The 138,678-nt window shown below is 50.3% G+C and overlaps 7 protein-coding genes and 1 pseudogene across 21 annotated transcripts in view; 4 read left to right on the forward strand and 4 right to left on the reverse strand.

Annotated features, from left to right (window-relative positions):
* The first annotated feature begins 4,189 nt into the window (after nt 1-4,189).
* CCL17 (C-C motif chemokine ligand 17) lies at nt 4,190-6,447 on the forward strand. Its single transcript, XM_008985929.5, has 3 exons — nt 4,190-4,324; nt 5,394-5,511; nt 6,148-6,447. Exons 1-3 carry the CDS (start codon nt 4,255-4,257, stop codon nt 6,266-6,268), a joined length of 309 nt encoding a protein of 102 aa, XP_008984177.2. The 5' UTR covers nt 4,190-4,254; the 3' UTR covers nt 6,269-6,447.
* A 14,058-nt stretch (nt 6,448-20,505) lies between these two features.
* Nucleotides 20,506-37,919, reverse strand: CIAPIN1 (cytokine induced apoptosis inhibitor 1). Of its 5 annotated transcripts, none has more exons than XM_008985931.5 (9): nt 37,857-37,919; nt 31,491-31,678; nt 30,969-31,121; nt 28,470-28,546; nt 26,522-26,690; nt 24,688-24,761; nt 23,359-23,474; nt 22,479-22,560; nt 20,506-21,597 (listed from the first exon to the last, which is right to left on the reverse strand). In XM_008985931.5, exons 2-9 carry the CDS (start codon nt 31,645-31,647, stop codon nt 21,487-21,489), a joined length of 939 nt encoding a protein of 312 aa, XP_008984179.1. In that variant the 5' UTR covers nt 31,648-31,678; nt 37,857-37,919; the 3' UTR covers nt 20,506-21,486. The 5 variants fall into 5 exon arrangements, with proteins under 5 accessions (XP_008984179.1, XP_002761053.1, XP_035138252.1 ...); XM_002761007.7 differs by having other exon boundaries at nt 31,491-31,681; XM_035282361.3 differs by having other exon boundaries at nt 37,383-37,919.
* Nucleotides 37,920-37,992: 73 nt separating this feature from the next.
* COQ9 (coenzyme Q9) lies at nt 37,993-55,195 on the forward strand. Its single transcript, XM_002761006.7, has 9 exons — nt 37,993-38,092; nt 41,846-42,014; nt 43,594-43,729; nt 50,666-50,808; nt 51,081-51,165; nt 52,208-52,312; nt 53,555-53,710; nt 54,027-54,080; nt 54,544-55,195. Exons 1-9 carry the CDS (start codon nt 38,020-38,022, stop codon nt 54,577-54,579), a joined length of 957 nt encoding a protein of 318 aa, XP_002761052.1. The 5' UTR covers nt 37,993-38,019; the 3' UTR covers nt 54,580-55,195.
* A 1,401-nt stretch (nt 55,196-56,596) lies between these two features.
* On the forward strand, nt 56,597-64,588 carry POLR2C (RNA polymerase II subunit C). Of its 2 annotated transcripts, XM_035282363.3 has the most exons (10): nt 56,597-56,740; nt 56,940-56,989; nt 57,530-57,635; nt 58,121-58,189; nt 58,343-58,395; nt 61,419-61,547; nt 62,273-62,324; nt 62,546-62,714; nt 62,867-62,941; nt 63,566-64,588. In XM_035282363.3, exons 3-10 carry the CDS (start codon nt 57,554-57,556, stop codon nt 63,708-63,710), a joined length of 774 nt encoding a protein of 257 aa, XP_035138254.1. In that variant the 5' UTR covers nt 56,597-56,740; nt 56,940-56,989; nt 57,530-57,553; the 3' UTR covers nt 63,711-64,588. The 2 variants fall into 2 exon arrangements, with proteins under 2 accessions (XP_035138254.1, XP_002761051.1); XM_002761005.7 differs by lacking the exon at nt 57,530-57,635.
* On the reverse strand, nt 64,542-78,284 carry DOK4 (docking protein 4). 5 transcript variants are annotated; one of them, XM_054248620.2, is made up of 9 exons: nt 78,116-78,284; nt 71,653-71,896; nt 68,252-68,359; nt 67,985-68,099; nt 67,598-67,717; nt 67,288-67,477; nt 66,465-66,603; nt 66,189-66,312; nt 64,542-66,071 (listed from the first exon to the last, which is right to left on the reverse strand). In XM_054248620.2, exons 2-9 carry the CDS (start codon nt 71,716-71,718, stop codon nt 65,953-65,955), a joined length of 981 nt encoding a protein of 326 aa, XP_054104595.1. In that variant the 5' UTR covers nt 71,719-71,896; nt 78,116-78,284; the 3' UTR covers nt 64,542-65,952. The 5 variants fall into 5 exon arrangements, with proteins under 5 accessions (XP_054104595.1, XP_002761055.1, XP_008984184.1 ...); XM_002761009.6 differs by having other exon boundaries at nt 71,653-71,899; XM_008985936.5 differs by having other exon boundaries at nt 64,542-66,312.
* A 25,559-nt stretch (nt 78,285-103,843) lies between these two features.
* Nucleotides 103,844-129,824, reverse strand: CCDC102A (coiled-coil domain containing 102A). Of its 3 annotated transcripts, none has more exons than XM_054248447.2 (9): nt 129,765-129,824; nt 121,780-122,503; nt 119,081-119,307; nt 115,106-115,214; nt 112,786-112,902; nt 112,227-112,436; nt 110,455-110,625; nt 109,541-109,644; nt 103,844-104,574 (listed from the first exon to the last, which is right to left on the reverse strand). In XM_054248447.2, the coding sequence occupies exons 2-9, from the start codon at nt 122,362-122,364 to the stop codon at nt 104,535-104,537; spliced, it is 1,563 nt and encodes a 520-aa protein (XP_054104422.1). In that variant the 5' UTR covers nt 122,365-122,503; nt 129,765-129,824; the 3' UTR covers nt 103,844-104,534. The 3 variants fall into 3 exon arrangements, with proteins under 3 accessions (XP_054104422.1, XP_002761056.1, XP_054104423.1); XM_002761010.7 differs by lacking the exon at nt 103,844-104,574 and adding an exon at nt 106,405-107,056; XM_054248448.2 differs by lacking the exon at nt 103,844-104,574 and adding an exon at nt 108,692-108,972.
* The window catches only part of ADGRG5 (adhesion G protein-coupled receptor G5), a 47,022-nt gene continuing 30,836 nt past the window's right edge, over nt 122,493-138,678 (forward strand). For 2 of the 4 annotated variants that reach the window (XM_054248732.2, XM_008985937.5), the window contains exons 1-2: nt 135,514-135,570; nt 136,969-137,147. Coding sequence is in view for 1 of the 4 variants with exons in the window: in XM_035281875.3 (XP_035137766.2) it covers nt 122,590-122,599 (10 nt within the window). In the remaining 3 variants the exon portion in view is untranslated. Of the gene's footprint in view, nt 122,600-135,513; nt 135,571-136,968; nt 137,148-138,678 lie in introns of those variants that run through there. The other 2 variants (XR_004737308.3, XM_035281875.3) reach the window with 1 other exon arrangement.
* The window catches only part of LOC144580606 (non-histone chromosomal protein HMG-17 pseudogene), a 10,838-nt pseudogene continuing 8,038 nt past the window's right edge, over nt 135,879-138,678 (reverse strand).

Here is a 138,678-nt window from a genome sequence, read left to right on the forward strand (position 1 = left end):
AACTCTTTGTAACAGGGAAGTGGGGTCTATACTGGGGTCAGGGGTGGAAATACCATTTGGGACCTCACATTTCATCTGGGCTGGCCCTGATCCCAGATTCCTAGCCCCCTGGGCAGGGCAGGACAAATCTGGCCTCAGCTGTCAGCGATGGAGATGAGTGAACAAATGAGCCTCGGGTGACACTGGTATGACTGGGATGACCCTTCCGCCTAGCCGCTCCCTCCCGGTCATCCACAGCTGTCAAATGCAATTGAAGATGATGAAGAGCTGCGGCCCCGCCGCCTGGCCCCTGCTCTGTGATGGAGAGCATCCTGGTTCTGCCCATGCCTAAGGGCCAGGCTTCTCCATGAGCCTGGGCAGAGCCTGAGGTCGGGGCAGGAAACCTCCTTCCTGTCTTTCAGGGAGGAGGACCCTGAGTCAGCCTGGCCCGGTGCCCTCTGGCCAAAGTGGAGTGGGAGTATTGCAGCAAGTGCTGGGGCAAGGGCGGCAGGTGCCTGGGCGGTGTGCCTGGCCCGCTTTATCAGAGGTGTTGAGACAGGGAGTTACCTCGGCTGCTCCTCCCACTCAGATCCAGTCCCCCTTTCACACTCTCCTAACAGGCCTAATGGTGTCTGGCCTGCCTCCCTGCTGTGGCCCTTTCCCTTCCTCTGGCCACAGCACCCTCTCCCCTGCTGCCCCTCCACAAAACTCTGCCTTACTGCCACCTCCTCCAGGGAGTATTCCTGATTGCCCTGATAGACCTCCAGGTCCTAGAGTCCTCACACCATCATAAAGATCTGTCAATACTTCTTGCAGGCCCAGAATTCAGCACATTGTGTCTGGAAGGTCCCTTGGCATCCATCTCACTGCCCGGGAGAACTGACGAGGAATAAGCCCAGTTAATTCCTGGTGAGGAAACCACCTCAAAAATGTCCCTGGTCCCTGCTGCTGCTTCCCAAAGAAGGCTGAGGCACACTGGGCCCTTCACGCCCGTCTCGCCTGCTCTTCCAGTCCTGCGTGGACTCGGTCAGGTGACACTGAAAGTCCACTGCATGCCAGGCACTGTGCTTGGCACTAGGGATGCCCACGGCACGGGGCAAGGCAGACACAGGCTGTCCTCATGTGACTTGTTCTCAGCCTGGCATTAAGGCTGTGCCCCATGCTGGGGTTTCATGCTATTGTCCTAATTTGCCTCTACACATTCCCCTCTCTGCGCCTTTGCCTAAACAGTGCCCCCTGTGACATGCCCTTTCTTCCAATCTTAGTATGAATCTTATTTACAAGACCTAGCCCCACAGCCACCTCCTGCAGGAAGTGAACTGAGTGAATTCTGGCCAGAAGCAACCTCTCCCCACGCTGTGCCCCAAGGCCCTTTAATCTCACCTGCATGTCACTATGAGGAGTCAGGCCCTGTTCCCCCACCCCTACCCACTGTGAACCCCCGAAATAGCAGGCTCTGGCCTCTGCCCACCCTGCAGTGCCAGGCATAGCCCCTAGAGGTTCGGCTGCCCCTGCCAGCCAGGCAGCCTGCACCATCCTTGAGCTGAACCAGAACCTTCCTAGTCCAGAACCTTCTGCTGCTGCTTTCATGATCTGTTCCCCAGAACAAACAGGGGAATTTGGGTCCTTCTGGAGAAAGCTCTGAGTCTGCGAGAAAGCAAGGAGGACTCAGAACTCACCCGGGGAGTTTCCCCAGTGGCAGGGACGGCAGCCGCTTCATCATTAGCAGGCTGCCCACTGAATCACAGCTGTCCTTTGCAGGCAGGTGGAGCCCCCACAAGAGGGTGGGCAGAAGCCACCAGGCTGAGTGCATGAGGGCAGGATGGGCAAGAGGAGTGGTCGCAGAGGCGCTCCCTCCTGCCTCCTCCCGGACCCCAGGCCTGGCCCTGCACCTCTGGGCCCAGGCTCTGTCTCCAGGTCAGGGCCATCTGTGCCTGCACCCTTCCCCTGCCCAGCCAGCCTCCTTTGCAGGGGGACTCTGCAGGGAGCCACCCTGAGGTTGCCCCTCCCTTTTTCTGGGATGTTGGCACCCAGGAGGGGCCCAGGCAGGAAGAGCAGACTCCCCTCCCCCTCCTCTGCAAATGGAAGCCAGCCTTGGGCACAGGACAGGTGGCTGGGGGCAAAGAACCCATCTGGGCTGTGGCTTGAGGAGGGGGCAGGGTCAGGGTCTCTGGCAGCTGATGTGACCCCCAGAGAAGCAGAGAAATGCTGGTTCAAGGCCCACCAAGGCAGACCCCATTTTCCCGAGATCAACCGTCCTGAGGAGGCTGAGGTCCAGAGAGGGTCTGTGAGCTGCCTGAGATCACACAGAGGATCCTGCCCACAGAAAGATTCCTCATGGGCAAGGGAAGACCTGCTCCTAGGCATGGACGCAGCCCCAGCCTCCCAGGTTGCCCTTGTGAGGGGTGGGGAGAGGAGCACCTGGGGCTCCTCCCGAGGTCAAGGGTCCTTGTCTGGTTTCCTTTCATCGGAACCCCCCCTCCCCACCTGAAGACTGATGAGGTTAGCTCTGAGCGATGCTCCGGGAAAGTGGGGTTTCCACAGGTATCCCCAGAACGTAAAAACAAGAAACAAAAATCTCACGACACAGAGCGGCTGTTGCTGTTACCAGGACTGCTCATGAAAACGTAGTAATGATTCAGCGATCAACACAGGGACTGTGATCTCGCAGGACTGTGAGAGGGCGGAAGGCACCTGCGCTATGTTGCCGAGGGGGCACTGCTGTCATTTTGAGCTGGCCCTGGTCATGCAGGGACAGGGCAAAGCCAGGCCTAGGTCCCCCATGTAACAATCAGAGTCCAGGTGCTGCCCTGCCTTGAGCCGCCCTGCCCTGGTGCTGCCCACCTGGAGGGCATGGGACCCTCATTCTACTGAAGGGACGCCCATGCTCTGGCTCCCGGGAGCCCTCACAGGGTGACTGGCAATTTCCTCGGGTGGCCAGGTGCCTGACCCGTGTGCAGTGATGCTGTGGCCTGGGGCTGAGACCCTAGAGTCACAGATAAGCCAGTTCACCAACTTGATCTGCCGCCTTATGCCTGTAGTTCTTTTTTCAGCTCTGCCCCTACTGGAAAGTGGACTTGCGTTCTGTCATTGCCCTGCAATGGGCTGGGGTGCCAGGAAAGTCAGCTCAGGGCCTGGCTCAGGATGGATCCTGACCAGGCATCCAGTACGGACTCCGGGACACAGCTCTGCTAGAAGCGAGAAGCGGCATCTCCTACAGACCCCTTTGTTCTGTTCTGCATCTTTTTTTTTTTTTTTAAGACTCAGTCTCGCTCTTGTCCACCAGGCTGGAGTGCAATGGTGCGATCTCAGCCCACCGCAAACTCCGCCTCCTGGGTTCAAGCAATCCTCCTGCCTCAGCCTCCCAAGTAGCTGGGACTACAGGTGCCCACCACCACGCCCTGCTATTTTTTGTATTTTAGTGGAGACGGGGTTTCACCATGTTGGCCAGGCTGGTCTCGAACTCCTGACTTCAGGAGATCCACCTGCCTAGGCCTCCCAGAGTGCTGGGATTCCAGGCGTGAGCCACCGTACCCAGCTCTGTTCTGCATCTTAGTGTAAGGCAACCCATTTAGGGGAACGTGGTTTCCCGAGCTATTTGGATTGAATGGTGATCGAAGTACCACTGGGCTCTGGCCTCCTTCGGTCAGGGCCTAGCCTGGGGTGGGACAGGCAACCAAAGCTGCTCTGTGCCCTGGCTGGGCCTCAGTCTCTCTCAGAGGCAGATAAAGAATGGACCTCCCTGCAGAGTGATGCCCCTGTGCCCATGGCCCACAGCCAGTGTGGCCCCCAGTGCCCTGAATCTTGCCCACAGTCCAGGAGAAGAGCCCTGCTTGATTTCTGCTGGTTGACTCCCAACACCTCATCTCCCCCGACTCAGGCCGCCATGCATGAAGGATGCTTTCTAGCCACAGAGAGATGAACTCAGTTGTGGATGGAGGCTTTTCAATTCTAATAGAGGAACCAAGAAATGTCCCCTCTGAAAGGAGAAGTGTGTCACTGCATGGGCTCCAGACACATGTACCCCACCTCTGTCTCCAGTTGAGTGCCCATTCTCTGGAAATCCACAAACATTCCAAGAGCTGGACTTCTCCTGAATCATCTCAAATTCTTCAATCTCCACTGGTCTAGTGAAGGATGTGGGGAGGTGACAGAAGGCGGGGCAAGACCCCCAGGGAGGTTAAATTAGTCACTGCCACCCTCAACTCTCAGCAAGGGTGTCTCCCTGAGCAGAGGGACCTACATGCACAGACTCCCTCCTGGACTTCTGGCACCATGGTCCCACTGAAGATGCTGGCCCTGGTCACCCTCCTCCTGGGGGCTTCTCTGCAGCACATCCATGCAGGTGAGAGCAGGGAAAGGTGGCCAGGGGCAGGCACTGGGAGGACAGGAATTGGGGGCATGAAAACCACCAAAGCAACACACACACACACATTTGTGTATTGTTGACACCCCACCTACTCCCACCCCACAAAAAGACCTGAGAAGCCCACAGCACTAGGATTTTGAGGGAAACGAGCAGAGAAAAATGTCGATGGTGTTGATGATGTCCCAGCTCTTGCAGGTGGGCTTGGTAAGGACCAACATGAGCACATCTCGAGCTGCAATGGCTGTGAGGTTGGGATTCAACAGCTGTAGTTGTGCAATGGAAAAAGAAAGATTCTCAAAATTATTTATTAGCATCTATTTTATTAACAGGTTTTATGCACAATGAGAGAATCAGCATAAAGCTTCCAAGAGCATGTAAAAAAGAGTTTCTTTTTTTTGAGATGGAGTCTCTCACTCTGTCACCCAGGCTAGAGTGCAATGGCGTGATCTTGGTTCACTGCAACCTCTGCCTCCCAGGTACAAGCGATTCTCCTACCTCGGCCTTCTGAGCAGCTGGGATTGTAGGTACCTGCCACCATGCGGGGCTAATTTTGTGTTTTTTGTAGAGATGGGGTTTTAACATATTGGTCAGGCTGGTCTCGAACTCCTGACCTCAAGCAACCCACCAGACTGGGCCTCCCAAAGTCCTGGGATTACAGGCATGAGCCACTGCGCCTGGCCTAAAAAACAGATTCTTATATTAGGTTAGGAAAGGAAAGATGAAATAAGGTTGCCAGGCATAGACACACAGGACTACACACAGACACACACACACGTGGGCACTCACAGGACACACAGGATCCCCCACAGACACACTCAGACATACATACCCACAAACACACAGGATCCCCACAGCATACACAGAGGCCTCACACATACTGGTGTACATTCACACACACACATATACATAGGCAGTGACACATGCAGTCACCACACAGATGCACACGTGGACACGCACATGCCAACCTTCCACAGACACACCCAGGGCTCCCACAAAACACAGGCAGACACTCACAGACACCCCACCCTGCTTCCTCTCCCTGCAGCTCGAGGGACCAATGTTGGCCGAGAGTGCTGCCTGGAGTACTTCAGGGGAGCCATTCCCCTTAGAAAGCTGTCTACTTGGTATAGGACCTCCCAGGACTGTAACCGGAAAGCCATTGTGTAAGTGCCCCTGGTCCCACCCCTGCTTCTCTGGGCCAAGCATGGGGACAAGTGGACCCTGAAGCTCCCAGAAAGGCCACCGGGAAACAGGGATGATACAGTGGGGACCTTCCTCCCCAACCCCTACAGGCTCCTTGGGGCAGTTCATGCACCCATGCTGTGGGACCCAAAAGGGCTGCAGGGCATCAAGTCCAACCTGTTCCTTGATTGTGGTGAAATCGAGGCCCTGGGAGGGATGAACTCCCCAGGTCACACAGCTGGTCAGGGGCAATGCGGTCACCTCCCCTGGCCTGGGCCTGAGCCCTCCCCACAGTCCCCACGTCTCAGGCTCTAGGCCGTCTTGGGGCAGTCTGAGGGGTGGTAGTCTGAGCCCTCCCCACAGTCCCCACATCACAGGCTCTAAGCCATCTTGTGGCAGTCTGACAAGGTCCTGCAGCCCTGGCTCCCTGTGAGGGTCCAGATCACTCAGGACAGAGCCTGATGTCCCAGACCTGCCACCAAGGCCCCAGGTGACTACAGCAACTTCCTGCCCCTCTTGGAGTCTTGGAATCCTGCTCAGCACAGGATGGGGCCATCCTGGGGACTCTGGGGCCCTTCTCCCTCTGACATCCCTGGGAACATCCTCTCTCTGTGTAGGCTTGTGACCGTCCAGGGCAGGGCTATCTGTTCGGACCCCGAGGACCAGAGTGTGAAGAAGGCACTTAAATACCTGCGAAGCCTGCAGAGGTCTCGAAGCCTCCTCACCTGGGACTCCTGACTGTCTCCTGGGACCACCCGGTACCTCCAGCATCTGTGTTCACCACCCCAACCCCGAGTGCCTGGGTCCAAGGGAGGCCTTCCAAGGACAAAGAAGAGCCACACGGAGGAAGATCCCAACCCCTTGTCTGAACTGGAGCCTTGGGCACAGAAGGGCCCAGATTAAATTCTTTCTGCTCAGTCTGTGTCAGTGTGTCCGTCCCCACAGCGCAGGACGCGGTTCCACTCCCGCCTGTCACACTGGGAGGGTCCTCAGAGAACATCTGGTCCTTCCCTGCGCAGGTCGGAAAGAGAAACTGAGGCTGAGAGGGGCACGTGGCTTCCACAGACCACGAACCAGTGAGGGGAGGCCCTGGTGAGAGGCCCGGGCAGGGGCAGGGCTGGCAGGTTCCTGGGAGGCGGCAGCTGGATTCTCTGTCTGAGGTCTTCCAGTTTCTCCCCAGCCCAGTTCCTGCTCTTGCCCCACGTGGAGCTGGGGACAAGCTTCCTTGAGGTGCTGGAATCAATTCCACAGACTGGCCAGGACCCTCCCGCAGGCCGCAGCTCCGCCCAGTGCTGGGGAGCCCCCTGGCGGAGGGTGGGGGATCCTGCAGCCCCGTCCCTGCCTCCCCTGCACTCACTGCAGGCCCGCTGGCCCGGCTCCTCCGGGTCCTGGCTCCCTCTCCCCACTCAAACTGCAGACCAGCTCCGGGGCGAGCCGGCTCTGTGGGTCCTGGGCCCTTATGCGGGCCCTGGGTCCTCTGCCTGCAGCTACCCTCCCAGCCCCCTCCAACCGCAGGTAGGAGGGTGCCAAGCGGCCGCCGTTCCTCCTGACTGAAGTGTGATCCCCGCCTCCCTGGCTGACCCCCAGCCCAGTTCAGCCGCACCCAGCCTGCAGGAATCCGGCCCAGTACAGCCCCCCACCGACTAGCTCCCCCAGCTCGTGGGGACTGCCCTGCAGCCGACCCCTGCTCCGCCTGGTTCTCCCATTGGTTCGTGTGTGGGCGGGGGAGGGGGGCAGTCGCAGCTCCTCCATTAGGTTGAGAGCTCCGTGAGCCACTCCGGGCACGTCGCACCCCTGTGCTCAAAAATATGGGGATTGCAGGCTCCGGACACCCCACCCCCAGGCCCCTCTGCCCAGGCTCAGCTGAGGGCTGAACACAGTGTGCAGCGGGGGAGGAATCAGGCCTTCGTGTCCCAGTTCTCTCTCACTCTCCCAGCCAGCGATGCGGCCGTGGCTTGTCTCTCTGAACACAGTTTGGCGGCAGGGTCGTGGGTCCTTCTCTTCCGAAGACCCTGTGGCAGGCGTTGCTTAGCGGGGCGGCGGTTAGGTCAATTTCCAGGCCTGGCTGGGAATTCTGCCCCCTTGTGGCCAGTCAGCTCGTTGCAGGGAAGATGACAACGCAAGTTCACTTTCCAATATGGGCAGGAATAGAATAAGAACAGCAAAATGAGGTTGATAAAGCCAGTAAACTGGCCTATCTGTGACTCTAGGGTCTCTTCGGCTGCAAGTGGGCTCTTCTCCTGTCCTGATGCCGAGGAATATCTCTCGAACAACTGCCTCAGACCCAGAGCCCTAGGGGTGGCCCAGTCTGAGTTCATGGAAAATCGTTCTCCGAATCCGCCGGGTGGAGGAAGGATGATCTAAAAACAGAGGGAAGCAAGGAGAAAGAAGGCTTTAAGACAACAAAGGCCAGCGACGGTCGGGGCCTGGACCCCTGCACCGTGCAGGCTAGAGCTGGAAGGACGCTCAGAGTGCAATGGTGCAATCTCTGCTCCCTGCACCCTCCCCCTCCCAGGTTCAAGCAATTCTCCTGCCTCACCCTCCCAAGTAGCTGGGATTACAGGCGCCTGCCACCACACCTGGCTATTTTTTTTTTTTTTTTTTTTTAGTAGAGACAGGGTTTGACCATGTTGGTCAGGCTCCTTGACCTCATGTGATCCACCTGCCTCAGCCTCCCAAAGTTCTGGGATTACAGGCACAAGCCACCGTGCCTGGCCTCCAACAAACTTTGTTTAAAAAAGCAAGACCCTTGTTTTCCCCTGCTGAAATCCTACTCAGAAGCCCATATTGTAAGCTTAGATAAATAGAGGGGCCGTGGAGGCCCTTGAGGAGGTGGGGAGTTGCCAGAGGGTCCCTAAAGGTGAGATAGGTGGGGGCATGGCATAAAGGCAGGAAGAGGTGGATCCAGGACTGGCAACAAAATGCAGGATTCGGAATCCAAGTATTCATGAGCAGCATCCGGTGCAAGGTGGGAGATGGTGAGATGCAAGAGGCAGGACAGCTGCCATGTTCCCCTGGGATATTTTAAGGAAGTGTGACTTAGAGACTACGGTGATTGGAGAGCAGGGAGGGAGGGAAAAAGAGGAATGGGCAGGTTGGGGTGAAAAGTCAGGAGGGGCGCCAGTCTTACCTTGCTTCTTCCACCTGGTAGGTGCCTCCCCTCTTCCCTCACCTTCCCCACCCCAGCTTTTTTTATTTTTTTTTTTTTTCAGATGGAGTCTGGCTCTGTCACCCACGCTGGAATGCAATGGCGCGATCTTGGCTCACTGCAACCTCTGTCTCCTGGGTTCAAGCGATTCTTATGCTTCAGCCTCCTGAGTAGCTGGGATCATATAGGTGCATGCCACCACACCTGGCTACTTTTTGTATTTTTAGAAGAGACAGGGTTTTACCATGTTGGCCAGGCTGGTCTCCAACTCCTGAGCTCAAGTGATCTGCCCGCCTCGGTCTCCCAAAGTGCTGGGATTGCAGGCGTGAGCCACCATTCTGAAACCCAGTTTGTCAAGTCAGTGTTGCCTCCACACAGCCAGCAGACCAGCCCTGGTCTCTCTGGTTGCATCTGATCCTCAGCTGTGTGTCCTCCACCTGCTCCCAGCACTCACCTCCATCTAATCCTGACCACACGCTGCCCCTTGTAATTGGAGCCCCTTGTAATTGGAGCTGCTTGCGTGATTTACCCAATAAACTCATGGGCAGGTATTTGGGTCAGGACAGTACTCATTTATGAGGAGGGGAAAAAAGCTTTATGCATAGTGTATATTTGATTTATACATTTTCATCAATGCTGCTTGGGTGAATTCCACCAGGGTGAGAGAAATTTCCTGGGGAGCTCTAACACCTGGGCTTGAAACATCACATCTTGGAGCGTGGAAATTAGAATTGGATTGTTCTCCAAGGACCCACTAGAGGGCATTCTGCTCTTAGGAGGAAGTTGCAAGACTGATGGGCCAGAGGCCCCAACCCCACTAGCAGGACTCTGGCCCCATCACTGTACCCAGGGGCTGGGATCAGCCACATCGGTTGAAGCTGCACTAGGCCTTGGGGCAGGGGTGTCTGTAGCTGGCCAGCCCTCCTTTTGGGGGTACAGAAGCAAAGAAACCACCCATTACACTGCCTAGGGTTTGCTGGATGAAGAGGAAGAAGCAAGAAACGCTGCGGGAACTAGCAGGGCCACTAACTCCAGACGCAACCTGGGCCGGGGTGTTTAACTGTGTTTTCTTAGAGACTGTATTTGGGATCCATTTATCACAGGACCAAATCACAGAGCCAAAGGCATTTATACTTCCCCTGCAAGCCAGTTTTTGCAAGTGTTTGAAAATAATGACAGTTACAAACCCTCCAACCAATCCCGCTCATAGTTCCACCAACCACCTCTATGTAACTCTCACACCAAGCCAGTATTTCCCCTGCCCGAAATCACCCAGATCCGGGTAGGGACAGCCAGGGACAGCCAGGGACAGCCCCTATGCCCAAGGCCCTCTGGAATTATTTCAACTAGCCAGACCTGGGCTGCTTCCCTGCCCTGCCTTGCCCTTCAGGTGGAAGCCCCACGAAAGGCTGTGGTCTATACGGTTCTGATCCTTCCTTTCAGCCTCCTGACCAAACTTGGTGCTTCCCCTGTGGCCCCGCATGTGTGGCCCTGTGTGTGTGGCCCTCTGTGTGTGGTCCTATATGTGTGGTCCTGCATGTGTGGCCCTGTGTGTGTGGTCCTGCGTGTGTGGTCCTGTGTCTGTGGCCCCGCGTGTGTGGTCCTGTGTGTGTGGCTTCACATGTGTGGTCCTGTGTGTGTGGCATGCCCTGTTCTCTTGGGAGATGCAAGTAATAAAATCTTCTTTCAGTGGCCTCAGTTGCTCTGTGTTGTCACTCAGTCACCTCCATCAATTCAAATCCTGTGGGTACATTTAAAACTTTTTTTTTTTTTTTTTGAGACAGAGTTTCGCTCTTGTTACCCAGGCTGGAGTGCAATGGCGCGATCTCGGCTCACTGCAACCTCCGCCTCCTGGGTTCAGGCAATTCCCCTGACTCAGCCTCCCAAGTAGCTGGGATTACAGGCACACGCCACCATGCCCAGCTAATTTTTTGTATCTTTAGTAGAGACGGGGTTTCACCATTTTGACCAGGATGGTCTCGATCTCTTGACCTCATGATCCACCCGCCTCGGCCTCCCAAAGTGCTGGGATTACATGCTTGAGCCACGGTGCCCGGCCTAAAATTTTTTAAACTGATACACAATAATTGTACATGTTTATGGGGCAAATGTGATACTTGACACAGGCATACAATGGGTAATGATCAGATCAAGGTAATCAGGATATCCATCACCTCGAACATTTACCATTTCACTCTGTTGGGAACATTTCAAATCTTCTCTTCTAGCTATTTTGAAATATACAATAGGCCAGGCATAGTGGCTCACGCCTGTAATCCCAGCACTCTGGGAGGCCGAGGTGGGAGGCCCCTCGAGCCCAGGAGTTTGAGACCAGCCTGGGCAACATAGTGAGACTCAGTCTTCACGAAATACAAAAAACAGCCAGGTGTTGTAATGTGTGCCTGTGCTCCCAGCTACCCGGGAGGCTGAGGTGGGAAGATCACTTGAGCACAGCAGGTCGCGGCTGCAGTGAGCCATGATGGTGCCACTGCACTCTAGTTGGAGTGACAGAGGGAGACCCTGTCTCAAAAAGAAGAAAAAAAGGCTGCGGTGGCTCACACCTGTCATCCCAGCACTTTGGGAGGCCAAGGCAAGTGGATCAACTGAGGTCAGGAGTTTGAGACCAGCCTGGCCAACATGGTGAAACCCCATCTCTACTAAAAATACAAAAAAATTAGCCAGGTGTGGTGGTGGGTGCCTGTAATCCCAGCTGCTCGGGAGGCTGAGGCAGGAGAATAACTTGAGCATGGGTGAGGTTTCAGTGAGCCGAGATTGCACCATTGCACTCCAGCCTGGGCAAGAAGAGTGAAACTCCATCTCAAAAAAAGAAAGAAAAGAAAAATACAATTAACTGTTCACTACAGTCACCCTACTGTGCAGTCAAGCACTGGGAATTATTCCTTCTCTCCAACTGTTTGTATCCACCACCAATCGCTCTCCATTACCCCGTCTCCCCAGAATAGAACTATATGATCCAGCAATCCTACCACTAGGCATTTATCCAAAGGAAAAGAAATCAATATATCAGAGGGACACCTGCACCCCCATGTTTATTGTAGCAATCTTCACAATAGGAAAGATATGGAATCAACCTGTGTCCGTCAATGGAGGAACGAATAAAGAAGTGTGGTATGTGTACACAACGGAGTGCTCTTCAGCCATAAAAAGAAGGCAGTCCTGTCATTTGCAGCAAAATGGATGGATAGTCATTATGTTAAGTGAAATAAGCCAGGCCCAGAAAGACAAATGTCTCATACTATCCCTCATATATGGAGCTAAAAAAGTTTATCTTTGACATTTTAACACAAAGTGTCACGGATCTGTTTCGAGTCTCCGCTTTGCCACCAACTGGCCATTGGACCTGGACACATGCACCTCACCTTCCTGAGCCTACTTCTCTATGAAGTGATGGAACTGGACCTTCTCTGACCTGTTTGGGGATGTGCCAATATGGCTGCTTCTCCTCCTCTCACATTGCCCTTAGGGGACCACAGTCTTAGAAAACCTGCCGTTGCCTCATAATTGAACTGCTGTCACCTGGATATTCCCCTTGCCCTTCTCCAAAGCCAGCATGGCAACCACAGAGGTCAAATAGACAAGTAAAGGGACCAGGGCTTTGTTAAGAAGTCAGCCCTTGTCTAAGCATGGCGACTCACACTGTAATCTCAGCACTTTGGGAGGCCGAGGCGGGCAAATCACTTGAGGTCAGGAGTTTGAGACCAGCCTGACCAACATGGTGAAGCTCTGTCAGCAGTAAAAATACAAAAATTAGCTGGGCATGATGGCACACGCCTATAATCCCAACTACCTGGGAGACCGAGGCAGGAGGATTGCTTGAACCTGGGAGGCAGAGGCTGCAGTAAGCCGAGATCTGCACTCCGGGCTGGGCAACAGAGTGAGACTCTGTCTCAAAAACAAACAAAAAAATCCTGACCAGTACTCCTCTAAATGATCAAGCTCACCCAAAACGAGGAAAGTCTGAGAAACTGTCACAGCCAACAAGTCAGCCTTCAAAGGACTTATTTAGCCTTTGCTCATCTATGTTCACAGTGGAGTATTTACTATAGCACAAAGCTGGAAACAGCCCAGCTGTTCATCAGCAGAGGAACAGATAAGCCAAAGTGGTGTAACCATACAAAGAAGATTATTCTGCCCTAAACAGGATGGAGCACAGATACACCCTATGGGTGAACCTCGGAAACACTGTGGTAAGTAAAGAAGCCCCGCAGAAGATCACACGGTGTCTAATTTCATTCATATGAAATGTCCGAAGTAACTCCATGGAGTCAGAACGCCCACTGGTGGTGACCGGAGATGGTGGGAGAGGAAGCCGGGGACCAACTGCTTTCTGGGGATGGGGTTTCCTTTTAGGGTAATGAAAACGTTTTGGAACCAGCTAGAGGCAGTGGTTGCACCGCACTGTGAATGTGCCAAATGCTGCTCAATTGTTCATTTAAATGGTTAGTTTTATGTTATGTGAATTTCATTTAAAAAGACATATTCAGGCCGGGCGCGGTGGCTCAGTCCTGTAATCCCAGCACTTTGGGAGGCCGAGGCGGGTGGATCACGAGGTCAAAAGATCGCGACCATCCTGGTCAACGTGGTGAAACCCCGTCTCTACTAAAGATACAAAAAATTAGCTGGGCATGGTGGCGCATGCCTGTAATCCCAGCTACTCAGGAGGCTGAGGCAGGAGAATTGCCTGAACCCAAGAGGCGGAGGTTGCGGTGAGCCGAGATCGCGCCATTGCACTCCAGCCTGGGTAACAAGAGAGAAACTCCGTCTCAAAAAAAAAAAAAAAACATATTCAATATTCACTTTTCTGTAGAGTAGCAGGCTTGGATGGGACATACGTCAGCTCAGGACAAAGGAGTCCTCTGGGAGGGCAGCGAAGTGCTGGAGCACTTGTGTATGTAAAAGGGAGTGACAGGAATAAGCACAGCTAAGCTAATTGTCCACTGGCAATTCTCTGTATTTGAAATGTTTCATGATTTAAGATAAAAAAATTGTTTAAGTAATTATAGAAAATCTAAAAGAAAGGAAGGGAGGAAGGGAGGGAAAAAAGGAAGGAAGGAAAGAAGGAGGGAGAGAATACAGAGAATTGTCTACTGGCAATTCTTTGTATTTTAAATCTTTCATGATTTGAGAGAACAAATGTTTAATTATGGAAAATCAAAAAGGAAAGAATGAAGGAGAGAAGGGAGGGAGGGAGGGAAGAGAGAGAGGAGAAGAAATGAAAGGAGGAAGGAAGGAAGGGAGGGCGGGCGGGAGGGCGGGAGGGAGCATTTTAACCCAGCTGAGTCTAAATGCAATTTCCAGATCACAGAGCTTTGCAGAGGTGAAAGTCTCATGCTGGAGGGTGGGCCATGGGTAATCAATGACCGGACTACCAGCTTGACCACCAGCAGTGACCACTGAAGGCGAGACCTGAAGTCACTAAGGGCTGGGTGGGGGCTTCCGTCCCCGCTTTCCCTGAGAGGGGTGAAATAAGAGCCACCTGAGAGCTGCCCTGTCCTCACCTCCACTCAGCCCCCATCCAGATCCCACCCGTTGCTGTGACCAGACAGCAATGAACGCAGAGAAAGACCGAGGGTTCAGAGAGGAGAATACAAACAGGCAGAAGCCAGACTTTTCTAGACTCACATAACTTTCATTTCACTCATTTCTTTTTCTTTTTTTTTAAGAAAGGAGAAAAGGAAAGAAAGATAAAAAAAAGAAGTGAAGGAGAAGAAAAAAGAGAAAGAAAAAGAGGGAGAGAGAACAGGAATGTTGCTTTATTCTGAAAATGGGTATTGAAAACCTCTTTTCTGCCAATAATTGTGCTTAATAATGGCCGATCAATATTTCATTTAAACCTATGAGTAGGTGTGATGTGGTACTGACAAGAATGTATATTTTAAAGTGGAGAGCTCTATAAATATTTATTAAGTTTACTTGTTCCGGATCTGAGTTCAAGTCCTGGATATCCTTATTAATTTTCTGTCTTGTCGATCTATCTAATATTGATGTTGAAGTCTCCAACTATTATTGTGTGGGAGTCTAGGGAGTCTAAGTCTCTTTATAGGTCTTATGTATCTGGGTGTTAGGATCATTAGCTCTTAATGTTGCATTGATCCTTTTACCACTATATCTTTGTTGCTTTACAATCTATTTTATCAGATGTGAGAATTGCAACTCCTGCTTATTTATTTATTTATTTATTTATTTTTGCTCTCCATTTGGTTGGTAAATCTTTCTCCATCCCCTTGTTTTGAGTCTTTGTGTATCCTTGCATGTGAAATGGGTCTGGATGTAGCGTACTGTTGGGTTTTGGCTGTATCTTTTGATTGGGGAATTTAGTCAATTTAAATGTAGGATTACTGCCATTTGATGTTAACTGGCTGTTTTGTCCATTCGTTGATGTAAATTCTTCTTTATGTCGATGTTCTGTCTTTTTCTTTTTTTTAAGACTGTCACCCAGGCTGGAGTGCAATGGCGCAATCTTGGCTCACTGCAACCTCTGCCTCCCAGGTTCAAACAATTCTCCTGCCTCGGCCTCCCAAGTAGCTGAGATTACAGGCACCCACCACCACAGCACCCGGCTAATATTTGTATTTTTAGTAGAGATGAGGTTTCGCCATGTTGGTCAGGCTGGTTTCAAACTCCTGATCTCAGGTGATCCGCCTGCCTCGGCCTGCCAAAGTGCTGGGATAACAGGCGTGAGCACCGCACCTGGCCTCATTTTACTCATTTATGGTTGGCATCACATTGTTTTGGGGTAAAGGAACTTCAGGATTAGCAATGCCTCCTTGATAATGCACAGCCTTCTGCAGTTGTAGGGTTCTCAGGAGCTAGAAATGATACAGAAGAAAATCTTTATTTATGAGACAGAAGCTCATTCTGTTGCCCAGGCTGGAGTGTAGTGGTGTGATCTTGGCTCATTGCAACCTCCGCCTCCCTGGTTCAAGCAATTCTCCTGCCTCAGCCTCTAGAGTAGCTGGGACTACAGTGGCACACTACCACATCTCGCTATTTTTTGTATTTTTAGTAGAGATGAGGTTTCGCCATGTTGGCCAGGTTGGTCTTGAACTCCTGAGCTCAAGTGATCCGCCCGCCTCAGCCTCCCATGGTGCTGGGGTTACAGGTGTTGAGTCTGTGCCTGGCCTCACTTTTCACTTCTTGACTCCGCTCTGCCATTTCATGTGTTCATCACAGATCTCTCTCCCTCTTTGTCCCTTAATAATTTCTTGAACTTGGCTGGGTGCAGTGGCTCATGCCTGTAATCCCAGCACTTTGGGAGGCTGGGGCGGGTGGATCATGAGGTCAGGATATCAAAACCATCCTGGTCAACATGGCGAAATTCTGTCTCTAATAAATAAATAAAATAAAAAATTACCCGGGTGCGGCTATGGGCACCTGTAGTTCCAGTTATTTAGGAGGCTGAAGCAGGATAATTGCTTGAACCCAGGAGGCAGAGGTTGCAACGAGCCGAAACTGTGCCATTGCACTCCAGCCTGGGCGACAGAGAGAGACTCCATCTCAAATAATAATTTATTGAGTTCTTTTTGTCTCTTCATTACATTTATACATTTGTGTAATTTGTAGCAAAAATTTTGGTCATAGACAGTATTCATCTGCTCTGTGGCAACCTTCTTCCTCTGTTATTATTATCCCAAGGCAGCTTTATATAGATGCTGTACACTATGATTAATGGAGGTCCACATTGTGGAGATGCAGAACTTTGCCTTGGGCTAGCAGTATTTTCCTTAAGACCCACGTTTTCATGTGAGGAGTTTTTAGATTTTTTCAATGAAGTTTCTTAGAAATACAAAATCATTGGCCGGGTGTAGTGGCTCATGCCTGTTAATTCCAGAACTTTGGGAGGCCGAGGTGGACAGATGAATTGAGTCCAGGAGTTTAAGACCAGCCTGGACAACATGGTGAAACCCCGACTCTACTAAAAAATACAAAAAATTAGCTGGGCATGGTGGCGTGTGCCTGTAATCCCAGCTACTCAGGAGGCTGAGGCAGGAGAATCGCCTGAACCCAGGAGGCAGAGGTTGCGGTGAGGCAAAATCGTGCCATTGCACTCCAGCTTGGGTAACAAGAGCGAAATTCCGTCTCAAAAAAAAAAAATACAAAAATTAGCTGGGCGTGGTGGCGCATGCCTGTAATCCCAGCTACTCGGGAGGTTAAGGCAGGAAAATCACTTGAACCTGGGAAGCAGAGGTTGCAGTGAGCCGAGATCACACCACTGCACTCCATCCTGGGTGACAGAGCAAGACTCCATCTCAACAGAAAAGAAAAAAGAAATACAAATCTATCATGTATATGGCAGGTATGCAAACCAATAATAAAATAAACACTTGTATACCCACCTTCCAGCCTAAGAAATAGAACTTTCCTGCTACTATGAAGTCCTGCCTCTACCTCCCATCTCCCTTTGGAGCCAACTGTGGTCCTGAATTTTATCATTTCCCTTGAGCTTCTTTTTAGTCTTGTCACACACACACGTGTGTATACATCATATATATGCATGTATGTGTATATCCTTAATGACAGGCTGATGCATCTTGCATGTTTTGAACTTTAAATGAAATCACATTTCACACACACACAGACACACACACACACACACACACACACTTCTGTGACTTGCTTTTGTGGCTTCGTGATTCTTCCAGGTTGGTGTGCACAGCTGTAGCTCATCACTGCTGTGCAGTGTTCCCTGCTTGGACACGTGCTCCTTCACTCACATTCTTGTCAATGGCCGCTTGGATTCTCTTAGAAGTATTGCTGCTTTGAATACTTTTTTAAATTGTCTTCTGGTGGATGGGCCAAAGAATTTCTCTAGAGCATTGGTCCTCAATCCTGGCTGCACTCTACAATGACATGGGAGAGATTTGCAAAAATGCTGACGCCCTGGGCCCTACTCCAAAAGATTCTGACTGAATTGGGTTTTGGAAGGAAAATTCAGGAAGAGTTTTTGTTGTTTATTTTTGGAAGCTATCCAGGTGATTCTAATATGCACCCAGTGTTCAAAGTGACATGAAGGTGACATTGTTCAAAGTATCCCCACCAAAAGTGAATTCCCACCTGGCCACATTTTCACCAATACTTGGTAAGGTTTCTGTTTAGCCTTTTCCCTGCCACAAGGACTGGCAACTGGGCTATTCACAGTCTCCTCCAGCGCAGAGACCAGGGTGCTTCCCACATGCCAGGCTCCGCTGTGGGGTTCTCCCTTCAGCTTCACTGCTTGGCCTGCACTCGGAACCCACTGTTACAAATGGGCCCATTCTACAGTCCAGGGGTATCTTCACCTGGAGCAGGTTTGCAGCCCTGCCTGCTCTCCCTTCTCTCCTGTCCACACTCTGGCTCCAAAGCCTCTGCTCTCACCCTTTTCCAGGTATTTTGTGGTTCAGTTTTGGCTGCCTCCTAACCCCAAGGAAGGTGTGGTTTGTCTCTGCTGTCCCCTTCACTTTCTACTTTTGAATGATTTCAGAAGGCCGAAGTCCCAAGTGTACACTACCAAGTTCTAAGCTAAAGACCTTAGAAAACTGGCCGGGCACGGTGGCTCAAGCCTATAATCCCAGCACTTTGGGAGGCCAAGGTGGGTGGATCACGAGGTCGAGAGATTGAGACCAACCTGGTCAACATGGTGAAACCCCGTCTCTATTAAAAATACAAAAAAAAAAAATTAGCTGGGCATGGTGGCGCGTGCCTGTAATCCCAGCTACTCAGGAGGCTGAGGCAGGAGAATTGCCTGAACCCAGGAGGCGGAGGTTGCAGTGAGCCGAGATCACGCCATTGCACTCCAGCCTGGGTAACAAGAGCAAAACTCCGTCTCAAAAAAAAAAAAAAAAGACCTTAGAAAACTAAAAGAGAAGAAAGACGTTGCCCCAAGCCCCAGCTCCGTCCACCTTGGGCTGACTCAGAACGTCCAAGGACATCAGGCCTCAGTACTTGTTTTTTTTTTGGTTTTTTTTTTTGAGACAGTTTCACTCTGTCAACCAGGCTGGAGTGCAATGGCGTGATCTCAGCTCACTGCAACCTCTGCCTCCTGGGTTCAAGCAATTCTCCTGCCTCAGCCTCCCGAGTAGCTGGGATTACAGGCGTATGCCGCCACGCCTGGCTAATTTTTGTAGAGACAGAGTTTCACCATGTTGGCCAGGCTGGTCTCAAACTCCTGACCTCAGGTGATTCAGCCACCTCAGGCTTTCAAAATGCTGGGATTACAGGCGTAAGCCACCATGCCCAGCCAGGCCTCAGTACTTTTAAGAGGTGCTCAGGTGAATGATGGCAGCAGGTCACCCTCCTGGTCCCACTCTTTCCTCAGATGTAAGATGAGGTTGCATTCAGTGATTATCAGAGCCCATGTTGGCTCCAACACTGTGAGCTTGCTGAAGGCTAAAACCTCTAGCCTGTCTGGCTGTTGCCTCTCTGGGTGCACGTGCAAGTGCAGCTGAGCCCCCCATCCAGGTGTGCACTGCTGATTGGCAAGGACTCTTCCCTCACTCTGGGCCCCAGACTCCGAGCTGGCTGGCTTGCCTCAGACCCTGTGGAATGCCAGCATAAAATCATTATACCAACTACAGCTGACAAGAGGTGGCAGTGTCCATTTTGCCAGCAGCAGCTGGGACTCAGAACAAGAATCGGCAAAGGCTTGAAGCATGTGCCAGACCAATGCAGGAAGTTCTGGCTCAGGACTCTTGCCCTCAACTTGGAAGTTGAGATTTTTGACCTTCATCTGGACAAGTGCAGCGGAAGTAACTAACAGTGGCCCTGCAGCTTAATAATTATATTACTGTTAAACCATTCTGGGGCTGAATTAGTTTCCTATTGCTATGTAACCAGTGACCTCACATTTAGCTGCTAAAACACTCATTTCTTACCACAGGTTCTCTGGGCCAGGAGTCCTGGCACAGCAGACCGGAGCCTCTACTCAGGATCTTACAAGATGCTGGCTAGGCTGCATTCTTACCTGGAACTTAGCGTCCTCTTCCAAGCTAACCTGGTTGCTGGCAGAATTCAGTTCCTTGCAGTTCCTTGCCCATGGCCCTCTCACAGCTTGGCAACTGATATGGTTAGGCTTTGTGTCCCCAGCCAAATCTCATCTTGAATTGTAATCCCCATAATCCCCATGTGTCAAAGGAGAGACCAGGTGGAGGTAACTGAATCATGGGGGCAATTTCCCCATGATGGTCTCGTGATGGTGAGTGAATTCTCAGGAGATCTGATAGTATTATGAGGGGCTCTTCCCCCTTTGCTCGGCATGTCTCCTTCCTGCTGACTTATGAATAAGGTGTCTAGCTTCCCCTTCACCTTCCACCATGATTTTAAGTTCCCTGAGGCCTCTCCAGCCTTGCTGAACTGTCAGTCACTTAAACCTCTTTCCTTTATAAATTACCCAGCCTCAGGCAGTTCTTTATAGCAGTATGAAAACAGACTAATAGAGCAACTTATTTCTTCAAGGCTAGCAAGATATTCTTCTCTAGTTCTTTTAAAGTATCAACTGATTGGGTCAGGCCAACTCAAGATAATCTCCCTTTTAATTAACTTAAAGTCCATTAAGGACTTTAATTACATCTGCAAAATCCCTTCACTTTTGCCACAAAACGTAACCTAATCACGGCAGGGATGATCCCATCACACTGACGGGTCCCACTGAAACTCCAGGGGAGGCTATCATACAAGGGCATGAGTCACTAGGGGTCATCTTCGACCTGCGTATAAAAGGGGCTTTGGAGCCAAACTTCAATTAGCCACAGCAACAACTAAAATTCACCAGCAGGGACTAGGATAAGCAAAAGCAAACTTGGAGAATAAAATCAAGTTTCAAGGACAGATACCAATTGAACACTTTTATTTACTAGTAAAATATAAAAATGCAGGTCTCTTAAATCCACATTAATTTCTCCAAATATTTGGCAAGATTGATCCCAAGTCCATACGGGTGGGTAACAAGAACAAAGGGGTCTCTGCTCAGAGACTTATTGTTGGTTCAGAGGTCTGCCTTGCTTCCCTCTAAATGCTCACCAACCTGGGCTCTTCTAAAGTGGGCTGACAGGCCCTATTCTAAGCGCAGCACTAGCCCCATTTGTGTGTAACACTAAGTTCTTCCAATGGTCCAAACTGAGCGTGGATGACTATCCAACATCACACACAAATGTACATCCCCTCTGTTTACAAGACATGCAGAATCTCAAGATATCTCAAGATATGCAGCAAGTTTAATACCTGATGGTTAACAGAAATGACAATAAAACACAGATGCAATGCCACAGTAAAATGGGGTTGGGGGGTGGAAGGGGGCAGAGGGACACTGAATATCATCACAGCAACCAGTGAGTGACTCCTCTGGTGCCCTGAGGAGGTCATAAGACACTTGACTTGTGTCACAAAGAATGGAATAAACTAACAACTCGGAAAGACAAGCAGGTGGCAGCATTGCTGAGATGAGACTCCGGGCAGGGGCCTGGAGCTCTGTCACAGAGTGTTAGTGCTCAAGGATGTCTGGGCTCAAGAGTGTTCTGGTCAGCATTTTAACAGAAGGACTTCTTCAGGACACTCCCTTCTTTTAACATGAGGTGAAGAAACCCAGCCCATTCTGGGTAACCAGGACCCATAATACCTTGGTGTCTTGATACAGAGCAGCACTATACACCACTGTGCCCACAAGCCAGCTTCACTCTGTCTGCTAAGCACCCACTCTGCAAACAGATCTCAAACAGAGTGAACAAATCCAGAGGAGGCGGGAGGAGCCACAGTGGTGGGATGTGAGAGACAGGAGTTGGCTGAAGGAGCAGATGTGTCCCATGTTGGGTCCCTCCTAGGCATCATGAAGATTGCTATCGCTCAGAAGCACCTTTTCCCCAGGTTTGAAGGCTGGCATCCCAAGGTAGGGGCAGCTGGCACAGCGGAAGGCATCACCCAGGTAGCACTGGAGAGAAAGAATGGGGAAGGGTCAGCTTATCCTAGGCATACCAGCCAGAAGAAAGAAATTCCTAATTTCATAATGTAGCCACAGTGGCCTGAAGGAAATAGCTGAGTATGTTTGCAGGTCCAACTGAGACTCAAATACTAAGAGTTTTCAAGATTTCTGGTTTTGTGAAAAACTATAGTCAAGAATAAGTTCCTTAGGAGGCCATAGTTCATACACACATATATGTATATATACATACACGTATATCTACATACATACATATATATGTATATATACATTTTGTGTGTGTGTGTGTGTGAGACAGAGTCTCCCTCTGTCACCCAGGCTTGAGTGCAGTGGTGTGATCTCAGCTCACTGAGACCTCCACCACCCAGGTTCAAGTGATTCTCCTGCCTCAGCCTCCCAAGAAGCTGGGATTACAGGCATGCACCACCATGCCTAGCTAATATTTTTGTATTTTCACTAGAGACGGGTTTCACCATGTTGGCCAGGCTGGTGTGGAACTCCTGACCTCAAGTGATCCGCCCGCCTTGGCTTCCCAAAGTGCTGGAATTACAGGCATGTGTCACTGTGCCCAGCCATAGTTCTATATTTTATGCCGTTCCAAACACAACCAACCTCGGTTAAATGTCTAACTCTGGAGTAGAAAGAAATGGGCCACAAATAAAACACAAGACCCTCCCCAACGGACACATGCACGCTAACCCACTCTCACCCTCAGGAGACAGCCTTTCTCCCCATTACTACCTATGTTCATGTGCTCATGCATTTGTCTGTTCCTAAAATATGTGAGGTAGAGCTTGTCTGTGTTTAGTGTAGAAGGATGCCTAATCCCCCTGGGGGTTTTGTGAATGCTGAGGAATGATCCTTCTATTTACATTTCCACAAGCCGACTTGGGTTGGGAGCTCATCTGTTCCCTTGACTTCTCTCTTTCCAGTTCTTCAGCAAGGCCACAGGTGCTGTGGGAAAATCAGTGACTAATGAATGAGAATTACCACCACCCAGAAATCCCAAATCCTAACAGTGCCAAAATGTGCTGTAAGCCTTTTCTCTTCACACTCGGTGTCATAACTCAGAAGCCTATGGGCCAGGCAGATAGCAGCAATGTGAGAGGCTGCTGAGGGAGACAGGAGGGAGAGGAGGATGGGGGGAAGTAGAGGGTGTATGCTCTGTCTACAGAGGGTGGCCACTACTCAGCTTCAGCTGGTTATCATATTGGGTAAAGTGGACCCAGTTTGCCATATTTTCCAAATTCAAGAACAGCAGGGAAAAAAAAATCTGTGTTTTCACTTAAAATCTCCTGATTTGTAAATGCTGGCAGCTTTTACATTTTAAAAACACTGATGATTAAACAAGCCTGAACACCACAGATTAACTTTCTACCATCCTTCCCAACCATTTATAAAAACAAATGTGAAAACACCAAAGTCTCGCTCTGATGCCCAGGCTGGAGGGCAGTGGCACAATCATGGCTCACTGGTAGGGTTCTGAGGGAGAATGAGATTAAGCACAATTACGGCTCATTGTAGCCTCGACCTCCTGGGCTCACGATCCTCCTGTCTTTGCCCCAAGTAGCTGGGACCACAAGCACATACGACCATGCCTGGCTAATTAAAAAAAAAAATTATTTGTAGAGATGGGCCCCCTGTGTTGCCCAGATTGGAAAATGTATGTTTTAAAAATAGTAAAGCATTGCAATTACTTGAGCATGAGGCCACTGGAGGCAGCATCACAGGCTCCAGTCACCGGGCACTTACCAGTTCTTGCAGGCCTTCCTCTTTTTCCGTTCCCCACAAGCAGCAGCCCGCAGGGAAGCTGGATCTGGCTTCTTCAAATCTTCTGGATCCAGCAGCTCATCTGAGTCAATGAGATCCTGGAGAGTGTTAAAGCAACGAGTGACACAGTTGTGGTTTCTGCTAATGAAAAGCTAAAGTGACCACAGGCTTCGAGAGGAAACTTAGAATCCAGGGTAAAGAAGGTGTCCACCCTGTCCTTCTTTTGGCTGATCATAATGTTCAACCTGACCACATGCCCAAGAGGCCAACAGTGAGTTAAACTACATCCGCAGACTATGCACTAGGTTGTGAAGGAATTGGGAACAAATTTACTTGAGAAAAGCCTGTAAGACTGGCCAGCAAATTGTCAAGAATGTTGGGGGTGGGGGACAGGAGTGGGGAGAAGAGAGAGAGCAGGCAGAACAAAGAGAGAAGTGTCTATGACGAGTCATGTGAAAAATGGAATATCTTCCATATAATCCCCGAGAAAAATCAAATAATTATATATACCTTTATGTAATTCTTTGTAAATGTGTAGACACTTAGTCTGTAAACTCTTTGAGAGCATGAACCTGACTTATTTTGCTCACTACTCTAACTTCAATAGTAGAAGTGTAGAAATGAAGAACTTTATTATAGATATGGCAAAGATGGAAAATATTGCTTTTTAAAGCATGGAACATTCAGCAACTTGCCCAAACCAAGAGGCCAATAAAACAATTTAAGCTGACAAAATATTTTCAGGTTTACACAAACCCCCGAGAGTTTTTAACATATCACATGAAGTGAGAACAAGAAATCATGTGGGGAAAAAGAGATGCTAAAAAATTTAAAATGCCACCAATATGGACAGGCATTGTGGCTCACACCTGTAATCCCAGTACTTTGGGAGGCTGAGGCGGGCAGATCACTTGAGGTCAGGAGTTTGAGACCAGCCTGGCCAACATGGTGAAACCCTGTCTCTACTAAAAATACAACAATTAGCTAGGTGTGGTGGCATGTGCCTGTAATCACAGCTACTTGGGAGGCTGAAGCAAAAGAATCACTTAAACTCAGGAGGCAAGAGATTGCAGTGAGCCAAGATCACGCCACTGCACTCCAGCCAGGGTGGCAGAGCAAGACTCCAACTCAAAAAAAAAAAGCCACCAACATGGAGTTTCCTTTTAAACCAAAGATGTAAGTGACAGGAATATTCACAAATCTGGGCTTTAAATACGTTCACACCGACAAGTCCAGAAAGATCACTATAGCTGTTCACACCGAAACTGAGGCTTGAAAGAAAGCAATCAAGTGACCATGGTGCCAGCTCACCATGCTGTCGTCCTCCATATCATTGGCTGAGAGCGTCCACAGCTTGGCAGCAGCAGGGTCCACAGCAGGCTTCACTGAGTCCAAGCAATAAAAGAAAAAGAGCTCCATAAAAACAGAAACTGTTAACTACAACATACCTAAGTGCTTTCTGCTGTGTAGACGAGAACACACTACACTGGGAGGCAGAAGGCGTGGGTTCAAATTCCAGCTCTACCCCTCTGAGATGTCTGACCTTGGGCCGACCACTTTCTGATAGTTATAGAAATCACCATTTGCTAAGCACTTGCTCTGTACCAGACACCATATTAAGCACTTTGTATACATCATCTAACTTAATTCTGCTGACAACCTTATGAGGTAAGCGTGTGTCATCCTAATTTTGCCGCTGAGGAAACAGGTTTAGACACTTAGGCTGGTTCCACAGGCTGCAAAGTCTGTCTGATGTTTTTTTTTTTTTTTTTTTTTTTGAGACAGAGTCTTGTTCTGTTGCCCAGGCTGGAGTGCAATGGTGCGATCTCAGCTCACTGCAACCTCCGCCTCCCATGTTCAAGCGATTCTCCTGCCTCAGCTTCCCAAACAGCTGGGATTACAGGCACCTGCTACCATGCCCAGCTAATTTTTGTATTTTTAGTAGAGACAGGGTTTCACCATGCTGGCCAGGCGGGTCTTGAATTCCTGACCTTAGCGGTCCGCCCATCTTGGCCTCTCAAAGTGCTGGGATTACAGGTGTGAGCCACCATGCCTGGCCTTGTCTGATGCTTTTAACCTCCACTCCATACAGCTTCCTCATTGATACCTTAGTTTCTATCCTATAACATAAAGCTAAATTGTACTCCCTATGTTACTGCAGGTGTTTTGAGGATTAACTGAGAAATGTGTCAAAAACTTCAAAAATAGCAGAGCTTTAGCCTCATGTAAACCTGCTACATACAAGAAAATAGGTTCTAAAGCTGCTGGTGGGAAGGTAACACCATCAGTGGCAGACAAACCTCACACTTCCTGATTCTTTGTCTAGTCAGAAGAATGCAAGGAAGAGCCGGAGAGCTGAGACTCGGATATAGTGTGGGCAAATCCTCACGGGGCCTTGGGGTAAGAGTACCCTCTAGTGATCATTGTCACTCTTCTAAGCTGTCCCTACCCATTCTGGAACCATGTATTGAAAGGTTAGATTCCAAAGGATTTCTTGAAGATTTAGGTTAGACAGTCAAAACTGTACAAGTGGGGATGTACCAGTAAATATCTGTAAATGTGTGCATACCTCACAGCTGGGACAATTCAGGCATTAAAAAATAGTGATAGGAAGGATGAGAGTGGGGCAGTGTGTGTGTGTGTGTGTGTGTGTGTGCGTGCCCGCATGTGTTTGTATGCAATTTTCTAGGCAGAAGAAATATAGTTTTTTAAGTGTCTTAGGATCCACAAAGTAAGAACAGCTGCTTTTCCTGGTATAGGGGAAAAAGGGACATGAGAACAGGAACAGGGCATTCTCATCCACCATTACCACTATACTGTAAGGTCTTCTGAGGATAAATGTTAATTCTGGGACCTGGAAGAACTTCACTAATTAAACTGTGTGACTCAGTCCTGAAGAATTAGGAGGCCTCAGTATTTTCTGGTACAGAAGGAAGAGCTGGACTAGATAATACCTATATATTATTTCAGTTTTGGATCCTAATACACCTATGATAATAGTAAATTAAGTATTCATCTATGTGGAAATGGCAGAAATCAAAGGACTAATCCTCTAAAAATATCACCATCTCATTTATTGCTGGCTCAATTCCTAATTATGGCCCTCTAAGCCCATGCAAATGGAATGTCCCTATGCCAGCTTTACCTGAAGGAGATGACTTCTTGGCGACGGAAAGCTTAAGCTGACTAGAAGAACCCACTTCAAAGTTTGGTTTTTTGCCTGTGATCTGAACAAACAGTAGGCTGTCACTTTCATGACCCAGGTGTTCTCGAACAGACTGTACTTCCTTGGGGCTTAAGGGCTCCTGCTGCAGCTGGAATTCAAGACATCAAAAGGATTAGTCCACCCTCCTCTATAAAATGGTTTACTATGTCCACCTACACAGGAGTTAAAGACTCATTTCCATGCATTAAGTATACAACAGTGGATGGTAACAGACATCGCTTTATGCCTCACATTCAGGTTCTCACTAATCAGAGCACTAGAGTATAACTTTTGTCTGCATGTCTACTTGGAGCATACCCCTTGGAAAATTTAAAAGTACTTATGAAATATTAGGGATGAGGTATATGCTAGTTATTGTAGGGGCTATAATTATGGAAATGAACCAGATGTGGTCCTATTGTGTAACAGGATAGAATGCCCACAATGAAGACAGCAGAAACTTACATCTCAAATGAGAAAGGAGGAGGAAAATCCTTCCTATGTTCCTGGGGATGAAGTAGCAGAGAGTAAAGGTAGAAAAAAAGGATACCTCTATGTCCAATAATTACAGAATGGTTACCTAAATCATAGTCCATCTATTGCGTGGAATACTGTTACATCATTAATATGAATGAAGGGAAACACACTGAAGTGGGTAAGTGTCTATGATATCTAAGGGTGGGGAAAAAAGCTGGTTATTGAACAATTGTATACATATGATCTTATTTACATTAAAAAAGAAGTATATGCATGCAGACGCTTGTAAATACATGGGAAAAGGTCTGAATGGACATACAAAAATACATTGGTGGCTTCCTCTGGGGAGGGAAGTATGAGCAAGGAGCGGGATGTCACTTTATAATTCTGAATGCTTCAGTATAAAGTGAATTTTTATGAGTCTGATATAGTTTGGATATGTGTCCCCTCTAAAGCTCATGTGGAGTCGTAATCCCCAATGTTGGAGGTGGAGCCTGGTGGGGGGTGCCTGGATCATGGGGGCAGATTTCTCATTAATGGTTTAGCACCATCCGAATTCTCATAAGATACGGTTGTTGTAAAGTATGGCACCTTCCCTACTCCTGACTCTTCCTCTCTTTCTTGATCCTGCCTTTGCCATGTTATGTGCTGCTCTTGCTTCATCTTCTGCCATGAGTAAAAGTTCCTTGAGGCCTCCCCAGAAGCCAAGCAGGTGCAGGCCCATGCTTCCTGTACAGTCTGCAGAACTGTGAGCCAATTAAACCCCATGTCTTCATAAATTATTCAGTCTTACGTATTTCTTCATAGGAAGAATGGCCTAATACATATTCCTTATTCTAGAATGAAGCACAGAAAACCTTAAGCTAAAAGGAGAAGCAAGAAAGGGTTGGCATAGAGAATCTAAGGCCTGGCATGGTGCAGTGGCTCATGCCTGTAATCCCAGCACTTTGAAATGCCGAGGCGGATGGATGACCTGAGGTCAGGAGTTTGAGACCAGCCTGGCCAACATAGTGAAACCCTGTCTCTACTAAAAATACAAAAAATTTGCTGGGTTTGGTGATACATGCCTGTAATCCCAGCTACTCCCATCAAAAATGTGATGCTGAAATAGGTGACAGTGTTTTTCACCCAGGCCTAGGATTCAGGTCTACTGAGAGGTAGGTGTTGGAAGCAGCATAGCTGCTGCTCATGCCCCTCAGCTGTCACCACCACTAAACTAGTGCCAAGGAGACCAGAACAAGCCCCAGCTCACATGGGCCAAGCTGAGTCTCTTCAAAGTTGATTATTCTCACAAGTTTTGTCCTTTGAAGCATCATGTATCTTACATGCATAGCATTTCTTGTTTCCTAGTTCCAAGCAATACTGATTAACTCACCTGCAGGGCGGCAAAGAAAGTTGTCTACAAACATACCTCTTTCACTTCCACAAGACCAGAAAGAGTCAGGGCTGAACACAGCTTAGATGCTGTCTTCACTTTGCTATTGTTATCTGCCAAAAGGAAAATAACAATTAATAGCTTTATAGGTCAAAGTAGAAAAAATAATAAAGGCTCAATCCTATGTGGGTTAGCAGGCATTCAAACAATAATAACCAGGCGGGCGTGGTGGCTCATGCCTGTAATCCCAGCACTTTGGGAGGCTGAGGTGGGCAGATCACTTGAGGCCAGGAGTTCAAGACCAATCTGGCCAACATAGCAAAATCCCATCTCTACTAAAAATACACACAAAAAAACAGCCAGGCGTGGTGGTACATGCCTGTAATCCCACCTACTTGGGAAGCTGAGGCACGAAAATCACTTGAAACTGGGAGGCAGAGGTTGCAATGAGCCGAGATTCCACCACTGCACTCCAGCCTGCATGACAGAGTGAGACTCGATCTCAAACAAAAAACAAAACAAAAAAAACAATAATAACCTATTCTGCTTAATGTACGGATGGTTCCTGACTTAATGATGGTTCTACTTACAATTTTTCAACTTTATAATGGTGTGAAAATGATACCCATTCAGTAGAAACTATATACTTCAGTTCAGTATTCAGTAAATTACGTGAGATACTCAGCCCTTTATTATAAATAGGCTGTGTTAGATGATTTTGCCCAACTGTAGGTTAAGGCAAGTGTCCTAAGCATGTTTAAGGTAGGCTGGCCTACCAATGATGTTTAGCAGGTTAGGTGTATTACATGCATTTTCATCTTATAGTATTTATCAGGACGTAACTCCATTGTAAGATGAAGACAACTGTATATTTTAGTGATATTATTTTATTATTATTATTACTATTTTTTTGAAACAGGGTCTCACTTTGTCACCCAGGCTGGAGTGAAGTGGCACAATCTCAACTCACTGCAGCCTTAACCTCCCAGGTTCAAGGAATCCTCCTGCCTTAGCCTCCACCAAGTAGCTGGGACTACAGGTGTGCACCACCACACCCAGCTAATTTTTGTATTTTTTTGTAGAGATGGGTTTCACCATGTTGCCCAGGCTGGTCTTGAACTCCTGGACTCAAGCAACCTGCCCGCCCTAGCGTTTCAAAGTGCTGGGATTACAGGTGTAAGCTACTGTGCCTGTTCACGTGATACTATTTAATTTGAGAAATCCTTTTGGTTGTTCAAAGTGTTCTTATCTAAGCTCTTAAATGTTATAATTCCATTGTTATTGTTTCTTATCACTCTCTGCTTCTTGAAACCCCTTCTAGAGGCTGCGAGATAATGACTGTAAAGACGCTTATGAACTGCAAAGTGCACAGAAATACAAGTATTCTTTCTGTATAGTTCTTTTCTCTTTTTTTTTCTCTGTATAGTTCTGACAGAAACACTGCATTTAGTCATGTAAGGTTTAAATTGCCAGCAAAGAATGCTGATGTATACTACACATAACACAGTTATATTTCCACATAAACAATGAACACCTTTATATATTTCAAAACACTTTCATTTATAGTATTCTATTTGATGAAATTGTTACATTCTGAAAGTCTAGTGAAAAATATTAAAAATCCAGAATTGAGTCACTCTGACAGCTATACCACTCATAAAAAAAGTTTTTATTTCATGAACACTGCCATTAATAATCAATAATTACCACGTCACTCCCAGAGTTTCAGCCATTATTTTTAAACTTTTTATTTTGAAATAACTGTAGATTCACAGGAAGTTGGAAAAAAACAAAAAATTCTGTACATTAAGGAGGTCTTCACCTCATCTCTCCCACAGTAACATCTTACCCAATTATAGCATGGTATGAAGACTAGGAAATTCATATTGATGGTCCACATAGCTTTTTCAGATTTTGTTAGTTTTATATGTACTCATTTGGCAGAGAAGGACCGTATAGTTCTATGTGATTTTATTACACGTGTAGATTTGTGTAACCACTATCACATTCAGAACACAGAATTGTTCCATCACCACAGGGAACCCTCATACTACCCCTTTATAGCTCCACATACCCCTTTCCTCCCACTTCTATCCTCTGGCAAACTCTAATCTGATCTCCATCACTATAATTTTGTTATTTCAAGAATGTGAATGGAATTGTACAGCACAGAACCTTAACTCAGCTACTTCCCTTGATATCCACCCAAGCTGATGCACATATAGCTAGCTTGCTCCTTTTTACTGCGGCATCACTTTCCATATTATGAACATATCAAATTTTAACCATCCACCTGCAAAAGGACACATTTTTAGATGGCAGTTTCCTTCTGTTTTATTATATAACGAGTCAGCAAAAGATCACAATTTCTCCAGATATGCTGCTTCAGATTTTAACAATAAGTTATCCCCAAGGGAAACGTTTTGCTACAGTAATACTGATTTCCAAATGATAGCTCCTGCTCCAGGAGATGTAGCACACACACTCAAAGCCTCAACCCTGTCAAATTTGTTTTTCAAGTGAAGATTTCCTTACCTACAGCTGTCTCTACTGGCTCTTTCAGAAAAAGACATCCACCAGGTCGAAGGATCCTGGCGATTTCAGCCAAAATCTCAGCACTGTGCAGAGTGGTGCTTCCCGGGACTAAACCCGACAAAATAATGTCAAAGCTGGATTCCTTGTGGGCAGCTGAAAAGGAGGAGGACTCTTAATTAGCAATCACCTGAGCCCGGAACAATCTCCTGGTCCCTTCTAACCCCCCACAAAGGCTACAGACCTCACCCTGAGAGAATGTATACCACTCGGTATCCATCCAAGAAGCTGGATGAATACTGTCAAAAAACATGGAATAGTTATTAAGAAAGAAGAACATACTTACAGAAATCATCAACTACACTCCTAAGCTCACTTTATCTCAACTGAAAAACTACAGGGTGACCAGCCACTACTTTCACATGCCACCCTAAATGAAAATTCAGATATCAAGGAACCACAGAAATGCAACACTCCCATGGAAACCCCTCCAGCCTCATGAAGACAACATGGGTGGGTACTTACACTGTAACAGCTGGTTGATGTTTTCCACAGACACGTGGCCTTCATTGCCAGTTAACACTTGAAGCTTATCCACCAGATCTTTCAGAGCTTCCACTGGGGATGACTTATCCCAGATCACTGCCACAAACTGGCCAGCAGAAATCCCAAAATCTGCCATTCCTGCAGTGCAGTACTGATGGACCTAAAAACTGCTGGCCAAAAGAGAATCACAACTGAGCAGAGACAAAGTGAAGTTTAATCCATGAAGTATCATAAAATATTATTAGAATCCCAACCTAACATCTAACCACCCACTAGGAAATGCTGACAGTATTAGAAATCCTACTGTATATGCTAAAGAGTCTGAATAAATGAACCCCGTTATCTCATCTTCATAATCCCAACATTCCAAAAGAAGATAGATAGCTTCCTTGGTGAGAATCCTGACTTGGCAGAGTCAAGAAGGGGATTAGAGGCAAGTAAGGAAGTTGGAGGCAGAAAGATGATTTCCTCTTTGACCTAAGATAATTCAGCCTGAACAAGATGCAAAACACACAGGACATCAATTAGGCAGAGTGTGACTCAGCAAGGAACGCAAATAAATTGACAGACATAACCCAACCACAGGTTCAATGTTTTTAAAAAGAAATAACACATTTAAAATTTGCAAACTGAATACTGATATTTTCCCTTTCATCAAAATATGAAAATTCCATCAAATCTGCAGTAATCAAGAATACTATGTCTTTAACATTTAATATCAGCCGGACTGTTCAAAGTATCTTCTAAACATTACCTCAACCGAACCTCAGAACAGCCTTAAACTAGATATTATTACCATTTTACAGTCTGGAAACTCAGGTGATTTACTTTGCCCAAGTCATACAACTAATGAGTGTAACATGGATAAAGCAAGATCTGGGATTTGAATCCAAATTCATCTGACTGTAAAGCCCATGCTTTTAACCCATGGGAATTTGCCTCCATGTGTCCACTTTCTCTTCCACTTGATACTCAGCTGAGTATATAATATGCTAACAAAGAAATTAGGTCAAGAGATAGTACTCTACTCAGTTCCTCCTTTCTTAAACATTAATGACACCAGTTTCCAAAAATAGCTCAAATAAATGAAACAATTTGTGGTAGAGGGGTCAAGCATGAATTCGTTTTATGCTGAACAGACTTCTGCAGAGGTGTCCAACTCAGTGGCAATCATGTCACTACAGATACAGACTGAATTTAAGCCAAGTCACTACACTGTTGTTTCTTTTAAAATGTTGACTTTGGCTGGGTGCAGTGGCTCACACCTGTAATTTCAGCACTTGGGGAAGCTAAGCCAGGCAAACTGCTTGAGCCCAGGAGTTTCAGACCAGCCTGGGTGACACAGCAAAACCCCATTTCTACTAAAAACAAAACAAAACAAAAATTAGCTGGGCAAGGTGACTGCACACCTGTAGTCCCAGCTACATGGGAAACTGAGGTGGGAGGATCACTTGAGCCCGGGAGGTGGAGGTTGCAGTGAGCTGAGATTGATCCACTGCACTCCAGCCTGGGAGACAGAGCGAGACTGTCTCAAAAAATAAAAAATTATAGCTGGGTGTGGTGGCTCATGCCTATTATCCCAGCACTTTGGGAGGCTGAGGCAGGTGGATCCCTTGAGTACAAGAGTTAAAGACCAGCCTGGGTGACATGGTAAAACCCTGTCTCTACTAAAAATATAAAAATTAGCTGAGCGTGGTAGTCTCATGTGGTAATTTTATGTAGTCCCAGCTACTGGGGTAGAGAGAAGGGCCTGAGGTGAGAGGACTGCTGGAGCCCAGGAGGTTGAGACTGCAGTGAGTCAAGATTGTGCTACTACACTCCAGCCTGGGTAACAGAGAAAGACCCTGTCCCAAAAACAAAATTCATGTCAAGTAACTCTCCTCTTTGCCTATAAAACATACCCAGGATGTTAACTTAATACATAAGCATTAAATACTATAGCACTTTGATTTGTCACTCTTTTCACTAAAGGTTTTATTTGCTAGAGTGAAGTCAATTAGGCTTCTGGATCCACAGCCTCCATAATCTGGCTCCACCTGTATCTCGCACCACTCCAAAGTGATCCCTCCTTATTCTGTGAAAATCTTTTGCATTTTCCCTTCATCATGGCTTTTATCTAGCTCTTTCCATATGACCCAACTGCAAGTGCCACTAAAAGAATGCTAAGTGTTCTCGGACAAGTAGGATTCTTTAGTCACTTAACTCCGGTTTTTTTAAGGACAGAGGTCAAGTAAAAATGGGGGGGGGGGGAGGAAAAAATAAAAAAAAGAGACTAATTCAATTCTGTTTTTTTTGGAGATCTAGTTTTGCTCTTGTTGCCCAGGCTGGAGTGCAATGGTGCAATCTCGGCTCATTGCAACCTCCGCCTCCCAGGTTCAAGCGATTCTCCTGTCTCTACCTCCCAAGTAGCTGGGATTATAGGCATGCACCACCATGCCCAGCCAATTTTGTATTATTTTTTTTTAGTAGAGATAGGGTTTCTCCAGTTGGTCAGGCTGGTCTTGAACTCTCAACCTCAGGTGATCCTCCTGCCTCAAACTCCCAAAGTGCTGGGATTATAGGCATGAGCCACTGCATTCAGCTAATTCTGTTTGTTTGTTTTGAGACAGCATCTCACTCTATCACCCAGGCTGGAATGCAGTGGCACTATTTCAGGTCACTACAACCTCTTCCTCTAGAGTTCAAGCAATTCTCATGCCTCAGCCTCCCAAGTAGCTGGAATTACAGGTGCATGCCACCACACCTAATTTTTGTATTTTTAGTAGTGACAGTGTTTCACCACGTTGGCCAGGCTGGTCTTGAACTCCTGACCTCAAGTGATCTGCCCGCTGTGGGCTCCCAAAGTGCTAGGATTACAGGTGTTAGCCACTATGCCTGTCCAATTCTGGTTTTTAAATCCCTAAAAAGCATACAAGTAAGAACTGAAATTTTTAACTGGCATATGATGCTGAGGAAGAACCCTTGCAAACTTTACGGTGTGCAATGTGGAATCAATCTCACATTTAAGAACCAGCCAGGCAAGATGGGAGTGTGAATTGCTGGGTATTAAGTGACCTGTTTCTAGAATGATGTTGGGATAGGTTCTTCCTTGGGACAATAGAAAGTGATGATAAAGACCCCAACTACCAGACTACCACGACTTTGCACTGTACTTACAGAAAAACCCATGAAGGAAACAAGGGGCAAAAGGTTACTCGTTAGCTGGAGAAAAACAAAAAGCCAAACGTCTAGACCTTTTCAGCAACATTTATGGAGGCAGTTTTATAGGGTAAAGGTTTTGAATGCAGATGACCTAGGGTTCTATCTACCGCTGGATCTAACGGGCACATGACCATGGGTAAGCCATTAGACTCTTTGAATCCATTTTCTCATCGGTAAAGCAGGGATAATAACCTCATATTTTGGGAGGCTGCTATAAGAAGCAAATGAGAAGATAAAAATATGTAAGGCACTTGGCAGGCTCTGGCACACAGAGCTCCATAAAGTAATGTTCTAGGAGAACTCTGGGCCTCTACTTCTCTGTTGCTAGTTTACCTGCCATTGCTTCAAACAGTTCTATAAAAACCTGTTTCTGCTTAGCCATGCCTTCTAGAAGGACACCCAAGGGAGTGATGGGAAGCTGCTTTTTCATTGTTAGAATTACAGTGTAAGAGCTGCACTTTACGATCTTTGGACAGAACTCCAGTGGGACTGTGTCAATAAATTAGAAGAATGTAGAATGCTTTGCCTTCCGTATCTCCCAAAACTAATCTTAGAGCAAGAGGAGCTTATGAACTACATTTATTAAACATCAACCCTCAAAAAACAGGCATAGCAACTACTTTCAGTCAGCATTTTTCAAATAAGATAATATTCTTTTAAATATCTAAAGCCAAAGTGTGATACTTTTCCTCATCAGAGCTTTATGTTGCTGTTGTGAATTTGTCTTTAAAAAAAAAAAAATCTCATAAGGAAAAAGTGTCCAGCATCTAAGATAACATGGTTAGAAGCTGTGACTCAGGGCCCAGTTTCATAATAAGAGGTGGCATCACTGTCACATCACTGAACTTGTTAGGTACCTCTCCAACTCTGACTGAGGCAGACACATGTCCACGGCCCTTCTAAAATGTTATTGACCGGCAGTAAAAGTGGATGTCTGAGAATAACGTCTGTTTTTAAGGTGCCCAGTAAGCACTCTTCTGGTGAAAGAGGACAAAAGAAAAAAATAAGACTGAAGTTTGGGCTTCAGTTCAAAAAATCCTTTAACTCAGATGCATAAAAGAATTCTAAGAATACTGACAGTTATCAAAAAGAAAATCCTAATTAAAATTAACTAACTGGGCTGGGTGCCACAACTCACGCCTGTAATCCCAGCACTTTGGGAAGCCGAGGTGGGTGGATCACCTGAGGTCAAGAGTTCAAGACCAGCCTGGCCAACATGGAAAAACGCTGTCTCTACTAAAAATACAAAGATTAGCCGGGCATGGTGGCGTGCACCTGTAATCCCAGCTACTTGGGAGGCTGAGGTAGGGAGAATTGATTGAACCCAGGAGGTGAAAGGCCGAGATCTCACCACTGCACTCCAGCCTAGGTGACAGAGCAAGAGTCCATCTCAAAAAAAAAAAAAAAATTTAAAAATAAAATTAACTGAAGCTGTTGTGCACATGCATGTCACTGCCTGTCTGGGTGACCAGCACCAAGTGGGCCTAACTGGCCTACTGTGCAATCCAAGCCAGCATTGCCCCTCTCTGGGCCTCAGTTTCCCTGTCAGCTTTAGCAGAATGGTAGGAAGGCACAATTACAATCTGCAAATGAGATCTAAGGAACCTACCATGTGTCTGTCCCTACAAGGGAGACAGACAAGGCGGCACTTGTTCCCTGCCATCTTGACACTTAGACTAAGACCTTAGAGATTTTTTTTTTTCCGAGACAGAGTCTTGCTCTGTTGCCCAGGCTGGAGTGCAATGGCGCAATCTTGGCTCACTGCAACCTCCACCTCCTGGGTTCAAGCAATTCTCTGCCTCAGCCTCCTGAGGAGCTGGGATTACAGGTGCCTGCCACCATGCCTGGCTGATTTTTGTATTTTTAGCAGACATGGGGTTTAACCATCTTGGCCAGGCTGGTCTTGAACTCCTGACCTTGTGATCCACCCACTTAAGCCTCCCAAAGTGCTGGGATTACAGCCATGAGCCTGGCCCAAATTTTTTTTTTAAAGTGAGAATCGACAATGCAACAGAAATGTCTCCAGGCATTTGGTGTGTGTTAGGAATTAGGGTTTCATAAAGATTACCCAAATGTTAGTTTCCACGGGAAAGGCTCATTCAAAGATGGGTGGACAGAACTCAGAAACAAATCCTCACGGAGAGGAGTGTTTTACCTAAAACCAGAAATACGAATCTAAAATGTTAACCTTTGCGGTAAGTTTTGGCTTAGGAGGTCTTCCCCACACTCTTGCAGTGGGGAGGAGGATATTCTGAAAAGACTAGGGTTGACAAGGTGTGTTCAAAACACAACTTTAACAAAGATGGAATCTGACTGCAAACACAAAATCGACAGAATCACATCCTCTTGTCGTCAGTTACTCTTAGTCCAAAAACCATTGACTTCTTCCTACTAAGCCTTCCCTGAGGACACCCCAGTGAGGTGCTCTGTTAGTGGCTGGACTGTGATCTCCTTGAGCCATCCAGAGCTTAGCACTCAGTAATGTCAGCATGAAGGGCACCAGCCTTTCCCGAACGTGCAGATCCTACAAATCACCCAGAGGTAGTGGTTAAAATGAGATTCATGGCCCACACGCAGACCCATTCAATCCATCCATCCTCCAGGACAAAGACCTGGCTGTCTGTTCTAGCAACAAACATCCTTCCGATCTGGATACTTAATTATACCAACTCAACACGCTGGGGGTTCGGACAAGTCGCAGGCTCGAAATTACAATCACGAGCCCAGGTGCCCCTCAGGCTTTCGGGCTTTGCGGCCAGGAACCCCCAGCAACCGAAACTTCACGAGGACTGAGGCCCAAGGTCACAACGATTGGCGACTGACTGGTAGGACCCCAGAGCTCGGGGCGCCTTCTCAGCGTGGTGGCCCCGGGGCCTCAGAGTAAGGCGGGCAGCGCCAGGACGAGGCGGCCCGGAAACGGCGTGAATTCTCGGTCGGGAGCCCGGGGTGGGCAGGGCCGGCCCTGGCCCCTCACACCGACGTCTCAGGAATAAGCCCGCCGGGGCTCTCAGCGGGGCGGCAGTGTCTGCGTTCCCATTGAGGGACGGGGGTGGGAAGATGAAATGAGGGGATGTGGGGACGAGGGTGGGCCGGAGGGGGCAGTTGACGGAACTCCGGCTTTCAGCTGGCCCCCTCCACTCTCACCTGCCGCTTGAGCTCGCTCCCAGTTTCTCCTCAGCAGTCGGCCCCACGCCTCGCGCCTCTCGCGAGAGGAGGAGGCTCCGCGGCGCAGCTACTTCCGCCCTGCAAGCGTCGTGGTCCCGACGCTGCCTGTCGCGTTGCCGTGGGCTACGTGCCCGCCTTCAAGATGGCGGTGGCGGCGGTCTCTGGTGCGCTTGGCCGGGCGGGCTGGAGGTTCCTGCAGCTGCGATGCCTGCCCGGTGAGGGGACGGCCAAGCCGGCGAGAGGCTGGGAGCGCCGAGGGGGCGCAAGGCCGGCTTGAGCTGGGCGGTGGGGGGAAGAGGCCGTTAGGGCGGCCCGCTAGCAAGGTGAGGTGAAGGGCATCGGCGCGGTCTCTGGTGAGCCGCCTGGCCAGCTTCGGCCCTGCCCCGCTGCCTGTGAGGGGCCGGTGCAGGGCCTGTCACACCCATTTCATGGAGTTGGCGGAGCCTCAGAGAGGTCTGGGGGTACCAAGGTCACGCAGCCTGTTGGTTATAGAACCGGCAGTCCCAGACCCATTCTCAACTCCATTGCCAAGTCCACTGGAAGGACAGGTGGCCACGGCCACGGAGAGCCTAGTCCATTGTTTCCCGAAAGCCAGTCGTTTCCCCAGCACTTCACGAATTCTGTGATACTCTCTTACCACCTTTGCCACCATGTACTCAGTATTTTTATTTTTACGTAGGAGTTCCTTTTAAAGAGGAGACTTTAAGGCTGGGCGCGGTGGCTCATGACTCTAATACCAACACTTTGGGAGGCCGAGGCGGGCGGATCATGAGCTCAGGAGTTCAAGACCAGCCTGGCAAACATGGTGAAACCCCGTCTCTAATAAAAATAGAAAAATTAGCCGGGAGTGGTGGCGTGTGTCTGTAATCCCAGCTACTGGGGAAGCTGAGGCAGAAGAATCGCTTAAACCCAGGAGGCAGAGGTTGCAGTGAGCCGAGATCGCGTCACTGCACTGCAGCCTGAGCAACAGAAAGACTCTGTCTCAAAAAAAAAAAAAAAAACTTTATATTACTGCCGTAAATGGAAAACTAATATCGCTTTCCTTAAATAGAATGTATTTAAGGAAATAGAATGTAAACACTTTAGCATACATACGTAACTGATGAAATGTTCACCTGTATTTCATCTAAAATCTTCTCTTGAACCTCGGTGGTGCTACAGTCATACTTTGCATCTGCTTCTTCCTTTTCGAAGTTTTATGGATATGTGTGCCATAGCTTTCCGTACATACATTAAAATATTTATACTTTTACGAATACTGTTTTTTTTTCTTTTTCTTTTTTTCCCTGAGATAAAGTCTAGCTTCTCAGCCTCCCAAGGAGCTGTGACTACAGGTGCATGCTACCCTACTTGACTACTTTTGTTTGTTGCTGTTGTTGTTGTTGTTGAGACAGAGTCTCACTTTGTCCCAGGCTGGAGTGCAGCGGCACAGTCTCGGCTTGCTGCAACCTCTGCTTCCTGGGTTCAAGCGATTCTCCTGCCTCAGCCTCCCGAGTAGCTGGGATTACAGGCTTGTGCCACCACGCCCAGCTAATTTTTTATTTTTAGTAGACAGGGTTTCACCATGTTGGCCAGGCTGATCTCAAACTCCTCACCTCAAGTGATCCACCTACCTCAGCCTCCCAAAGTGTTGGGATTACAGGGGTGAGCCACCACTGCCCAGTCCCATTTTATTGTATTTATACAAAATTCCAAACTAAAGATGTGTAGTAAAAGTAATGCCTATGACCCCACAAATCCACCAAGAGAAATGAAGGTATGTGTCTACAAAGAAGTTTGTACAAGTATGTTCATAGTAGCCAAACACGGAAACAGCACAGTTGTCTATCAACAGAATAGTCCTTTTAATGGCATATTACTCTGCAATAAAAACTAAAAATCTGTCAAACAAAGCTGGACACTAAAGTGGTAAGAACTGTTTTTAATCAGCAGTAACTATTGTAATAGTGAAAAGAGTCTAGCGTGAATCGAACCCAACCTTGAATTTAGTGCATGCAGAAGTAACTGAGTGTTTTAAAGAAAAAATGAGGGAAGAGGGAGGAAGGCAGGTGGGGACTCAGTAGAGTCAGGAAAGTGAAAAATTACACAGGGTTAGTGTAAATGAGATTGGTCTGGTAGCTGGCAGTTAACAAACTTAGGATTCTGTTTTCCCACAGGGAGAAAAAAGCCCTATCCTTAAGTTTAGCCAGAATAAACAGTACATCTTTTTTTTGGCAGCCTTGAGTTTTCTCAGGCAGATACTTTAATGGGGGCTAGGGTCATCTTATGGGATGGGGCCCTGAGTGAAGCTTATGTTAGTGTGTGTCCAAATCTTTATAGGCCAAGGTTGAAGCCTAGATAAGAAGAGGCCTGGTTAGAGTCTGGTGAAGGACAGAATCTTTGCCAGATCTACTGGTTTACATAAAAATACAGATAAATCTCAAAAATAGTTAAGTGGGCCAGGTGTGGTGGCTCATTGCCTATAATCCCAGCACTTTGGGAGGCTGAGGTAGAATGATTGCTTGAGCTGAGGAGTTTGAGACCATTTTGGGCAACATAGCGAGACTCTGTGTTTAAACTTAAACACACACACACACACACACATACATTTATATAATCCTAAGTGAAAGAGGCTTTACTGAAACACATACATGTAGATGAAATCCTAGGAGAGGCGAAACTAAAGCCAAAACTAAACTAGAGTGAAAAATTCAGAACAGTATGAATGGAGAATGACTTAAAAGGCATAAGGGAACTTTCTGGGGTGGCAGTAATGTTCTCTCTTTAGATTGGGTTCAGGTTGTGCAAGTGTATACATTTGTCAAAACTCATAGAATGGTAGACTTAAGATTTATGCATTTCATTGTCTGTAAATGGCATCTTAATAAAAAAAGTGAACACGGAACTCTTCCATGATAAAATGTTTAGAGATGAATAATACTGATATCTGCAACAAATGCACAGAAAATCAAGATAGATGAATGAAGAGCATGACAGATGTGTAGAACCTAGTGGTGGATATACAGGTGTTCATTTCATAATTCTTTCAATTTGCATGTTTGAAAATTTTTATAATAGGCCAGGTGTGGTGGCTTATGCCTATAATCCTAGCACTTTGAGAGGCCAAGACAGGCAATTACTTGAGGTTAGGGGTTTGAGACCAGCTGGCCAACATGGGGAAACCCCATCTCTACTAAAAATACAAAAATGAGCCAGGAGTGGTGGTGGGTGCTTATAATCCCAGCTACCTGGGAGGCTGAGGCACAAGAACCGCTTGAGCTTGAGAGGCAGAGGTTGCAGTGAGCTAAGATAGTGCCACTGCACTCCAGTCTGGGTGTCAGAGTGAGACTGACTCAAAAAAAAAAAAGAAAAAAGAAAATTTTTAGAATAAAAAATGTTGGGAAATTAAAAAGTAGTGTGAGTTTATGCTTAGGAAACATACTTCTCATCTTTCTTAAAGTAAATGAGGATGTTGCAGATATTGCAGATGAGAAAGTAAATAGAGATTAGTGACTTGTCCAGAGATACCATATAGACACTGGAGGAGTCAGGACTGAGACATTGAAATTACTACTCCAGGGCTCTTGCCATAATACATATAAATAAGTAACATTTGCAAGCCACTTTTAATTTCTGTTTGGGCCTCTCAGTGCTCTCATCTAGCAAGTAGAGATTGCTCTAAATGTGCAGATTTTAAAATCTGCATGTTGGGGTGAAATTGTTTGCCAATTACCGCACAGGTAACTAGTGGAAGAAACGGGTCGAGTCACTAGGTAGATCTTGTTTCCTGGTTTTCCACTTTTGCTACCACTTCGTGTCCCAAGGTTCCCAGTTTACTTAATATTTTTATGTGGGACCCAACACTTGGAGAAGTGGTTGTGGAGGAGTCTGTAGCCTGCTTTTCCTCCTCCTTGTCTGTATTACCACTCTGGGTCTGAAGAGTCTTCTCTGTTGAATGTTCCTGACTGACCAGCCCGTTTCTGTTTCAGTGGCCCGTTGCCGACCAGCCCTGGTGGCACGTGCCTTCCATGCTTCAGCTGTGGAGCTAAGGTCTTCAGATGAGCAGAAGCAGCAGCCTCCCCTGTCATTTTCTCAGCAGCATTCTGAGACACAGGGGGCAGAAAAACCTGATCCAGAGGCTTCTCATTCACCTCCCAGGTAGGCACCAATCTACCTGTTTCTGGCCACTTCACATGCTTCAATATGTTCCTCCTTCACTTGCTCTCTCCTCTGCATCCCCTTTTGTACCTTCCTTCATTTCCAAGGCTATCTTTGTTTTTTAGAATTTTTTATTTTTTGTAGTGATGGTTTCTTGCTACGTTGCCTAGACTGGACTCAAACTCCTAGGTTTCACGCTGTCCTCTCCCTAAACCTCCCAAAGTGTTGGGATTACAGGCGTGAGCCACTGCACCTGGCCCCAAGGCTGTCTTTGAAAAGAACCTATTGTTTTTATAAAATTGGGTCTGTTTGTTCTAAAACATCTAAACAGTATAGAGAAGTTCACAAAAATAAATCAGTTTTATCCAAAATTATAGAGACAATCCTGCTAACATTTTTGTGAATATCCTTTTAGATGTTTCTCTAAGCTTATTTCATATAAATTTTTATATAGAATAGATATGTGTATAAACTCTACATGCTGTTCTAGAACCTGTTTTTTCACTCAACAGTACATTTGTAATGTCTTTTCATAGTTTAATAGTTGTATAACATTCTAGCAAATAGCCGTACTGAAATTTGTTTAACCTTTTATTGATGGATATTTAGATTTCCTTCACTAGTATAAGAAATAATGTGATAAAGTGTTTGAATCTGTCATTAGAAGTGGGAGCACTGAGTCAAAGGATATGTACATTCAAAGATTCATTACATATGTGGGGCCAGTTGCCCTCCAGAAAGGTAATACTGATTAATATTTCCATTAGAGTTTTTTTTTTTTCCTAACCTGCCACTGAAAAGTTTCTCTAGATCTGAAATTAGAGTGTTGCTTTTCATTTTTCTGGTTTCCTAACTAAAGTACTTTCCATTTCAATTTGAGAAATCTTTTTTGAGGCCCTACTGTCATGCCAGGCCCTGTGAGTAATGTAGCATTCCCCCTGCCCTCATGGAGGTACAGTCTGGTGTGAGTTAGATAAAGAAACCCTCTGAGCACAGTGTGCTAAGGGCTGAAGACAGGGTACTCCGGGTGCAGCAGGAGCATTGCCTTCATACCACATGACCTCATTTGCTGGATTCCTCTCAGTGGCTATGGGGAGGTGAGAGATGATCTAGTTTTTACTCTGTTGGCATTAAAACATTGATACTGGCCGGGTGCGGTGGCTCACGCCTGTAAACCCAGCACAGGCTGAGGCAGGAAGATCACTTGAGGTCAGGAGTTCAAGACCAGCCTGGGCAACATGGTAAAACCCTGTCTCTACTAAAAATACAAAAATTGGTATTTTTGGGTGTGGTGGCACACACCTATAGTCCCAGCTACTCAAGAGATTGAAGCAGGAGAATCACTTGAACCCAGGACGTGGAGATTGTAGTGAGCCGAGATTGTACCAGTGTACTCCAGCCTCGGCAACAGAGGGAGACACTCGCAAAAAAAAAAAAAAAAAAAAAAAAATGATGCTATCACAAGAGTAAATGTCTTACCAGCATGTGTTTAGAGGAGATCCAGAGCCTCTGGTTTCTGGTCAGGCCCGCTGTGCATGCCAGTAGATGAAGTATGCTGGGCTGTGTCCTTTTGTGTCAGGTATACAGACCAGGGTGGAGAGGAGGAGGAGGACTATGAGAGTGAGGAGCAGCTGCAGCACCGCATCCTGACGGCAGCCCTGGAGTTTGTGCCCGCCCATGGGTGGACAGCAGAGGCGATTGCAGAAGGAGCCCAGGTGTGTATAGGCGAGGCAGTGGGGGGCGGTGGGGGGGCTGGGAGTACCTGAGCAAGATGAGCCAGGAGGGAGTTATATCAGGTAGAGCGGAGGGCCTCATGCCTTCTTCCAGCCCAGCTCAGAGCCCCTCACAGCTGAAAGATTTACTGGATTTTTTTCTAATAGGGTGGAAATGGCTTTATTTTATAGTTATAAGGAACATACCATGGAGTTGGTTCTTGAGAGTTTTGTTCTCTAAAGGCGACCCATTAAGTAAGAATTGTCTGTGATCAAAACTACCATGTTTCATTGACTCTAAGATGCCATTGGTTGTAGGAAGCACCATTTTTAAATGCATCAGTAAAAAAGAAAACATGTTGCCTGTTGAACTATGACAGAGCACTTCTATAATTCACACTAATTTTTTAAACTGAAAAATATATCTGCATCTTAGAATTAATGACATACGGTGTTTGGAAACCCCCAAGAAGGCACCACTTTGGAGACCAATACATCTTATTTTCTCAGTAAATTTAAGGCATTTCCTGTATTAGTACAGACTGCTGCTTTAGGTTAGGTAGTAGGCTCTCAGGCCATGTTGTAGAGAGTCTTCCAGCATAGCAAGACACCATCCTCCAGGAGCCTGAGGGGATGACAGAGTTGCAGCTCCCATCCCAGGCTTGCTGCAGAGCATCTCCCCATGGACCATGGGCAAGGTTGCTGCTTTGCTGAAGTGTAACTGTTATTTCCTTGACTTCTCCCACTCCCAAATGCGAATTTGATAACAGAAGTCTCATTAGTGAAATGTGAATGCTCTGACTCTGCTGTAGGCTCATTGTGAAAACTTTGAATAATACAAAAAATATAAAAAGAATTTCAAGAACACCTATGATCACACCAAAGATCCTATTATCAAAATTTATGCCTAGTTCTTTCAAATTAAAAAAAAAAAAAACCTTTATATCATTTATTCTTTAAATTTTTTTTTTGAGATGGAGTTTTGTTCTTGTTGCCCAGGCTGAAGTGCAATGGTGCGATCTCGGCTCACTGCAAACTCTGCCTCCCGGGTTCAAGCAATTCTCCTGCCTTAGCCTCCTGAGTAACTGAGATTACAGGCATGTGCCACCACACCTGGCTAATTTTGTATTTTTAGTAAAGACGAGATTTCTCCATGTTGGCCAGGCTGGTCTCGAACCCCTGACCTCAGGTGATCTGCCTGCCTCAGCCTCCCAAAATGCTGGGATTACAGGCGTGAGCCACCTCGCCCTGCCTCTTTAAATGTTTATTGAGCAAATAATGTGCCCTAGACACTGTGCTAGTCCAAGAGACATGACAGGGGTCAAGATGGACCTGCTTCTTGCCCTTGTCGAGCTTCCAGTCTAACAACATTAATAAAATATAAACAAATATTTACTTAGAAGATGTGGTAAGTGCTGTCAAGGAAAGGTGCTATTGGGCTGTATAATTAAGGGACCTGATTATTAGATCAGGTCACAGCTGCAAGATTGACTGTTTTTTCCCCTCAATAGGGTGGAAATGGCTTTATTTTGTAGTTATAAAAGTAACAAACCATGTGGAGTTGGTTCTTGGGAGTTGTGTTCTAAAGGCAACCTATTAGGCAAGAATTGTCTGCAATCAAAACTACCATATTTCATTGACTTAAGATGCCATTGGTTGTAAGAAGCACCATTTTTAAGTGCATCAGTAAAAAAGAAAACATGTTGCCTATTAAACTATTAAAGGGGTGGAGGGCTGGGCACAGTGGCTGACGCCTATAATCCCAGCACTTTGGGAGGCCAAGGCGTAAGGATTGCTTAAGCCCAGGAGTTTGGGACCAGCCTGGGTAACCTAGGGAGAGACCCCATCTCTACAAAAAATATAAAAATTAGCCAGGTGTGGTGGTGCTTGCCTGTGATCCTTGCTACTTGGGAGGCTGAGGTAGGAGGATCTCTTGAGTGTGATAGGTTGAGGCTGCAGTGAGCTGTAATGACGCCACTGCACTCCAGCCTGGACAACAGAGTGAGACCTTGTCTCAAAAAAAACCATATATGGGGTGGGTGACAGGGTGGTCAGGAAAGGCTTTTGAGCTAAGAATTGAGGAATGAATAGGCTTTACTTGACTTTGTGGGTGGGGGATGGACAAGTCCAAATAGAGGAACTGCACTGGCAAGGTAGAAAGTAAAAGAATGCTCCATTAGAAGCACCACAGAGAACCACCATGCAGAGAGTGAAGGAAGAAAGACTTGAGGTGAGTTTGGCTAGGAAAGGTCAGGTGAGGTCAAATCAGGCAAGGCCCTAAAGGTCATTGATAAGGAGATAGGCTTTTTTTCTAAGAACACTTGAAGATATTGGATTAGATTTGGCATTTCAAAATGCTCATTTTGGCTGCTGAATGAAAAATGGATTGGCTGCCCAGAGAGACTCACTGGAGGCTGCTGCCAGACGTCCAGGGGAGATGAGGTGGTCTGGCCTAGAGCAATGGCAGTGGGTAGGTTTGGGGGTAGCTTGGACATGGGAGGGAGTGACAAGATGGCATCAAAGTTGCCACTTTGCATGTGTGGGTACACAGTGGTGGTGTTTTCTAAGATTAGGGCCACTGGGAAGACCAGCTTTGGGGAAGGGTACAGTCCCCATCTTAACGGTTGAGTATGAGGAGTTTTTGAGTCAACCAGTGGAGGCATCGAGCATACAGATCAGGAACTAGAGGAGACAGCTGGACTACAGATACACATTTGGGCATTATCAGACTGCATATGTATGTACTATATATATGTAGTAATTATGGAAGTCAGTGAGATTTTCCGGGGCAATAATATAATGCCGTATAAGAGGGGAGTCCATACTCTCAAGGAACTTGGACATTTAAGGGGAGGGTAGAATAGGATGAGCCATCAAAGTCTGAGTCAGAGCATCCTGATGTTGGAGGCAAAGCAAGAGAGTGTGGATTAAGCGGCTGGACATTGGTTACTGGAGCAACAACTGTTTGGGTGGAGAACTGGATCAGAAATCAACTGGAGTGGATCGAGGTGTGCATAGAAAGCGAGGAAGTGGAGACGCATTTGACTGCAAAGGGTAGAAGAGAGCTAGGGTGTACCAAGTAGTGGAAATGGATGGCAGTTTGCACATGATTTAACACAAATGGGAAGAGTGCAGAAACGAGTGGACCAGGCTCACATCTGTAATCCCAGCACTTAGGGAGGCCGAGGCAGGAAGATTACTTGACACTAGGAATTTGAAGCCAACCTGGGCAATGTGGTGAGACCCCATCTCTACAAAAAGATTAAAAAATTAGCCAGATGTGGTGGTGCATGCCTGTGGTCCCAAGCTGAGGTGGGACAATTGCTTGAGTCCAAGAGATCAAGGCTGCAGTTGTATCACTGCACTTCCGCCTGAGTGACAGAGTGAGACACTGCCTCAAAAAAAAAGGAAAAGGAAAGAAGCAAGAATGAGGGTGAATTTACAAGAGAAAATAGGCAAAATCAAGAGGGTGAGGTTCTTTGAAGTCAAGAATTGTGGGATCTGGACAACAGATGGAAGGACTGGCCTTAGATGTGTTAGTTGCAAAGTTGGAGAAAGCAGCTGCAGGCTTAGTTTGTAGAGGACTATTAAGGGGGTTCCCGGGGATGGCTTTGTTTTCCCTATGAAGTAGGTGTGGTTTGGTGAACCTGAGGATAAAAAGGGTAGAAAGAAACAAAGGTTTGAGGGAAGTGGAGAATGGTGGAAAGAATCATTACAGAAAGCGGTAGAATAAGTAGAGGACAGGATTGTTTGGAAAAATCAGAAGACACGCAAAGTGTGTCAGTTAACTATAAAATATAAAGTGTAGGCTGGGCGCGGTGGCTCACGCCTGTAATCCCAGCACTTTGGGAGGCCGAGGCAGGCAGAACACGAGGTCAAGAGATCGAGACCATCCTGGCCAACATGGTGAAACCCCGTCTCTACTAAAAATACGAAAATTAGCTGGGCATGGTGGCGCACGCCTGTAGTCCCAGCTACTCGGGAGGCTGAGGCAGGAGAATTGCTTGAACCCAGGAGGTGGAGGTTGCAGTGAGCTGAGGTTGCACCACTGCACTCCAGCCTGGCACCTGGCAATGGAGCGAGACTCTGTCTCAAAGAGAATGTAGAATATAATCTGATTTTTCCAAACAGTCTAACAGGATTATACTTTATATTCTATAGTTAACTGACTTTTTCATTTTGTATATCTTCATTCATAGTGGCTGTATAATTCCTGTTGTATTTAACCACAGTTGATAAACATTTGGGTTGTTCCCAGTTTTTTAGTATCATAAACCTATTTTGTTTTTGTTTCTGTTTTTTTTTTTCATTGTTTGTTTGTTTGTTTTGAGACAGGGTCTCAGACTGTTGCCCAGGCTGGAGTACAGTGGTGCGGCCATGGTGCACTGCAGCCTCAACTTCCTGGGCTCAAACAGTCTTCCTACCCCAGCCTCCAAAGTAGCTGGGACTATGTCTGGCTAATTTTTTTTCTATTTTTTGTAGAGGTGAGGTCTCACCATGTTGTTTAGGCTGGTCTCAAACTTCTAGGCTCAAGTGCCATTCCTGGGCCTCCCATGGTGTTGGGATTAGAGGCACTAGCCACCACGCCTGGCTGTGTAAACTTATTTGTACACATATTTGATTACATTTCTGATTAATTTCTTTATGACAAATTTCAAGAAGTGGAGTTGCTCTTTCATGGGTGTATTGGTGAGGATTCAGTCTGGATAGAAACCACAGGTATTTGAATAGAGAGAATTTAATACAAAAGATTGTTAACTAGGTGTAAAGATAAAAAAAACACTAAGGTATTACAGAGGTAGCAGCTGAAGGAAGTACCTCCACCCTCAGGACTAAGCAAACAAAGGGAAGAGTTAAAATATTAAAAGTGGAAACTTGAGCTCATGCCTGTAATCCCAGCACTTTGGGAGGCCAAAGCAGGTGGATCACTTGAGATCAGGAGTTCAAGATCAGCCTGGCCAACATGGTGAAACCCTGTCTCTACTAAAAATATAAAAATTAGCTTGGCATGGTGGTATAGTGTCCTGTGATTTCAGCTACTCAGAAGCTGAGGTGGGAGAATCACTTGAACCTGGGAGGCAGAGGTTGTAGTGAGCTGAAATCTTGCCACTGGACTCCAGCCTGGGTGACAGAGTGAGACTCTGTCTGAAAAAAATAAATAAATAAAACAAACAAAAAATTAGAAGCTTGAAGGAGAGTGAGTCCCTATGGAAGGGAAACTCAGACCTCTGAGGACGAGGTACTACTGGGCTGGTGCTGGTGTCTAGAGAGAAGGGGTCAGTTGGGGCTGGCACCCAGCCTGGGGATGTGGTGGGGGTTGGGGATTTGTGGCTCTGGAAAACTGTAAACTGGGTTCAGCTGCTGCTTTGGGAAGGAACTACAACTGCCAGGGTGAAGGAGCACAGCTGGGATGATGCTCGCATCAGACTGCCAGGAAGTAAACACATCACAAGCAGACAGGAAGTAAAGAGGAAGGAGCAAGTCCCTTCTTCCTCCTCCAGCTTTGCAGATTCCCTTTAGTAACCCTATTGGCAGAGCCTAGCAGGGAGTAGAAATGTGGTTTGCAGAGTCCCAGTCCTGACATCACAAACTGAGTATAGGAGGGCAGGATTGCAGCCAAGAGACCGTAACTTAGTAACTGGCTCACAGAGTGTGTCTATTTTTGAGGTTCTTGTTACATACCTATGGAGACAGTATGGCCTTGTGGTTAAGAGTGTTAAGTCTCAGTTTCCTCATTTGTAAAACATGGATGATAATACCACCCACCTAACAGAAGTGTTGTGAAGATGCAATGGGGTGGTGTATGCAGTGTGCTTAGCAAGCTACCTTGCACTTGGGAAAGCATGTGGTCACTGTTAGTATGATGCTGCTGCAACTCTGCTGTGTCAGATTGTCCTCTGGAAAGGCTGTGAGCTTCCACCAAAGAGAGGCAGTTTCCCCACTTCCAAAAGTAGGAATTCATATTGAATTTGTGTGTGTGTGTGTGTGTGTGTGCTTCTTTCTTGCCCTCAGTCCCTGATGCTGTGAGGGCTCTGCCTTCAGTAGATGCTTAAGGACTGCTGTATATCAGGAATAGCAAAGGGTTTTCATGGCTTTGTTAACTCCTTGGCAACTCATTAAGAAAGTTATGTTTCTGTTTTAAACAGCTGAGAGACCCAGTTTCTAAGAGATTTAGGTTATATGAATTTGTCAGGAAGGGAGTTATGTGTGCTCTTCCCAAGCCCCTTTCTATATTAGTCAGGACCCCAGGTGAGAAGTGCCAAAGCTTATCTCTAACTGGCTAAAGCTAGAAGATCCAGAAGTAGCTCTGGCACAGTGTTCTTCAACTGTGCTACCAGAAGCTCTCTCCATCCTCTCAGCTTTGCTTTCCTCCTGCGATCTGCCTTCTCAGCAGGGTCTTTCCATGCAGGATTGAAAATAGCTCAGCAGTCCCAGTGGAGAGCACCTCTTTTCAGTGAGTTCTAGCAAAAGTCCTAAGGTGGACTCTTAAGACCTGGATTTGGAGTCCGGGCATGGCAGCTCACAACCATAATCCCAGCACTTTGGCAGGCTGAGGTACAAGGACTACTTGAGGCCAGAAATTTAAGACCAGCCTCAGAAACATAGTGAAACATTGTCTCTGCAAAAAAAAACAAAAAAAAACACCACACATACACACAAACAAAGAAGACCTGTTGATGTGTTCATCCCTGAGCTAGTCCCTGTGGACTCCAGTTATCCAAGACTGGATCCCACTCTTGCACACACACCAAGGGGCTTTGTGGGGTGGAGGGACCAGTGGTGATCAGCTTCACAAAAATCACATGGGCCCAGAGTGAAGAGTAGGGGTGTCCCACTGAAAATCAAGCTGACATCCCTAGAAGAGGCTCTAGTGATGAACAGGCAACAAATGTCCCTTACACTTGGGCACCACTTTTCTGTTTTCTGTCTCTTTTGTAGTCTCTAGGTCTCTCCAGTGCTGCATCCAGCATGTTTGGGAAGGATGGCAGTGAGCTAATACTGCATTTTGTGACCGAGTGCAATGCCCGGCTCACACGCGTGCTGGAAGAGGAGCAGAAGCTGGTACAGTTGGGCCAGGCAGAGTAAGTCCCGTGGCAACTTGGGGTGTCAGCTAATGATCAGGGAACTTGGGCCCTACCAGCTGTTCCCAGGAGACCAATCCAAGGAGAACCCAAAGAGAGTAGCGTTGGGCAGCCCTGCTGCTGTGATGGGACTAAAACACAGCAGCCTGTCTCTGACAGTGTTAGTCAAGCCAGTGTCAGTGGGACCCTCCTCCCTAGGACTAAGTAAACTGTGGAGCACTGAGCCCCTGCCTTTCACCCAGAGACACACTGTTTTCTTTTCCCTCTTCCAGGAAGAGGAAGACAGACCAGTTCCTGAGGGATGCAGTGGAAACCAGACTGAGAATGCTGATCCCATACATTGAGCACTGGCCCCGGGTACTGAGTCCATATCCAGGCCCCAGAGCAACAATAATCCTAATATTTATCATTCTCAGCACCTTTCGCTGAGAAGACTTTGTACATTGTTCAGAACTAGCTCATCAATTTCCATAAACCCAAGAATACTTAGTACGCTTGGTAGAGCTGGGTTTCAAATTTGGGTGTATCAAAGAGAGTGACTCTGAGGCATCTGTGTCTCAGTTCTTGGAAATGTGAGTGATGGGTGTTGGATCCCATCCTGGGTGGGGTCCTGGTGGCCTGAGTGTGCCACCAGGTCTGCAGGGAGGAGGAATCCATGCAGGATAGAAGAGTCAGAAGATTTTATTGGCTGTCTTCACTTGAATAAGCACACCCGAAGTGAGAGGGACTCAGACATCTTGTGTCCTTTGCTCACCTGGAAGACCATTGAGCATGTAGCTTCAGTCGTTCAGTTGATAGACATTTGAACACTTACGGTGGTGCCTAACCCCAGGCTGACTGTGACTCATTCCACCTTGCAGTTAAAGCAGTGAAAGTGCATGTATGAGGCCCTCAGCGGCCTTCCTGATTCGGCATAGTGTTTCCTTCTGGGCTACCTCACCAGGAGAAACCTTATAGCCAATCTAGGACCTCTCTGACCACCTCCCCAGTGGATGTAGCATTGGTAAAGTGGCAGGGCCTTGTTCTGTTTGACAGTAGGAGCTGATGTGTGTGAATGGACTCCTATCTCTGCTTCTTCCTCTGTGTGACAGACTGGAATGTTCTCACCCATCCTTGCTTAGACTGGTCTAGACCTTCTGGCGCTCTGCATTCCCAGTTCCAAATGCTAGGGATGGAGAATGTGCCTGGGCTTGCATAAGACAGGGCCATGACCCTGGCTCTCCTCAGCTGTAGTCAGCATTGATTGCTGCCCAGAACTCACACTGATGGGTGAAGACGGTGGTCTCAGAGAACTATAGCTTGGCAGGCCCCCTCATACAGCTCTTGGAGAGGTAGATGCTGGTCACCTATGCACCATTACCTTCGAGCAGGGCTTACTCCTCTGCCTTTCTCTCCCCAGGCCCTCAGCATCCTCATGCTCCCTCACAACATCCCATCCAGCCTGAGCCTGCTCACCAGCATGGTGGATGACATGTGGCATTACGCTGGGGACCAGTCCACTGACGTGAGTGCTTTCTGCAGGCCCACAGGAGGCTGGGAAAGGCTTGCGTTAAGAATTTCTTCAAGAAGCTTGTGAAATTTCTTTGATCACAAGCCCCTGCTGGGGGCAGTTGGCGGCAGGGCGGGGGCTGCAGTGTCAATCCCATCTAAGGTATGAGGAAGATCCCTCAAGAAGCCAAAGTGGGATCTAGGTCATCTTCATTCAGGGACCAACATTCTAGCCACAAACCAGTTATTATTTCTTCCAGCTTGTGGCAGTGACAACCAGATATCAGGGGGCCTTTAGCATTGGCAAAAGCTAATTGGGCTGCCTTTTTTATTATCATTTCCCTCTCTCCTAAGATGTAGATTCTGCAGCAAAATTCCTCTTTTGAAAAAAGAAATGCCATGGAGACACCCAGTGCTTTAAAAAGAAATTCCCTTCCCCAGCCCACCTTGGCCTGCTTTGCTAACAGATCAATAAGGCTCTTTAAACAGCACCAGGAAAGAATCTGACTTGTTAATGCTATCATATTTCTGGTAGGAAATTTTTAAAAATACACCTTCATAAAAGACATTAAAATGTGATGGTACTTTGTGGAATCATGGATGAGGAGGCACGGAGATACTTCCACCATTGTTATAACAAAGTGTTTTAATAAACTTCCCCCATGTGGGAATATACCACCAACAGAGATAGTAGGAAAATGAAATTAGAAAGCAAAGAAATTAAAGGAATAAAACACCAAGCAGCTGAGCTGGTCCTCTGACGAGAAGTTTGCCAGAACAATCAGAAGTTGCTGAGGGGCTTGAACTCTCAGCTTTGCCCAGGTATTGTAATCTGTCCATGAGCCTGTCTCAGCCCTCACTTTATTCATGAACACGCCAAGGTTTGGTCATAACTGGCTGATTATAGTGTCTTCTGGGACTCAGATGTCCTAAGATTTAGGCTTTCTACTAGCAATTCCAAAATGGATTGGATGTAGCCAAATCACCTAGGATGCTTATTAAGCATCCTGATTCCTGGCACTTAATTTAGATACATTGGCTCTGCTCTTAAGAGGTTGGGCCCAGGAGCTTACATTTTTAATCAACCAGATAATTCTGATGCCCAGTCAAGTTTGAGATGATAGTGTTGTCCAGAGGGCAGGATATATCTCTGAGGGAAAGAAGTAGTCAAGAGGGAACCCAGGAGTTCCCATGGCCTTGGGTAGGAACTACCTCAGACTTGTACCAAGCCACAGCAGTAGTGTGGTTTTCTTTGCAGTTTAATTGGTACACCCGCCGAGCCATGCTGGCTGGCATCTACAACACGACAGAGCTGGTGATGATGCAGGACTCCTCTCCAGACTTCGAGGATACTTGGCGCTTCCTGGAAAACCGGATTAATGATGCAATGAACATGGGCCATACTGCCAAGCAGGTAGCTGGGGACAAGCCACTGAACGCTCTTTAGAAGGCACACCTGTTCTCTTCAGGCCACAGCTGGTTCTCTTGCTCCCTTTTGGCCTCAGCTGATAGTCCTGAGGGCCTTCCCAGGGAGCCTGGCTGGTTCTTCCTCATGCCTGTCCTTCCCTAAGAGCCATTCTTTGCCCATTTGTGATTGCGTTGTCCAAAGCTCTCCTTCCAGTAACATGGCCCCCTTGTCTCCACCTTTTGGGGCTCATAGGCCTGTCCTGCCTGTCTCAACTTTAAGTTTGTGTTGTGGCCTAAGGGAACCTGACACTGACTCCTTCTAGGTGAAATCCACTGGAGAGGCACTGGTGCAAGGACTCATGGGTGCAGCGGTGACAGTGAGTACTGCCCAGCACATCCCTGTCCCTCTCTATCCCACTCTTGTGATACCTGTGTTACTGACCACACATCATTTTGTAGCTCTAAACTGGAAACCTAATAATAAGGCTGACAGTGGTTCAGTCCTAGTGTTTTGATTCCAAAAACCCCACTTCTTTATTTTTTCCTGGTATCAGGAGGCATCACAGACTCCTGGGACCCTGGTATATCAAGTCTCTGTATCATAGAGATCAGTGTGCCACCTTGCACACCTGGATCTTGGCCAGATGTGGTGGCTCACACATATCATCTCAGTGCTTTGGGAAGATGGCTTGAGACCAGGAGTTTGAGGCCAGACTGGGCAACATAGCAAAACCCTGTCTCCATGCAAAAAAAAAGAGAGAGAAAAGCTAGATCTTTTCTGTTAAAGTCTAGAGGCAGGGTAAGCCCTCACTGTTCTCTTTGTTTCTATTCCCGTGTCAGCTCAAGAACTTGACAGGTTTAAACCAGCGCCGGTGAGAGGAAGGGGTGTAAGCTACAGTACCTAGAAGAGAACGAGCAGACAGATGGAAAGAGCTCTGAAAAGTATGAGTGCCCTCCACGTAACCTGGTTTTCATGATAACACACTAAAGGACTCCTGAGTCATTGCCACAGCCACCTGGAAACCACAGGGCATTGGATGCTACCATTCTGGTCAGGGATTGGGCCACTTCTTCAGTTCCTATTACCAGGCCAAGCCTCTGGATGCCTTTCTGCACTGTAGCTGTGTGAAAAATGAGATGTTCGTCCAAGTGTTCAAGCCACAGAAACCCGGCATGTCCCTGTCACGATCTCATGGGCACCTTCATCATGTCTTAACCTTCCCTTAACCTTGGGGCTCCCAAGCCACAGTCAAGGTCAGAAGCCACTTCAAGGTGGCCACTCATCCCCAGCACGGTACCCTTGCAGCCCTCTCCCTCCCAGGGGTCCTGAGATGCTGCTCCTGGGAACCCCTCAGAAAACTGCCTCACCTGAGACAAGTGCCTGCTGGACAGAGGTGTGATCCCAGGCCTGGTGTCACATGACACTGGCATGCATTGCAGGATTATTAGTGAATTTCGAGTCTGTAAAAATAATAAATATGTTTGAATCAGTTTCCTGTTGTGTAGTTAGTTTCCTCATCAACCGTGATAGGTTTCCAAGACCCCAGAGGGAGACAGAGGTGTTTTGGGAGAGGCTTGAGGCTGGCAGCCAGGATACCTGTGTTCTGGCGCTGCCACTCCCTCATACATAGTGGTAATTGTACCTCTGCATCTCTGGGCTCAGGTCTTCCCATCAGTAAAACAGGGGTAACAGAAGCCTTCCCAGAGACCAATAGCTCCCTTGGCTGCTCTTGTCTGACTAACCATTTCAGTGGTGTATTCTTTAACCCCAGTAATTTTCTCAGCCTCTACACTGGCTAGGTTCCCTTTGCATGTCTGGTTAACTCTGTTTTCTGCTTTGCTCTCTTCTGCCTAAGTCAGCTGAATATTAATGGGGGAAGTCAGCAACTAATTGAATTTCAGATCTCTTGTGGGCCTTCCACTGGATCTTTTTTGCACCTCTCTTAATTCCTTGTATCTCTTGACACCCTGTGAAGTTTTCGCAGTAGCTGTTCCACTTTTTGTTGCATTCTCCTTTTTCCTTCATAGCATCCATCTCACGCTCAGCAGACAACCATAATTCTTAATTTACCAAGATGACACAGGATATGGAGCAAGGTTCCCTCAGTGCCCACCCTCTGTCTCAGGAAGAGGTGTCAAAGGAAAACTCCTCTTTATCTGGTTACTCTCCCACCTGTGAAATGTAGCTCCTGCCAGGTTCTATTTTAGAGCTTCTTTTCTCTATGGGAGCAGCTGCCACTTTTTTTAGGCTCAGTTAAACCTCTCTCCAGTCTGTTTAGGGGACTTCAGTAGTTCTTTGTTGAACATACACCCCGCATAGTGCCCACTGCCAGGCACTGAGGATACAGAGACAAAGAGCTCCTACTCACCACAATGACACAGACTGTAGAGAATGCATTAGGTTAAAGAACGTTGTATCTTTTCCTGCAGTTTTCAGCAAGTGCATGGTCCATACTTGAGAGTGTAAGGGAAAGGGCATCCAGGTATACTTTGTTAAAATATATATTCATATTAAAATATACTTTTTTTTCTACAGATGTAGAAAAGTTCTTTTTAAGGGCTTCATAGTATTCTGTGTGTGTATACTTCGCCAGGTCTCATCAATGGACAGAGTTTTGCTGCTTCTGCCATTACAAACTACTACCACGAACGTCCCTGCACTCGTATCTTTGTTCACAACTGCAAGTGTTTCTGCAGTATGAACTCTTAGAAGTGTTACTGTTGAGTCAAGGACATATGCATGTTTTGCCAAACTGCTCTCCGAGATAGCTGAACCTGGTACTTTTTAAAGCAGGAGGCGGTAGAAGTCGCTCGGCGGTCCCGGCCTCCGAGCAGCAGGCGGCGCTGCGAGCCGTCTTTGCGGAAGCCGCGGGGGCCGCGCTGACTGACTTCCGGTGTTGGCGGCGACGTCACCGTGGACCTGACGCGGAGGCTGGCGGCCGCCGGGAGCGATGCCGTACGCTAACCAGCCCACCGTGCGGATCACGGAGCTCACCGACGAGAATGTCAAGTTCATCATCGAGAACACCGACCTGGCGTAAGGCTGTCTAGGGAAGAGGCTGGCAGCTCTCGAGCGCCGGGGCCCTGGGGGTTGGGGGTGGGGATGTAGTGGGGTGAGGAGGATGTCCTTCCAGAGCTGCCCCCTGCGCCAGGGCTTTAGCTTTGGGAACCTGCGGCCCGGGCCCAGCCTGTCGAGGCTGGGCCACCTTCACGCCCCTTGGGTTTTCATCCTTCAGGGTGGCCAATTCTATTCGGAGGGTCTTCATCGCTGAGGTGCCCATAATAGGTAAGCGCCCCCCGCTTCCGCGTTCCCGGGGCCACGGGTTCCTCTGCCCTCTCCACCCACACTCTTTGGGGCTCCTTCCAGTTCTTGGTTCGGGCTGAGGGTGGGAGTGTTGAGAAAAGTGCATTGCTAGAAACTTGACCATACTCTGTGTCGTTGGCCCAGTGACCGCCTCCCTTAGGTCCACCCTTGTTCTTTGTGTGCATTGCTGAGAAGCCTGAATTTAGCAGTCTGCAGACTTGGTTTCAAATACTGTTTTCACTACTATTGTTAAAAAAAACTTTTATTTTGGATTCGGGGGTACATTGGTGCAGGTTTGTTGCCTGGGTATATTGCGTGATGCTGAGGTTTGGGTTGTGAATGATTCTTTCCCCCAGGTAGTGAGCATAGTACCCAACAAGTAGTTTTTCACCCGTAGCCCCACTGCCTCCCTCCCCGCTTTAGTAGTCACCAGTGTGTCTGTTGTCATCTTTATGTCCCTGTGTACCCAGTTTTAGCTCCCATGCAGTATTTGGTTTTCTGTTCCTGTGTTAATTCTCTTAGGATAATGGCTTCCAGGCCGGGCTCATGCCTGTAATCCCAACACTTTGGGAGGCTGAAGCTGAGGATCACCTGAGGCCAGGAGTTCGAAACCAGTCTGACCAATTTGGTGAAACCCCTTCTCTACTAAAAACATAAAAATTAGTCTGGCATGGTGGTGCATGCCTGCAATTCCAGCTACTGGGGAGGCTGAGGCAGAATTGATTGAACCCAGGGGGTGGAGGTTGCAGTGAGCCGAGATTGTGCCACTGTATTCCAACCTGGGCAGTGGAGCGAGACTCTGTCTCAGAAAAAAGAAAACAAAAGAAAAAAAGGAGGATAGTGGCTTTCAGCCATGTCCATGTTGCTGCAGAGGATGTGATTTCGTTCTTTCTATGGCTGCAGTGCTTAGTATTTTTGTGAAACTTGGGCAAGTTACTAAACTTCTGCATGCTGCAGTTTCCTCATCGTAACATTTGCACTCTAGTGCTGTGGAGTCAGCCCCAGCCATCCGCAGTTTAGTGTCAGGTGATTCCTAAATCTTGAGAGCAACTGCCTTAAGTCTGTAGGTAAATTTGATGGTTAAACTCCATGTCTCCTTCCTTCATTTTTTAGCCATTGACTGGGTTCAAATTGATGCCAATTCCTCAGTCCTTCATGATGAGTTCATCGCTCACAGGCTTGGTGAGTACTCCCCGTATTAGAAGGTTAAAGGGAGGGTACTGTGCCTAGTGTCAGGAGGGGGCCTCCTTCTAGCCTCACTCCTAGGGGGCTTCTGGGTTCTCATTTTGGCTTGACTGTTTGGTGGTCTTTAAAGTGCTTTTCTGTTTTTTACAGGATTAATTCCCCTCATTAGTGATGACATTGTGGACAAGCTGCAGTACTCTCGGGTATGCTGTGTGGTTCGGTGGAATGTGAGGTTCGGTGGGGAGGGTTCAGTTCTCAGAGGGATTTTTCCTGACATTTGGCATCCAACTTGCGTTGTATTGTAGTTCCGGAACAACCATGTGGAGATGTTGTCTAGAGCCTGGGCAGGCCTTGGTCCTTGGTTCTGATGGGGCTTCAGATTGGTTAGTGCACAGAACATCAGAGATTGTTGTTAGTCAGCTCCACTGGAATGCCAGTTTATACTCAGAGTGGCAGCTGTTCCTTCTGAAGCGTCTCTTCCCAGTGTCAGGGGCCTGAGGATGCTAAAGAAGTGAACAAAAGGTTGGGGTGGGCAAGGATCAGAGGGAATGGGAGCTGTCTCACAAGAGCAGCTCCTGAGGGACTTAGTGCTCGTGTCTGTCAGGCTCATGCCTTTCCCTTGCAGGTGATGCTACTTAAACATGGCCATACTCTTAGGGTTTCTCGCTCTTCCTCCTGGTTGTGTTTGCTCCCTGATGGCACATTAACAGACCTTCAAGTCGGGAGAGAGTGGGATAGGAGTAGATTACCTTCATCCTTTTCACTAGGCTGCATTACATAGCAGCTTGTGACTATTTCCTCTTGACGGTTTGGGTGATGCTGAATCAGCCCATTTTCTAATACTCTCAAGGGCCACGTCATCTTTGTGATGGCTAATTTGTTATATCTTATAAGTATGTATGTATTTTTAAAAAAGAAATGTTCAAGCACAGAAAAGCATGGAGCTATCGTAATAAATACCCATGCTGCCACCTAACACTGTGTTGTCACATTTCAACATTTTGCCCTATTTGTTTCACATCTCCAGATTTTTGATTTTAGTAAATAAAACATAGATACTGGTGGGGACAGTGGTACGACCAATTAAGAGCAGTTTACCAGTATCTTATATAAGGATATGCATGAGGCCAGGCACATTGGCTCACACCTGTAATCCCAGTATTTTGGGAGGCCAAGGCGGGCAGATCACTTGAGGTCAGAAGTTTGAGACCAACGTGGAACATGGTGAAACCCCATCTCTATTAAAAATGCAGAAATTAGCCAGGTATGGTGGCAGGCACCTATAATCCCAGCTCCTTGGAGGCTGAGGCAGAAGAATGGCTTGAACCCAGGAGGAAGAAGTGCAGTGAGCCAAGATCGCACCATTGCACTCCAGCCTGAGGGTCAAGAGCGAGACTTGTCATAATATATATATGTGCATGCTCTATCACCTAGCAGTTCCTTTCATTAAATTTTTTTCTAGTATTTATTGAACAAAGATGGCTTGGTATCTCTCTCTCTCTCTCTTTTTCTTTCTTTCTTTCCCTCTCTTTCTCTTTCCCCCCCTCCCTCCCTCTCTCTCTCTCTCTCTCTCTCTCTCTCTCTCTCTATATATATATATATATATATCTTTATCTCTCTCTGGCTTTTTCTGAAAATCTGTAGAAACGTTTTAAAACTAGAATAATAAGTACCCTTTTACTTTTCACCTATAGTTACCAGTTATTAATATTTTACATTTGCTTTATTTTTCATATGGTTGTTATTTTTGCTGAACTGTGTGAAAGTTGCAGAGACATCCTAACACTTCAGCATGCATTTCCTAATAAGAATAGTTTCCTACGTAACCACACTTTTATTATGCCTAAGAAAGTAAGCGTCAATTTGTAATATCAATATTCATATTTTCATAGTTCCCCAAATATTCTTTATTGTTTTCCTGTTTGTTTGTGGATCAGTCTTGATCAAGATTCATTTGGTCCTTATAGCTCTTTAGTCTCTTCATCTCAAACAGACTCTTCTCCTTTCAGTGCATTTTTTTAGGTTGAGTACCTTTTCATATTTTTAATCTTCCATTACATTTTGATTCTCTCATTTCATGTTTCTTTATTTTTCTATTTTTTGAGATAAGTCTCACTCTGTCACCCAGGCTGGAGTGCAGTGGCATGATCTCGGCTCACTGCAGCCTCATCTTCTGGGCTCAAGTGATTCTCCTGCCTCAGCCTCCCGAGTAGCTGGGACTACAGGTGCTGTGCACCACCATGCCTGGCTAATTTTCTTGTACTTTTTTGTAGAGACAGGGTCTCGCCATATTTCTCAGGCTGGTCTCGAATTCTTGGTCTCAAGTGATTCTCCCACCTCAGCCTTCCGAAGTGCTGGGATTACAAGTGTGAGCCACTGTGCCCAGCTCCATTTCATATTTCTAAGAGTAATTCTGCCTCTGGGGTCTGGGTTGCCTTCCTTCCTTACCTGTGTGTGACTGCAGACATCTCAGGTGGGACCTCTAGTTGCTTCTTCTTCCTTATCAGGCAAACATCAAAAGAATGTTGGGTTTTCCTCACTAGTGTGAGGGAGAAAACAGCTTGCTTGATTGCATCCTAGTAACTCTCTTCTTGCCTGAAGTTAAACTGCAGTTGGTAGTCCCTAACATGGGTATGAGCCAGTTGTTTTAAGAATGGCAAACTTACTAATTATGGAAGGTGGTTGATGGTTATGGGATGGCAGTGTCTTACATGCTTCTCTATTTTTGTATATGTATGAAGTTTTCCATAATAGAAAGGATTTTTTTAGAAAAGGTGAGTACTCTAGAACTTGAAAGGTACTTTTTTCTGTTCCTTGTTGGTTTTATTTTAAATGGTGGTTACATTCCCAAGCTGGTCCACTTAGTTCTTGGGAAGCTGAACTATAGAGTGTGGAAGCATCCTCCTCTCCCTCATAGCCTTGCTTCTCTGAGAAAGACTACTTCAAGGGCCAGAGTGAGATGTTAGCAGTGTGTCTGCAGAGGTGGCCTGGCAGCTGGTTCCAGTAGGAAGGAAATGTGGTGCTAGTGTATGTATAAGTTGTCTCTAAACTTGGGCAGTCCGTGAGAATGGTATACCAGATTGTTATAGCCCACAAGAACCTGGAGACTGATCAATCCCTTTTTACAGGTGAAGAAACTTAAAGAACTGGGTATTAGATGCAGGGAGCCAAGGCAGGAGTCGCCATCTCCCCCATAGACTCATTTCTGCTTCTCTTCCTGCCTCAGGACTGCACATGTGAGGAGTTCTGCCCTGAGTGCTCAGTGGAGTTCACCCTCGACGTGCGGTGCAATGAAGACCAGACTCGACATGTCACATCTCGAGACCTCATCTCCAACAGCCCCCGGGTTATTCCGGTCAGTGCAGGACAGCATCCTCTTTTCCCTTGGATCTTTTTTTGTTTGTTTGTTTGTTTGTTTGAGACGGAGTTTCACTCTAGTTGCCAATGGTGTGATCTTGGCTAACCGCAACCTCCACCTCCCGGGTTCAAGCACTTCTCCTGCCTTAGCCTCCCAAATAGCTGGGATTACAGGCATGTGCCACTAGCCCAGCTAATTTTGTATTTTTAGTAGAGATGGGGTTTCTCCATGTTGGTCAGGCTGGTCTCGAACTCCTGACCTCAGGGGATCCACCTGTTCAACCTCCCAAAGTGCTAGGATTATAGGCATGAGCCACTGTGCCTGGCTTCCCTGGGATCTTTTCTCTTTCTGGCTCCAAGTGGGCCAGACTGGGATTGATCCTTATAAAATGTTGACTTTCCCTGTTACCCTCTGCCTTAATCTGATCCCTAGAAGTTCTAATTCTGGATTCTTCTTGGGCATCGTTGCATCATTAGCATTGCTGGTGCTGTGCACCCTCTATTGCCCAGAGACTCTTTTGAAGGCCATGGAATTGTTTTGCCTGAGGCTATCACCACAACATGAAGTAGGGGTTGGAGTCCTCGGGGACATCTGTGCCACCGCCTTGTTAGGTGCCCCTTCCCTCATTGACAGATTACAGTCTAGAGGTTTTGGGAGTTGGATGCCAGAGGAAGTGACTGGGGAGGTGAGCAGCTAATGAATGCCTGTTGGCCTCCCTACAGGTGACATCCCGGAACCGAGATAATGACCCCAATGACTACGTGGAGCAGGATGGTAAGCCATGGAGTGAAAGTGCAGACATCTTCTTGACCTGTCACTGTGTGGGCCAGTGGGATGCAGACACCAGGCACAGCCTCGTACTGTCTAGTCTCATCGTAAATTGGCTTTAGACCCAATTTTCCAGATGTGTGTCGTCTTGCAGTAGCACTCCCAAGTCAGAATTTGGAAAACCGTCTCTCTCCAGGGCCTTGACTGACTTGTACCTCCCCCTGCAGACATTCTCATCGTCAAGCTGAGAAAGGGCCAGGAGCTGAGACTTCGGGCCTATGCCAAAAAGGGCTTTGGCAAGGAGCATGCCAAATGGAACCCTACCGCAGGGGTGGCTTTTGAATATGATCCAGACAATGCCCTGAGGCACACAGTGTACCCCAAGCCTGAGGAATGGTATGTTCCCTTTAGGAGTGGTGGCAGGCATTTGGGGGGTGGGCATGGCATGGAAATGGCTGCTGGTGACTGAGATGTGGCAGGCTCTCTAGGAAATTGAGTGCCCCAAAAGCAGCAGTGGCAACCTTGTGCTGACCTGTGTTTGACCTCAGGCCAAAGAGTGAGTACTCGGAGCTGGATGAGGATGAGTCGCAGGCTCCCTATGACCCCAATGGCAAGCCAGAGAGGTAAGACCCTGGTTGGACATGAGAAGGTGAAGGGGCTCAGAAGGGATGGTTTTGGTGCAAGCTCTGGGCTCGGCAGTCCTTCTTCCCCACCTTGAAGTTCTTGTAAGCTGAGGAGGGGCTGCTGACTGCTGAACTTGGCTATTTGCTATGTGTATGCCCTGGGGGCATGTCGCCAGCCCCCACTTTGGTCACTGTGACAAAGAGGACCCTCCAGTTACCGGTTTTTCCTATTCTGATTTTCAGCCCCCAAAGAAAAGATTCTTCAGATCAAATCTAGGGGCAGAGATTTTGACCCAAGTTCCACAGGGGCAACTGAAGGGGCTGTGACACTGGTCACTGCTCACATGGTTTTCTACTCTCTCCTCAGTGAGGTGTGTGTTCATACAGAATCTGAGGATTTTCACAGGTACTCTTATGAGGTAGTTGTAGCCTCCTTGAGGTCATGCAGTGTGTTGAAACTACTCTATGCAAGAGGTTTTAGATGAAGGGAAGTCAGCCCCGGCCCAAGGTCAAGTTCCATGTGGGAACAGAGCCAAGACCCTGAACGAGGAAGGGTTCTCCATGGCCAGAGCTCAGGTTGGCCAGCCTGCCTTGCAGGGTGCTCACTGGACTCTTACCTCCTAGGTTTTACTACAATGTGGAGTCCTGTGGCTCTCTGCGTCCTGAAACCATTGTTCTGTCAGCCCTCTCTGGATTGAAGAAGAAACTGAGTGATTTACAAACTCAATTAAGCCACGAGATCCAGAGTGACGTGCTAACCATAAATTAGCTGCAGCTTGCCTGCTTCAGCAAAAACGGAGATTCAGGCCAGCAGCTGGATTTGAGGGTCTCTCTTGAGGCTCTTCTAGTTTCTGGGAATTTAGTCTACTGCTTCTTGAGCTTCTTGGCAGGTCATCAGTACCAACTAGAAGCGGGTCATAGATAGATTACCAGGGATGCGGTGGTGTTTGGGCAGGACAGGTTTTTATTGGTCCTGACTGCTTTTAGTAATTGCCAGCAGGGCTCCCCAGATCCCAGAACGTCCCTTCCAGTCTGTTTGCAGCGCACCTGTAGGGAACCCACTGAACTTCTCTCCTGGTTAGTCTGGGTCTTTACGCTAAATCCTTCCTGTCCAAAAGGAGTAATTTTCAGTTGTACCTTAGATTTCTGGTGTTAGGATCCAGTGCCACAGTCTTGATTCAAGGAGCTTATAAACCCTTCTAGTCCTTGCTCCAGGGCCGGCCTGCTGGCACTTTATATTCCCAGGTGTCCCTCATTTGAGAAATAATCTTTTGGGAATAGCATTACACCCTGGCTGTCCCCTCCCCACCAAATAAACACAGTATTTCATTCTCTACCAGCAGTTATGAACCCCTTCGCCACCAGTGGCCTAATCACTGAGTTTGGTGGTGGTGGTGGGGGTGGAAGCAGCCGCAGGAGCAAGAGCCCCTCCCACATACACAGGAGAAGTATTTCATTTCTCCTTAATGAAGGCTCTGGCCCTAACCCCTTAGCACTGTTTCCGGGTAGGAACACACAAAGAAGTTAATTAGGCAGCCTGGAGAAAAGCAGAGATCCAGTACAGAAAGGAAAGGATATTTATTGATTAACAGAAGTTGTCTTTTTAAAAGTGTTTATTTTTGGCAATAAAGAGCACAACATAATCTCCTTCATGCGTCATCGTGCCACTTAGCTGAGCCAGCCAGCTCTGCCTCCCCCGCCAAAGACCTTTGGACCCCCGTTCCCCCCTTCAGGCTAGCTCATCCCTCTGGGTGGTCATTCCCTGGTCACGTTGAGAGCTGAGCTGACTGTGCCACCTCTCTGGCTCAAGGGCTCCTTTGGGAGGGGCCGCATGCTTTATCATCCTCCTGCCACAACTCAAATAGTGGTTATTTACAAGAAGGTCTGTTCCCACAAATCAGGACCCTAAAGTTTTAAAAAACAAAACAAAACGCAAAAAACAACAAAAACCCCACACAACCAAAGGTTTGATGTGAATAGAAAGATAGATAGCCCTTCTGCGTGGTAGTCAACAAACACCAGCACTAGAAAATCAATTGCTTTAATTGCATTTCAGCAGGGAGCCTCAGCACCATGTGGGGAGGAGGAAATGGGAAGGTCTTGGTTTCAGAGTGCTTTTGGCTGGCCAGAGTGGCCAGACAGGGCCAAGGGGCTCCTTTTGCTTGGGCATTGTCCACCCCTGGTCAGTGAGGGGGGCAGCAGGAGTGCTCCCCACGGCAGTCCTGCTGCGGCCTTCCCTCCTGGCCTGGCCCTGGGGAAGGAACAAGTTCCAGCCTTCCTCCACATGGCTGAGGTAATCAGCCCCCTACCTTGAGGGCATCTTCCCAGCCTACAAAGCAGGAAGGAGCCTGTGCAGAAGTTACATTTTAAAACCAGATTTTCACCTGAGGTATCAACCAGATGTCGCCTCTGCTTCAAACTCCAGTTGCAAGGCTGGCAAGCAGCACAGTGGAAGCGCAGATCCTTCCTGTGCCACTCCAGGCTCAGAGGAACTGAGAAGCCACCTGCTGTTCTAGCCCTTGGGCTGTTTGGGAAAAGCCAGCAGCCAGAGTGCCAGCCACAAGCCCTAATTGTCCCCCTCTTCTGGCCCTGGCAGTTCAAGCAGGTCCTGGCAGCAAGGCTGTGCCATGGAGGATGGACACAATTGCCCTCATTCTCAAAAGCAGCCTTGACCACGGCCTGGTCATGGAATTCATAAATGCGTGTGTATTGGTGGGGAAGGACAGGATGAGGTGGGGGATGTCGTTAATACAGAGTATGTCGTAAGCCATATATATTAAAATCATTAACAGTATATAGTCCCACGGTAGCTCCAGCCCCTCACACATGCTCAGGTGGTGTGGCCAGCCCTTTGCCTCAGTCCAGCCTCACCCTTGGGGGTGAGGAGGGGGCACTTTGCTCCCTTTCTCCAGGCTCTTGGCCGACAGCCCCTTGAGGCCATCCACAGTACACTGCAGCCAGCCCCGCAGCAGGCAGCCCCCAGCAGTCATGGGTGCTCGTCAGCACTGTGGTCACTGGGATGGGGTCTTGGCCTCGCTGCTGTCCCCCTGGCTGGGCTTTGGCTTTAGCAGGATAAATCTGTTGAGGAGGTCCGTTTCTGAGCTGGCCTGGGCTGCCCCATACCCCTCACCTGTGGGCACAGAAGCAGGCTCAGAACTCAGAGCTAGGTCAAAAGACCCCTGCCCAATAGGCCTCAGCCTCCACGGAGCCTCCTGGCAGGCAGGTGTGGGGCATGGAAGCGACTCACCAGCATAGCTGGAGGCTTCGGCGATGTTCTGGGAACCTGTGATGTGGTGCCAGTAGGCACTGCGAGGCAGCATAGTCGTGGGAGTGCAGGGATACGAGTAATGTTCTGTGCCCTTGTTCAGCAGCTGTGGGGCAGAGGAGGGGGCGCTCCCATTAGTGGCTCAGTATCCCTGAGCAGCCCACCCAAGACCCTACCTGCCTCCACTGTGCACCCCAGGCACTCAGCCCTGCCTGTCCACCTGCCACCCATACCCTGGACTGCTGCCTGCTGCCTCACCCTCACATTCTTCTCCATTTCCAGCAGGACCCGCTTGTGCTGCTCTGCGATGGCCAGGGTGGCACTGTGGACCCGCTGGTAAATCTGCTCCCCCTCTTGTGTCTGAAAGGTGTAGAGTCCTTCCCCAGCATCACACATCCTGGGGACACAGATGGCACAGAGGGCAAGATTGTGGGGACCTCCCACAGACATGCATGTTCTCGGGCAGCGCTGTGGTCTGGGGTTCTGACCACATGGTACAAATATGCTGAGCATTTTCTCTACCAGCTGGTGCTCAGAATGCTTTAGAAGAATTAACCCATTCAGTTTTCTCTACCATCTCCCTCTGGCCTTTGTACCATTAATAGTTTCCTCATTGTTATGCATTTTCCCAAACCATTTTATAGATGAGGAAACAGACATACAATGCTAAGTAACTCAACCGGGGTTCTACAGAGAGTTACACAGAATTTCAGTCTAGGCAGGCTGACTCCAGAGTTCAAGTGGGGGGATACCCAGTCTTCGCTGTAATTCTAGGAGGCTAGGTGCTTTATTACCCCGAGACCCAGATGCAGGTCCACAGTCACAGAACTAGTGCCTAGACCCACATCTGACTTAAGCCAAAGTATGACTTTTGGTAACAGCTTCACTCGATCTGCATGCTGTGGGCAAGTGACTCCTCTGAGCCTCCATTTCTTCTATAAAATGGGAACATTATATTCCCCCTTGGAATTGCTATGTCAATAAATAAACCAAGCTCCTAGCACAGTGAGTGCCCAACACAGTGAATTGCAGCCACCCTCACACCATGGTAGAACAGGGCTGGGAGGCGAGAGGGTCCTACCGGCCGGCCTCGAAGGTAAAGCGTGTGGCATCCCGGCCATAGCGGCGAAGTGAGCAGAGGGGCCACGAGACGAGCTTCACACGGGGGTTGTGGATGTCCCAGAGGTAGATGTTCTCGTGGGTGATCTGCAGCTTGCACTCACCATACACGTCCAGGTTGGGGCAGGGCAGCAGGAAGACATTGAAGCGATCTGGAGTCAGGGAGGGAGGACAAGTGGGCCCAGAGATGTCCCAGATTGGGGCTTCCTCCCTCCTTTCTTCTCTTCTTCCTCCTCCCCCTCCCCACCCTTAGGGCCAGGGCCCAGCCTCACCTGTCTGCTCACACTGCACGCCTGGGGCCAGGAGATCAGGCTCTCCTAGACTGATGTCATTGAGCCGGGACCCCAGACACTCCACAGATAGTGTCTTGTACCACTCCTCCGCCTCCAGCTCTGAAGAAAATGCTACTTCATCATGCGGCTCTTGGTGCCCATCTGCCCAGCCTGACTTATGCCACCATGCACAGTAGGGAGGGCAAGGACAATGGGTCTATCCCGCCTCACCCCTGGGGGCCTGCTCCCTCAAAGCATCCCCCAACCCCACACACACACCACCACCATCTCCACCCAGGGTTAGCCCTGCTCTGCCTGCTCCTGGCTAGACCTCTGACCACAGCCACCCCAGGGGAGGCAGATGGAGGCCTGCACTCAGCGCCTCACCTGAGTCACAGGTGAAGGTGCGTGCCGAGTCGTCAGTGAATATGATGGCCACTGCCTGCCTTTTGGTCTCCTTGGGGAGCCGCGTGACGCACTTGACGTTGCTGATCTCTGTCACCTGGGACAGCATCCACAAGGGACTTAGCCAGGCGGGCGCCTCTCTCTGCATCCCCCACAGCTCTGCCACCCCCAGGAGGGTGTGCAGACCTCAGGCCTCAGCAGACCGCCTTTGCTTACAGGTTGGGGGAGCTAGGGCCCAGGCCTCCTAACCTTGGGGCAGCCCCGGAGGCACACCGACTTCTCATCCGGATACTTTTCCAGCCGCTGGGGCCCCTTGCTGGAGGATTTCCGGAACACCAGCCAGCACCTCCGGTAGATCTGTGGGGCAAGATGACATGAGCCGACCTCCCTGGACCACTCCCACCCTGCCAGCACGGCCCTGCAGCCACCCCTGCCTGCCACAGGGGGCAGTGCTGCGCAGGGTTCCCTGAAGCCCCAGCCTGAGTGTGTGCACCGCTGAGTTTAGTGAGAGTTGCCAACGTTCATTGAGTGCTTCCTGCTCACACACTGTTACTAACACTCTGCACAGTCTCAGGGCCACTCCTGTTATCATCCCCATTTTATAGATGGGAAAGTGAGGCATCAAAACGCTAAGGAATGGTGATGCTGGTATTTGCAGCAGGCTGTCTAGATCCAGAGCCGACCCTCACAGCCCACTGTAGGATCTGGCCAGGGCTCAGGCAGTGCCAGCCACCACAGAGGGGCCTCCTGGGAACAGGGATTGGATCCTCGCCCCCTGCCAACCTGCACATCCCTGAGCCCCTAGTTCTCTGAGTCAGGTGAGAGCTCTTTACATAGGTAACACTCACTCTTGTCTCTGGGAGCTTCCACTCTTCATTCACTTACCAACCCTGGAGTGTAAGGGGCCCTGTTCCATCTGGGAACCCAAGGCTGTTCGAGGTTAAGGGGCGGAGCTGGGAATCTGGGGCTCCTCCCACAGCATGGTGCCTTCCCTCCTTGTCCGGGCCACTGCCAAGACCCCTGTATCTTAAACCACCTATGTTCTCTGTAGCTTCACGGATTCCTCCCGTGGGGTGAGGAGTAGTGGGGAGGGGAGGGGAGTGGCCACCCTAGGACTGAAGGGACAGACGGGCCTATCATTCACGGTGCAGAGGGTTTGGCCCTAGCCAGCCACCTCAGCTGCCCTTGCACAGCCCCTCCCTCCCGCCTAGGCTCTTTTCTGCCCAAAGTCTGTGGTTGGGGTTTACCTACTCCTTCCAGCGGGCATTCCAGAAGCCTGGCAGAGCCCATTCTCCGGGCATCTCTGGTGTTCCTCTTACTGGAAACAGCAGGGAGACAGTGGCAGCCGAGAGCATGGCAGAGGAGGCCAGGAGACCTCTGGGCCCCATCCCCTCCTCAGCCCTACTGTGTCATGGGTGCACTAGGTCCTTGGCAGGCAAGGTCCCAGGGTGCAGTAGTCCTAGGCAGCCCCCATTTCAAGATGCCCCTCAGAGCCAGGCCATTCCTGGCTCCTCGCTGGTACCCTAGGAGGCATATCTACTCCTGCACCCCTGACCTGGCTTGGCCCCTGTTCTATCCACCTAAACCTCAGCGGCCCTCAGCTCTCAGCTGCAGTGCTCCTTTAAGACAGACGCTGAATTTTATCTTCAGAATCCTCACTCAAACCCTGGTAGCCTCATTAACAGCCGTGGTAAGCAAGTGAATGACCACATGAAGGAACTGCGAATGAATGGATGGATGAATGGATGGATGCTGCCAACCCAGATACACCCTGCCAGGGTGGGCTCCAGGCAGCCCACAGCATCAGGGGCAGAAGGCCTGGGGGCCTGGCACGTCGGTTGCCTGGTTACAGGATACACATTCACAGCCCCAGGGAGCCACGTGCTCAAGAGCCCTCCTTCCCACTTCGCACAGGGCTTTGATCAGTGCTTCAGAAACACTCTGCCACAGCTCTGCCACAGGAGAAAGGCCCTGGCAGGTAGGAGAGCCAGCTCCTGATCTCTTTCAGCCCCTCCCCCTCGCCTCTGTAGGCTGAGATGAGAATGGCTGCTGCAGCCTCTCACACCAGGGGAAGTGAGGCTCCTGTCTTCAGAGGGAAGAGAATTCCCTGCATGGAGAGGACCTGGCCACGCCCCACCCCCCCATCCGGGCTGTGCCCACCTGTCAGCCACTCAGTCTCCCTTGGGAACAGGTTTGATACTGAGCATGAGTGGTTGCCCTGTAGCTGGTGCCTTCTTGGCATGCTCTGCCCTGGGCAAGGCCTCAGCCCACCTGGGGACCTGCTAAGTCTGGGGCCAAAGGAATGAGCAGTGATGTTAGAAGCTAGGCCTCCGCTTCCTTGGGCTCCCTGCCTCGGCCTCAGCTTCTCTTTGTTCTGTGCTCCAAGTCAGTGGGCTGATCCCTCTTTCAGAGGAAGAGTAAAGAGCAAAGTAGCCAATGGCTGCCAGGGCCCAGTCTCAACTAGGTTGAGCCCCAGGGCAGGGAGGCACAGGAGGGGAGGTGGGGCCAGAACCACCCTTTCCAAGGCCAGCCCTGCTCTGTCTGGTACCCAGGTAGGGAAGCCCGGCAGCATCCCCCCACCCTACTCAGGCTGAACCAGGAAGCCTTGAGCAGCCTGAACCTACCTGCGCCTTTAAGGGAATGGGAGAGAGAAGGGAGAGAGGATAGGAGTCCTGGGTCAAACAGGAGACTTGGGTGACCTCCATCACCAGGGCTGTCCTTCCTACAGGGGAAGGGGCAGCTGCCAGACCTGTCTTTGGCAGGGGGGCTTGGCAGAGGAATAGAGGCAGCTCTCAGCCTGGCCGAGATCATTAAGTTGATCCCCGGGGCCTCTGCTCCTGCCTTCTGGGGAGATCTTCACCAGTTGGGGGTCTAAGGGGGTGGGACAGGGTGCATGCCCAGTAAGACCTCTTCTCTATAGCCCCTCCAAGCCCCCAGTTCAGGGACAAGCACCAGGCAAGCACAGAGCCACCCACCAACAACTTGGAGGGAAGCAGCCTGTCCCAGAGCACTGGGCCATTCTACCCAAAGTTCTCATTTAGAAACCACATAAAGATCAGCTTTGGCGCCTCTCATACCAGCCCATCTCCCCCAGCCAGCCACTCCCCTTTTCAAACACTTCTTTGACATTAAAAAAGACAATCAAAAATATGCTAAAGATCTGCACACGGAAAGCAGTCAGAAGCAAGGGGAGAGGAGGTACTGAAAAGAAAAGAGGCTAGGAGAGGTGAGGGGGGGCTGGGGGTGGGGGGCAAACGGAAGGGAGAGGAGGCCAGGGAAGCGAGAGCTGTTTCTCAGCTCAGACACAGCCTGGTCTTGCCAGCCGCTCCTGCTGCTGCTGTGGTGACAACTTCAACAATAGCAGGGGAGTCGCCTGCCCATCGGTGGCCACCACTGCCACCATCACCACCACCACTGGCCCAGCTGCTGGGATGCCAGCCAGCCCTCTGGGGCAGGAGCTGCAGCAGGCAGAACCCAGCCCAGGCACATGCCAGGCAGACCGCTGGCGAGGAGTCCCAAGACCAGAGATGCACGATGCCCAGCGGCTGGCAGGCAGCCGCGTGCCCCACACGCCATGCCTTCTGTGTCCGGACCAAGTCCTCTCGCCCCCATCCCTCAGCAGGGTCCCTCTGAAGCTCAGGGTCACTCACCCCGAGCTTCCTGCTCTTCATCTTCACGTAGCCTTGCTTGACAATGTCGCTGAAATTGGTCGCCATGGTTCCCCCACCTTTTGGGGGCTCCGGGCCTGGCGGAGGCAAGGGGAAGAATGCCCAGGTGCCTAGGTCTCCGGCTCCTCCAATCACCTGTTCCAGACGCTCCGTCGGGGCTGCCTCGAGGGGCTGCTCCTCACCTTGCCTGCCTCAGCATTGTTCTAGTAGCTCCTTCGCCCCGCGCCTGCTGGAAATAAAAATGACAGGGAGATTAGAGACAGTGACATCTTTCTCTTCCTCTCGCTGTCTCGCTCTTCTTTCCTTCCTCTTCCCACACTCCTCCCTCCCCCTCCCTCCCTCTCTCCTCCCGCCCTTCTTCCTTCCCTTCCCTCCCCACCCAGTACGACAGAACCATTCAGGAAAACTGAGGTGGAGGCAGCAGCGAGGAAAATGGTCCAGCCCAGTCCCCTCCCTCATGGCTGGGGCTGGCACTTAACCCCTTCCTGGGAGGACTGACTCGGCTCCGACTGTGGAGGTGGGGACTCCTGAAGGGAAGTGGCCAGGAGCTGCTGTCCCTCAGCATTTCAGGCTGGTGGCCCCATCAACGGTGATAACTTTGGGGCAAATTGAGGGCAACTTGCCATGAGCAAAAGCTCCTTTCTGGGTACAAGAGCCCCCAGGGGTAGGGGGGAAGCAGGAGCCTTCCCAGAGATGGGGGAGGGAGTCCCAGGAAAGGACCCCTGGGTATCTGAGTGAACCCCATGCTCTGCAATGTTAAAGACTATTTGCCTGGCCAGCGCAGCAGCACCCCCCGCCCCACCCAAACCCCTCTGCCCTCCTGTCCCTGTTTCTCTCCAGCCCCAGGCTAAGAATCACTACCTTGAGCCCCAGCTGAGCCTACTCCGAACCCCTGCAACTCTTCCGTAGCTCTGGGTGCTGCTTCCTGGGTGGGAGGGCAGAGTCCACTGGGGCGGGCCCCAGATAAGCCTGAGGAATGTGCTGGGCCAGCTGGAGGTGGCTACTGTGGGAGCAGACGCCTTGACCTGGCCCTGGGGTTGGGAACACTGGCCAGTCCATGAGGGTGGGGCCTGGGGTCTAACAGGCCACTAGGTCTGGCCAAACCAAGCAGGGCCTCCGTGTCCTGAGCAAGCGCAGGAGTTAAATACAGGTGAACCAGCCAGGGCCTGGGGCAATACGACATTCAGGAGACAGTGTGGGACACCAAGGGGAGGTAAACATGGAGCAGGAAATGTGGGTAGCAGCAGAGCCACCCCAAATCAGGCAGATCAACAGATAACAAAGACTCCGACTCAGAGGGAGACCTTAGCAATGCCCCAGTCTAACCACTTCATTTTATAGATGGAGAAAGTAAGTTGCCCAGAGAGAGTAAGCTATATGACTAAGGTCACACAGCAGGCCTGGGGCAGAGCCAGGGATGAAGGAGAAGGTCCAGGGTGGTGATGGAGGCCAGCCTGAGGGGGAGCATCCTGCCACTGTCTCTGGCTGCCTGCCACCACCTAAGTCTTCTCTGCCCGCCAGCCTTGGGGGCAGGGCTATGCCAGCAATGTGGACCCGATGTCTACAGGATCACCGGGTGGGATGGCAGCAGCATTTCTGGGGTCAGCTGGGTATCTGTGCTGCCAGAACGGGGCCCTGGGGCAGGAATGCTGCTGCCAGCAGCTTGGCATTAATTAATGTCCTGGAGGCCTGTCTGTTGAGTGCCTAACAAGGAACAGATGGGACTACCCCAGTGGGCACACGAAAACAAGGGAAGGGCAGAGAGGGTAATGCTCCCCTATCCCACTTGCACCCGATAGCCCCCTCAATTTCACTCCTGCCCATTCACTACCTCTATCCCAGCTTCCTGGGGTCCAAGACCCTCCAACAGCTAGGCGGTCCACTTCTTCCTGTAAGGTCTGGTCTGGGGTCCTTCACTGGCAACTGATCCCCAACAGCTCTGCCACATCTGGGCTCTGGCAGCCACACATGGATCAGTTTTCTCAGCTCTGTCTTCACTGCCTGCCTCTGGAGCTGCCTTCTCCCCAGAGCAATTGCAGTTCTCCTCCAAGATGCTGAGCAGGCTGGCTGCTGGCTGTGGGTCCGCAGGGTGGGAGCCCCCTGTCAACACACCTACAGGAAGCCACTGGGCCCCTGGGTTCATCCAAGGTAGCCCAGACATGGCATGGCTAGGAGTGTGAATCCAGCTGGCTGTGTAGTCCTGGGCAAGCCGCTTAAGACCCCATGCCTCAGTTTCCCCACTGGAAAAAATGTGATAAATCCACCTACTTTAAATGAGGAAATGAATCCATGAGGCACCTGCCTGCCCACTTGGGACCCTTTTTCTTTTTCTTCTTTTGAGACAGGGGTCCTGCTCTGTCACCCAGGCTGGAGTGCAGAGTGCGATCATGGCTTCCTGCAGCCTCAACCACTCAGGCTCAAGTGATCCACCCACCTCAGCCTCCTGAATAGCTGGGACTACAGGTACACACCACCATGCCTGGCTAATTTTTAAAAACTTGTTTGTAGAGACAGGTTTTCACCATGTTGCCCAGGGTAGTCTCAAACTCCTGGGGCCAAGTGATCTGCACGGCTCGGCCTCCCTAAGAGCTAAGATTACAGGTGTGAGCAACTGCACCTGGCCAGAGCTTCTACCTTGAAAACTCCAGGGGCTGTGCGTGTGTGTGTGTGTGTGTGTATTTTTTTTTTTTTTTTTGAGATGGAGTTTTGCTCTTGTTACCTAGGCTGGAGTGCAATGGCGCGATCTCGGCTCACCGCAACCTCCGCCTCCTGGGTTCAGGCAATTCTCCTGCCTCAGCCTCCTGAGTAGCTGGGATTACAGGCACGTGCCACCATGCCCAGATAATTTTTTGTATTTTTAGTAGAGATGGGGTTTCACCATGTTGACCGGGATGGTCTTGATCTCTTGACTTTGTGATCCACCCGCCTCGGCCTCCCAAAGTGCTGGAATTACAGGCTTGAGCCACCGAGCCCGGCCCGTGTGTCTGTATTTTTTCCTTCAAGAGTTGCTACCCAGACAGGGTGATAAAACCACCCAAAGCCAGCCTGCTCTTTCCCAGTATCACCCCACCAGGGACTGTGGCCCCAAGCTCTCAGGAGTGTTCCTGCTGCATGTGTCATAGGCCCTACCCTGTCCCATACCCCAGGTCCCCAGCGGGAAGAATGACCTTCATGGGAAAGCCTGGGTGGCAAAGTCCTGGCAGCTTGCTCCAGCCCTGAGTCATAGGGACCCCTGGCCACACTTAGTCCCCAGTGAGGTTTGCAAGAGCAAGACTTAACCTAGGACCCAAAATGGTATGGCAAGAGGGGGTTGGGAAGAAGAGGAGGGAAGGGTCAGGGCCAACAGGTGGACCCACAAATTTGACAGGCAATGAGGTCAAGCGGTGGGGGAGCCCAGAACCAACCCATCCTCCAGAGGGACTGCACTGTATTAAGCAAGTAAGACGGTCCCCAAGCCGAGCCTATGAAGACCCAATAGGACAGCAAGAAGTGGAGGGCAGGCCGGGCACAGTGGCTCACATCTGTAATCCCAACACTTTGGGAGGCCAATGTGGGAGGATTATCTGGGGCCAGGAGTTCAAGACCAGCCCAGGCAACATAGGGAGACCCCATCTCTACAAAAAATGAAAAAATGAGCTGGGCCTGTGGCATGTGCCTGTAGTCATAGCTACTGGGGAGGGTGAGGTGGGAGGATCACTTGAGCTTAGGAATTCCAGGCAGCAGTGAGCTATGATCAAGCCACTGCACTCCAGCCTGGGCGATAGAGAAAAACTCTGTCTCTAAAAAATTTCAAAAAATCAATGAAAAAAATTAAAAACAAGTGGAGGGAAGCTGAGGATGAGCAGGCCAGGAATTGGGCTGAAGCAGCCCCTCCCCTGTTTGTCCCTGTGGCCACTGTCCCCATCACTCCTGAGCCACCGCCAGCCTCACAGGCCTGCAGCAGGAAGAATGCTTGCTACTTCGACAGGACCTGAGGTCTTGGGTTCTTCCCCAGCACTAGGCATGGGGCCTGTGAGCTCTGAGCTCCCAGCTAAGCAGGTTGTCCAGCAGCACTTCTCAGAGTTCCAGTGGGGGAGGAGAGGAGCAGCTGCCCCCCATCCTGCCTCCCAGCTTGGTACCAACACTGCTGCTTACCCAGGGACAGTACCTGCCCAGAGCCTGGCCACTACAGGCTCCTGCTCAGGGAGAGCCAGCTCCAAAACGCTCCTTTGGGGTAGGGGGCTGGGAGGTGTCCTTAGGGGTAGGGGGGCAGGGAGACTCCCAGGGCCCTCCATGACCACCTACCCCATGGGGCAGTCACTCTGAGCACTCCCTCCTGCACCTGGATTCTGCCTGGAGGCTTTGGCTCCAGAACAAACACTACTCGAAACCAATGACTGAGCGGGTGGCTGCCTGCCTGGCTGGGCCTCCCCACCCCTGACAGATCGGATCTTATCGGGGCTGCAGGATCAGCCCTACCTGGACACCATCTCACTGTTGTCTGGCTGTCTCCACCCCACGGCGAAGATCGGATCTGTGGGATTCTTTCCAGCACCAGGGCCATTTCCCATCACCTGCCACTCTGCCCCCACCCTACCCCCCAGATTGTTATCAGGGCCGGCTGGGAGGTCTTCCAACAGATCCCCATAGGGGCCACCACCTGAAACAAGTCTCATCAAGGTGGATGGCAAAGACAGACCAAATACCCACCTAGGCAGAGAAGGACAGCAGAAGGAGGGGGCATCTGAACAGCCATGGTCCCCCAGACCCTTAAGCCAGGCTGTGGCCTGGTACCACTCTGCTCTCCTGGGTCCCCTGCACACCACTCAACAAGCCAACCCCACTCCCCTCGAGGGACCACTGCACTGGCTGTTTCCCACCTACAACACTGGTCCCTCACATGCTCAAGGTTCATTCCACCGCTTCATTCACCTCCTCCAGGAGATCCCTGACTACCCTCACCAGAGGAACCCCGCTAGTCGGCCTCTCTCACAACATCAGGTGCAGCTGTCTTCATTGCACACCACCATGGGATTTCCTTGTTCCTACATCTGTCCATTTGTTTCTGGCCACAGAGAGACATCTGGAATGTCAGCTCCCTGGTGGCTCGTCCTCATCTGTCTAGTCAACAGCTCTATCTACCTCCCAGAATGGTGCCCAGTGGGGAGGAGGCACTCAATATTTGGGGGCTGAACTCATAATTTCTCTCTAGAACTTGTCCTCCTCCCCATCCTTTCTTCCACCACCACCAGCCTCCATCTGGCTGAACCCGGCTCAGCTTCCAGAGGTGGCATGGCCAGCAGGCAGGCTGTTACTGGAGAACCAGCTGCGCCCAAGACCTGCAGTTCGGTTCAGAGTTGCCTCAGGGAAGAGCATGCTGCTGACACCTAGGCCAGGCCTGGTCAGGCGGCCCCACCTTGGCCGTGGTTGTGGATGAGATCATGCCCAGCTCTGCTGCCCTGCCCAGGAGGGCAGTGCTGGGAGTAACCAGTACTAGCACAGCAAGGCAAGCAACCAGGGAGAGGAGGCACAGCTCCTGGGACTCAGAGTGGGGGACGGGGGCAGGAAGAACCTGTACTGGTGCCACATCCCTCTGAAAGGGTCCTGGAAATAACCTGCCCTAAGCAAGCCCACCCCACACTGCCCAAGTGGGGTCTCCTAGAGCCGCTGCCAGGACCCTTGCTGCCCTAGCCATTAGACCCCTCCAATCCACACCCTCCATCGAAGCGGAAGCGCCCCAGCAACTGACGTGTCCCCTTGGCCTGGGGCAGGCAGGCTGCACAGAGCCCCAGCTCTGCCACATCACCCAGGTGCCCAGCCTCCGCTCATGTTCCTTTTCAGCAACAGAAAGCATGTAACTGGATCCAGGGCCTTGACGGCCATGGGGGAGAAGGTGGACAGGACCTTGGGGGCCAGTGGAGAAAGGTTCAAGGACAGGAGGCAGCTGGCCATGAGTGTGGGCTGTGGGTGGAAACTCCATAGGCAGGAGAGGGTCGGCAGTGGGGGTCAGCTGGGGTACAGAAAACCATCTCCTGGAATTTGGAGCAGTTGAGAGAACAGGAGGCTAGGGGAGGAGCAGGAAGGCAGAGAGGTTGGGAGCTGCCAGGGGCTGGGTAATGCCCCTTCCGGCTGGCAGGCCCAGGAGCGCTGGGCTTGGGTTGCTCCGATAGGGTTTGTGTGGGTGCGGGTGAGGTCAGCTCGCGACAGGGGCTCCCACGGAGAGGGGAACTGGGGGTGGGGAGAGCTCAGGGAGTTTCAGGGCCCAGGCACTGGCTTTTGGGTGGCAGCACTGGCTTTTGGGTGGCGGACCTCTAGGCCCCCAACCCCAGAGTAGGAAGGTCCCTGGGGATGGAGCGTCCTCAGGTTCGGGAAGCTACTGAGGGTCCCCAGGGGTGGGAGACGCCAAGGCTCTCGCGGGCTCTGCTCGGCCTATGTCCCCCTCCCTGCCTCGCGCCCCCCAATTTACCTGGGCGCCGAAGCCCTGGCCAGGGGCGCCTGCTCGGCGGGGCCGCGGAGCAGGCTCATGCCCGCGTCACGGCGTGGCCGGCGGGGGCGGCAGGGCGGCGGCGGCGCCGGGCTCCAGGCGGGGACCGTGAGGGAGGCGCGGCCACCGGGCTCGGGATCCGGATCAGGCTGGGACTCCGCTCCGCTCCCTCCTCCGCCGGGTCCCGCCGCCGCGCCCCGCCCCCCGCCCCGCCCCCTGCCCCGCCCTGGCTGCTGGCCCCCGCCGTATTCCTCCGAGCCGCGGGACTTAGCTTCTGCCCAGGCACCCCCACTTCTGCCCTGACACCCCCATACCCTCTTCAGGTCGCCCCCGGTACCTTTGGCTGATTCCCACCGCCCCTCCCTGGGTCCCCAAACCCACATCGCCTCTCAGCCCCTGAAAGCTGAACTCCACATAAGCTCCCAGCCCCCAAATCTCAACCCCTTCACTTCTTCAGGAATCACATACACACCCATTGCTCCCCTAACCCCTTACTGACTCCCCGGAGACCCCACTGCCCAGCTCCCCCAGCCCCACAGTGACCTCCTTTTCTACCCCTCCTCAAGTAGCCGCACCAGCCCCTCTGTCTCCCCTGATCTCCTCTCTACCTTCAAAACATCCAGCTCTCCCATTCTAGGCTCCCCCCCAGACTTTGCCCTCAAGCCCAAACTTCATTCCCCTCCATTACTCCCCCCACCCAGCCCCCAACTCCCTCACCTCTGCCCCTCGGGCCTGTTGAGTCACTGATCTGTGGGAATCCCCAATCACAGGCCTCAGCTGTGCCAGGCAGGGACAGGAGAAGTTGCCCAATGCCTCCTCTGGGGAGAAACTGTCCCCCCTCTCATTTTCATGTCGACAGCTTTTTACACCAGGGCTTCTCAAAGTGTGATCCCTAGACCAGAAGCCTCCCATCACCTTGAAATTTGTTTGAAATGCAAATTCCCTGACCCACCCCAGACCTATGAAATCAGAATTTCTGGGAGTTTCCAGCAGAAACTAGTGCTTTAACAGGTTTCTAGGCGATTCTGATGCACGCTAATGTGTAAGAGCCGCTGCTTTAGACCGTATATACAAAACAAAACAATAGGATACCTGAACAGCCAAGATCCTGAGAAGTGAAAATGGCTCCACATCCAGCTACCGTCCAGGTGTCTCAGAGGAACAGGCCTAAAGCAGTGAGGGACCAAGGGTTCCAACACTCACCGATGGGTGCTTTCCCGGGGAGACACCTGGGCCTCAGCCTTGCCCAGGAGCTGAAAAGGAGGCTGCCTCTGGATGTCTGAAAATTGCCCTGATGGTCACTGTGGTGTCTGTGATCAGCCTGAGCTAACCAACCACAGGCCCCATAGCCAAGCTAGCCTGGGCCTCGCCCTCCTGACCTCTGTATGCATCTTTCAAACTTGACCTCACCTGCTTTGCTTCAAACCACAGCCCATAAAGCTCCCAGCACTTGATTCATCACAGTGAACTGTTTTTCAATACCAGAAACCTCTAGGGGAGCTTTGACTAACAACAAGAACACAAATGAGTTTTCACAATAAAAAGGCATCTTTTTTTTTTGTCACTGAGGCTGGAATGCCGTGGCGTGATCTCAACTTAGGGCAACCTCTGCCTCGGGGCTTAAGCGATCCTCCCCCCGTCAGCCTCCTGAGTAGCCGGAACTACAGGGGTACACCACCACACCTAGCTAATTTTTTTGGATTTTTTGTAGAGACAGGGTTTCACCATGCTGCCCAGGCTGGTCTCAAACTCCTGAGTTCAAGCAATCCACCTGCCTCGGTCTCCCAAAGTGCTGGAATTACAGGCATGAGCCACTGTACCCAGTGTGATGATTTGCTTTTTCACTGTGGAGTTGCAAGAGCTGTATGTTCTACCCGCTAGTCCTTTGTTGACTATGTCCTTTGCAAATATTCTCTCCCAGTCTGTAGTTTGTCTTTTCATCCACTTATGTCTTTCATAAAACACAAGTTTCAAATTTTGATAAAGTCTGAATTGTCCATTTTTCCTTTTATGGATCATGCTTTTATTGCTCAATCTAAAAACTCTGAATTTTCTCCAATGTTTTATTCTGAAAATTCCATAATATTATTTTACATTCAAGTCTGTAATTCATTTTGAGTTGGATTTTATAGCAGGGGTGAGATTTGATAGAGGTTTTGTTGTTTTTTTTTTGTTTGATTTTTTTTTCTTTTTCTTTTTTTTTTTTTTTTTGCCTGTGGATGTCTGATTGTTCTAGCTCTATTTGCTGAAAACACTCTCATTGAATTGCTTTTGTGACATTGTAAAAAATCAGATGGATGTATTTCTGGATTCTCTGTTCTGTTTCATTCATCTGCATGTCTATCTCTCTGTTAATGACAGGACAGTCTTCATTACTATACCTGTATAGTAAGTCTTAAGGCCAGGCAGGGTTGCTCATGCTTAATAATCCCAGCACTTTGGGAGGCCAGGTGGGTGGATTACTAGAGGTCAGGAGTTCAAGACCAGCCTGGCCAATATGGTGAAACCATATTGTATTTTAGTCTCCAATAAAAAGACAAAACTAGCTGGACATGGTGGTGTGCGCCTGTAATCCCAGCTACTCAGGCGACTGAGGCAGGAGCATCGCTTGAACCCAGGAGGCTGAGGTTGCAGTGAGCCAAGATCGCACCATTGCACTCCAGCCGGTGCAAAAAGAGTGAAACTCCATCTCAAAAACACAAAAATATTTTTGGCACCACAGACAGTTTCATGGAAGACAATTTTTCCATGAATGTTGAGGGGGTGTTTTCAGGATGATTCAAGCACAATATATTTATTGTGCACTTTATTTCTATTATGATTACATTGTAATGTATAATGAAATAATTTTATACAACTCACCATAATGTAGAATCACCTGGAGCCCTGAGCTTGTTTTCCTGCAATGGGACAGTCCCATCTGGGGGTGATGGGAGACAGTGACAGATCATCAGGCATTAGATTCTCATAAGGAGAAACCTAGCTCCCTCACATGTGCAGTTCACAGTAGGATTTGCTGTCCTGTGAGAATCTAATGTCACTGCTGGTCTGACAGGAGGCGGAGCTCAGGCTGTAATATGAGCCATGGGGAGCAGCTATAAATCCAGATGAAGCTCATTCATAGCTGCTCACCTCCTGTTATGCGGCCTGGTTCCTAACAGACCACAAACCAGTACTGGTCTGTAGTCCAGGGGTTGGGGACCCCTGAAGTAGACTGTTACTAATTCCTCCCTAGTTATTGGTTTGTTTGTTTGTTTGTGACAGGGTTTTACTCTGTCACCCAAGCTGGAGTGCAGTGGTGAGATCATAGCTCACTGCAGCCTTGAGCTCCTGGGCTCAAGGAATCCTCTACCCTCAGCCTCCTGGGTAGCTAAGACCACCATGCCCAACTAATGTTTAAAATTATTTTGTAGAGACAGAGTTCTTGCTTTATTGCCCATGCTGGTCTTAATCTCCTGGCCTTAAATGACCCTCCTAGCTTGGCCTCCCAAGTGTTGGGATTACAGGCAAGAGCCACTGCACCCAGCCCCAACTTATTCTTTTTTCAAAATTGTTTCAGCTGTCCTAGTAATATTCTCTATCTTTCTATGTAAATTTTAGAATAATGTTATCTATAGCTACAGAATATCTTGCTGGGATTCTGATAGAAATTACATTAAACCTGTATATCAATTGGGGAGCATTGACATTTTTACTATGCTGAGTCTTCCAATTCAAGAACACAGTATGTCTCTCCATTTATTTATTTGTTTGTAATGTCTTTCATCAGCATTATGGCGTTTTCAGCATACAGGTTCTACACACATTTTGTTAGCTTTCCACCTAATTATTTTAATTATTTTTGGTGATTTTTAAATGGTATTTCATTTTTAATTTTGCTGCCCATGAATGAGTTCATTGCTAGTATATGGAAGTAGTTTTGTGTAATTATATTTTGCAACGTTACTAAACATATCAGTTCTAGGAGTTTTTTCTCTTTTTTTTTTTTTTTTGTAGATTATTTGAGATTTTCTATGTAATCATGTCATCTTCATGTAGAAAAGGCTTTTTTCATCTTTTTCTACCTATTTGTTAGTGCTTTATTGCATTGGCTAGAATTTTCAGCACTATGGGCCAGTCATGGTGGCTCATGCCTGTAATCCCAGCACTTTGGGAGGCTGAGGCAGGCAGATCATGAGGTCAGGAGTTCAAGACAAGCCTGGCCAACATGATGAAACCCCATCTCTATCAATAAAAAACAAAAAACAAAAAACAAAAATTAACTGGGCATGGTAGCATGTGCCTATAATCTCACTAATCGGGAGGTTGAGGCAGGAGAATTACTTGAACTATGACCCAGGAGGCAGAGGTTTTAGTGAGCTGAGATTGCACCATTGCATTCCAGCCTGGGCTACACAGTGAGAATCCATCTGGAAAAAAAAATTTCAGTAACATGTTGTAGTATGGCTGACATCCTTGCCCTGTTTGTGATCTTACGGGAGATCATTCAATTTTTCATCATTAAGGACCAATGTTATTGGAAGGTTTTTTGGAAATGCTCTTTATCAAATTGTGGAAGTTCTCTGCTCTTTTATTTTTTGAGAGCTTTTATCATTAATGAATGTTTAATTTAGTCAAATGCTTTCCTATATTGACATATATGATTTTTCATCTTTAGCCTTTTTTTTTTTTTTTTCCTTGAGACAGAGTCTTACTCTCTTGCCCAGGCTGGAGTGCAATGGCGCCATCTTGGCATACTGCAACCTCTGCCTCCCAGGTTCAAGCAATTCTCCTGCCTCAGTCTCACAAGTAGCTGGGATTACAGGTGCCTGCCATCACACCCATCTAATTTTTGTATTGTTAGTAGAGACAGGGTTTCACCATGTTGGCCAGGCTGGTCTTGAACTCCTGACCTCAGGTGATCCACCCGCCATGGCCTTCCAAAGTCCTGGGATTACAGGAGTGAGCCACTCTACCCAGCTACTTTTCTTTTTTTTCTTTTTTTGGTACTACTTCTATCTGGTTTTAAGATCAGGGTAATACTGACTTTATAAAATTAAATGAACAGAATTCACTCCTATTTTCGGAAAGCAATTTGGCAGAATTGGTGTTAATTTTTTAAATGTTTGGTAGAATTATTCAACAAAAACATTTGAGTCTGGAGATTTAAAATAATAATTATATATAAAATGAGGTGGGGGTCTCACTATGTTGCCCAGGCTAGTCTCGAACTCCTGGGCTCAAGTGATCCTTCTGCCTTGGCTTCCCAAAGAGATTTCTTTTTTGGGAGTTTTAAAATTTTAAATCTAATTTCCTTAATTGTTATAGGACTATTCAAATAAACTATTTCATGTTAAATGAATTGTAACAGCTTGTGTCTTTGGGGAAAGTAGTTATTTCATCTAAGTTGTCAACTTCATAATAACAAGCATTACCTGATTATTATTATTGATGTCTTCAGGGCTTAGAGCAATATTCCTTATTTCACTCCTGATATAAGTATTTGTGTCTTCTCTGACTCTTTTTCTACTCTGTCAGTCTTGCTAGAGGTTTGTCAATTTTATTGATTTTTCCAAAAAACCAGTTCTTTGTTCCACTAATTCTCTCTCTCTCCCTCTCGCTCTCTTTCTCTCTCTCTCTCTCATTTTAGATTTCATTGATTTCTGCTCTTATCTTTATTATTCTCTTACTTCTGCTGGTTTTGAATTTATTTTGCTGTTTTTTTCTGGTCTTAAAGTGTCAATCTGGCCGGGCGCGGTGGCTCAAGCCTGTAATCCCAGCACTTTGGGAGGCCAAGGCAGGTGGATCACAAGGTCAAGAGATTGAGACCATCCTGGTCAACATGGTGAAACCGGTCTCTACAAAATATACAAATAATTAGCTGGGCATGGTGGCGCATGCCTGTAATCCCAGCTGCTCAGGAGGCTGAGGCAGGAGAATTGCCTGAACCCAGGAGGCGGAGGTTGTGGTGAGCCGAGATCGCGCCATTGCACTCCAGCCTGGGTAACAAGAGCGAAACTCCATCTCAAAAAAAAAAAAAAAGTGTCAATCTATTAAGTTTGGACGATATAGAGTTTAGATGACAGATTTAAGACTTTTCCTCTTTTCTAATGTGAAATAAACTTCCATATTAGTGCTGCCTTAGGTGTATTCCACACATTTTGATATGTTTTACCTTCACTGTCATTCAGTTCAATGTATCTTTTTTAAAAATTCCCTTGAAACTTTCTCTTTAATCCATGGATCATTCAGAGAAGTGTGCTGTTTACTTTCTAAGTATTTGGAGAATTTCCTGTTATCTTTGTGTTACTGATTTCTCTGGTTCCGTTGTAGCCAGAGAAAACACTCTGTAAGATGTCAATTTGTTTAAACTTGTGAAGGTTTGTTTTATGGCCCAAGACATGGTCTATCTTGTTATATGTTCAAGGGCACTTGAAAACAATGTGTAGACCAGGCGCAGTGGCTCATGCCTGTAGTCCCAGAACTTTGGGAGGCTGAGGTGGGCGGATCACTGGAGGCCAGGAGTTTGAGACTAGCCTGGATAACATGGTGAACCCCTATCTCTGCTAAAAATACAAAAATTAGCCAGACGTGTTTGCTTGAGCCCAGGAGGCGGAGAGTGCAGTGAGCCACCGAGATTGTGCCACTGCACTCCAGCCTGGGCGACAGAGCAAGACTCTGTCTCAAAAAAAAAAGGTATGTTCTCCTGTTCTGAGGTAGAGCATTCTAGAAATATCAGTTAGACCCTGTTGGCTGATGCTGTGGTTAAGTTCTGCATCTTTTCTGATTTTATATCTAGTTGTACTATAAATAGTTGGAGAGAGGTGTTGATACCTCCAACTATACATATGGATATGTCAGTTTCTTCTTACAGTTCTGTAAGTTTTTGTTTTGCATATTTTGTAGTTTTCTTGTTGGTACATGTGTATTAAGGATTTTGATATCTTCTTGATTGACACTTTTACTGTTATATACTGTCCCTTTCTGTCTCTGGTAGTTTTCTTTGCTCTAGAGTCTACTACGATCGTTAATTTTAGGAGTCAACTTGATTGGGTTAAGGAATACCAAGATGGCTGGAAAAACATTATTTCTTTTTTCTTTTCTTCTCTCTCTTTTTTTTTTTGAGACAGAGCAAGACTCTGTCTCCCAGGCTGGAGTGCAATGGCATGATCTCCACTCACTGCAACTTCTGCCTCCTGGGTTCAAGTGATTCTCCTGCCTCAGCCTCCTGCATAGCTGGGACTACAGGTACAAGCCACCACACCCAGCTAATTTTTGTATTTTTAGTAGATATGGGGTTTCACCATGTTGGCCAGGCTGGTCTCGAACTCCTGGTGTCAGGGTATCTGCCCACCTTGGCCTCCCAAAGTGCTGGGATTACAGGCGTGAGCCACCCAGTCTGAAAAGCATTATTACTGGGTGTGTCTTTGAGGGTGTTTCCAGAGAAGAATGTGAATCGTTGAACTGAATGGGAAGATCTGCCAGTGGTGTGGGCAGACATCTTCCAAGTGGCTGGGGCCCCCAGAGAGAACAAAAAGGTAGAAGAAAGGCAAATTCACTCTCTCTTCTGGACCTGGGACACCCTTCTACTGGCCTTGAACATTAGAACTCCAGGCTCTCTGGCCTTTGGACACTGGGACTTGCACCAGTGACCCCTGAGTTCTCAGGCCCTAAGCCTCAGACTGAGAATTGTATCATTGGCTTCCCCACTCTGTGGCTTTTGGAATTGAACTGAGTCACACCACCAGCATCCCTGAGTCTCCAGCTTGCAAATGGCCTGTGGTAGGACTTCTCAGCCTCTGTAATGGAGTGAGACAATTCCCCTAAAAAATCCCCTCTCATCTATCTATTTATCTTTCTCTCTCCTATTCTGTCTCCCTGAAGCACCCTAACTAATACATCTACTTTAGCAGATGTTAATATAGTCCCATCTGCTTTTCTTTGACTAGCGTTTGCATGAGATATCTTTTTTCATTCTTTCATTTTCAATCTGCCTGTATCATTGTATTTGAAATGAGCCTCTTGGATACAGCATTTAGTTGCCTCATGTTTTTAAATCCAATCCAGTCTGCCAATATCATCTTTTGATTGGTGTAGTTAGGCCATTTGCATTTAATGTAATTATTGATATGCTAGGCCTTCAGTTTGCCTTTTTTTTTTTTAACTGTTTGTTCTGTTTTTTATTTCTATGGTTTCTTTTTCCTGCCTTCCTACATGTGACTTAAACAGTTTCTTTTCTTTTTTTTTTTTTTGAGATGGAGTCTTGCTCTGTCTCTCAGGCTGGAGTGCAGTGGTGCGATCTCAATTCACTGCAAATTATGCCTCCTGGGTTCAAGCGATTCTCCTGCTTCAGCCTTCCAAATAGCTGGGATTACAGGTGGCCACCACCATGCCTGGTTAATTTTGTATTTTCAGTAGAGATGGGGTTTCTCCATGTTGATTAGGCTGGTCTCGAACTCCCGACCTCAGGTGATCCCTAAACCTTGGCGTCCCAAAGTGCTGGGATTATAGGTGTGAGCCGCCATGCCTGGCCGAACCTATAGTATTTACCCATAAGTTTGCTTACCATGTTCTTTCATCCCTCCTGATTATCCAAGATTTCTTCTTTTATTATTTCTGTTTCCAGAATTTTATTTAGCCATTCTTTGGGCTAGCTGTAAATTCTCTTAGTTTCTTTTATCTTAAAATGTCCAGATTTGACCTTCATTCCTGAAGAACATTTTCACTGGGCATAGAATTCCGGGTTGATGGTTCTTTTCATTCAGCCCTTAAAATATCTTGTTCTACCTCCTTCTGACTGCTATGGTTTCTGATGAGAAATTTGCTGTCATTGGAATTGTGTTTCCCTTATCTGTGAGGTACTATTTTCTCCAGGTACTTTCAAGACTTTTTAAATTTTTTTATTTATTTATTTTTGAGACAGAGTTTTGCTGTTGTTACCCAGACTGGAGTGCAATGGCACGATCTCGGCTCACCACAACCTCTATCTTCTGGGTTCAAGCAATTCTCCTGCCTCAGCCTCCCGAGTACCTGGGACTACAGGTGCACACCACCATGCCCAGCTAATTTTTGTATTTTTAGTAGAGACGGGGTTTCACCTTGTTGACCAGGATGGTCTCGATCTCTTGACCTCGTGATCCACCCACCTCAGCCTCCCAAAGTGTTGGGATTACAGGCGTGAGCCACCGCGCTCGGCCAAGACTTTTTTATCTTTATCGTTAGTTCTCAAAAGTTTAATTAGGAGGTATTTTGAAGTGGATTTCTTTGGGTTGCCTCTTTGAGGTTCACTCAGATTCTTGAATCTATAGGCTTATGCCCTTTACCAAATTTGGACAGATTTCAGCCATTATTTCTTTTTCTTTTCTTTTTTTTTTTTTTTGTTTTTTGAGACAGAGTCTTACTCTGTCTCCCAAGCTGGAGTGCAATGGCATGATCTCTGCTCACTGCAACGTCTGCCTCCTGGGTTCAAGCGATTCTCCTGCCTCAGCCTCTTGCATAACTGGGACTACAAACATGAGTCAGCACACCCAGCTGATTTTTGTATTTTTATTAGATACGGGGTTTCACCACATTGGCCAGGCTGGTCTCGAACTCCTGGCCTCAGGTGATCTGCCCCCCTTGGCCTCCCAAAGTGCCTGGCCTCAGCCATTATTTCTTTGAGTACTTTTTAAGCCCTGTCTTTCTTCTTCTCTCTTTCAGGGACTCCGATGGCACAAATATTAAATCTTTTGTTACAGTCCCACAGGTTCTGTATTTTTCAGTGTATTTTCTCTTTGATGTTCAAATTGGGCAATTTCTGTTGTTCTCTCTTCCAGTTCACTGATTCTTTCCTGTTCCCTGATTCTGCTATTCAGCCCACCCACTGAGGTTTTTATTTCAGTTATTGTGTTTTTCAGTTCTAAAATTCCCACTGGATCTCTTTATACCTTCTGTTTCTTTACTGAGACTTTATTTTTTTACTTGTTTCAAGCATATTTGCAGTTGCTCCTTGAAGCATTTTATATTGGCCACTTTAAAATCTTTCTCAGATAATTCTAACATCTCTGTCATCTCAGTGTTGTAATCTATTGATTGTCTTTTTTTCATTCGGTATGAAATTTTGCTGATTCTTGGGATGAGTGCTTTTTGGAAACCTGGACATTTTCATATTATGTTATGAGACTCTGGAGCTTGTTTAAGCCTCCGGTTTAGCTGGCTTTCCCTAATTACTGCTCTAGCAGGGGAAGGGGAGCACCACCTAGTCACAGTTAGGTGGAGGTAGAAGTCCAGGGTCTCCACTTGGCCTCTGTTTATATCTTGGAGGAGGCTGCCCACTCATGACTGTTGGGCAGGGATGGAAATTCCAGCATCCTCAAGTTCTCCACTGATACCACTGTGGGGGTGGCTTCATTATTACTGGGCAGTAGTGAAAGACTTGACTCTTCACCGCTGACACCAGCCCAGAAGGGAGGGAGAGGGACATCTCATTACTATCAGGTCAGGTGGAGGTCCAGGCTTACACTGACACTGAACAGGAGGGTCTCAATTTTGGCTGGTGGGGAGGTTAAGGTGCCTTGTTATAGTCTGATTAGGGCGGAAATCTAGAGTCCTGGAGACTGGGTGCCCTGGATCACACATGTAATCCCAACACTTTAGGAGGTTAAGGTGGGAGGATTGCTTGAGCCCAGGAGTTTGAGACCAGCTTGGCCAACATGGCAAAACCCCATCTCTACCAAAAAAAAAAAAAAAAAAAAAAATCCAGATGTGGTGGTATGAGCCTGTAGTCCCAGCCATTCGGGAGGCTGAGGTGAGAGGATCACCTGAGCCCAGGAAGGTCGAGACTGCAGTGAGCCGGTATCATGTCATTGCACTCCAGCCTGGGCAACAGAGCAAGACCCTGTCTCAAAGAAAATCTAGAGTCTCCACTAAGCCTTTGATGTTTGTTTGTTTGTTTGTTTTTTGTGGGTTTTGGCTGGAGCTGAGTGCTTATTGTTTAAACATTTCCCGTCTAGCCAGGATGCCCCTTTCCTGGTCCTGTGGCTGGAGAGAGCAGGCTTTTCTTGTTTGGTGGTGTTTCTAGCTCTGTGCCTATGGGCATTTCTGGGTTGCTGGCCTTTTCGACTCCAAGTGCGCCATGTATGAGGCAAAAGGAAAACCCGGGAAAATCCCCACTGTGCCGGTGCTCGACTCCCACGTTCCCTAGACTGTCTGCCGCCTTCTCTCCACCTCTCAGTCTTCTGTGTTTGTTTTGGATATAACTTCCAGGGTTTTAGTTGTACCTACTGGGAGGAATAGGAAAAAGTAGGCCTAGGTCATCTTCCCAGAAGCAGAAGAACCAACTCACTTAAAAAAATAAAGAAATAAGCACCAGCTCTGCTCTGCCCTTGAACAAGGCAATGAACAATAATATCCATTAAATCGCAGGTCTGATGGTGCCAGTTTTTTATGTGTGTGTGTGTGTGTGCATATGTATAAATAGTTTTAAATAAGTGACAAGCAGTAATCTTCACATATTTAAAATGTACAATCTGATGAATTTTGACATAGTTATACACCCAGGAAACTAACAGCACAATTGAGTTAGTGAACACATCTATCATTCCATAGTTTTTTTCTTCCTCACATTTCTTCTTCGTCATTCCCCTGCCCCTGTCAGTCCCTGAGCATCCACTGATTTACCTTCAATCACTATCTATTAGCTTACATGTTTATTTATTTATTAGATATAGGCTCTCATTCTGTCACCCAGGCTGGAAGGCAGTGGCGTGAGCACGGTTCACTGTAGCCTCAACTTCCTGGGCTCAAGCAGTCCTCCTGCCTCAGCCTCCCAAGTAGCCAGGATTATTGGCACATACCACCACACCTGGCTTATTAAAAACAAATTCTTTTTTTGTAGAGACAGGGTCTCACTATGTTGCCCAGGCTGGTCTCAAACTCCTGGGCTCAAACCCCTCTTCTGCCTCAGCCTCCCAAAGTGCTGAGATTACAGGCATGAGCCATTGTGCCTGACCAATTTGAATTTAAAAATAATTTAATAGACATATACATACTTGGAATATGGCTCAGCAATAAGAGGAACGAACTACTGACAAATGCCAAAAACATAGATGAGTCTCAAAATAATTATGCTGAGTGAGAGTGAAGGAAGCTAGACAAGCATATTCTGTGTGATTCCACACACACACACGTGCATGCACACACACAGACACACACGTATGCATACATACAACACATGTATGTATTACAATACAGCACATACAATATATACATCCATCACACATCAAAATCTGAAACTTTCATTCATGTGTTACCTAAAATCGAGTATTTGCAATCTATTACAATGAAAAATCTTCCCGAGGTCCAGTTTCTAAATCTGACTTTAGAAGTTGCACCCTTTAGGTGTTAATGCCACCTGTGGGTGTGGGTGGGGCCGGGGGTCATATGCACTGTGGATTACCAAGAATTGATTGAGTGGAGACTATAGGGTGCATCTCAGCTGCAGCCTGATGTCCCTCTGGTTGTGAGGCCATTGGCAAGCACTTCTCCTTCCTGGAAACTCAGGGCCCGCAATCATGAGTGGGGCTGGGCATGGCGGCTCACAATTGTAATCTCAGTACTTTGGGAGGCCGAGGCTGGAGGATCACTTGAGGCCCGGAGTTTGAGAACAGCCTGGGCAACATAAAGAGATCCTCTTCTTTAAAAAAAAATTGTTAAATATTAGCCAGGTGTGGTGATGCATACCTATAGTCCTAGCTACTCAAGAGGCTGAGGTGGGAGGATCGCTTGAGTCCAGGAGTTGGGGGCTGCAGTGAACTACAATAGTGCCACTGGACTTCAGCCTGGGTGACAGAGCAAGACCCTGTCTCAAAAAATAAATTAATTAAATAAAATCATGAGTGGGACCCGGGGCTGCACTGAAATGTATAGATGATGGTCTCCCCTCCATCCCCCAGCACTGCCTAGGGGAGGTTAAATGAGGATGGTGTGACTGGGCACACCCCTCCAGCTCATGGCCAGGAGCCTCAGCCTGTTTCAGTCCAGCATTGATGCTGGGCCTGAGGCCAGGAGGGGCTGGGGGCAGCGTGCTGGTCCCAGCTGTGTTTGCTTTGTTAGATCCTGTGGGCCCAAGCCTGCAGAGCGAAAAGGCCACTGTCACTGTCGTGGGAGGCTTATGGTCCATTCAGCCCCAAATGGCCCTCGCCAGGGCCCCTCAGTCCCACCAGGCAGATGGATTTCATTTTCCTACATTTTCATTCCTCGGCCAACACTCTTTCTAGGTGGGGAGACTGGCTTTGCTCCTCACCTGAGCATCATTGGGGCTTTTGGTGGCTCTGGGTGCTGGTTCTTGCCCCAGTTTGTCTGGGAGGGAGTGGGCTTGAGCAGCCAGGAAGGAGTGAGATGGCAGGGCCAAGCTGGATGCTCTCCTGGGTGGTATCTGGTGGAGCCTGGGTTGTGATGGCAGCCCAGGCCGGCTCCCAAACCTGGGGCTTCCCTGGCCCTCCCAGCCGGGAAGAAGCACCAACGCCCTGGTAAGCATGACTTCCAGTCAGAATGTGATGCCTAGGGAAACTGAGGCGATGAGTAAGGACGGCAAATGAGGTGGACTCAGCTCTGCACCTGTTTCCCCCTGGAAATGGGGGTGGGTGAACCTCACATGGCCGGCCCAAGAGGCCGTGCTCTAAAGGGAGATTCCAGGCAGAGAAGGAGGGTGGTGCTGGAGTACGTAGCCCTGATTCCACATTGGGCAACTCACCTCACCTCTCTGTGCCTCAGCTTTGCTGTCTGTAACGTGGGGTTGATGAGGGTGATGAATAGAGTGTCTCTCCTCCTACAGTCATGAGGAAATAGACATGAGGCTCTTGGATGTGATTGCTTCTCCCCAACCCACCCACCATGGGCTGTTTTGGGGGTGGTGAGGGGACGGTGTTCTGCAAGGGGTTACATACTGGACTCAGGGCCTAACCCAGGCATCCACTGGGAAAGGGAGAGAAGGAGGGGGCGTCCCTGGCACTTGGAAATCTGCACTGAAAGTGGAGGCAGGGAAGGATCTGGGGCCAATCCCAGCTCCGCCTTGGGTCCTTTCACCATTGGGAGCCTCGGTTTCCTCCTCTGGAAGTGAGAACACTAAGTTCAGTGAAATAAGATCTGTGGAGGCATCCACCCCGTTCATGGAATGGAGGGAGGCCTGTTACCGCAAGTACTGAGGGCTTTTTGGTTTTGGTTTTTTGAGATAGAGTCTCACACTGTGTTGCTGAGGCTTGAGTGCAGTGGTGCGATCATGGCTCACTCCAACCTCGAACTCTTGGGCTCAAGTGATCCTCCTGCCTCAGCCCCCTGAGTAGCTGGGACTGCAGATAGGCACCACCATGCCTGCTTGGCTAATTTTTATATTTTTTGTAGAAACAGGGGTCTGTGTTGCCCAGGCTGGCCTCAAACTCCTGGCCTCAAGTAGTCCTCCAGCCTTGGCCTCCCAAAGTGTTGGGATTACAGGTGTGAACCACTACGCCCAGCCACTCACTGTTTTAATCATCTTCTCTGGGCCTTAGCCCTTCAAGCCTGAAGTTTCCACCCAGGAAAGGCAAAGACCTTTGGTGAGATGACTTTTCCATGCCCTTGACCTCAAATTGTGTTTATACCGCACACAAAAGTTTTCAGGGAATTTTTGCCCAAGCATTTCCCAAGCCTGGCCATTCTAGCTACTCCGTGATTTTTGCCAGATTCAAGCATCACCTCTACTTTTATTTGCTCAAGACCTTTCTTTAAATCGCCTCACATTTTTCTATTTGCCTCAAGAACAAACTGTATAAATAAAATACCTTGAAAATAAGACAAGCACATTCATCTGGGGCTGGCAAACAATGCCTGCCTGAAAAGCTCTGAGGCTTTTGTTAAAAGGAGTTCAGCACATGTCAGAGAGAGGCCAGACCCACACTATCACCTGTCTGAGGCTTTCCCCTTGACAATAGAGAAGGAAAAGAAAAACCTATAGGATATGGCTTTCTCATAGTTCAGCCCAAAGTTGGTAAGGCCGTTTTGTGGAGTACGGCTCACATCACTTCATGTATCACTGTGGCGTGTTCCACACCTGGGAGGACCTTACTAGCCTACTGAACCTCACGGCAGCAATCCCCATTTCACAGGGAGAGAAACTGAGGCCCAGGAAGTAGAAGAATCTGTCCCAGATGACGCAGTCATGCCAGGACTTGAACCGGTGACCCTGGAGAGTCTGTTGCTTGGGGCCTTGGTGTAACTGAGAAGGATGGGGGCCCCTGTCCATGTCAGCCTTCTATGGGGCCTCTGGCAAGGTCCTTGCTCCCCCCAGGTCCCCAGGTCTACTACTGGGGAAAAGAGTAGGCTTCACAGAGCCAGGTGCCAGGCCCAGAGAAGAGGAAGACATCTGGAGTCCCTTGAATCCTGGGCAATGTCACCGCAGCCATCAGACTGGTGAATTCTTTTTTTTCTTTCTTTGAGGTGAAGTCTGGCCCTGTCACCCAGGCTGGAGTGCAGTGGTGCAATCTTGGCTCACTGCAACTTCCATCGCTTGAGTTCAAACGAGTCTGCTGCTTCAGCCTCCAGAGTATCTGAGACTACAGGTGCCTGCCACCTCATCTAGCTAATTTTCGTATTTTTAGTAGAGATGGGGTTTTACCATGTTGGCCAAGCTGGTCTCAAACTCCTGACCTCATGTGGTCGCCCGTACTGGTCTTCCAAAGTGTTGGGATTACAGGCATGAGCCACCACGCCCAGCCATGAATTCTTTTCAAATGACCTTGCTGACAGGCTGGTGTCTTGGAGAACTACATAGGAGCACGGAGAGCTGGCCCAGCTGGCTAGTTAAGATGAGGGCTCTGCCGGGTGCGGTGGCTCATGCCTGTAATCCCAGCACTTTTCGAGGTTAAAGTGGGAAGATTCCTTGAGTCCAGGAGTTCAAGACTAGCTTGGACGACATGGTAAAACTCTGTCTCTACAAATAATAATAATAATAATTAGCTGAGCATGTGGTGCATGCCTGTGGTCCCAGCTACTCAGGAGGCTGTGGTGGGAGGATCACTTGAGCCCAGGAGGTTGAGGCTGCAGTGAGTCATGACTGTGTCACTGCACTTCAGCCTGCGTGACAGAGTGAGACCTTATCTCAAAAAAAAAAAAAAAAAAAAGAGATGAAGCCTCTTCCTGTCTCCCTCCCCCACTCGACAGTGACACAAACCAGCCTCCCCAGGAACCTTCACATCAAAGTGGACTGACCAGGAGGGGTGTGGAGAGGAAGGAGACGGGGCCTCCGATCTCCTTTAGCTTCCTCTGAGGAGGCTGGGTGAGGGGGTGTCTGATGGTCTCAGAGAGCAGCTCGCAGGAAGGAGGCCCAGGACAGCATTCCAGCCCCACCTCCCCGTACAGGGCTCTGTCTGCACGGCTCTCCCTGGACTGCCTTCCTGAGCGCACATGTGAGATGCTAATAGCAGGTTTGACAGGCAGCAGGGAAGGGAGGCCAAGTGCTTGGGCAGCCTCCTCTCCCTCGCTGGTTCATTGATTCACTCAGCCAACATCTGAGCACCTACTCTGTGCCAGGCGCTGGTCACTGGGAGCACAGGACTCCACAATAAGAGCCTACGGCCTTGGGGAGTTCATGATCTAGTGCGAGTGACCCGCAAGGGCAACTGTGAGAAGGGTAAAAGGAGTGAAAGCAGCCATGGGGTGCGAGAAGAGATACGGCGGCCAGGCACAGTGGCTCCTGCCGACACTTTGGGAGGCCAAGGTGGGAAGATCACTTGAGGCCATGAGTTCGAGACTAGCCTGGGCAACATAGTGAGACCTATCCGTACAAAGAAATAAAACTAACCGGACATGGTGGTACACGCTGTTATCCCAGCAACTCAGTAGGCTGAGGCAGGAAATTCACTTGAGCCCAGGAGGTCAAGGCTGCAGTGAGTAAACATCATGCTACTGCACTCCCCCGGGCAACAGAGGGAGACCCTATCTCTAAAAACAGAAACCAAAAGACAGATACAGGGAGACCTGATTTGTCTGGGAAGGCTTCCTAAGGAAGTGACTCATAAGGTGAAAGCTAAAGGGTGCATTAACCCGGCGAAGAAGGGAGGGACATTGTTCTGGGCTGAGGGAACTGCACATGTAAAGGCCCCTTGGCAGAAGAGATCCTGGCTTGGAGAAGGGCATGGGAGGAGGCCAGGGTGGCTGGGCACAGGGAGGAGGAGAAGCATGGTGCTTGGAGAGGCTGGACACACAGGGTCTTGAAGGCCAGTGCCGGGATTCCATCTCTATCTTAGAGATAAGATCCAGTTGATTTTTTTCTGAGATGAAGTTTTGCTCTTATTGCCCAGGCTGGAGTGCAATGGGGTGATCTCAGCTCACTGCAACCTCCACCTCCCAAGTTCAAGTGATTCTCCTGCCTCAGCCTTCTGAGTAGCTGGGATTACAGGCATTCACCACCATGCCCAACTAATTTTTTTTTTTGTTGTTGAGATGGAGTCTCACTCTGTTGCCAGGCTGGAGTGCAGTGGCACAATATTGGCTCACTGCAACCTCCGCCTGCCGGGTTCAAGCCATTCTCCTGCCTCAGTCAGGTGCATGACCGCACACCCAGCTAATTTTTATATTTTTAGTAGTGACGAGGTTTCACCATGTTGACCAGGATAGTCTCGATCTCTTGACCTCATGATCCGCCTGCCTTGGCCTTCCAAACTGCTGGGATTACAGGCGTGAGCCACCGTGTCCAGCGCTCTAATTTTGTAATTTTAGTAGAGATGGGATTTCTCCATGTTGGTCAGGCTGATCTTGAACTCCCGACCTCAGGTGATCCACCCACCTCGGCCTCCCAAAGTGCTGAGAGGACAGGTGTAAGCCACTGCTCCTGGCCATTTTTTAAATGTAGTATCACTGTCACCCAAGCTGAAGTGCAGTGGCATGATTTTGGCTCACTGCAACCTCTGCCTCCTGGGTTCAAGCAATTCTGCATCAGCCTCCTGAGTAGCTGGGATTATAGGCACACCCCACTACATTTGGCTAATTTTTGTATTTTTTTAGTAGAGATGGAGTTTCACCATGTCGGCCAGGCTGGTCTGGAGCTCCCTGACCTCGAGTGATCCGCCCACCTTGGCCTCCCAAAGTGCTGGGATTGCAGGCAGGAGCCACCGTGCCTGGCCCCAATTTACATTTTGAAGAAAGTCTCACTGGCTGTCCTTGGAGAATATATGGAAGGGCCCGAGTGGAACTGGGGGAGTAAGACAGGAAGCAAGAGCAGGTCTCACAGGAGAGAGGTGCTGAGTAGTGACAGTGTTGGTGGCTCCGAGTAGGTCTGAGAGATCTTCAGATGGCAGGTATCCCTGACTCCTTGGCGAATGGCTGCTGGAAGCCAGGACACTCCAGGATAAGAGGAATAAAAACAGGGACTCTGCGGCAAACGTTGTGGTCTCAGTGCCTCCACAGGTATAGACAGAAAACCAAGCCCACATTGGACGCTTTTCTCCAAAACTGATTTTTCACACACTCCCTCTTCTTTCACTGGACAAGGTGAATTTTACCAGCTATCGAACATGCCCCTGACCACTGGCCATTTAGCTGTCTTTATTTTTGCCTTTGTAAACCACGCCACAATGAGTACTCGTGTGGCTAAATATTTGTGCCTGCACTTACAGATGATGTGTGTTCACAGACCTCCTTAAGAGAGATTTCTCAAAGTGAACTGTCTCTGCTGCATTTGCCAGCCTGCCCTGTTCCCATCTGAAGGTGGGCACCAATGGAGGAAACCTTTCCGACGCCCATAAGGTCAAAGCTGTCATACGTTTAATATTCAGTGCCTGAAAAGAAAACCCTCCGAAAAACCGACATGCTGACCAAAGGCTATCAGGAATTCCCTGTTCCTCCTCTGCAGTGTGGACCTCGAACTTCCACTTGACAAGAGCGGTACCTGTCTGGGTTAAACATTTGCTCAGTCCACAGATGAGACTTGGTGAACATATCGATTTGGGAACCCCCCCTTGCCATACCCCTAAGCCCCCTCCCCAGGGTCTGAGACTTAGCAATGCAAGAAATCATTTCCCACGAACTTGCTCATCCCCTGAAGGGCCTCTGCAGTGAATAGCTGGGGGGACCTGGGTAAGGTGACGAGGAAAGGTGTGGGGACTAGGTTGGCCCTCTGCAGGGACAGTCTACAGCCTAAAGGTATGGGCATTGCGCTGGGGATGCACCCTGTGGCCATTTCCTGAAGCAGCACTATCCTTCGGCAGCAAGACCAGCCACATCATTTTTGGGGCCCAGTACAAAATGAATATGTGCCCCACTGACAAATTATTAATACATTGCTGAGGGGTGACAACAGAGCATTACAATCCCGAGCCCCGGGCCCTCGGAAGTGCGAGACCCTGTGTGACAGCACAGGCGCCTGCACACCTGTGATGCTGGCCTTTTTGGCAAGTCTCTTCCTCCCAGAAAAAGAGGTCTTGCAGGCATGGAGCAGCAGAGAGGAAGTAAGCGAGGGAAGCCAGCTTGGGGAGCAGCTCAGCCCAGCTCTGGCTCACTGCCGGGCCGGAGAGCCTCTGGGGCCTCCTTGAGGCTGCCTATCAGGCTGATGGAGTGGATGGATGAGATAGAAGCAGATGGGGCCGGTGACCTGGCAGACAGGTGCTCGCATAACACCTCTGTACCAGGAAGCTGAAGCCGTGCCAGCCCAGCATGCAGAGGGAGTGGTGTGGCAAGGATTTAAGGGCTGCCTGCAGAGCCGGGAGAAGGAAGCTGAAATTAACAACAGTAAGAGTAACAGACGCTCCTCCTGCACACTCACACACTCTCGGGTGCCAGGCGCCGTGCTTGGCCTGAAGAGCTACTCCTTGAGACCGGAGCCAGTGTTACCCCCACTGAATAGAGGAGGCAAGAAGCCCAGAGAGAAGTGGCCGCAACTAGAAATCCTGAATCCCGTTCTCTCTTCTTACTTGTCTGCCTGCAGCCCTGGCCTGCGAGGGACCAGTGCCTGGAGTGGAGGAGAAACTGGCCACCAGTGGCAAGGGAGAAACCCAGGAGTCCCGCCTCCCAGAACGGGGCTTTGCCTCCACTTGGGGGGCCTGTTGCCACACCGCCTTGTTGAGCCTTCATCTTCTCCTCCCTTTATGAAGCCTGTCCCTTGGGACTGAGGGCAGAGGGGTGTGTGTGTGTGTGTGTGTGTCCTGGATGTACAGGGACTTCCCCTTCTTCCTCAAGGGAGTCAGCCCCACCCTGCCAGGACCCATGGCCAGCCCCCAGATGTTCCTTTCTGGCGCCTCCGTTACTGTTTTTGAATCAGCCATGCGGTAGCCCCTCCACCCTATCCGGGTTTGATCGTCCATAAAAAAATTAATGGTCCCTGCAAATAAAGAAGCACAACAACAGAGGAAGGCTTTTTAGACAATCAATTAAAAGCCTAGGAGAGGGATTATCTCATTGAAATATCAATTTTTAATAGCACCACATCTTAGAGTTTCCTCTCAAAAAACTTTGCACAGTGCATTTGCCTGACTTGGTTCCTCCCTCCAGCTCCTACTGCCTTCAAGTGCCCAGAGCAGGGGCCTGAGAGGGAGCATGGGGGGCCATCCATCCATTCATCCTTCCATCCATCCAACCATTGCTTAGTGAGCTCCCACTATGTGGCAGGCATAGGTGGTGGGGGCACCAAGGTGAGCAAAAAGGATAAACTTGCCAGCTGGCAAGGGCACAGGAGGGCAGCAGCAGGCAGGTGAAAACATTGGCAATGAGGAAAGTGAAGCCATCTGGGAAAATCAATGTAAAGGGACTGCAATGCAGGTTAATAGGGGCACAGGAGAGGGAGTATCCCTTTAGTTAGAGGAGCTAGGGAAGCCCTTACCACTTCCTTGCCCTTGGGAAGTGACCTTTAATTGTTCTTTTGTTTTTGTTTTTTTGAGACAAGGTCTTGCTCTGTCTCCCAGGCTAGTATGCAGTGGCGTGATCTCCGCTCACTGCAACCTCTGCCTCCCAGATTCAAGTGATTCTCCTGCCTCCGCCTCCTGAGTGAGTAGCTGGGTTGACAGGCACATGCCACCACACCTGGCTAATTTTTCTATTTTTAGTAGAGATGGGGTTTTGCTGTGTTGGGCAGGCTGATCTTGAACTCCTGATCTCAAGTGATCTACCCACCTCGACCTCCCAAAGTGCTGGGATTACAGGTGTGAGCCACTGCAGCTGACCTAGAGGTGACCTTTACAATGAAACTGGAAGGCTGTGAAGGAGGGAAAGGTGGTTTTAGGCAGAAGGAACAGCACAGCTGGAGGTCCTGAGGCAGGAGTGGGTTTGGGGTGTTGGAGGAGTGGAAAGGAAGCCAGTGGACTGGAATATAGGCAGGGAGGGGCGCTGGGGGAGATGAAGCTGCGAAAAGAGACACCAGTCAGACCTCAGGGCCCCGGCAGGTCTGGGAAGAGACGTGTTATATTTAGGGTGCACCATGGGCAGTGGACGCAGTGGGATTACCAGCCCTGGTTTGAGCCCTGCCTCTTAGTTGCTCTGGGACCCTGGGAAGCTGCTGAAGATCTCAACCTCGGTTTTCTCACCTGTAAGATGGGATAATTGTGATCACCTCACTGGGCTGTCAGGAGCATCCTAAGAAATAATGGAGTCAGCCTGTTTAGCCTGGCACCTCTTTTTTCTCTCTGCCCTCTTAGTTCGGCAGCTTCCTCAGTTTACCCTTCAGGGTTTGAGGGACTAGATAAGCTTCATCTGATAAGGGATTTCTACTAGATTGATTCCTACAGGATTATACACCTGAGTCCAGTTTATCAGCCATCAGGGCAGGGGTGGTGGGGACAAGGTGGTGGTCCAGGGACAGAGAAAGGTGTCACTGCTCTCCCAGCATCACCACCTCCCCATCCCATCCCACCCCATCCTGGAATTGAGATACCTCCGCATTAAGATACCTGGGTGAGTGATCGGGTGGAGGTTCCTGAGAGGGCACTGAGGGCAGGGGTGTGGAGTGGACCATGCAGGCAGAGGCAGATTCTGGACAGGGATCCTGCCCCAGTGTAGACAAATGTGCTTTTTTTGCCTGAACAACTGGCTCCCAGAGACCTGGCAGGCACCCTGGGACAAAGGTGGATGCTCAACAATACTGCTGGTGCTGGACCCTGTGCCAGGGGCTTGACCGTGTCCTTTCTAAGCCCCATGGCACATCCTGTGTTACACAGGTGGAAACTGAGGCTCCGAAGAGAGGTGGCGCGGCTTGCATGGCTGGGGTGGAAGCAAATCCACAGCTGTCTGGCTGCTCCCTCTGAATTTATGATAATGACGGGGCCACTATTTCCTTATCTATGAAAAGAAAGAAAAAAAAATGTGGGGGCTAAAGGAGCGATGGGTTACGGCCCAATGAAGAGGATCTGGGGATTTCCAGGACACAGATGCCGGGACAAGCCACTCGCTTTCTGGACCACAGTTTACTCATTTAGGTAATGAGACTCCCAACTGCAACACATCTAAGTTAAGGGATCAGGTGGGGCTCTGGGTGAGAAAGGGCTTTGCGGAATGATCTGAGGGGAGAGGGTTTGGAGACAGCTATTAGTTCATCATCGTCTCAGGCCTCCACTCTCCCACGAGCATTTACCTGGCACTGTTCTGAGCCAGGCTCAGACCTGGGCCGAGTGCTGTAGCTGAAAATGCCTAGCCTTTGGAGCTACCTCGGTTCGAATCCTGATTCCGCCATTTCCTGGATGGGTCTTTCCCTCCCTGGGCCTCAGTTTTCTCATTTGCCATTTTTCACCTCCTGGGGGTTGTGAAGGTAGAAATTAAACAGCAAAATAGAGAAGGAGCATGAGCCCCGAATGAAACTCTCCTTCTCTTCCTGGGGACTCAGATTCCTGCCCTCTGAGCTCAGAGCTCAGGGTCCAGGGGTGGGCTGATAAGACGTGGTCCTGAATCCCTATGTTCCCTGGCATGCAGTCTGAGAAGGTCACTGCTGCTCAGGTCACAAAGCAGGTGCATCGCGGGGGAAGCCAGTAGGAGAGGAGGAGAGGCTGGTAGCAAGGGGCCCATCTGGACTTGTTCCTAGAGCAACAGGGAGCTGAGCCCACTTGGAGAATGTGCTCAAGGGTGAGACTCTGGGGCAGCCCAGGGGCCAGGATGTGGCCAGCCCTGCTAGGCCTTCAGCAGGAGAGGGGAAGGCCAGGCTGCTCCTCTCTGACGTAGGGGAAGCCTGGGAAATAAGAAAGCCTTGGAGGAAGGCTTCACGCTTCCACCTTTTCAGGCCCCCTCCCTGGGATGGGGAGGGAGCCTGAGTACCCTGGAGACCACCCTCAGTGCAGCTGGGTCTGTGGGGCTTGAGGAAGGCTTTCCAGGGGGGCCCTGCTCTATTGGGAGGCGCCCGCCTGGGGCCTGGGAGGCAGATGGAACCTTGCAACGCCGCAATTAGTAAAGTAGGCAGGGGAGCTGGTAGTGGGCGGGTAGGAGGCGGTTGGCTGAGAGCTGCAGCTGGCTTCTGGATGCTGCGCTGCCTCTAGCGACACCCCCCCCCGCCCCCCGCTGGCCCAGAAGGGCTGCCTGGAGTGGCAGGAGGGCACCAGGAAGACAAGGCAGTGGGGGCTTGGGAGGAAATACAGAGCAGCAGGGAGACCCAGAGAGGAATGGGAACGGCACAGTCATGTTAGTGGATGCAGGTTTGGACAGCCCATTTGTTCCTGTCCCCATTTGACAGATAGGGAAACCAAAGCTGGGAGAGAGGCGGGAGCTCACCGCAAGATACACAGCCAATCAGAGAGCAGGCTGCGGCCAGAAGCCAGGTTTGTCTGGAGGGCTGGAGTGCGGAGGACTCATTGCTGGGCATGGATTTCCAGGCAGGAACCCCTAGGGGCTGCCTGGTAGAGTCAGGTTGGACAAAATGGCCTTGGCTGGAGAGGAAGGACAGACTTGGGGCCTCCAGCCCTCCCACTGGGGGAGAGGAGGGGCCGGGTGATGGGGTGGTGTCTGGCTCAGCTGGTTCTCCAGCCAGTCTGGGCACTCCAGGCCTATGAGGAGAGGCCCTGTCGAGGCAAGGCTGCCCCTGAGCTGCTGTGGCTTTCAGTTCCTGGGCTTGGGGGATTTCCATGCCCCCCTCCAGGAGGAAGACTTAGCTGGGCAGCAGCAAGACTCTTCTAGGACTGGCCTGGCAGTTACTGCAGTGGAGCTGGGGGTGGGGTTCTGGCTTCAGCTTCTATCATCCCACCCATCTGTCCTTCCTCCATCTATCCTTCCAGGCATCCATCACTCTTTCCCTCCTGCCTCTCCTCTAACACTGAAAGATGCCCACTAAGCCTAGGGCACTGTGCTGGCTGCTAGAGGATTCTCTGCCCTTCAGGAGCAGCCAGGAGGCAGAAGGAGCAGACACACAAATAGCCCCCTTAACACACAGAGAATGAACCCAGACCAAGCTCTGAGGGGCTGGTGGGACTTTGATGGGTGCAGGGCAGTAAAGAGCTTGGCATGCCAGCAGCTGCAGCATCTGCAGAGTAGAGTGTGGTGGTGAGGCAGAGAGCAGGGGCCACACGGGGCCTTGCCTTGGAGGGTGGGGTGATGGCTCATGATCAGGAGTGTGGGCCAGGCACGGTGGCTCATGTCTAATCCCAGCACTTTGGGAGGCCAAAGCAGATGGATCACCTGAGGTCTGGAGTTTGAGACCAGCCTGGCCAACATGGTAGAACCCTGGACTCTACTAAAAACAAACAAATGACAGCCAGGCGTGGTGGCGCATGCCCATAATCCCAGCTACTTGGAAGGCTGAGGCACAAGATCGCTTGAACCTGGGAGGCAGAGGCTGCAGTGAGCCTAGATTGTGCCACTGCACTCCCGCCTGGGCGACAGAGCAAGACTCTGTCTCAAAAAAAAAAAAAAAAAAAAGGGTGTGGGCTCTGGCCTGGGACCCCAGTTTCATGTCTAATCAGCTGTGTGGCCTTAGAACAATCACTTGCTCTATCCGAGCCCCTGGATCCTCAGCATAAGATAGGATGATGATGGTGACACGTACCTCGTGTGGCTGTTGGGAGCGATCTGTGAGGAGATGTGTGTGAAGCACGGGGGGTGGGGGTGGGGGGTCAATACATTCTGGCTGTTCTTGGCAGTCACCCCTGGAGTGACCAGGAGCCTGTAGGGGATCGGAGCCCGCGAGTGACATGTCACTCAGGCACTTGTCCTGAGTACATCTCACAATGGCGGGCTCAGTGCCTCCCCTCTCTCTCACTATTTCCTTACGTGTTCAAAGAGAAACTGGACTAAGACTGAGGAAAAATCTTCAAATGCCTCCAGGAGTGGGGCAGCAATTTAAGTGACTGAGAGTGGTGCCAGGGGAGGCTGCAGGGAGTGGTGAGGACTGCAGTGCCCAGGGAGCAGCCTCCTCTCAGCCCTGCAGCTGTAGCCATGTGGAAATGAGTCCAGCCTGGTCAGAGATGCTGACTTCTCAAGAGAGGGAAACCCACGCTTCTGTGGGAAAACCTCCCATTACTAATGTTAGCAACGCATTAAATTTTTTTTTTTTTTTTTTTTGAGATGGAGTCTCGCTCTGTAGCCCAGGCTGGAGTACAGTGGTGTGATCTTGGCTCACTGCAACCTCCACCTCTCAGGTCCCGGTTCAAGCAATTCTCCTGCCTCAGCCTCCCGAGTAGCTGAGATTACAGGCATGCACCACCATGCCCAGCTAATTTTTGTATCTTTAGTAGAGACGGGGTTTCACCACGTTGGTCAGGCTGGTCTTGAACTCCTAACCTCATGATCTGCCCGCCTTGGCCTCCCAAAGTGCTGGGATTATAGGCTAAATGTTTTTTTTTTAATTGTACTTTCAGTTGTGGGGTACATGGTGCAGATCTTGCAGAATTGTTGCATTGGTACACACATGCCATGGTGGTTTGCTAGCTCCATCTCCCTGACCCATGTCACCTACATCAGGCATTTCTCCCAGTGTTATCCCTCCCCAACTTACTCACCCACCCCCTGCTGTCCCTCCCCTAGTCCTCCATCCCCCAACATACCCCAGTGTGTGATGTTCCCCTCCCTGTGACAGGCTAAATATGTTTTTAAAGTATCACGTGCGGCCAAGCTAATGCTTCTGTTGGCAGTGGCTGCCATGACCACTAGATGACTTTGTCTACAGGTAAGCTGGGGAGTCACAGAAGGGCTGTGAGCAGAAGCAGCTCGCGTTCCAGGCCAGGACCATCCTCAGCCCTATCTGCGACCATCCCTTCCCTCCGGAGGTGGGACACCAGACCCTCTCGTTGCTGACATTCTTTGGAGCAGTCTGCCTGAGAGATAGGGGCTGTAACGAGGCCCCAGCTCAGTGCTATCTCACAGGAGGTGCCAGGGAGTCTGGGGGAGCCTGGCCGCGCCAGACGGGGTCTGCTCTGTGTCTGGGAATGGCAGGTCCGGCCAGTACTGCTGGAGGTGGCTCTTGAAACTGGTGTCAGTGAGGGCCTGGCTCCTGCCGCCTAGCTCTTCAGGGTCAAAGGGCAGCACTTTCAGCCTTTTCTGGGGCCAACTTCCTATTTGGGAGAGAAAGCAGACAGGTCCCTGGCAGGAAATGACCTTCTTCCCAAAGCCCTGTTTTCCACTGGAGCTGGCTTTTGTGGACAAGCCACAAAGGGGTAGTCCCCATGGTTGTCTCAGCCCCTCCATCCCCCCTCGGAGCCCAGGGACCTCTTTGCCATGGCAGCAAACCCACATCGCTAACATCATTAATTTAGTCTTGGCACAGAAAATTTTTCAGTGCCCATGTTTATCAGCACCCAGCTGGGTTCCTGGGTCTGCCTCTCCCCTCTTCTCAGTCCCCAGGGCTCCTGGTGACCCCAAGACCCAGCACCAGGTGTCCCTGGTGACCCTGGGACAGCTCTGAGCACTGTGGCTTCAGAGCTCCCTCTTAACTAGGCCATGCCAAGAGAGAAAATCATTTAGTGTAGCTCTCCTATCCCCAGCAGGCAGTTCCTTTATCAACTGAATTGAATTCCTCTTTGGTGCCAGGCTGGAGCCCTAGCCTCTCCTCGCACACCCCGAAACACAGGGAGCTCACCACCTTATGCATGCTGAAACAATTCTGGCAATGCTTCCTTCTGCAGAAAGCAGGCCCGGGTACTGAGAATTCACCTTAAGTGTCCCATCAGAAGAGCAGGTGCCCTGAAAGCCACCTTGACTGTGAAAGATCAAAAGTGTATGCTGCCATGTTTCCTTTTTCCATTTTCTTTTTTAAATTTTTTAAACAATCCTGCTCTGTCACCCAGGCTGGAGTGCAGTGGTGTGATCTCAGCTCAGTGCAACCTCTACCTCTGGGGGCTCAAGTGATCTTCTGCTTCAGCCTTCTGAGTAGCTGGGATTACAGGCATGCACCATCATGTCTGGCTAATTTTTGTATTTTAGTAGAAACAGGGTTTCACCATGTTGGTCAGGCTGGTCTTGAACTCCTGACCTCAGGTGAGCCACCCGCCTCAGCTTCCCAAAGTGCTGGGATTATAGGCCTGAGCCACTGCACCCAGCCTGCTGTTTCTAATCAGTTTCCATCAGATTTAACATAAATCTGCTGGTTATAGAAAGTATAGAAATTAAATATTAAAAATAAAACTGCCTATAATTTCACTACCTAGGGCAGGGTTGGGGAAAAAAGAAAAGGGTTTGTTCTTTATTGTGTCCACACCTACCTCTAGACAAACTTCCATCAATCACCTGAACTCCATCCCCTGCACCCATCTGGCAAATCCCTCCTCTCCAGGGAAAACTGTTAGGTATTTAATACAACTAACCTTTACTCAGCTCTGGGTTACCCTATCTAATTCTTGTGACGGCTCTGAGACATTTTATAGATGAAGAAACAGGCTTAGAGAAGGTAAGTAACTTCCCAGAGGTTGCACAGCTAATAAGGGGCAGAGACATGAATCCATCGGGTGCCAGAACGGAAGTATCCTCTAGAGCAGACATGCACTGTATCTTCTCCATCTTCGCCACAGGAGTGGATGCCAGACTGCTTAGCAGCTCAGATGTCCATTCATTCATTCTTTGTAAGTGTTTTTTTTTGAGACCAAGTCTTGAGACTGAGTCTTGCTTTGTCGCCCAGACTGGAGTGTAGTGTGCGATCTTAGCTCACTGCAACCTTCACCTACTGGCTTCAGGCTATTCTCTTGCCTCAGCCTCCTGAGTAGCTGAGATTACAGATGCCCATCACCATACTTGGCTAATTTTTGTGTTTTTAGTAAAGATGGGGTTTGACTATGTTGCCCAGGCTGGTCTCGAACTCCTAGGCTCAAGCGATCTACCTTCCTTGGCCTCCCAAAGTGCTGGGATTACAGGTGTGAGCCACCGTGCTTGGCCTCATTCATTCATTCTTGTTCGCATTCATTCATTTATTAAGTTACTTGACATTCCTGACCTCAGGTGCAGTGTCAGGTGCTGGCTAATGCCGTGGTGCCCGCCCCCGCCCACATCTGCCACACTTTCAGATGCCCCACAAACTTGATCTTCATTTATTACAAAGAACTGTGTTCACTGCACTGTATTATGAACAGCAAGGCTTAGAGAGGCAGCCCAGGCTGGGGCTCCTACAAGCTACCCCAACATGCCCAGTTCTGTATGAAGTCCTGGGTGGGTGGGGCCTTGGAGCTGTCCTGTATTTATGAAACCAAATGGGTCCAAAGACTCCTAGGCATATACATATATATGTGAACAGAGGCTTCCTTTCCACAGGTCATTAGTAGGTGGGACCATCGACAACATCCCTGGGAGAGAAGAAAGTCGGCTGTGGTGGGGACTGGTCCCAGAGCAATCCGAGGCGCTGCATCACTTTGAGTGTCTGGTTAGCCTGGACCCTGGGCAGGTGGGGGGCAGCCCATATTGCCCAACCACAGGAAACTCTAGGCCACCTGGATTTGCAGGTCCTCATCCTCATCCAGGTCGCTGGCTCCATCCCCAGCCTCCTCAGTGCCAAAGCGAGCACTGCGGATCTTCCCGAAGAGGGGAGCATTCTGCTGCTGCCTGCGGAGCCTGCGGGGTGGAGGTGACGGGGGTTAGAGCAGCAGCCTGGCCTGCAGTCCCTGATAAGGTGGCTGCAGCTGGTGCTGGGGCAGCTAAGCCTTCCCTGGCACTTTCCCTGCTGTCTCATCTCCTGTAATCTTATATGATGGAGGTGTCATTATCACCCTCATTTTACAAGCAAGGAAACTGAGGCACAGAAAGGTGAAGTAATTTGCTCAAAGTCACACAGATGGTGGGGAGGGGGGCAGAGTTCTGAATTGAAGTGGGTGGTACCAGAGCAGCTGGGCGCTTAGAGGTAAAGGAGCTGGCTCAAGGTCACGCTGTGGGATTTGAACCCAAGCCTGGCTCTCAGGGCACAGGCAGCAGAGCTGGGTGGTGGCGGCAGTCGGGGGTGGGCTGAGGCCTCTACATTCCCAGTGTCAGTGAGAAAGGGCTCAGCCCTAGTTCTTCCTCACATTAAAATTCCTAAAGTCAAAATTTACGAGGCAAACTTTGACTCTAAGAAGAGCCGGTGGAGGAAATGTGCATCCCTCCCCGCCACCCCGCAGCAAAGTGGCTGCCCCGGCCGCATCTTACTGGAAGGTATGAATTATTAACACGGCAGGGAGGGGTGCAGGCGGGGCCTCCATTACTGCACAGTGATTTAGTGAGCTGTCCCCGGAACATTAAAGCACAAAAAGTTGGAAAATAAAACGACACAGCGGTGCTGGGTGGCCCCACCCTCCCCAATGGAAGCACTTGAGAGGCCCGCAGAGGCAGAGCCTGCCTGCCCACCTCTGGAGTCTATGCCTCCTGAACAATGTGACCCAGACTGCGGGAAAGCCCCGAGGCTAAGTGGCCTTTTGAAGGGTGTATGCTTCGGGGTCAGAGTGGGCAGAGTCAGCCAGGCACCCGGCCTGCCTTTGACTCACACCTGGGCCCCTGCAGAACACTTTATGGGCATCATCCCAGGCAGAGGGGGAAATTGAGGCTCAGCTGACCATGGCGCAATAGCTGTTAGGTCTCTGCAGCCCATACTCTAAGCTACAAGATCTTAGCAAACAGCAGCAAATAGCAAATGCTCAATAAATAAGGGTTTGGAGGGCTGATGGCCAGGGCTGATTCTGCCTGGCCACCCACCAACTGGGTAGCCATGGAAAGACTTCCCGTCTTGGGCCTTAGTTTCCTCATCTGCCAGCCCGCCAGGGAAAAACATCTGTCCGTTCCTTTCTCTCACAGGAGCAGCGTGATGCCGAAGCACAATATGCAACCCAAATGTAAGCCCCTCCCTCTCAGTGGTAGGAATAGTTTAATAGCAGCAGCTGCTGACAATTACTCAGCATTTATTATGTCCCCGGTGTTTTCTTCTTTCTTAGAGACAGGGTCTCACTGTGTCTCCCAGCTGGAGTGCAGTGGTGTGATCGAAGCTCACCACAGCTACAAAGCTCCTGAGCTCAAGTGATCCTCCTGCCTCGGCCTCGCAAGTAGCTGGAACCACAGCCACACACCACCATGCCTGACTAAGTTTTGCACTTTTTGTAGACATGGGGTCTTGTTCTGTTGCCCAGGCTGGTCTCAAACTCTTGGTTTCAAACAATCCTCCTGCCCTGCCCTCCCAAACTGCTGGGATTACGGGCATGAGCTGCCATGCCTCGCTCCAGGTACTTTCACAAGAATGGATCAGCTCATTTAATCCTCACAACAGTCAAGAGGTAAGCACTATCACCATCCCCATTTTACAGATGAAGAAACTGATACAGAGAGTTTCAGTGTGTCCCAGTGCTACACAGCTGCTAATGCTAAGCCAGGCTTTGCATCATTTAGGCAGTCTGGCTGCAGAGCCGGGCAGCCTCAATTCCACGGAAGAAGAGAATCAAGTAAGTGCCTTCTCAGGGCCGGGAAGCACAGGTCCATGTGGTGGCTATGAGGCTCCTTGGGCCTCCCAGCTGTGAAGTGGGAGGGAATCAGACCGTAGTTCTCTGATACTGCCTGGCTCTGTGATTCACACAGAGGGGGTCGGGAGAGAGAGGCAGACTGCCGGGTGGGGCCTGCTGGCAGCTGAGGGGATCCAGGCCTGGGGCCCCTCCTTCCCTGCCCACCAATCTCTCAGATCCTTGCTGTCCTGGTGTCACCTGGGCCCAGTAACCCTGAGGGATGATTAGCTGCTTATTCTTCTAGTCGGTGACTCCCAAGGTCTGCTGACCCCGCCCACTACCCCGCCCCTTGGTCCTGACCTCTCCGGGCCCACCCTTCCTGCCCTCACTCCGCCCATCAGCCCTTCCACTAGAGGAGACAATTCCAGGGCCTGCAGCTGGCCAGACTTCCTGCACCCCCTGCCCTGGTTTCCTGGCCCTGGCCCTTCCTGTCCGGAGGGGACAGGATTCCGGCCCCAGACACCTGGATCTCTTCCTTCTCTGTCTCCCGCTCCAGACCTGGTTCGGGCTCCACCCCTGACTGGAGTATTCTCTGGCTGGACATCTCTGTCCAGTTTCTGTTCCCTGCCCCAGAGCCTACCTGGACTGCAGGTGCTCGAGCTGCACTTGCAGGTTCTCGCTCTGCTCCGTCTGTTCGTCCAGCGACCGCTGCAGCTTACGTGCCTGGTTGTGGGCCTCATCCAGCTGCGGGGTGAGCAGGGCCGAGAGCATGGGGTCACCTATTACTGGGCAAGGCCGGCCACCCACCCAGGGCCAACCATTCCTACTGCTGTTCCCTGGGAACGTGCTCCTCCGAGGGCGTTTGCTCCTTGAAGCCTAGGCTTAGGCTCACCTCCTTCAGAAAAGCGTCCCTTCTGGTCCCCTCCAACCCTTTTGCCCCCTCTTACACATCTACACATCCTCCCAGGCCCTGCACTACAGCCATCCACCTCCTATCCTTCCATCCCCCTCAGTCTGTCATCTGACCACTTAGCCAGGGAGATATTCATCTGCCCATGGAGAGAGTCACGCACCACTCCCCATCCATTCATCTAATCAGCTGCCCATCCAGCATGCCTAGCCATGCCTTCCCACTCTCCTGGACACACCCATCTTCCCATCAACCTGGCCTTCTTTCTCCCTCTCCATTCATTCTTTCACCCACTGACCCAGTCAGCTGTTCATCCATCTGTCCACTGTCTACCCATCCAGCCATCATCTGTTCATATATCCATTGGATCCACCCATCCATCCATCTGCCCGCCCTGCCCCTCTCTCCCATTCATCCATCCACTCATTCCTTCATGCATCTGTTCATCCATGCACACATCCAACTTGTCTTGTTCATTTTTCTTCCCATCCTCCCACTCACATGTCTACCCTGCCATCCAGCCATTGCCCACCTACCCATTCTACCCTGGGTGCCTCCTGAGAGCCAAGTGGGCCCTGCAGCCCCCACTCCTCTCCGGCCGAGGTTGGTGATTGCCACTGCCCCTGCCCCTCCATGGTCCTCACCTCGTCCTCAGCCTGGGCCAGCTCCTTCTTGAGCTCCTCTACCCGCAGCCGCAGCTTCTTCACCTCAGCCTCATGCTGCTCCACACGCCGGTTGGCATGTGCCAGCTCTGCCACCTTCTCCTGGAACTGCTTCTTCAGCTTGCCATGAACATGCTTCAGGTCTGCCAGCTCCTGCAGGGCACAGGGAAGGGGTGGGAGGGAGTGGGGATCAGTATCAGCTTGGGCACCATGCCGGGGAGTCTCATGAGGTCAGGCAGTTCTAGGGATGCTGGGTGTGTCTTCCTCCCAGAATCTCTCCATCTGCTGTCTGGATATCAGCATTAGAGGTTTGGCTGAGCAGCCAGAGGCTGGAGGTGCCTTCTAGAAAGGTGAGGAAGCTGGGTGTGTGGAACCTGTGGCTCTAGTTTGGATGTGTAATTTTCAGATGCTACTGGATGTGCCCTGGGGCTGTTGGAGCAGAGTTGGGATTTCTGGGAAAGGACGAGGTCTGGAGTCTCCAGTGGCGTATACACGGTATGGAAAGCCCTGGGTTGGGAATGAGCTAGGCTGGGGAGTGGATGGGTGCCTCAGAGGCCAGAGTGGTTGGGAAGAGGAGGGGCAGCCAGCAAAAGAGGTGCCCACCCCGGAGCTCTGTGAGTTCTCTGAGCCTCAGTTTCCAGATTTGTAAAATGGGAATAGACATCGCCTCAAGGTCTCTTGAGTCCATCCTTTTAGTTCCATCTCTACTGATGGCAACCTGGTCCAGGTCTCCTCCCTTTCTTGCTGCCCAGGGAATGGCAACAGCTTCCCCCTAGCCTGCCTTCCCATCCTCTGCCCACACAGCCTGCTCACACTCTCCTCCTGCTTTACACTCTCTCAAGGGGGCCCATCACTCCTGCCTCACCCACCATGTCCCCCGGCTCACTGTCCTGGGGCCAGCCACCCTGGCCTTCTCGTTCCTCCAAAGCTGTGTCTCTCTCACAATGGACACTTATTCATGCTATTCCTAAGTTCTCTCCATCCCCTCCCTTAAGTCCAGGCACTACCAGTTAATGGCTGCTTTTCCTGGAGAATTTAGTGTATTTATTATTATTTTTTTTTTTTTGAGAGGGAGTTTAACTCTGTTGCCCAGGCTGCGGTGCAGTGGTGCGATCACAGCTCATTGCAACCTCTGCCTCCTGGTTTCAAGCGATTCTCTTGCCTTAGCCTCCCAAGTAGCTGGGATTACAGGTGAGTGCCACCACACCTGGCTAATTTTTGTATTTTTAGTAGAGATGGGGTTTCACCATGTTGGTCAGGCTGGTCTTGAACTCCTGACCTCAGGTTATCCACCCACCTCGGCCTTCCAAAGTGTTGGGATTACAGGCGTGAGCCACTGTACCCGGCCGAGAACTCAATTTAAAATGTCACTGCATCTGGGAGGCATATCCAGGACCGTGGGCCTAAGTCAGGTCTCCTGGTATTCCCCCTTCTTGCTGGTGACCACGAAGCTGTATGATTGGCATGAAGCCGTGTGACAGAGCCACGTGTACATCCCCCAGTAAGCCTTCAGCTCCACGAGGGAAGAGGGGTGGCCACACCTGTCTGTTCAGTGCTGTGTCCCCAGCACCTAGAGTGGAGCCTGGCACACAGTAAGTGCTCAATTAATGCGGCTACTCTAATTACCAACTGGCCTAGCACACCAGGTGCTCAATACATAATTATCACCAGTCCTGGCAAGTAGTAGGGAGGCTGCACTCTGGCTGGATGGGGGGTGGCAGCTCCAGCAGTGGCCACTCTGCTCCTTGCCCCACCTTGTTCTTCTCGAAGAGCGCGGCCTGGCTGGCCCTCAGGTCACAGTCCAGTGCACTGGCTGTTTGCCGCCGCCGCCGGGCCAGCGCCTCCTCCAGGTCCCCGACCTGTGCGCGCAGCTTCTTGTTCTCTCGCTCGAGGCCCAGCTTCTCTGTCTCCAGCCGCTCCCGGCGGCCCCACTCCGCTGCGTTCTCGGCCTGAAGCCGCTCCATCTGTAGCAGGGCAGGGCAGAGTGAGGACTCCCAGGGGAGGGGGCATGCAGGGCCTGAGCTGGACGCCCCCGCCACCTCCTGGAGCCATTTTTGGCTCCGGTAAGCAGATCCAGCTGCGTTGGCTATAATTAAGCTGGGCTCATTTCATGGTTGTGCAGGATGTGAGGGCGCTTCTGGTTTCTGTGTGGGAGAGGGGCCTGCCTCCTACAGATCAGGACACCCTTGGATGTGGCTGGCCCCCCTCAGAGTACAGGCCTGGCCCCTGCCCTTTTTCCAGTGACCTGCTGATGGAGGCAGGGCCTCAGGGCCCCAGAACCCAGGTCCTCCTGGGTCCCATCCAGAGCCTCACCTCGCCCCTCAGCTCGGCCATCTTCCGGTCCATGCTGGAGCGTGCACCGAGTTCATCCTCCAGGTCCTCGGACATGCGGCCCAGCTCATCCTGGTGTGCCTCCTTCAAGATGCTGAGCTGCAAGGATAAGGCCCCACCTGGTCACGAGAACCACCAGGATACAGCCTGGAATCAGCGCCGGGGGTGGGCACCAGTGCAGGGCTGCTCAGCGCGGAGCCTGAGGCAGTGGCCAAATGGGGCAGGCACCAGGTATTCTGACCAGCTCCGCTCCTCCCAGTGTCTCTCCTCCTCATTACTGTCTAGCCTCCCAGTGTCTACTCTGGCCCTTCTCTGTCAACCCATTTTCCACGACAGTAGCCCGGAGGGAGCTTTTAACACAGATGAATGCAATCATACCACCCTGCTTCCACAAAGCCTCTCTGATGGCTCCCAGGTGCCTTAGGGTAAAGTCCAACTCCTCACTACGGTCTCACAAAGCCCTGCACAAATGGACACCTACCCGCCTCTCTCCCCTTAGTTCACTGTATTCCAGGTACCACAGACCCCCTTCTATTCTTTAGCCGCACCAAGATCCTGCCCACCACAGGGCCTTTGCACATGCATGGAACATTCTTTCTGAGATACTGATTTTTCTTATTCTCAGGCCTTGACCTAAATGCCCCCTCCTTAGGGATGCCTCTCCTGTCCACCTGGCCTCGAGGAGGGTCCTCCTCATCCCACTCCCCACTGGAAAGCTAGCTGGGAGGATGGGGAGCTTGTGTGTCTGTCCACCTTTGTGTCGTTGTATGGCCTGGGCACAGGGCAGCCCTCAATGTACAGTGACTGACCCATTCTGCACACAGGTGCATCGGAATTGCTTGGGATGCATTTAAGACAATACAGTTCCTCACGGTATACAGCAAACCCAACAAACTGCTGCTCCCTGCAACACTTGGATGAGTTTTCAGCACATAATGTTGCGGGAGCGATGCAAGATACAAGAGAGGACCTTTGTGACTTTCTACTAAATTGTACATTTGTGTTTCATTTGCTTTTCTTCAAATGTTTATACTTCGCAATTTGAAAAGACTAAAAAGACAGGGTCCCGGACCCAACCCCAAAAGGTGCTGATTCAGGAGGGTGGAGGTGGGGTCTTGGAATCTGTATTTTAGGAGATTTCCTAAGATTGTCTCACGTAAGATCAGTTTCGGTCTCCTCCAGGACGGAGTTTCAGGCTCTAAAGTTCTGTGATCCAGCTGCTAGAAACCCACAGATCCAGCATGGCGTTCCCGGGGTGGCTGCGCCCTCTGGCGGCCACTAAGGCCTGCACAGGAGGCAGTAGTGGCAGCTCAGCATGCTCTCAGCCCCCACACTGCAGTGGTAGATTCCCTTCTCTGGAGCCTCAGTTTCCCCATCTGTAAGATGGGGACATGAGGACTCAGCTTCCTGGACTGCCAGGAGGCTTCAGTGACACCTGGTACAGACTAGGAACCCAATGAACGCCACATCCAGACTCCTCCTCTTCATTCTGGTCTATAAGGCACCCTCTCCCAGCCTCGCCTCTCACTTCCTGCTCTCCAGCCCCCTGGCCCTCCCTGTTTCCCACTCACGCTGGGCTTGTTCCTGCCAGGACCTTTGCACCGCTGTGCCTTCTGCCAGGAACACCTCCCCATATCTTCTCAAGGATGGCTTCCTCTAGCCTCTTTAGATCTTGCCTCAAATGCTACCTTCTTAGAGAGGCCTTCCCTGACCCACCATTCCATCTCTCTCATTCTGTTTTGACTCCGTCATAACTCATGAACGTGCCTGGTGACCATCCGTCTCCCCTGCCCATGGCCCCCACAAAGTGAGCTCCTCTAGGCAGGGACCTTGCCTGCCCAGCACTCAGAACAACTGTCAAATAAATGAGGCCAGGCACAGTGGCTCACACCTGTAATCCCAACACTTTGAAGGCGGAGGCAGAAGGATCATTTGAGGTCACGAGTTCAAGACCAGCCTGGCCAACATGGTGAAACGCTGTCTCTACTAAAAATACAAAAATTAACCAGGCGTGATGGTGGGCACCTGTAATCTCAGCTACTTGGGAGGCTGAGGCACGAGAATTGCTTGAACCTGGGAGGTGGAAATTGCAGTGGGCCAAATTCACGCCACTGTATTCCAGCCTGGGCAACAGTGAGACTCTGTCTCAAGAAACAAAACAAAACAAAACAAAACCAAAAACAGAAACAAAAACAATTGTTGGATGAATAAATGAATGAATTCTTTCTTCCGTCCCCACTACTGAAATTCAACAGCGCGATCCTGCTGCCTCCAGGAAGCCCCTCTGGTTTTCCAGACTCACCTGCTTGAGCATCTCCTGCTTGGTCTTGCTCAGTTCCTCATACTTGATCTTCCACTGGCTGAGCTCACCCTCCAGCTTTTCAATGTTCCTGCTCAATGCCAGTTTATCCCTGGGGAAGGGACAGACATGGGGTGAGCCCACAGAGGCCCTCTGCTTGGAGTCCTCACCAAGGGTGGCCCTGCTGTGTGCCCACGTCCAAAATCTCTGCCTTGGTATTCAGGCCCCAGCACCTACACGGCTGTAAGCACCCTGGCTTGGCAGTTCTCCTGGAACTGTACTCCCTAGAGGTGGCCAGGGCTCCAGAGCACTGAGCATCCCCAGGCTCACCTGTCCAAGACCACCCTGATCCTGTCTGTTTTGCAGACTGTGTTCCCTGCAAGGCTTGGTTTGAACACATGGTTCTGCAGATAGAAGCAGTGGAAAACACTCTCCAGTGACTCAGAGAGAAGGTCCTCTCTTGCCATCATCGCTGTGTGGGGTCCCCACGACCTCCTGTAATCCCCACCTTGCCTTGAACTGGAATGAGGCCCTGTAGGTAAGGAGCACAATGCCTGGGCCTGGCACAGAGTAGGTGCTCGCCAATGGCTGCGCTCCGCACCACCTTCCAGCACGCTGTGCTTCATGACCCCACACCACACTGGCCTCTCCCTTTGAGGGTGAAACACTCCACGGCTCCAACATGGGGTTCCCAGAGGGAACAACACCACCTTCTAGGAGGTACGTTGGAAATCCATGGGGACATTTTTGGCTATCACAATGATTAGGGGCCATTTAGTGGATGGGGGCCAGGGTACCTGACTCCCTGCAATGCCCTGGGCATCCTGCATCCTACTGAAAGCATGCACAACTCACTGGACATTGCTGGGGGTGGAGATGATCTCAGCCTAGCGCTTCATTCGGATTTACATAGAAACAGAAAGTCATTTTTATACTAACACGCACTGAATTTTCCAGGAATGGAACCACTGTATAAAGTGGAGGAAGATCGCACTTTTCTTTGTTTCTGGAAACAGGATCTGACTCTGTCGCTCAAGCCGGAGTGCAGATCACAGCTCACTCCCTGGAACTGCACTCCCTGCCCAAGGGAAAGTGCTCAGCTCGTATTGTGGGGAGGTGCTCAGGGCTCCAGAGCACTGGGCATCTCTGGGCATCTCTGGGCAACTACCTCCCTCCTGCTGCGCCCCAGGCCCATCTGTCAGAGACCACCTGGTTCCTGCCCGTTCACAGCTCACTGCAACCTTGAACTCATGGGCTCAAGTGATCCTGCCACCTCGAGCTCCCAAAGTGCTGGGATTAGAGGCATGAGCCACTGTGTCCAGCTGCACTTTCCTTGGTTCAGAACTTTACCAAGCGCTGTTGATCCCTCGAGAAACCTCATCACCACAGACACCACCTGGTTTTTGAGTTGCTAACTCTGCACACCGACATGAGCCGCCTTTGTAACTGTCCTGCAAGGTGACTTCAATGTGCAGATACTCGTAAGCCCTCAGCACGGCACCTGACTTGGAGCATGTGCCATGTGTTTGCTGTTGTAACTGTCGTCACTACCATCCCATTTAAAGACACCCACTCTGACCCCTTCACCATTTCTTCTAGAGGAATTTCATTCCCAAACACTTCCATATCACAACATGTGTATTTTAAGTCACTTTCAGGCCAGGTGCAGTGACTTATGCCCATAATCCTAGCACTTTGGGAGGCCAAGGCAGGTGGATTGCCTGAGCTCAGGAGTTCGAGAGCAGCCTGGGCAACATGGTGAAACCCTGTATCTACTAAAATACAAAGAATTAGCTGGGTGTGGTGGTGTGTGCCTGTAGTCCCAGCTACTTGGGAGGCGAAGGCATGAAAACTGCTTCAACCAGGGAGATGGAGATTGTGGTGAGCCAAGATCGTGCCACTGTACTCCAGCCTGGGCAACAGAGCAAGACTCTGTCTCCAAAAAAAAGTTACTTCCATTTCTACTTTTTATTTAGTTGGTGCACTAGGTTGATTTTTTTGCTTGTTTGGCTTAAACAGTTGAAATTTATTCTCTCACATTTCTAGAGGCTAGAAGTCCAAGATCAAGTTGATGGCACAGTTGGTTCTCCGAGGGCTGCGAACAAGAATCCGCTCCATGCCTCTCCCCCAGCTTCTGGCAGTTTGCTGGCCATCTGTGGTCATTCCTTGGCCAAAGATGGAACAATGTCCCTAGAAGCATCCCTTGACCTCTGCCTACATCTTCATAGAGGCATTATACTGATTTTTTTTTTTTTTTTTTTTTTTTGAGACAGTGTCTCCCTCTGTCACCTAGGCTGGAGGGTAGGTCCTCACCATAGCTCCCTTAGTCTTGACCTCCTGGGCTCAGGAGATCCTCCTGCCTTAGCCTTCTGAGTAGCTGGGACTACAGTGGCACAGCACCATTCCGAGCTAATTAAAACAAACACATTTTTTTTTTTTTTGGTAGGCTGGGCACAGTGGCTCACACCTGTAATCCCAGTACTCTGGGAGGCCGAGGTGGGTGGATTACCTGAGGTCAGGAGTTCGAGACTAGCCTGGCGAACATGGTGCAATTCCATCTCTACTAAAAATATAAAAATCAGCTGGGTCTGGTGGCATGCGCTTATAGTTCCAACTACTTTGGAGACTGAGGCAGGAAAATTGCTTGAATCTGGGAAGTGGAGGTTACAGTGAGCTGAGACTGCTACTGCACGCAGCCTGGGTGACAGAGTAAGGCTCTGTCTCAAAAAAAAAAAATCCTCTTGCCTCAGCCTCCCAAAGTGCTGTGATCACAGGCAAGACTCACTGCACCTGGACATTATATTGACTTTTTAAAAAAGGGCTGTGTAGATAGGTTATGCTATTGATGTATTTAATTTCTGGACAGAAAAACTACATAATATTCATTATCATCAGGCTCGTGCCCTCTAAACTGCCTTGATCAACGTCACCGGTGACCTCCATATTCTAAGTCCAATGGTCAGGGCTCAGCCCCTTCTTACTTATTGCTCTGATCTCCGTGAAACGGTTTCTTGTGGTTCCCCTTCCCCAGCCCTGGCTCCCTTCTCTTGTCACCTCTGTTTCCTCTTCCTCTAACTGACCTCTAAACTTGGCACTTTGGGGCTGGATTCTCTGACCTCTTCCCTATCCACACTCACTCCTCTGCCCTTGCCCAGGATCATGGAATTTTTTTTTTTTTTTTTTTTTTTTTGGTGAGATGAAGTCTTGCTCTGTCTCCCAGGCTGGAGTGCAGTGGAGCAATTCTGGCTCACTGCAACCTCTGCCTCCTGGGTTCAAGCGATTCTCCTGCCTCAGACTCCTGAGTAGCTGGGATTACAGATACCCACCACCACGCCTGGCTAATTTTTGTATTTTTAGTAGACACAGGGTTTCACCATGTTGGTCAGCCTGGTCTCGAACTCCTGAACTCAAGTGATCCGCCCACCTCACCCTCCCAAAATGCTGGGATTACAGACATGAGCCACTGCGCCTGACCCAGCTCAGGGCTTTCAATATAATCTCTTAGCTGGTGACTCTTGCATTTTTACCTCCAGCCCAGGCCTGTCTCATAAACTCCAGACTCATTCACATCCCTAGCTGCCTCCCTGACATCTCAAACCACGCTTCCACAACTAAGGTCCCAGCTGCAACCTTCCAACTTTCCTGTCTCCATTCCCTGCTTTTACCCTGCCCACAGCCCTCTTCCCCGACTAGAAAGTAAGCTCCATGAAGGCAGGAGCTTCTGTGTGATTTATGGCGGTATCCTCAGGGCTGAGTACAGTGCCTGGCCCAGAGCAGGTGCCCAGTAATGTATTATTTGAATGAATAAAGAAAACTTGCATTGAGTTCTCGGGTAGACATTACTGCTCTATAGTTCCAAGACACAGGTCTAAACACTACCTGTTGTCTTCGCAAGTCTAACGTTCTGTAATCCTGAAGGTGCTGAACTGGGCCTGGCCCTGCCCCAGCCCCAGTCCCTGCCCGCCTCCCAAGACTCACTCTCGCTCCTTGAGCAGCACCTTCTGGGACTCATCCAGCCGTAGCCGCAGGGCGGTCAACTTGGAGGCCTCCTCCTCCGTGGCAGCTGTGTCCTCCCAGGGCAGCCGGCTACGCTCCTGGCGGCTGGAGCTGCCTCGTGGGCCCCCGGCCCCCACGCTACGCACCTCCCAGCAGTCCTCAGGCTCCTCCGGCCTGCTCTTCAGCAGGCTCTCCACCAGCTCCAGTTCCTGTGGGGACCAAGGTGGAGGCTGGACCAGCGGCCGCCAAGCCAGGCCCTGGGTCTGAGCTCAGTCTGCTGGGTAACCTGGGTTACTCAGTTACTGGGTAACACAGTGCCTCTGGGCCTCAGTTTCCTCTTCTGCTGCCTGCCTCTCCACCTCTGGAGAAGGAAGACACAGCGCTCTGGGCCTCCCCCTTCACTCCTAGAGCTGCAGAGTGTCAGCCACCATGGTTCCCTGTATCTGAAAAGACTCCTCAGGAGAGGTGGTGAGCTCCCTGTCACTGGAAGTATGCAAACCTATGGTGGGGCACTGATGGGAACAAATGTTGAAGCAGGAATTCCTATAATGGCTTAAGCCTAGATTCCTTCCAAAAGAATTCCAGTTGGAATTCCATCTAAGATCTTGTTTTTCTGGGGCAAACAGTAAGGCACAGGGAGACAGATGGCATGGGCAAGCAGTGCCTGTGAGGAGAGCAGGCTCCCAGAGAGGATGCAGAAAGATATTAGAACCCAGGGCTGAGCTCCCTTCCTCCCTGCCATCCTCCCATTCTCCTCTGCCCCTGCCCATCCCCAAGTCCTGTCTCTGACACAAACCCACAAGGACCACAGCCCCTGTTCCAGCTTCTCCCACAGCCTTTCCCAGATGAGTCTGGGCCAGCCTCTTCCTGGCCTGGCCATCGGTTTCCCTAACTGGACTGGAGCGGTGGCCCTGGGGACTCCCTAAGGAGTGAGAGCTATTCTTTGGTATCTGATTATCCAGATGGGGGGGTGGTACCTAGTCCAAAGCCCCATTTTACAAATGGGGAAAAGGAAGAGAAGGGACTTGTTCTGGGCCACAGCACGAAGAGGCTGGGCTGGAGGACAAACTCAGACTGCAAGCCTAGGGCTCCTGCCACTGCCCGTGGCCTTCTGGCCTGTGACTGACAACTGGAACAAGGATAGGACAGGTGCAGTGCTGTGCGCTGTGAAAACCACCTCCAAACACCAGGTCACCCCAGGGAAGAGGGGACTTCAGCCACAGGAGGCAGCAGTGCCTGCTTTAGCTTATGGGGTGGAGGAGGCTAGGTGGGAGAGAGGAGGGGGTGTCTTATCTGGAGGAGTTGGCCTCTCTGGGGACTGACCTGGGGAGCTGAGGCTGGACCCTGCCCCTAGGTGGCTTTCTGTTAACAAGCCTGCTGGCTCCGGAGAGGGTGCCCTCTGCATCCACTGTTAATGCAGCAGCCATCCTGATTATTACCCTGGACTTTGGAGCCAGATCACCCAGGTTCAAACCCCACCAAGTCATCACTGGATGGCAGACCTTGCTTCCCTGTTTTTTTTAAAGATGAAGTTTCACTCTTGTTGCCCAGGCTGGAGTGCACTGCTGTGATCTTGGCTCACTGTAACCTCCACCTCTTGGGTTCAAGCAATTCTCCTGCCTCAGCCTCCCAAATAGCTGGGATTATAGGCACCTGCCACCATGCCCAGCTATTTTTGTATTTTTAGTAGAGACAGGGTTTCACCATGTTGGTCAGGCTGGTCTTGAACTCTACCCCAGGTGATCCACCCACCTCAGCCTCCCAAAGTGCTGGGATTACAGGCAAGAGCCACCGTGCCCTGCCCAGACCTCGCTTCTGCATCTCTCTGTGCCTCAGGGTCTTCCCCATGGAGCGACTACCTTAGAGAGTTGCTGGGGAGTTACCTATATAATGCACATGTTCAGCTTAGTGCTGCAGGGTGCCCATTGAATGACGGCAGTTGCTATTACTCCCATTTGCCAAAGTCTCCAGGTCCTCTCAGCCTCTAGACTGCACAGGCAGTTTCCATCACCTGGAATGCCTTTGGGCACTTTTTGTCTTAATTTTTATTTTCTAGAGATAGAGTTTGTTGCCCAGGCTGGAGTGCAGCAGTGTAATCATAGTTCACTGCAACCTTGACCTCGTGGGCTCAAGAGATCCCTCCTGCCGCAGCTACAGCCTCCTAAGTAGCTGGTACTCCAGGTACGAACCGCCTTGTCCTGCCCTCCTGGCACTTTTCACGGCTAATTCCTACTCATCATCCTAGTCTCAGCTTGAATGTGATCTCTTCCAGAAAAGCTTCTGTGAAGCCTGTGTCAGGGACTTCCTGTGTGATCCTAGTGCCCCGATTCCCCCACCGCTCAGCTCTGATTGAATGAATGGATTCAGCTCTGCTACAAATCAGCTAACTTCCAGGCAAGCTGCTGCATCCCTCTCCTGCTCAAAGGGATGATTCCTTGGTTATGTTGACTTCTCAGTTGTGGGAGTGGAGGGATCACAGAACTTGGGATTCTCCACCCTGAGGTCTCCGGAAGGAAGTCTGAAGCCCCACGGAGGTAGAGCCCGACCTGGAGAAGTGAAACCACCAGGAAGCCAAGCCTTGACTGGCTCCTGTCTGAGCCCAGCAGCCCCAATTCAGCTCAGCCAATCAGCTCCCCCAACTTGGGAGACAGGAGCGCGAACGCCCCGCCCCCGCCGCGCACCTGGCTGCCCGGCGGCCTCTCCGATCCCACGTCGCGCACAGGCTCGCGCTCCGCCTCCGGCTCAGGGCCTTCGCGCGTGTGGTCGGCGGTGCCCCGGGCGCCCCGCAGCCGCGCCAGCTCGCGGCCCCGTGCCTCGCACTCGCCCTGCGCCTCCTGGCGCTCGCGCCGCGCGCCTGCCAGCTCCTTGGTTAGCGCGTCCAGGCGCTGGCGCAGCTGGCGCACCTCCTCGCGCGCGCGGTTGCGCTCGGCGCGCACCTTGCTCCACTTCTCGCGCCAGTTGGCCGTGCAGTCCGACCACCAGCGCATTGTCTTCTCCATCTGCGCCGCCCGCGCCCGCGCCTCCTCCAGCTCCCGCAGCCGCAGCTCCTCGCGGCTCTCCCAGTCGCCGTCGGCCAGCAGCGGGGGCGCGGGGGGCAGGGGCAGCGCGGGCGGCGGCCCTGGCGAGGGCGTGCCGCTGGGCGGCGTGGGCGGCAGCGAGTCGGCAGGCCCCATGCGCTCTGGCGACGGGCTGCCCAGGATGGTCAGGAGGCTGCCCTTGGACAGCTGAGGAGACTCGGCCAGCCGGGGGCTCGGCCCGTGGCTCATGGTGCGGCCGGGCGGACCCTGGGCTTGAACTCGCGGACCGGCTCACGGGCGGCTCCGGGGACGCGCGACGGACGCGATACCACTGTGCATGATGACGCCGCGCCCCGCTTCTCTCCGGGCAGAGGACGTCTCCTCGGGCCTGTGAGAGAACACAACCATTATCGGACGGTGACCACCATCAGTCCGGAAGATCAGCCGCGCGAAGGGCTCGGTGGAGGGAACAGAATGGCCAAAGGTGAGAGAAAAGAGTTCTGTTCCAGGAGAGTCCCAGTGAGGCAGGACTGCTGGAGCAAGGGCCCGCAGCGGCATCCTCAGTGGCCTCCAGATTCCCCGCCAGTCCCTTCACCCAGCGGCGCTGTTCTGAAACCTTGATCTGTTCTTTATCCTCCCAGTCCCATCTCACACACTGATGTCGTATCTACACTACCATCCCACTCGGCACGGGACTCACGCGGGGACACTGGGCTGCTGCCGGGAGTCGTCTCCCTGCCTCTTCCTGCACTGGGCTGACTCTTATCATCCCTAAACCTCCTCTGAGATATCACCTCCTCCTGGAAGCCCTCCTGGAGTACCTCAGTCCAGGTCCATCAGCCCCTTCTGTGTCTCCATCACTGCGCTAACTTACCTTGTCATTTATGTGTCTCCTCTGTGCCCTTATCCAAGGCTGTGAGAGTTTGCTGTGGGCCGGGACTGGGTCCACTGCTTTAGTCCCAACACATGATAATGACATTTGTGGAGGGCAGGCCACAGGCCAGGCACTGTGCCCATGGCTTTAGTTGAATGATCTCATTTATTCCTCAAAGAGTGGAGGTGAGGAAAACGATTATCTCCACTTATGGTATCTATGAGTCAAATTCAAACTCTGGTAAGGATTTGCTGAATGAATGCATGTCCGGGGGATGATGATGGAAATAAACAGTCCTCAGAGGGCAGGGGCTTCTGAGAGTGCAGCAGGATGTTCCCTCCCCTTCTCTGCCAGAACCACCACCCCTCCCTGACACCCTGACTCACTGCAAACATATCTTGTTCTCTGTCTCACTTTACCTCCCCATCGCCCAGCACTGGGTTCTGCCATTTATGGGCCATTTCCGAGAGGATGTCGGGGCGAGGTGGCTCACACGTGTAATCTCAGCACTTTGGGAAGTCGAGGCAGGTGGATCACCTGGGGTTGGGAGTTCAAGACCAGCCTGACGAACATGGAGAAATCCTGTCTCTACTAAAAATACAGAATTAGTGGGGCATGGTGGTACATGCCTGTAATCCCAGTTACTCGGGAGGCCGAGGCTGGAGAATCGCTTGAACCTCGGAGGTGGAGATTGCCATGAGCCGAGACTGTACCATTGCACTCTAGTCTGGGCAATAAGAGTGACAATCTGTCTCAAAAATAAATACATAAATAAATAAAAAGTAAATGAGAGGCATGTCCCTCTCTGTCCCCAACCTGAACCAGTCTCCCTCCATAGCAGCCTCTGGTGACTGCCACCAACAGCCCCTTGGGACATCACACCTTTCCTTCCCCATTAGGTGGAGAGCCCTGGTCCCCAAGACCCACCCTTTTGGAGTGATCAATGCACTGTCAGTGGGACTCTTGGCACTGGCTGTCCCCAAGGCTGCCTGGCAGCCCTCTATGTCCCCTCTCCACTCTCTGCCAACCTCTGATCCCCCTCACTCTCAGCAGATGATCTAATGTCATGGTTTGCAGTGAAAAAGGAAGCTGTCCAGCCCCTCCTCTCTGTCCCTGAGAGGACAGAGGGGTTCTCCTTCCTTGAGCTGAAGGCCCTTCTCCTGCCCTTCCCCCCGGCCCCTGACAGTGACATTCTCTTCAGAGGCCTTACCCCTGCTGAAGTGTCTCCTGGCACCTTCTTCTCCCCTCCCCTGACTCCTTCCAAGGTGGTCCACACTTGCTGTCTCCACTCCATCCACCTTCCTGGTGCTCTGTCACCCAGCCATCTGTGCTAGGCTGGCTTCCAGTCCCCTATGATGGTATGCCTTCTGGACCTGCCATGGTGCCTGCTTCCCTGCCTCACTTGCTTCCATGCCTTCCTCTCCAGGTGCCCCTCCTCTCCAGCTGCTTCTTATCAGCCTCCCAGGTGGACTCCCTGGGCTCATCCCTTGAGTGCTGCTGTCATCTGGCCCTGGGCCCCCTTCTCCTCTCAGGCTAGCCCTGCCTGAGTCATCTCGCCATGTCCTCAACCCCGAGTCTCTCTCCAGCCCAGGATGCCCTCAGAGCCTCCCATACCTTCATCAGGATGCCTGACAGATGACGCAGGCCTGTCTTTGTCAAAATGGAGCTGCTGCCTCCTTTCTCCCCATGACCTGTTCCTCCAGAAGGCACTTCCTCACTCCTTCCAGCTTTGGGGGCACCCTAAAATCTGCCTTCTCTCCTCCCCTGCCCACCACCACACCCTGTCAGTCTGTCTGCTCTGCATCCACCTTCCTTCCACCTTCTCTGTCCACTCACTAACCTGTCAGGGTCCACACCACCTTCACTCACCTGGGCAACAGTAGCCACACCCACCTCCCTGCCCATCATGTGCTTTCGCCTCCTTCAAATCTATTCTCAACAGCAACAGACAGAGCGAGTTTTTGTAAGTGCAAACCTGACCACTCTGGTGGCCACCCGCTGTGTCACCACCAATAGTCCTGAATCCTCCCTAGCCTCAATTCTAAAGTTACTCCCTCTAGGACTTCAGCTCCAAATAGCTTCTAATCCCAGCAGGAGCCTAAAGTCACAATCCCACCACTACACTGCCCACCCCTACTGCTCTCTCGTTTCCAGCTCACTTCTGTGCTCTAAATCTCTCCCTTGCCAGTACCCTCCATGTCCTAGGCCCCTCCTTCCTGTTCTGGCCTCTCTCAGCAAACACCAACCCTGTTCTCTCCACTGCCTTGTCTGCTTTTACCTTCCACTGTAGAAGTGGGCATTGCAAGTTTTACACCACCCTGTGGAGCAGTGTCTTTTAAAATTCATGACCTTTGGTCATGGTTCCTCTGTGATGCTCAGCGACCCCACTGCATTTCTCTGGGGCTATCTGCTGTTTGCTGATTGTCTGTCTGCCTTTACCATGCATGAGGTCTAGGCCCAGCTCTGAAACCAACCTCATGTAAGCCACTGGCCCTTTCTGGGTCTCAGTTTCCCCATGTGTAGAAGGGGGAATGTGTGAGAGAGATCAATGCTTCTTATCAGGGTGTCCTTCAGATTCACCTGGCACTTCGCCCTATACCCGAGAGAGTCGTGTTTGGTAGGTGTGGGGCTGGGAATTCGCATTTGAATAGTTTGGGATATCTGAGCATTTGCTGATGCTTTCTTACTCCCCACAGTTCCATAAATACAACATGCACATCCCAACCCTGATAACATCTGTCACGCACCCAGACACAGCCATACAGATCCAGGCTCTGGTTCCATGGACACCACCGACACCCCAGAGATCCCTAGCGGCCCGTGCGTCTGTGACAGCCTGTGCAGTGAGCTGGCTGCCTTGATGCCATGTGCGTTCATAAACATCTGTGCACACACAGACATGCAATCCCATGCACAGATGCAAAGACCCAGGGACAGACGCACACATGCTCAGATGGACTGATAGGTACACACAGCTACAAGGGTGCACGGAGAGACGTTTGCCTGTAGACACAGACGCGCCTGAAGGCACACACAAGCCGGCACACTGAGAGACAGGTACAAAGACATGCGGGAATACAGGCTCACCCCTAAGAGAAGCAGAGATGCACATGTACACACATGCAAACACACACACAGACACTCACACTCCTCATTTTCCTGGCCTAGCTCCACCTAGAAAAGCTCTTGGAAAAGAAAAACAATGTGAGAGCCTGTGGGGGAGGGGAGGAGGAGGCAGGAAACTCGGGTGCCAGCCAGCAGCTGTGCTGGGAATGGGGGCCTAGGCCCTGTCTGCTGGACCCTTCCCATAGCCCCTAAACTAGGAGCCTGACAGGGAGGGGGCCACTGCCACATCCTCTCTGCCTCTGGAGTTGCCAGGCCTGGCTGGCTCAGGGCTTGGCCCAGAGAGGGCCGCCGGCTCCTTCCAGGAATCCAAGCCTGCTGTGCAGGGCCAGGGCAGGCACCTCTCAGGCCTCTAATGGCTTCCAGGCACCCATGCATGCTAAAGGCAGAGATGGGGGCTCCAGACTCAGCTCGTTCTCTTTCCCAACAGCCTGGCCAGGTCCCTCCTAGGGGCTGGGGAGGAGGAAGGGGCACAGAGGGAGCAGGGAAGTTTTGCAACAGCACTTCCGCCTTGCCTTTGCACGTCAGGCCCAGGGTCCCCCGGAGCTGGTGTGTGTGGGAAGGGGTGGGGGTTGGGGTCCTCAGGGGAGTTTTCTGGAGAAGCCCACCCCCAAACCCCCAGGACAGCAGGAATCCTGCACTCCCACATAGACCCAAGGGCAGCCAGACCCTGACTAGCAACGCCTCCCCCACCCCGCCCCACCCACCCAGCACAGTCATGGACACACATTCACACACACAAGCCCCGGGGACTCACACTCACACGTGCACACTCACACACAGCCTTGGGGATTGAGACTCACACAGCCCTGGTAAGGCACACAATCACACACAGCCCCAGTAACGTGCACACTCACTGAGGGGCAGCAGCAGCGCAGAGCATGGCTCGCAGCAGCCGTGGAGATGCCCCAGCTGCCCTGCCCACCGCTTCCACCGGGCTCTGTGCCTTCTTTCCCTGGGGTGTGTATGTGCACGGGGAGTGGCCTCTTGTTCCCCTGGCATCACCACTCCCCCAAGGGGCAAGTCAGGGTGGACCAGCCACCATAGGCCCCGGTGAGCCTTTCCTACCCCATCCTCCCCTGTCCAGCCTCCCAACAGCCAGACGGGTCTATTTCTGTTTTAAGTCTCTGGGTTTCTATTCCAAATGCGCCCCCCACCAACTGCAAAACCCTCACCCATCTTCAAGTTCGGTTGCCATGAACTCCAGGAAATACCTTGATCTCCCCAAACCCACCACCACCAGGGAGCACAAGCCCTACAACCTCCCACAGCCAGGCCTGGCCAGCTGCCATCTCTCTTCTGGCTGTACAGGCTTCCCCCATCCAGATGGGACATTCGTGCCACTCAGAGCTTCTAGGACAGGCCCCACAGATACTTGCTGATTAATGCTAGCTGGTGGGCTGGAGAGCAGAAGACTGAGTTATGACCTCACATCCCCTTAGCTGGACAGCAGAGCTGAGTGGGAACCAAAGCTCCTGAACCCCAGCCTCACAGCTATGCTCACTGGTGAGCTCACTCCAGGACAGAAGCAAGAATGTTTTGATCTGACACATGCTGCAGGATAGGCCCTCATCAGCCCTGCCCACAGAAAGTGACCAGTGGTTCCTTTTGCTTTTGGACTTGTCTGGAATGTCTTCTTTCTTCATCAGCAAACTCCTACACATCCTTCAAAACCCACCTCCAGTGTCCCCCCCCGGGAAGCCTTCTCTAACTTCTCTGCACAGAGTATCCTCCCAAAGCACCAGGCATCTCCCTGTTCTACAGCAAAGGCCTCACTTTGAAGTCCAGGAGGGCATCAGCACAGGACCCAGCATAAAGCAGATGCATGATGAATAATAGGTGGACAGAGGCCACTCTTAGGGGTACCCTTGTGACCACACAGAGTTTGGGAAGGGTGAGTCATCCTAAGGATCAGGAGTCAGTCTGTGGCCAGGCTCTGAGACAGGTAGATATCTGAGCCTGTCTGTAGTCAAGGTCTGAGTCAGAGGTCAGGTCAGGTGTCCCACCTTTTACCTGGGGAAGCCTAATTGACCCATAGGGGAACAACGTTGTGTTTTGTCCTCAGTATGTGTGGACTGGTCTTTCCATATCCAGTGAGAGGAATGAGCAATGCCGAGGCCTGGACGGGGCCAGTTGAAGGGATGGGGAGCCCAGTGGCCTAACCCCTTCCCCCTGCCCTGTAACCCTGTAGGTCCTCCCAGAGCCTTTCAGGTGGGGCCCTGGGACAGGCCCATGGCCACAGGCCTGGCTGCGGACAGAAAGCAGAGCCCAGCAGGAAACCACAGAGGACAGACTGATTGAATAAGTGCAGGGCGCAAGGCTGGTCAGCCCACAGACTGCGGGCACCTGTCCCTGTGACCTGCTGCCCAGGCTCCAGCTGCAGGACCGCTGAGGGGAGCTGGCTGGTGGGGAAGGAAAGGATGGAGGCTAGGCATCCAGTACGGACGTGAGCCCAGGGGTAGGTACCCCTGGCCTGTTCCCAGGTACTCCCATCTCAGACTGAGGAGCCTCAGAGATGCCCTGGATCATTGATTTGAACTTCTTTCTTTACAGATGGGCCAACTGAGGCCTAGAGGGACAGCTACGTGTCTGTGTCCACACCGTGGACCAGCAGCAAAGCCGGGCGGGAAGCTGGAGTGCTGGGATGGGGTGCCTCCCCTCCTAGGTCTTGACTGCCTGAGGGGCACAATGCTCCCAGGAGCACCTACAAGATGGGGTCTGCAGGAGGCCAAGAGGATACATAGCTGGGATAGTTGGGGTGGGAACCTTCATGGGGGCTGATCCCCACCCCAGCCCCAGCCCTCTCAGCAACACCGTTAAGTCTTCACTCTTGTACAGCAGGTATCCCACTGGTCCCAGCTCCATCACTGATATATGCTGTATGACTCCCACGAGTCCCTACCCTCTCTGGGCCTCAGTTTCCCTACCTATAGGATGGGGAGAAGCACTAAAAAGATTCCTGAACGCTCTAACAGGTGGGCAGACCTCGTGAACCCAAACGAATCCAACCCCCACAACAGCCCTGGGAGAGCAGGGGTGGGAAGGTGGACACCACCCCACTTAAGGTAGAGAAACTGAAGCCCTGGCCCTGCGTCGCCTTAGTCCTCAGTCGCCCCCTCCAATGCCGCCGGCCCAGCGAGCCCCCCGCTCCCCCTAGCGGCGGGCGGAGGGTAGAGGTGGGGTTCCCGGGCCGCGCGGCGCGGTCCCGCCCACCCCACCACACGGCCCCTATTGGTAGCCACCGCAGCTCTGGGCGGGGTGCTGTGCTCTGATTGGCCAGCGCCGCCCGTCCATCCCACCTTCGCCATGGTGACCACGTTGGGTCCCCCGGGAGAGTTCCAAATTCCGTTCCCGCCCGCCGCCCCCTCCCGTCCGACCCGGGCCGCGGCATTCCGAAGGCGCCTCCCCTCCCCCATCTCCCTGCGGCCCCTCCCCACCCGAGGCCTGGTATTGCGTGGGGGGGAGGGAGGCCGGGGAGGGGTCTGGAAAGTTCTGCTCAGAGTTCGGGGGTTTCTGCGGGCGCCCCGACTGTGCCGGCTCCTCCAGCACGCCCCACAACTTAACCCCTTCCCTCCCGCGGAAGGCGCGTGGCCTGGAGCTGGTTACCCGGTCGCCGTGGCCGTCCGCCCCCTGCCCAGCCGCCCCCGCTCACCTCGGGCCGGGACCTGCGGGCTCCGGACGTCCGAGCCGCCGCGGCGGGGCGGGGCGGAGCGGGCACCGTGCAGCTGCGGCCGCCGCCGGAGGGGCCGAGGGAGGGCCGCAGAGTCTCCTCCTCCCTCCCGGGGGGGAGGGGAAGCGAGGGAAGCGGCGGGGCCCCCGAGGCGGGCGCAGGCTGCGGCCCCGCTGTGACCCCGGCCAGTGGAGCTGCTGGGGTGGGGGCTCCAGCCTAAGTTCGGGGCGAGGGGCGCGTGCCGGGACGGTATGGGCTCTGCTGCAGAGCGGGCCGGACCCCGACGGAGGCCCCACCCCCGTGGGGGGCCGAGGGTGGGGGTGTTCGGCTTTCGTGGTTCAGGTTTCCTCAGCGCCAACTACGTTCGAGGCGCTCCCAGCAGAAGTGGGCACCGCGGGTCCTGGCTGGGCACGTGGAGCAGCCTACCAAGTCTTCACTTTTACCGCATTCCTCCCTGGGCTAGCTCTGCCACCGAGTGGACGTGGGCCAACAAGTCTGTGCCCATTGGGCCTCAGTTTCTCCTGTACCACAAAAGGGTTGATGAAAGCAACCTAGCTCTTTTTAAGAAATCGGGGCCGCGGGGAGTACTCGACCCAGTGGGCTGAACTTTTCTCCACGTTGCGATGGTGGTTGGCAGGCCCTGGGCAATTACGGTAATGCGCTGTATTGTGCTCTCGGGGGCGCCCAGCTGTTTTGGGGCTTCCTCTCTGTTGGGGGTAGGGTGTTTTTCGTCTTGACTGGAAAGCTGCGACTGGCGTCTGGAGGACACCTCCCCCCCACATCCTGTACCCTGGAAGGCCCCTGAGGTGAATCTATTCAAAAGGAGACCAAACGTTCACCAAGATGGTGGGGAGAACGTAGTCAAATTGGGATTTTACCTAGAAAATGAAGTTAATTCCAAAGATAAATTAGTTTTACCCCATGATTAACAGAGTTTAGATTATGTTTGCAACCAAGCACACCTTAGAATGAACCAAGAATGAATCAAATGTTAATACTGGAAGACTTTTTTTTCTTTTAATAGTTGAGTATGTAGCAACTTTCCCTTCTGAATCGGTTTTTGCAGTAAGAGATTTATTTTTGCAAAAATATTTGAGAGCTTCCTCAAACCCAAAGATCACTGAACCCTTTTATAGTCCAGTGATTCTTTTCGGGTCTGGGTCACTTCTCTTGCAGATGTTGTGGGCAACGGCTGTTCCGTTTCTCCTGCATTGCTTCCACCAACTTCGTGAAATCGCACACTTTGCAAGACTGGCAGTTTCACTTGTGGATTCATTTGCTTTGTGTTTGTTCTGCATGGCTGAATGTTGACAGCGGCTGTTCACCAGCCAGAGACAGATTGTGGTGGAGATGTGTGGGGTTTGAGTACTCAGAGGACAAGAGCATCCACATTTTACAGCTGGGGGAAATGAAGCCTCAGAGAAGCTCTTGGCTCAGACTTGTACAAGGTCCTACAGCTGGTGACAGTCTTGGATCAAGAGCCCAGAGCTCTTGCCCAGAGTTTTTGGAGGTGGAAATAGGGCTGGAGAAGGTGGTGGAGACTGAGTTGATGGTGCACCTAAGCTCCAGCTGTAACCTCATCACTGTCAGGCCTTCTCTCCTAAGGGAGAAGCAACACATACCGTCCTGAGGTTGTCTTTTGTGGGGGTTAGGGTAGGGTGACCTGCCTGATCGCAGAACCAAGGTGGGTGCTGGCCATAGGTTTTGGCAGCTTGCACGATGTTTTCTTAGTTACTTAGGGGCTGGGTGTTATTACCACCCTCTCATAATGAGAAAAGTAAAGATTAGAAGTGACTGGACTGGGCACAGTGGCTCATACTTGTAATCCCAGTGCTTTGGGAAGCTGAAGTGGGAGAATCGCCTGAGGCCAGGAGTTCAAGACTAGCATGGGCAACATAGGGAGACCCTGTCTCTACAAAAAGGTAAAAATTTAGACAGGTGTGGTAGTACACACCTCCAGTCCCCACCACTTGGGAGGCAGAGACCAGAGGATCTTCTCAAGTAACTGGTCCAGGGTCACCCTATGAGATGTCGGATCCCAAATCTGACTGAATTTTACTGTAGTTACCTTTCTAGAACAGCACCTCCAGGAGCCTCTCTGATTCCAGGATCACTGAGCCTCCCCCGTGGTCTCTGCAGGGTTTCTCTCTCGCAGCCTGTCCCACTCCTGTCAGCTCAGAACAGTCAGGTTTTTGTCTGAGGCATGTGTCAATATTTCTCACACCAGCAGTTCTCTTTTCCTGTATCACTGCCACCACTTTTTGCCACCAGCACACGGCACTTGTGCCCTTATTTACTTTAGCATTTTTTTTTCAAATTATTTCACTTTTGAAGATGGAAGTGTATGTTAAAGGGCTATTTCACATTGCTAGGGTAAATAGAAAATTTGTATCATTTGCCACAGATAGAAGAAAAATAATCAAAATAAATAGCATGCAAATAAAACAATGTCAGGAAAGTCTAGCTAGAAATGTTCTCTTTGTTAAGACGGGGCCTGATTTCTACACCCGTGTTCATTGAAGCATTATTCACAATAGCTGAAAGGTAGAAGCAACTCAAGTGTCTATCAACAGATGAATGAACAAAATGTAATGTATATTATATGCACAGTTATATGATTCAACCTATAAAAGGAATGAGGGTCTGGCACTCCAGCATGGAGCAGCCTTGAAGACATCATGCTAAGTGAAATGAGCAAGTCACGCAAGGACAAAGACTGTGATTCTACTAAGCTGAAGTACTTAGAGTAGTTAAATTCAAGAGACAGAAAATAGAGCGGTGGTTGCCAAGGGCTGGGAGCAGTAGAGAACGGGAAGTTGTGTTTCATATGGAGTTTCAGTTTGAGAAGATGAAAAATGTTTTGAAGATGGGATGTGGTGATGTTCACACGACAGTGTGAAGGTACTTAATGCCATTGAACTGTGCATTTTTGTTTTGTTTTTGAGACAGGGTCTGTCTCTGTCACCCAGGCTGGAGTGCACTGATGGGAACACAGCTCTCTGTATCCTCGACCTCCTGGGCTCAAGCGATCCTCCCATCTCAGCCTCCTGAATAGGTGGATCTACAGGGGCACATCATCATGCCCAACTAATTATTTTTTTTTTTTTGTAAAGACAGGGTCCGCTGTGTTTCCCAGGGTGGTCTCGAACTCCTGGGCTCAAGTGGTCCTGCCACTAGGCCTTTGTCTGAAGTGTTGGAATTACAGGTTTGAGCCACTATACCTGGCCTGAATCTTCACTTAAAAATGCTTAAAATGATAACTTTTGTTATATATATCTTACCACTTTTAAAAGTCAGATGTTCCTGTTTCGATGTCTAATAAGAGATTGAAAAATGGGGAAAAATAAGGGACATAGTCCATGTTAGAAAGGGGTTAAAACAGTTTAACTCTAAGCTGAGGCTTCTGCTGGACACAGCCTAGATTGAGAAAGATGTGTGAATGAGTTTTTGCAGCGTGACTCAGTTTATCTAAAGTCCTTTAGGGGTCCCACCTACAGTCTATTTGCAGCTCACCAGGGTGAATAGCCCCCACATGGGAGGCGCTTTACTGGGATGGTATGTGGCCTCCTCCCTGCCTGGGGGCTGAGAGGGGACTGGCAGGCTTCCTGCAGCTCAAGCATCCAGAATGTTCTATAGAGGAGTAGGAGGCAGAGAAGCCTTCCTGGAGGAGGCAGGATCCAGCAGAGCCCTCTGGGGTGGAGAGGAGCTGGAGGGCTGCCCAGGTACATGTGTGGGACCACAGCTGGGCCTGAGCAGGGAGTTGGGTATTACTGTGGCAAGCACAATCAGACTGGGAGGCAGTGGAAGTTGGATGCGGGTTAGACTGTGAAGGCAATAGGGAGCCACCACTGGCTTTTTTTTTTTTTTTTTTTTTTTTGACAGAGTCTCATTCTGTTGCCCAAGCTGGAGTGTAGTGGTGTGATCTCAGCTCATTGCCACCTCCACCTCCCAGGTTAAGCGATTCTTGTGCCTCAGCCTCCTGAGTACCTAGGATTACAAGCGTGCACCATCATGCCTGGCTAATTTTTGCATCTTTAGTAGAGATGGGTTTTCGCCATGTTGCCCAGGCTGGTCTTGAACTCGTTGCGGCAAGTGATCCACCCACCTCAGCCTCCCAAAGTGCTGGGATTACAGGCCTGAGCCACCGTACCCAGCCTCACCACTGGCTTTTGAGCAGGAGAGTATCTTGGTAGTGAGTTTCAGAATCAGGAGTGCAGGGCTAAGTAACAAGCACTAACTTAGCCCCCAACTGAAGCAGGGCACAGTGAGACTGGTACAAACCCAGGCTGGGAAATAGAGGGCCTGTGGGGTAGGCAAGGCCTCCTCCTGAGCCCTGAGAACAGCCACCTGGGCTCATATTCAGCATGAGGAAGGAAGAGGTTGGCGTGGCAATCCTAGAGGTGGCTGGGAGACCTCAGAAAGGAGGGGCCTGGAAGTCAAGATCTGGATTGAGACCAAAGAAAACTGAAGTGCAAAGAAGGGCCAAGGTTTGCCAAGTCACCCAGAGGGAGTGTAGCCCAGGAGGCAGGACACAGGTGCACTGGTGTCTCTGCAAAGCTTTCACCGTGCAGCTAGGGTGGGGATCTGGTTGCCCTCCAAGGAGCAGTTCCCTTCTGCTTCTGCAGAGGCCACCTGTACTACGTGGGTAGCTGTGCTTGGGCTGAGGTGGGAAGGGCCCCAGTGAGGCCAGAGAGGAGGGAGACCATGTTAGGACCTGTCTGGTTTCTCCCTTTTGCTGCCTCTCCATCTTTCCCCCAGGGCTGGAAGAGCACATTCTTGAGTCACAGTTTTCCCAGAAGTCTGGATGAGGCCTAGTCAAGAGAGAGCACCGTCTCCCTGTTACCAACACGTGCATGTACACACACACACGCGCACACACACACACACACACACACACACACACACACACCCTACCTCTTTGCTCCCTTAGAGCTCTTCAGAGGGTATGGTTGCTTCAGGACAGGCTTATCCAGACCCCTGGCTCCAGGAGAAGCTGGCCAGCTTTCCAGCCCCACGTTTTCTGGGCTCTGTAGCCAGGGAGGCCCCTATCCACCAGGCTCTGCCACTTGGCAACTCTGGGCCAGGCCCTGGTCCTCTCTGGGCTTCAGGTCCCTGATCTGGGAACTATGATGGCTTCATGGGACACTTCGGTGACTGCCGGCCTTGCCTTTTGTAAGCCTCACACTGCAAGGAGTTCTGTCATCATCTCCATTTATGGAAGGGAAACAGGCTCGGAGAGTGACCAAGTCACCCAGCCAGTAAGTGATGGGCTTGGTACCTGAACACAGGCGGTCTGACCCAGCTCCTGCCTGAGGTCCTTGCCATCATCAGGACCATCGATGGTCAGGTCAGGCAGTGATCATTTTCCCTTTTCTATTGATGAGACAACTGAGGCCCAGAGGGGCAACATCTCTTGCCCAAGAATGCGGAGCTCAGTTGGGTCTCCAGCAGTGCATAAGGCCATGCTGCTGTGCCCTTGAGCTCCTCCACAGAGGAGCAGCCACCCCAGGAAGTGCTGCAGGCTCTTCAGGGTGATATCAGAGGGTGACCTGGGCATGACCACCAGCTCAGAGGAAGCAAAGAGGCTGCTGCTAGTGAAAGAAGAAGTGAAGTGAGAGTGTGGTATCTGGGTCTGGAGTGAAGGGAGCAGAGAGAAGCGAAGTGGGGGTGTAGGTGTGGGGCAAAGGGAGAGGCCGGTCGAAGACACCTCCCGACTTCCCCTTCTTCCTGCAGAAGCAGTAGGACAGCAGCAGAGGGAGCAGCAGAGACAGCAGCGGCAGCTTCACAGGTCAGCCCCCTCTGGGCCTCTCCCCACTCTCCCCTGCCCAGTTCTCTATCATTATCCACAGGCCCCTCAGTGGGCACTGGGCATACCCATGCCCAGATGGGCACAGGCATGGCGACATCCTGGGTGCAAAAGCTGGGGACCCACCCTCCTTCCATTTGTGGTTGGCAGCTTCGCATCTGGGGAAACGTAGAGATCTATGCTTTTGGAAGGAGAGGTGATTTAAATTAAGATGTGGTTAGGTGTGGGGCTCGAGTCTTAGCTTCCCCATGAGGTCTGGGTCAAGTGAAGGGAGGTTTCTTTTCTGGACCTCAGTTTCTCATCTGCAAAATTGGGCGAGTCTGGGAACCTGCACCCTGGATGGCTGTCAGGGGCTCTGTAGAGGGCCTAGCACATAGTTTGTGCTTGGCAATGGAGGAGGTGCAGTTCCTTTCAGAGTGACCTGGATTGGATCCTGGGGACAGCATGTCTTGGGGAAATGGCCTTACTGCTGGCTTGGTCACAGATGTCCTTATGGGCTCTGGTGTGGCTTCTCTTTCCCCACCTGTGAAATGGGGTTACTAATAGCATCACTTAGGGCTTTTTTTTTTTTTTTTTTTAATAAAGCCTTACTCTGTTCCCTAGGCTGGAGTGCAGTGGCATGATCTCTGCTCACTGCAACCTCTACTTCCAAGGTTCAAGCGATTCTCCTGCCTTAGCCCCCAAATAGCTGGGATTACAGGTGCGTGCCACCACGCCCTGCTAATTTTCATAATTTTAGTAGAGATGGGGTTTCACCATGTTGGTCAGGTTGGTCTCTAACTCCTGACCTCAGCTGATCCACCTACCTCGGCCTCCCAAACTGCTGGGATTACAGGTGTGAGCCACCGTGCCCGGCCTCTTAAGGCCTTTTTGCAGAGACCACAGGTTGATTGATTCCTCACCCAGGCCAGGGAGAGGCCAGGGGCAGGAGCTCCAGACTGTGGTTGGCAGGGGCAGGTGAGGCTGTGTGAGGAGAATGGCTGGCTCAGCAGGCCCCTGTGCTGCTGAGGAGAGGTGGGCTTTGGGGGTGCATGGTCAGCTCTAGGGAGGGTGGCAGGGGTTCCCAAGACTTGTGCTCAGAGGTATTCCTGGCCAAGGACTTTGGTCAGAGCCCTGGACCTGGCTCGCGGCCTGATTCCCAGGAGAGGATCATAGAAATTGTTGTTTGAGTTTCTCTTTCTGGGAAATAGTTTTCCTTGGCCTCATTTTACAGATGAGAAAAGCTGAGGCATAGAGAGGTCAAGTGCCTTGCCCAATGTCACACAGCCCAGGCACAATACTGGAAATGGTTATCAAATTCTCATCTTGCAAAGGCTCCGTCCTGTTTTCCACAATACCTCATCTCTCTATTGGCCTAAATAGTCTGTCTTGTCTATGCAGTACCTCAGCTACCCAACCATCTTTGGGAGGCTGCAGTGTGCAGGGGGTAGTGCCCTGGACCTTGGAGGCCTGGGTTTGAGTCTCAGCTTGCCCACTGACCTGCTGTGGAAGCCCAAGCAGACTCCTTTTGTGCCGTATTTAGTTTCCTCACCATCAGCTGGAACCATCCTGGAAGTCAGGTAAGGGATTGTCGTTTCCTAGAGGGCCCCAAATAACGATTGCAGGGTGGAAACTGAGATGGCTGAGCGTGTGGGGTGCTGGTGCATGGTGACCTCTCTGGAGGAATGTGGAGGGGAATTTGGAGGCTGCAAGCAGAAGTGAAGACCGTAGTTTGCTCATGGGAAAATGGGTGGAAACCACAGCTTCTATCTGGAGTGCCTGGGGGAGGTGTCACTTCTGCTTTGGCCTCAATTTCCCCAGTTGTGTGGTGGGATCAGGCTCTTCTTCCCTCGGTGCCTGCCTGGAAGCAGTATGGGTAAGGACCTGGTCTTAGGGGCTACACTCTGCAGGTCAAATCCATCTGTCTGTCTGGGCCTCAGTTTCCCCAACAGTACAGTGAAGGGCAGACAGGTTGACCCAAGGTCCTTCCTGTGCTATCAGGTCCTCCACTACTGGACCTGTTTTCTCTCTTAAATTATTTCATTCAGTAGCTTCTTTTGTCTCCCCAAACCCTTTTGCGCTTTTTTTTTTTTTTTTTGAGACAGAGTCTCACTCTGTCACCCAGGCTGGAGTACAGTGGTACAACCATGTTTCACTGCAGCCTTGACCTCCCAGGCCCAAGGTATCCTCAGCCTCCCAACTAGCTGGGACCACAGGCACATGCCACCACGCTGGGCTTTTTAAATGTTTAATTTTGTAGAGATGGGGATCTTGTTATGTTGCTCTGGCTGTTCTCAGACTCCTGGGCTCAAAGTGATCTTTCTGCCTCAGCCTCCTGAAGTGCTGTGATTAAGGCATGAGCCACCATACCCAGCCCCTGCAAATCCTTTTCCTTGTCTTTTCTCTGAGGTTCTGAGAGGGGAAGTGAATAACATGCCAAATAAATAACCAAATAGCCGTGGGAAGAAGGTTGCCCAGGTGCCAAGGCAAGAGACTTGAAGTCACAAGCTGTCCCAGTATAATAAATAACTGATTACTTAGTTTTAGCAATGATACCAAATATATTTAGAAACAATCACAAAATCAATTATATAATCAATCCTATTAAATCATGATTCTTTATTAATCTTTGCTTTAGTATTATAGCATATCATTATTTTAGTCTTATGGTATAGACAATCAGGTGAAATATAGTTAGGAACTGAAGGGACCTGTCAGACTGATCAGGAGGCAAGAGTGAGAGCCTTGCGGTAGCACCAGCCCCTGGGAAGGTGCCCGTTACTTAGCAGGCTGGCCTTGTGGTAACGCCAGTGCCTGGGAAGGTGCCCCTTACTTAGCAGGCCATGAAGGGGAGTTTCCCTTTCACTGGGAATCCAGGGACCACTGCTCTGCCTGGCTCTTGAGCCAGGCCTGCCCGCAGACATCCAGGGGCTTAAATGTCTCTCTGTGGTGCTGTGCTCCGGCGGTCACTATCCTTATCAACTTTCATGTTCTGCTTTCTCACCCGGTGCTCTTTTTAAGTTCTTAGAAGTCGTGAGAAGTAAGAATAGAGGAATCCTAAAAGCCTTTGATCTTTCTGATAAGTGCATAGAGAGATGCTGACCTAAGTGC

This window comes from Callithrix jacchus, chromosome 20 (assembly GCF_049354715.1).
Source record: "Callithrix jacchus isolate 240 chromosome 20, calJac240_pri, whole genome shotgun sequence".
NCBI classification, from domain to species: domain Eukaryota; kingdom Metazoa; phylum Chordata; class Mammalia; order Primates; family Cebidae; genus Callithrix; species Callithrix jacchus.

Excerpts from the sequence above, each read along its gene's own strand:
- CCL17 (XM_008985929.5), top strand. The coding sequence starts at position 4,255 with ATGGTCCCACTGAAGATGCTGGCCCTGGTCACCCTCCTCCTGGGGGCT. Across the intron at positions 4,325-5,393 it reads TCTGCAGCACATCCATGCAG|CTCGAGGGACCAATGTTGGC; the intron begins GTGAGAGCAGGG and ends CTCTCCCTGCAG. Across the intron at positions 5,512-6,147 it reads TGTAACCGGAAAGCCATTGT|GCTTGTGACCGTCCAGGGCA; the intron begins GTAAGTGCCCCT and ends CTCTCTGTGTAG.
- CIAPIN1 (XM_008985931.5), bottom strand. The coding sequence starts at position 31,647 with ATGGCAGATTTTGGGATTTCTGCTGGCCAGTTTGTGGCAGTGATCTGG. Across the intron at positions 26,691-28,469 it reads GTCTTGTGGAAGTGAAAGAG|CTGCAGCAGGAGCCCTTAAG; the intron begins GTATGTTTGTAG and ends CTTGAATTCCAG. Across the intron at positions 24,762-26,521 it reads CAAGAAGTCATCTCCTTCAG|TGAAGCCTGCTGTGGACCCT; the intron begins GTAAAGCTGGCA and ends GCTTGGACTCAG.
- COQ9 (XM_002761006.7), top strand. The coding sequence starts at position 38,020 with ATGGCGGTGGCGGCGGTCTCTGGTGCGCTTGGCCGGGCGGGCTGGAGG. Across the intron at positions 42,015-43,593 it reads GCTTCTCATTCACCTCCCAG|GTATACAGACCAGGGTGGAG; the intron begins GTAGGCACCAAT and ends CTTTTGTGTCAG. Across the intron at positions 51,166-52,207 it reads ACATTGAGCACTGGCCCCGG|GCCCTCAGCATCCTCATGCT; the intron begins GTACTGAGTCCA and ends TTCTCTCCCCAG.
- POLR2C (XM_002761005.7), top strand. The coding sequence starts at position 56,655 with ATGCCGTACGCTAACCAGCCCACCGTGCGGATCACGGAGCTCACCGAC. Across the intron at positions 61,548-62,272 it reads ACAGCCCCCGGGTTATTCCG|GTGACATCCCGGAACCGAGA; the intron begins GTCAGTGCAGGA and ends GCCTCCCTACAG. Across the intron at positions 62,325-62,545 it reads TGACTACGTGGAGCAGGATG|ACATTCTCATCGTCAAGCTG; the intron begins GTAAGCCATGGA and ends CTCCCCCTGCAG.
- DOK4 (XM_008985936.5), bottom strand. The coding sequence starts at position 71,718 with ATGGCGACCAATTTCAGCGACATTGTCAAGCAAGGCTACGTGAAGATG. Across the intron at positions 67,718-67,984 it reads CACCTTCACCTGTGACTCAG|AGCTGGAGGCGGAGGAGTGG; the intron begins GTGAGGCGCTGA and ends CATTTTCTTCAG. Across the intron at positions 66,313-66,464 it reads AAATGGAGAAGAATGTGAGG|CTGCTGAACAAGGGCACAGA; the intron begins GTGAGGCAGCAG and ends TCTGCCCCACAG.
- CCDC102A (XM_002761010.7), bottom strand. The coding sequence starts at position 122,364 with ATGAGCCACGGGCCGAGCCCCCGGCTGGCCGAGTCTCCTCAGCTGTCC. Across the intron at positions 115,215-119,080 it reads GTGCTGCTCAAGGAGCGAGA|GGATAAACTGGCATTGAGCA; the intron begins GTGAGTCTTGGG and ends TCCCTTCCCCAG. Across the intron at positions 112,903-115,105 it reads AGCAGGAGATGCTCAAGCAG|CTCAGCATCTTGAAGGAGGC; the intron begins GTGAGTCTGGAA and ends TTATCCTTGCAG.